The following is a 144,179-nucleotide window of genomic DNA, read 5'->3' as shown; positions in this document are numbered from 1 at the left end:
GCTTGCAAAAGTATTCAACCCCCTTGAAGTTTTCCACATTTTGTCACACTACTGCCCCAAACATGCATCAATTTTATTGGAATTCCACGTGAAAGACCAATACAAAGTGGTGTACATGTGAGAAGTGGAACGAAACTCATACATGATTCCAAACATTTTTTACAAATAAATAATTGCAAAGTGGGGTGTGTGTAATTATTCGGCCCCCTGAGTCAATACTTTGTAGAACCACCTTTTGCTGCAATTACAGCTGCCAGTCTTTTAGGGTATGTCTCTACCAGCTTTGCACATCTAGAGACTGAAATCCTTGCCCATTCTTCTTTGCAAAACAGCTCCAGCTCAGTCAGATTAGATCGACAGCGTTTGTGAACAGCAGTTTTCAGATCTTGCCACAGATTCTCGATTGGATTTAGATCTGGACTTTGACTGGGTCATTCTAACACCTGGATAAGTTTTGTTGTAAACCATTCCATTGTTGCCCTGGCTTTATTTTTAGGGTCGTTGTCCTGCTGGAAGGTAAACCTCCGCCCCAGTCTCAAGTCTTTTGCAGTCTCCAAGAGGTTTTCTTCCAAGATTGCCCTGTATTTGGCTCCATCCATCTTCCCATCAACTCTGAACAGCTTCCCTGTCCCTGCTGAAGAGTAGCACCCCCAGAGCATGATGCTGCCACCACCATATTTGACAGTGGGGATGGTGTGTTCTGAGTGATGTGCAGTGTTAGTTTTCCACCACACATAGCGTTTTGCATTTTGGCCAAAAAGTTCAATTTTGGTCTCATCTGACCAGAGCATCTTCTTCCAAATGTTTACTGTGTCCCCCACATGGCTTGTGGCAAACTGCAAATGGAACTTCTTATGCTTTTCTGTTAACAATGGCTTTCTTCTTGCCACTCTTCCATAATGGCCAACTTTGTGCAGTGCACAACTAATAGTTGTCCTATGGACAGATTCCCCCACCTGAGCTGTAGATCTCTGCAGCTCATCCAGAGTCACCATGGGCCTCTTGACTGTATTTCTGATCAGCGCTCTCCTTGTTCGGCCTGTGAGTTTAGGTGGATGGCCTTGTCTTGGTAGGTGTACAGTTGTGCCATACTCCTTCCATTTCTGAATGATCGCTTGAACAGTTCTCCGTGGGATGTTCAAGGCTGTGAAAATCTTTTTCTAGCCTAAGCCTGCTTTAAATTTCTCAACGTTATCCCTGACCTGTCTGCTGTGTTCTTTGGACTTCATGATGTTGATGCTCCCAATATTCTCTTAGACAACCTCTGAGGCCGTCACAGAGCAGCTGTATTTGTACTGACATTAGATTACACACACGTGCACTCTATGCAGCTATTAGCACTCATCAGGCAATGTCTATGAGCAACTGACTGCACTCAGACCAAAGGGGGCTGAATAATTATGCACACCCCACTTTGCAGTTATTTGTAAAAAATGTTTGGAATCATGTATGATTTTCGTTCCACTTCTCACGTGTACACTACTTTGCATTGATCTTTCATGTGGAATTCCAATAAAATTGATGCATGTTTGTGGCAGTAATATGACAAAATGTGGAAAACTTCAAGGGGGCCGAATACTTTTGCAAGCCACTGTATGTAGACCCAGCCTCTGTGTGCAATTAGGATTTGAAAACCCACCTCTCTCTCTTTAAGTACAACGGTAATGAAAATGACGCAATTAATAAAATTGCTTTTTTTTTTTTTAATTTATAAATTACTTAGTCCTTTATTTTGATTTTGTCATTTGGAAATTTTTTCCTGATTTACATTCTGAAATGTATCACAGTCAGTAACATCTTTAATCCTGTCAGGTACAGCTCTGCGGGAGGAAAATTAGACTTAGCTAGACAGCCTAGGTTAAGAATCATTGGGAGGACGGGGCCACATACAAATATACAGCAATATATACAGTAGAAATAGGAAGTGTTTCTGATGCTGAAGCAAAGACAATTACTGCAAAAGTAGGTACCCTGAATAATTAATTGCATTCTACTTTATGTCACTGCAGTGCCTCTTTAAACGCTTGTTTTTTCAGTGCTGTGGTACAACCTGCAGCCACTGACCGGTGTCATCTGACTTTGTCTCTCACACACAGTAGAAACGATGGCCACTCTCCAGCACAATATAACAGTCTCTACATGAAAACATCTAGGGCAAATTTAGATAAATTTGTAACACAAGCAGCAGTCACATTATACACCTGATCTGTATCTTGTAACACACAGAAAGGAAATCTGCCAGCATGTCCTACTTCCTGACAAATACACAGATCTGGTTACACATTATACTCTGATGAAGGAGGCTCAGATGATCTTTCCACAGTGTAATGCAGGAAAATGTCAGTAAAAGGGTACCCACTGAAAAGAACAGTAAGATGAACAGACACCATTCACAGGACAAGTGTACGAGTACAGAAATCTTTTTCTTCTGATGCTGGATTACACAAGTTTCCAGTGACAGCCGATACATGCACACCAAATGCCAGCACTGAAAGCACTTTGTTTTAGAATGTAGCAGTGCTCCAAAGGGGTTTCCACATCAATTAAAGAGAATGTCACAAAGCAAAATATCTATGTTGTCATACTGGAAGCAGATGCTGTGGGACTCATATACCAACTATATCTAATAATAAACTATTATACCGAGACCAGGGATGGCCCCAAACAACTGATTCTTACGTCTTGATAGAGGATCTATCATGGAATGTCAGTCAACGTATCACAGGGCTTGGCGTGATTTACTAGCGCCACAATGAGCAGAAATCCATGGTGATACTGAAAAAATCCTGGTTATGATATAGAGATGGCTTGAACCTCCGATTTTCGGTCCGCAAACTTCCGCGGAAGGTTCAGTTCGCGCGATCTTTTGCGAACCGCAATAGACTTCAATAGGGAGGCAAACTTTGAAAACTAGAAAAAATTATGCTGGCCACAAAAGTGATGGAAAAGATATTTCAAGGGGTCTAACACCTGGAGGGGGGCATGGCGGAGTGGGATAGACGCCAAAATTCCTGGGGAAAAATCTGGATTTGACGCAAAGCAGCGTTTTACGGGCAGAAATCACATTGCATGCTAAATTGGAGGCCTAAAGTGCTTTAAAACATCTTGCATGTGTATACATCAATCAGGGAGTGTAATTAGCGTACTGCTTCACACTGACACACCAAACTCACTGTGTAATGCACCGCAAACAGCTGTTTGTGTAGTGACGGCCGTGCTGGACTGGTGCACACCATGGCGAGATTGCTCTTCCTCAGTGATATCAGGTAATGTCTGACTGCCTTATCAACTTTCAATGGTTCTTTCTCTACCATTGTTAAAGGAGTTATCTGGGCATTCTAAAGAAAATAAAGGCTACTTACCGGGGGCTTCCTCCAGCCCCAAGCTCCCAGGACCTCCCTCGCCGCACCTCTGCGCGCAGCCGTTCACCGTAGCTCCGTCCCGGTCCCCGGCGATGACATCAGAAGGTCGCTCTGTACTGCGCCTGCGCGAGCGTCGCTGTCAATCACCGCCACGTGGGCCGGAGCGGACTGCGCAGGCGCAGTAGTTCTGCGCCTGCGCAGTCCGCTCCGGCCCACGTGGCGGCGATTGACAGCGCCGCTCGCACAGGGGCAGTACAGAGCGACCTGGAGGTCGCTCTGACGTCATCGCCGGGGACCGGGACGGAGCTACGGTGAACGGCTGCGCGCAGAGGTGCGGCGAGGGAGGTCCTGGGAGCTTGGGGCTGGAGGAAGCCCCCGGTAAGTAGCCTTTATTTTCTTTAGAATGCCTGGATAACTCCTTTAAAGCTTACATCTATTTTTTTAAATACTTGTTCTGCTTGCTGTTCAGTACCTGCAACGAGAATCTGTTATGGAGGGCAAGTCTGCCATTGCGAGTGACCACAGGTAATGGCTGGGGAATCCTGGTTCGATTCCGGTCCGGAGCGGGAGCCTAAGAAACGGCTTCCACCACCACATATCCAAGGAAGGCAGCAGGCATGGCATGTAAGTCCCGAGGTAGTGACCAAAAATAACAATACAGGACGACTTTCGAGGTCCTGCTGTATATGTGAAATGAATCAACTTTAAATCCTTTAACGAGAATCTGTTATGGAGGGCAAGTCTGATGGTGCCTTCACTGCCAGGTTGGTCACCTCCTCAAACGGCCGCATGAGCCTGCATGCATTTCGCATCAGTGTCTAGTTGTTGGGCCACAACATTTACATCTCCCCAGATTGTGTCCTTCTACTGTATTTGTACAGGTACTGGGTGACGACTTTCACCTGTTCTAGCAGGCGAGAGAACATGACCAGGGTCGAATTCCAGCTAGTCGGGCTATCACATATCAAGCATCTCACCGGCAAGTTATTTCTCAGCTGAATGTCCTCAAAGCGTGCCACTGAACACAACAGGTAGGTATATGCAGTGATAAGGTGGGTTCACTGAACACAACAGGTACGTATATGCAGTGATGAGGTGGGTTCACTGAACACAACAGGTAGGTATATGCAGTGATGAGGTGGGTTCACTGAACACAACAGGTACGTATATGCAGTGATGAGGTGGGTTCACTGAACACAACAGGTAGGTATATGCAGTGATGAGGTGGGTGCACTGAACACAACAGGCAGGTATATGCAGTGATGAGGTGGGTGCACTGAACACAACAGGTAGGTATATGCAGTGATGAGGTGGGTGCACTGAACACAACAGGTAGGTAGATGAGGTGGGTGCACTGAACACAACAGGCAGGTATATGCAGTGATGAGGTGGGTGCACTGAACACAACAGGCAGGTATATGCAGTGATGAGGTGGGTGCACTGAACACAACAGGTAGGTATATGCAGTGATGAGGTGGGTGCACTGAACACAACAGGCAGGTATATGCAGTGATGAGGTGGGTGCACTGAACACAACAGGTAGGTATATGCAGTGATGAGGTGGGTGCACTGAACACAACAGGCAGGTATATGCAGTGATGAGGTGGGTGCACTGAACACAACAGGTAGGTATATGCAGTGATGAGGTGGGTGCACTGAACACAACAGGCAGGTATATGCAGTGATGAGGTGGGTGCACTGAACCCAACAGGTAGGTATATGCAGTGATGAGGTGGGTTCGGTTCACTGAACATAACAAGTAGGTATATGCAGTACTGGGTATTACAATGTGCACCTGTCACACACACACAGGTAGTCACTGAATGTGCTGGACCTGGCTGGCAGTGGCACACACACAGTATGAATTAGCAAGGCTGTCTATGCAACACAAGTGTCAGTGGGAAACAGAAAAAAAAATAGCAAGGAGCAAGCTAAGAAGCCTACAAGAGCCTAACTAATCTTTCCCTATGAGAGAGTCTGATGCAGTCGTCCCTTCTCAAATTAATGCAGGCAAACGAGTGAGTGTAATGGCCAGCGGAGCCTGCCTTTTATAAGGGGGGAGTGGCTCCACGAGGGAGTGTAGCCTGATTGGCTACAATGTGCCTGCTGACTGTGATATAGACGGTCAAAGTTGACCCTAATGGTGCACTATGAGGGCGAACCAAACTTCTGGGAAAGTTCGCCTTACATGGCGAACGCGACCACTGGAAGTTCGCCTGGAACCGTTCGGGCCATCTCTAATGATGGTTAGAAGGTTATGATATGTGCTTAGAAAAATGATGTGCCTTAGGCCAGCTTTACACTATTGTGTTGCGTACCCTGTAAAAACAATAATGCAGTTGGTGGAAAAAGTTGCATTGTGCAGAACACTGCAATGCAAGGTTTGCAGTGAAGCATATAGTACAGGGGCAAACCCAGGATTTTCAAGGGTGGTATTCCTGTAAGGTCTCCCTCAGCCACGCACAATACAGTATAATAATATGCAATTTCCCGTCCGACTGACAGGATCTGACAATTGCTTCCTAAATGTCCGAGCTGCTCCAGATTGACAACGGGATCGATCAGGAGCAGTTTGGATACAGATAATAACATTGCTAATGAAGGGGAAAGTGAAGCATTCACACAGCATACCTGACTCTGTTAAGTTCCCCAGAGCTGCTCCATGCTCTGTACACACGCTGCTGCTCCATCCAAAGTCAGCTGTAGCAGGTAAAGAAAGGGGGTAGTGCTGTGAGCTGCAGGATGCCTGCAGCTATTCTGGTGTCTCCACTTGTGTCTGTTACCAGACACTGCACCAGCCCTGGTCTGAGGGGGGATTCTGGGCAGCTATAATCCTCCCCTGCATTTGCTTATGTAGTAGGTTTAAAGTATGCTTTACTGCAACTGTAAACACCTTGCATTATTCCAACACAGTCAAATCAAACTGCAAATGTGAACATACCATTAATTGTTTAAGGATCTATATTGTCTGACGCACTGCAACATGTCAGTGTGAATGTAGCCTAACTGTCCCACCACATCTGGGTAAGTCCAAAATACCTAGATTGTAAGACAGCCCAAAATTGCATGATCATGTATTTTGTACCGTTTGCCTTGTATAGCTCTGTACTATGTTGTATAACCTTGTGAAGTCTGTCATCCTGGATTGGCACAATCGCCTACAATTACATTCTTTATTTTGAGGAATAAAAATAGTTCTATAAAAGAGGAATATATCAATGCAAACATTATTTTTTTAAGTAAACCTGAAGGTCCCAATTTGGGTACTTATTCCTGATGGTGCCAGTTGGTTTCCTGCTCCAGGGCTTGTTTACGGAGCTTGCCCGCATGGCATGGAGCCGAATGGATTTGGCTTTTTCTGCCGAGTAGCGGCTCCAAACTACCTCCCAGACACAAGCCGTCTGTGCAGTGCAGGCGAGCTCTGTGGAACTTTGGGGGCATCATCGCTGAGGGGCAGAGTAAGCTTCTGGAGGATCCAAAGGCTTCCTTCTCCCAAGGTGAGTATCCACATTTTTCACCTAAGGATCTCCCAGCATTACTTTATTATTATTTTTTAAATATCACAGCCCGGCACCTATGGTGGGGTTCAGTGTCTTTCTTCCTTCATCATCAGCACTTATCCAACATCTCTGCAGCCTAAAACAATTCTGACTCATGATGGTGGATGGCCAGGTGATTGAGTTGTTCATTTGCGGCATGTGCTGGAGCATGAAACGAATACCATCAGGAGTCTTGCAAGGTCCATGCATTGATGGTCAGAGTCACACTGGGGACCTATAGAATGTAAAGGAAACCTGAGACACCACACAACCCAGTAATGCCTCCAGTCTGGGGTGGGGAACTGTGCAAGCGCTACGCTCCCGGCCACGGTAGTGAGTTGGGGGAGTGTGCGCGGCCAGATTGTACCTGCGGCCAGGCAGAGTTACTGGGCCGCCTAGTGGAGGATCCAGGAGGCCTGGGAGGATGGCAAGGGACCGATCAGCCTGAAGGGGGCTAGTCTTCGGGAGCCCGAGTGCTCCCGAAGTCGGGGCGCTCCATACTGCGCAGTGTTACCCATCGTTTCACAAATGTCCTGAGAGGGACTCGATCTTTCACACGGTGTTTAGAACTAGAATCCAGGTAGAAACAACTGAGAAATTGTCCATGCAATGTCAGCCAAGAAGCAATCTGTCAGTCTGAGGCAAAACTAAACAAATATTATTGAATTCATCTATATACACTATGTACTGTTTATGCTAAGAGAAGTGAGCTTTGTGTAATAACATTATCTGCTTAGTATTTACTCAGGTACTTTGCTGGAGAGATAACTGGCTGCTGAGCAATGCTATTGTGATCATCTGTTCCCCAGAACACCTGTGGTAGGATTCCCATGCTCACAGCTTGGCGTCCTCTATTATAGGTAAAGCAAGTTCCATCAGGCAGCTTAAACACGATCAGCCTGTTTTACAGATGTGTTTCACTCGAAGGTATTTGATTCGCCTCATTAACCATCTTTATCACAAGCTTGCAATAGAAGCATTACGTTTGACAAGTTAGGCTTAGTTCAGATCATTCAGCGCAGAAGGCTGTACGATCGGAACACAACGCGTACGATCGCACGCCATCTGCGCTACTATGCGCTGCTCTGCAGATTCCATTCACTACAGTGAATGGAATCTGCGCTTCGATTCTGGAAAATGCATGCAGCAGTGCGATAGCGCATCGCACTGCTGCGCAGCGCAGATGATGGGAACGGTAAAGGCCTGTATATGCCCTGCTACCGTTCTTGCGTGTAACACACTATACACGCTGCCAAAATGTGCACGGCAGCGCATATAGTCTGAACGAGCCCTTAGGGCTCATTCACACTACAAGAGCTTTTCTGAGCGCTTTGTGATTTTAAAAGCTCTCGCTAATGTAATGCTATGCGAGTGTTCACACTGGAGCGATTTTGTAAAAATCCCCTATACCATTGCATTAGCAAGAGCTTTTAAAATCTCTAGCGTTTAAAAAAGCTCTTGTAGTGTGAATCAGCCCTTAATGTCTGTGTGCTGTGTGCGTGTTTGTAGGGCTTCTGGTTAGTTTAAAGAATTGACTGACAGGACAAAAATCACTATTATCATTTATTTGTTTCATAAAACCAAATCCAAATGAATAAAGAATGGGTAAAACAAAACTACACTCAGCTATAACATACAAATAGAAACGGGTTCACTCCTTTTTGATGGTGTAGTTATTCTATTTACCTCTGACCCAAAGTAATGTTATCTGTTTGCAACCAACACCCTCTTCTTAAGCCTCATCTACACGCAGCGATGTTACTTATCAATCAAGCCGCATCAGCGGCTCGATTGATAAGATCCGACAGGTCGGATCTTGCCACCGCCGATTCCCTGCTCATTCCCCACGAGGGGACAATGGCAAGGAATCGAGCGGAAGATAAGCGGCGCCGGGCGGGGACGAGGGCGGATCGAATCAGACGCACGCGCGGCGAGCGGGGACGTGGCGGATATGCGCGAGGATGTGGAAGAGGCGATCCGGCGGCTAATTGAGTCGCCGGATCGCAGCGTGTAGATGAGGCTTTAGATTCAGCTAGTGTGGAAGTAGTCATCTTGCATAATGTAATATCAGCTCAATCTGTAAGCACTACTGTGGGCTAGTTTTTAGCCTATCACTGTAGCTTACATACAGTACATCTGGAAAGTATTCACAGCGCATGACTTTTTACATATTTTGTTATGTTACAGCCCTTTTCCAAAATGGAGTAAATTATTTATTTTTTTCTTCAAACCTCTACACAAAACAAATCATAATGACAATGTGAAAAAAAGTTTATTCAATATTTTTGTTTACTTAGGATTTTTTTTTTTTGGGGGGGGGAGGGGGGAGGAGAGAACAAGGAGGGGAATGGACAGTGCACAGAGATATCTGACAAGGAGAGGAATGGACAATGCACATAGGTATGTGGAACCAGAATGAATATACTTCTGTGCTTACCTTAGGTAGCTTTACCTCGGTCAGATGGTGAAGAGGTTCTGCACCTCAAAAAGAAAACCCAGAGACAACAGGAGCCCAAATAGGGAAATATGTCACTGGTAAAGTAATAGGGTGTGTGGTGATATATTGGGGTGCTGATAATGTTAAGGATAATAACAGAACATATTTCTGTCTTTTTTCTGTCTACTGGGTAAAACCTCAGATGTGTATTGTGCTTGGGAGTAATTGGTCACCTGGCCAGAGTAAATTGAAGGCTAATGTGAATCTGCATGTAAATGTACATTACCTCTGCCCTCATTGTCCAGCAGGGGAAACCAAGTCACTGCTAATTAGCTGCCAATTGAGGAAGAATAGGCTTGTCAGCATGGCTTTCGAACTCTGGAGTCAGCCATTGTCCCATTATACAAAGCAAGCCTACCAGAGTCTTGGGGTCAGGGGAAGCTGACACCTGAAGGTTTGAAATTTACATGACAGCAGCTGGAAGGGGTTGGAAATCTCTGCAGACTTTAAAAACGGAGACAGGAAAGCTTTGATGCTAGAAAATAATGTTGAGGAAGCCTTTTGATGTCTGTTAGGGTACAATCTTACCTGTTGAATTCTGCAACCTTCAAAGAGCTAAAACAGGAACCCTTTAAAGTTCGCATATCACAGGAAGACTATGACAAGCGTTCGGTGATGTCACAATCTAGGAGATTGCATTAGTTCCTGGGGGCTGGACATTAAATGCCCCAGGGGACACTTCGGACTATTTAAGTTGGTCCAGAACAGTCACAGGGCATCTTCTCCTGGAGATAGCGCATAGCTAGGGATGATCTCGACTCCTGGTCGAAAAACCGGCGTTCTCCCGTCAAACAACGTTCTAACCTACGCTGGTAACGTTCCTTTTTTTCCCCGTTTATTTTACGCAACTGTCCTTGTGTGCAACTTTGGTTTTTAACTCTGTAATGTTTATTTTGTTTTTGTAATCTTTTGTATATATTCTTTTCTGCACTGTTCCACGTTTTCCTGGAATATTAAATCGTTATTTAATAAGCTTGACTTCTGCTGTACTAAACTAACACTCACAGCCTAGAAGAGACTGCAGTGTAACTGTGTATAAGTCCATGCCTAATTGTATGCTTGAACAACACTACCATATGAAATTGTATTTGCATTGTGTGGAATGGGCACTTCTGCGCTCGACAGCAGAGTGGGAGTGGCTAACAGTATCGTTCGGAATGACTGTTAGTGGTTTTGCTGCACGACAGTGTAACTTGCATTACAAGTCAGTGCCTGATTGTGTTGTGTTACTGTACAACTGTACTGTGTGTGTGGGTGCGTGCGTTCCCGTATTTGGCCTAAAGCGCAAAGCTGACCCGAATACGAAAACGCGGATTGCGCGCTGAGGACTCGACAACAGAGTGGACGTGTCTAGCAAACCGCTAGTGGTGGCAGTGAGAAGTGTTCTAAGGGGTCACAGCCTTGTTTGTAGCTTGAATAAGGCTGCTCTCCGCTTGATCTGGTCAAACCCGCAGTCGGGAACCGTATACGCAGGTGTGCCGCGGGCCGGTTCCTGACAGGGTGGACAAACAAGTGGCATTGCAGCAAGGACAGATAAAGAATCCTAAACCTGTCTCCACTCAGGTGTTTCCCAATGTTTCGGGGTGCGGTCACTCAGTAAAAAAAAAAAAGTGATCTCAACTGCTGCAGGGGCACAAGTGACCACAGTCCCTCCATAGGAAGGGGGCGGGGGGGGGGACTTTTCAAATGCAAAAAGGATTAAGAGGTGCCCGGATGAATACAAAACAAACTTAAAAACAACTAAAATGAAATAAGAGGTGGCTTTCCTCTTTGATGACACAAATTATATAACAGATATTTAAGTTTGCACTGGCAACGTGTTTTGTGGGTCTATGCCTTTCTCAGGCTAATAGGGGTGCCTAAAAAAAAATTTAGGTACAAGGTGCTCAGAACTTTGAACTCGCACATAAAAATATATACATAAATATATAAAAAAAAATAAAACACAAAAAAAAATATTTTTTATATATTTGTTAGACTGTACAATGTTTTCTTTTATATCTACAGTATGTATGTTTATGTGCGAGTTCAAAGCTCTGAGCACCTTGTACCTAATAATTTTTTTCAGCCATTCCTATTGGCCTGAAGAAGTGACCCATAAAACCTATAGCCAATGCAAAATAAACTATCTTTGTTATATCATATAAGTGTCATCATAGAGGTAAGCCACCTCCCTTATTTTCATTTTAGTTGTTTTTAAAGTGGACCTGAACTCTTGCACAGGACATGAGGAAAACAGAGAAATGCACCCTGTATGTGTTTAGAGAGTTTAGCCTGTCTAATTGCCCCTCATCTGTGTCTAATCACAAGTTGTAATTTGATCCACCCCCTGTTACATGACTGCCATGGCAGAGATGGCAGATAAGCTCGTTTGAAAGCACAGGCTATTAATATGTCTGCTTCCATGATTCAGCAAGTAGAAACACTGCAGATTTTTTATAGGATTTGTATCAGCTGTAACAAAGAAATGTTTTTGTTTAAAGGTTAATATGCGGTTGCATATCTTATAGAGCAGAGAGGCCATTCTGAGTTCAGGTCCACTTTAACCTAGTTTGATATTCAACTGGGTGCCTCTTAACTCTTTGTTACCTCAGGTCAAGTAAACTTTAGGCTTGTCATGTTTGTAAAAATCAGATTGCAGCACTGGTTCTCAGATAGGAGGTCCATGCTCTACTGGTGGGGCACACTAACCTGCCAAGGGGAAAAGAAGCCAACAATAACTGCTCAGAATAAAAATATGTATTATTTGCAGTAGAACTATTAGTATTTTCCATGAACACTTTTAAACTTTAGTTATTAATTTATACATTCAAATTACATTCTAACACAGTTTAACATTTTCTATGGACCACAGAAGACCGAGATCTACTGGTTTGAGGTAGCTGATGTGGAAGTATAAACTCTGATATAATGGTCTACTGGAACTAGTCTATAAATTATGCACTAAACTGATTTCTGTAGTATGTCATGATCTGTAATGTGGTATCAGTGTGGAAACCAGAGACTGTAGTCAGCAAGTTGCAAAGCCAAGAAATTGTGGTTTTCCTTCTACTTTTTTTCTACTTTAGCAGCTACAATTAAAACATGAGCTCTGTCTTCACAGATCGATGAAACACAAGTGCCCGTAGCAGAGAATGTACTGATAGACAAGACATAATTAATCAGGGAAAGGTCTGTGATGTGTAGGACATCAGAAGAAATCTGATAGCGGAGGAGAAAGGCCTGCAGATGACACAGCACTGCAGAGGAATAACGTCAGGAAATTATCCAGCTCACCATGCTACTGAGAATCACACATCTTCACAAACATCCCAGTTATATATGCATAGCTCCCAACTGTCCCATTTTTCAGAGGGACAGCCCCTCTTTGGGAACTAAATCCCTCTGAGCCTCTTTCTTCCTCATTTGTGCCTATTTCAGGACACATGCACATATCTATGTAAATATATGTATTGAGTATGTGTTTAACCTCTCGAGGGCCATGGTGTTAAACCCCCCTAGTGACCAGGCTACTTTCTGTTTAATTGACCACTGCAGCTTTAAGGCCAAGCTGCAGGGCCGTACAACTCTGCACACAAGTGACCCCCCCCCCCCCCCTTTTCTTCCCACCAACAGAGCTCTCTGCCCAGCCCCCCCCCCCCCCCCCCCCCCCCGTTTATTTATTTTTGTAACTATATTGGTTTTTTTTTTTAAATATTACTATTTTTTTAATTTTTTTTTTTTACCAAAACCCCTCCCTCCCCCCAGCCGGCTTCTGCCTATGAGAGCCGATCGCTCTCTTGTCCCCAAGCGGGGCAGCCGTGTCACACGGCTGTCCCCAGTACAGCGTTGCTGTTGATCGCAGCGCTGTACATGTAAACACACGGCGGTTTCGCCATGTAACAGTCTTCCAAGCGGCAATGGCCGCTCGGAGACTGAAGGCGGAGCTCAGCTCCGCCCACCAAGCAGGAGTTGCGCGCGCAGCCTGAGCGCGATCTCCTGCAAAACAGAGCCCCAGGACTCTACGCCAATCGGCATTAGGCGGTCCTGGGGCAGCCGCCGCGGCTACGCCCATTGGCGTGACGCGGTCAGCAAGAGGGTATTATACTCTAAATGTTATTTCTATAATTTAAATTGATATATTTATTTTTAAATGTTAAAATGAAGGAGAACGAATAATGATAGAGAGGAAAAGTGTGGTCTGAATTGTAAAACTGACTTTTTCTTATAAATCCCTCCTGTATCACTGACTAGGGGTGTGCTGGGGGTATAATTAGGGGTGTGTCTAAACGTTTCCCTCTTTCAGGCCTTATTCACATTGCGTTCAGCTCATGAGTCCGTCTGCGTTGGGATTTTTTTCCACTTTTTCAAAGCGTTTTCTGGTGATTTTCTGCGCGTTCGCTCGTTTTTGTGGGCGTTTTTTTGTAAGCGCTTTTGCAGAGCTTTTGATCCGGAAAAAAATCCGGAAACAAATACAATTTTTTTTTTGAAACGCTCAGGCAATCGCTTGCCAAAGCAATTTTGTGAGAGTTTCGCGTTTTTTCCTATACCTTCCATTAAGGCAAATCGCCTCAAAAATGGCCTAAGCGGATCGCAAACGAACCTCAGAAAGTCATTGCATAAGCGTTTTCACGCGCTTACATTTTTACAAAAACGCCTATAATGTGAACAAGAGTTGGGAGGTTAGTATATGGCATTTAATTTAGAGGTGTCCTGTCATTAACATTTCCCACTTCACGAGTCAAATTTGTACATGAGCATCATGAAATCAATAATTTCGAGCTAATGAACAAGAGTCCCTCTTGAGCTTTGTCATGTGCCACAAGCAATTTGTAGCTGCAATTTAAAACAGTTTAGAAACACCGTAGCGACATATAGTAAAATGCAGCAAATGATTTAGCATACTCACTCTCACAGTAATTTTCATGGTTTCAGCATCAAAAACACTTCCTATATATTAATATGTTGCTATGTAGCCCCGCCCTCCCCATCCCTCTGGAAGACCAGGTATATTTGCTCCTGGCTGTGGAACTCTCAGTAAACAAACATTCCACAGAGAAGTTTACTTGACATGACTGAAGATGTCGCCACCTGTGATAAACTGCAGAGTGTAAAAATGGTGAGGAATGATTTTCCAGCGGGCAAACACTAAATAATTTTTAAATGAATATTGTAAAAAAAAAAAAATATGCATTTTTATTCATTCTTTTAGTTTCACTAGAGTCCCTCTTTCATGCAGCCCAATGGCAGGATTTATAATCCCGCATGTGTCAACATGTCACTTCTATGCACAGCTGCGCACAAATGTGGTTCAAATGGGGTCCACCTCTCTACAGCCTGTGCCAAGTGCTAGCAAGTGCCCGGCAGGTGCATGGCAGCAGCTGACAGGCAGTGAATTCACCGCTCTATGGCCTGCGCTAAGTGTTAGCAAATGCCTGGCTAGTGCATGGCTGCAGCTGACAGGCTGTGAATTAACTGCTCTAGAGTCCTGGCCAAAGGTTTTGAGACTGTCAAAAATATTAGTTTTCACAAAGTTTGCTGCTAAACTGCTTTTAGATCTTTGTTTCTGTTGTTTATGTGATGTACTGAAAAATAATTATAAGCACTTCATATGTTTCAAAGGCTTTTATTGACAATTACATGAGATATATGCAAAGAGTTAGTATTTGCAGTGTTGGCCCTTCTTTTTCAGGACATCTGCAATTCGACTGGGCATGCTCTCAATCAACGTCTGGACCAAATCCTGACCAATAGCAACCCATTCTTTTATAATCACTTCTTTGGGTTTCTCAGAATTAGTTGGTTTTTGTTTGTTTGTCCACCCATCTCTTGGAGGAATGACCACAAGTTCTCAATGGGATTAAGATCTGGGGAGTTTCCAGGCCATGGACCGAAAAGGTCAACGTTTTGGTCCCCGAGCCACTTAGTTATCACTTTTGCCTTATGACACGGTGCTCGATCGTGCTGGAAAATGCATTGTTCTTCACCAAACTGTTGTTGGATTGTTGGAAGAAATTGATGTTGGAGGGAGTTTTGGTACCATTCTTTATTCATGGCTGTGTTTTTTGGCAAAATTGTGAGAGAGCCCTCTCCCTTGAATGAGAAGCAACCCCACACATGAATGGTCTCGGGATGCTTTATTGTTGGCATGACGCAGGATTGATGTTAGTGCTCACCTTTTCTTCTCCTGACAAGCCTTTTTCCAGATGCCCCAAACAATCGGAAAGGGGCTTCATCAGACAATATGACTTTGCCCCAGTCCTCAGCAGTCCATTCACCATACTTTCTGCAGAAGATCAATCTATCCCTGTTTTTTGGGGAGAAAAGTGGCTTCTTTGCTGCCCTTCTTGACATCAGGCCATCTTCCAAAAGTCTTCACCTCACTGTGCGTGCAGATGCGCTCACACCTTCCTGCTGCCATTGCTGAGCAACCTCTGCACTGATTGCACTCCGATCCCCCAGCCGAATGCTCTGTAGGAGATGATCCTGGCGCTTGCTGGACTTTCTTGGACACCCTGAAGCCTCTTTAACAAGATTTGAAGTTCTTGATGATCCTCTAAATTGTTGATTTAGGGGCAATCTTAGTAGCCACAATATCCCTGAAGCTATTTTTATGCAACGCAATGATGGCTGTGTGCGTTTCTTTGCTGGTCACCATGGTTAACAATGGAAGATCAATAATTTCAAGCATTATCATCCTATTAACATGTCAAGTCTGCCATTCTAACACAATCAGCCTGACATAATGATTTCCAGCCTTGTGCTCGTCAACATTTTTACCTGAGTTAACAAGGCGATTACTGAAATGATCTCCGCAGGTCCTTTAATGACTGCAATGAAATGCAATAGAAAGGTTTTTTTGGGATTCAGTTAATTTTCATGGCAAAGAAGGACTATGAAAGTCATCTGAACACTCTTCATAACATTCTGGAGTATATGCAAATTGCTATTATAAAAACTTAACCACTTGAGGACCGTGGGCTTTACCCCCCTTAAGGACCAGGCACTTTTTTCCATTCAGACCACTGCAGCTTTCACGGTTTATTGCTCGCTCATACAACCTACCACCTAAATGAATTTTGACTCCTTTTCTTGTCACTAATAAAGCTTTCTTTTGGTGCTATTTGATTGCTGCTGCGATTTTTACTTTTTATTATATTCATCAAAAAAGACATGAATTTTGGCAAAAAATTTATTTTTTTTTACTTTCTGTGCTGACATTTTTCAAATAAAGTAAAATTTCTGTATACATGCAGCGCGAAAAATGTGGACAAACATGTTTTTGATTAAAAAAAAAAAACATTCAGTGTATATTTATTGGTTTGGGTAAAAGTTATAGCGTTTACAAACTATGGTGCAAAAAGTGAATTTTCCCATTTTCAAGCATCTATGACTTTTCTGACCCCCTGTCATGTTTCATGAGGGGCTAAAATTCCAGGATAGCATAAATACCCCCCAAATGACCCCATTTTGGAAATAAGACATCCTAAAGTATTCACTGAGAGGCATAGTGAGTTCATAGAAGATATTATTTTTTGTCACAAGTAAGCGGAAAATGACACTTTGTGACAAAAAAAAAAATTCCATTTCTTCTAACTTGCGACAAAAAAAAAATGAAATCTGCCACGGACTCACCATGCCCCTCTCTGAATACCTTGAAGTGTCTACTTTCCAAAATGGGGTCATTTGTGGGGTGTTTACTGCATTTTGGGGGTGCTAATTTATAAGCACCCCTGTAAAGCCTAAAAGTGCTCATTGGACTTTGGGCCCCTTAGCGCAGTTAGGCTGCAAAAAAGTGCCACACATGTGGTATTGCCGTACTCAGTAGAAGTAGTATAACGTGTTTTAGGGTGTATTTTTTACACATACCGATGCTGGGTGGCAGAAATCTCTGTAAATGACAATTTTTTCATTTATTTTTTTTACACACAATTGTCCATTTGCAGAGAGATTTCTCTGCTGAGTACGGCGATACCATATGTGTGGCACTTTTTTGCACCCTAACTGCGCTAAGGGGCCCAAAGTCCAATGAGTACCTTTAGGATTTCACAGGTCATTTTTGTTTCAAGACTACTCCTCACGGTTTAGGGCCCCTAAAATGCCAGGGCAGTATAGGAACCCCACTGACCCCATTTTAGAAAGAAGACACCCCAAGGTATTCCATTAGGAGTATGGTGAGTTCATAGAAGTTTTTATTTTTTTGTCACAAGTTAGCGGAAATTGATTTTAATTGTTTTTTTCACAAAGTGTCATTTTCCCCTAACTTGTGACAAAAAAAAAAAAATCTTCTATGAACTCACCATACTCCTAACGGAATACCTTTGGGTGTCTTCTTTCTAGAATGGGGTCATTTGTGGGGTTCCTATACTGCCCTGGCATTTTAGGGGCCCTAAACCGTGAGGAGTAGTCTTGAAACAAAAATGACCTGTGAAATCCTAAAGGTACTCATTGGACTTTGGGCCCCTTAGCGTACTTCGAGTGTAAAAAAGTGCCACACATGTGGTACCACCGTACTCAGGAGAAGTAGTATAATGTGTTTTGGGGTGTATTTTTACACATACCCATGCTGGGTGAGAGAAATATCTCTGTAAATGACAATTGTTTCTTTTTTTTTTTTACACACAATTATCCATTTACAGAGATATTTCTCCCACCCAGCATGGGTATGTGTAAAAATACACCCCAAAACACATTATACTACTTCTCCCGAGTACGGCGATACCACGTGTGGCACTTTTTTGCACCCTAACTGCGCTAAGGGGCCCAAAGTCCAATGAGTACCTTTAGGATTTCACAGGTCATTTTTGTTTCAAGACTACTCCTCACGGTTTGAGGAGTAGTCTTGAAACTGTGGGCGATCTGGGGCAGGGGGGAAATCAGTGTGCTTGGGTGCGACATAGGGTGGCTGCAGCCTGCCCTGGTGGTCCCTCGGACATTGGGACCACCAGGGCAGGAGGCAGCCTGTATAATACACTTTGTAAACATTACAAAGTGTATTATACACTTTGTATGCGGCGATCCGGGTGCTAGTAACCCGCCGGCACTTCCGAACGGCCGGCGGGTTACAGCGCAAGGGGGGGCGGAGTCAGGCGCCGGCGGCCGATCGCGTCACGAATACTGCGTATGCGCAGTACAGCCCGGCGGACGTCCGATGACGTCAGCGCGCCGGCGTGGGACGCAGAAGTCCCAGGTAATGGAGCGCAGAAGAGCCCGACCTGGCAGCCGGCCTGGCCAGGTCGGGTCGGGCACCGGAGACCACCGGGAGCCTGCGGAGCGGCGGCGAGGGCACCTCCTGCCTGCCACGGGCTGGAGGAAGCCCCAGGTAAGTGGAAATTTATTTTTATTTTTTTAATCCCCTCCCTGAACCTTCCCTTTAATCATAGCTGAGGTAAAAATGCCATTGACATAAGCAGATCCTGATACAATAGCTCCACCTCCACCCCACCCACCAAAAGGCGGCCTGACTTGGGAGTGAGTAATAGCATAAGGAACTGCTTTTCTTGAGACTGATAGTCTGCTATACCAAATAACATGATACAAATACCTTGATTACACAGACGTAGTAAAATCAGAAAACAAAATGTCAAGGAATCACACACCATAACTGGACAAGGGGTGTAATCCATTGGAACAACGCTAAACCAAACAATGTGGCTTTAGAAGACACGCCAGGGCAATATGTTCTTAAAGAGAACCAGAGACGAAGCACCCTCATGTATTTTATTACATTTATCAGTGGGAACATGACAGTAAACACCTATCATGCTTTTAGTTTTATTCTTCTCAGTCTAATCTGTTATCAGCTGTGATAACAATCCACCGACTGATTCAGTCTAGGTTTGACCTGGAATCATTATAGCGGAGTCACTCTTCTGTGGAGTCTTTTCAAGCCCAAGCCTGCCCCCTCCTGGCTCAGATTTCCTACTCAGAGCTGTTGACATAGGAGGGGCTGCTGCTGCCGAGAAAGAAGCTCTGAAACAGACAAGTGTATCTGTGTGCATTGTGCAGCCAGTCATTATCTACTGTATGCAGTTTCATTTCTATGAGAGACACTTCCTACAGGCAGCCACACAGCATGCCAGAATAATAAAGTTGAAAGCACACAGATGAAAGCCTGCAGCAGCCCTGCTTGTCTATAGTCTCATAGAGGCTAGACAGCACATCTAGAACAGCTTATAACCTGAAAGGAGAAGGGATATGAGCTGGTGGCCATATTGGATATTTCCTGGAGCAATAATGGATAAAAAACACTCAAAAAGGCACACCAGAGTGGCGAAATTATCAGGTAGAGCATTTATTCTTTACAAGCTATCGACCGATAAGTTTATTTTGTGTGAATCGTTCATCTCTGGTTCCCTTTAACAAGGAGTCCCGCTCAGAAGGGAGCAAATGGATAGGTACATCACTGTGTAGTGAGGGTCAAATCCCACAATCCCACCTGGCATTAAGGCCCTGTGGGGGCCCTAGTGCCCAACCGAAAAATCCACATTGCTTTCCTCCTGAGCAGACGCTTATAGGAATCTCCGACAACCTCCCCCTCCCCCCCCCCCCCCGGGGGGGAGGGAAGGATCCTCTCAGTACCCTGGAACCGAAAACCGGTCATATCTCCCCTATGTGAATACCTAAAATGCTTGGCCACATTTGAAATATTCGTAGAAAGCCATCCTTGTCCCGGATAATACTCTGCTATCCTTTGCCTCAGTGGCCTAGTGGTACAACCAATATATTGTAACGAGCATTCCGTGCACATGATCAGGTAGACCACGTCTTTGGAACCACAGTTAATTATTTTTTTTAACTGGAAAATTCCGGCCACTGACGGCTGAGATAGCAGATTTAGTTTTCAAATGCATGTCACAATACCGACATGTAGGCACCCCACATCTATAAGAGCCCACCAATGTGAGCCAAGTGCTGGAATGTTGTTTGGACTCATACAAACTAGGGGACAGAAGTCTATCTAGGATGGGGGTGCGTCGACTAGCCATTCTAATACCACCACTGATAATCGGGCACAATCCTGTGTCAGCCTCCAGCACAGGCAAGTACTTAGAATTTTTGTCACCTCCTTAAACTCAGCTAAGTAAGTGGTCACAAATGTGGGTTTATGATAGCCTGTGCCGAGTGCTAGCAAGTGCCTGGCTGGTGCATGGCAGCAGCTGACAGGCAATGAATTCACAGCTCTACAGCCTGTGCCAAATGCTAGCAAGTGCCCGGCTGGTGCGTGGTACTTTAAGTTTGAACTGTAAAATGAAACAAGGATTCTGATTGGCTGCTCTGGACAGCTGATCTACATTTGCTCTAGTTTGCTTTGCAGCTGTCCTGATAAATTAACCTCAGAGTCATTTGTCTCCAATTAGTCACACTCTGTGGGCAACTCAATTATACATGGAAATAAGGTTTTTTTTTAAAAAAACATCACTGGTAAAATAATATGCTGTAAAGCAAACAACAAAATGGCCTACAGTCCTATTTTAATTACCAATCATATTCTTCTCCATCTGACTTCAAAATGCTTCTCCTATATCTAATGAAGCAGCTATATGGGGCTATATGGGCAAAAGAAAAGAAGCAGATGCAAAGCATGGTAAAACTAACAGCACTACGAAATATATGTATTATACAGGTGATTATATACTATAGAAAGGATCTAATGTTCACTCAGTTCAAGATTCTAAAGCTAGCCATGCATACACATCTATTCTTGTGTTCTATCAGCCTTCAGCCTTTGAGTCTTGTAGTGAATCGAGGGTGAATCCAATACACTTTTGGCTGTTCAGCAGGGGTACAGTATAATCTCGTTATAGTAAGCTCTGATATAGTAAACTAAAGGTAGACATACATATAGCGATTCTGATTCAATTGACAAAGCGACTATTAAGGAATCGACTTCAGTATCGTTGTTTGAAAGTCGATCAACTAGTGGCATACGCACTACAAGCGATATCCTATGCGATTGATCTTCCTAATTGATCTGACCAATGTTGTGTCTCCTTGCTCTGAAAGCAAAAATTGATTCAGAGTTGAACGAATGACATTTGAACAGTAGCAGATTCCTGTGCAATCGACCGATATCTTGCATCTTGCTTAATCGACTAAGCTGGTCGATTCAACATATTAGACACTTTTCATCCATTGGGAATTCTGGAACACACTCTATTCTCTCTTGATTCCTTAAAAATGATCAAATAAAATGGTCACTCGTACAGCCAAATCGCTAGATGTATGGCCACAGTTAATATCCAGGCCAATGGGAGCAACTCCTGGTATAGCAAACTCTGATACAATAGAACTTCTGTTATAGTAAACCTGTTTTGTTTTTTTTGGCCCCTGCGGTATTCTGTATCCAGCTATAGTGGAAAATACACGTGTCATATGTCAGTCGGAGACCTATGAGGCGTGGTTGGAGGGCTGGCTGGCTTGCTTGATGTCTGAACACTACTCTGGGCTTGCATGGATTACCTCAAAAGCACCAGACCTATGCTTCCTGTGTAAGCTGCTTGTCTGTCATCTGTGACTTGCTTGTGCATGACTGCAACAGTACAGTATCATCCAGGCTGCACAGAAATGTGGACTGGTGAGACGTATGCTTCCTGTGCATGCTGTTGCGTGATTATTGCATGCAAATTCCAGCATATTGAACACTATGCATTTTGATCCAGCTGAGAGACTGTCTGTGCTCGCTTGCTGAAGCACTGAAAAGAAAAAATGACTAACTTATTGACTGAATTAAGATACAGCACTATAGTATACTTTTTGCCCAGTCCTTTGGAGTTTATTAGAAAGGTATTTTTACTGTATTCGCACTCCTTCAATGTAGATCAAATCCTTTTATTGGTCATCCTTATGAAATACAGCAATAGTGCATGGCAGCAACAAGAACTTTTGAGTGTTTGCTCATTGAAAAGTGATCAGTGATTAGGTTGAAAAATTTTGGTGGGATGAAAAAGCAGGATGAAAAATTTCAGTCAATTGCACAGGAATGGTCTATAAATTAATGGGGAGAGATTTCCTTTTGTTTAACATAACTTAGAATAAATAGATTTTTTTTCTAATTGGTCAGAACTCACCACCTTATCCTGCCACCAATAAGAAATCATTTCCACTGCTGTTTAATTAACTATTTGAAAAAGACGGCGGGATAGTGTCTGGGAAAAGTTAAACACTTTTTTTTTTTTACACAGTAAGAAAAAACAGGAGACGAGACTCTGCTGAGTGAAAGTGCTGGCAACAAAGAGTTAATCCCTTAGCCATAGATGCAGAGGAAGGAGATGGGTGGGATCTGGTGATCTGTGCTCAGAGGCAAAGACTGGCTGGTGTCCCCTCCCAGCTCCTCCCGGACTACCTCATGTGGGTATTTACTGGAACATAGACCTGGTCTGACTAATACAATTACAATCACTCCACAGGCATAGGAACTACAGGACCCAATCAGTCAGGAAATTTTCAATATATTTTCAGCATTAACCACTTCACAGCTCCAGTACAGTATATCTACTCCCCTGCAGACTTCATCTAACCGCCCAGGGGAGTAAATATACGTACTCCCGTTGCTACCACTGCTGTACGTGCTCCCGCTTACTTGTGCGCTCGTTCATGTTGCCATCTGCCCACCAGGAGGTCAATGAATGGGAAAGCAATTCCTAATCATTGATCTAAGTCCCCGTAGAAATTATCGGCGCCTTTTATGAGAAGCTGCACGATCATTCTAATAAATAAAAGTTTCCCATCTTCAGTACACTTCCTGTAAGCATACATATTTTGCTTACAGGACGTATAAAAAAAAAAGACTGAGGCCATCTTGTGGCCAAATAGTAAAACTACAACTAAAAGTATTTTTTTTAAATGCAAAGACCTGTTTTTACATTTTAAATTAACCCCTTACCTCCCACACTTCCCAATAATTACCAACATTTATTTTTTTTGTAAAAAAATACAATGAAATAAATTTACAATTATAAAAAATGCATAAATAGTTTTCTTAGGGACTGAACTTTTTTTAATATGTATGTCAAGATGGTATAATACTGTTACTTTATAAATTATGGGCTTTTTATTAATGATGGATGCAAAACTGAAAAAAATGCATCTTTATTTCCTAATAAAATATTGGCGCCAGACATTGTGATAGGGACATCATTTCAATGGTGTAATAACCGGTACAAATGGGCACATAAATTACGTGGATTTTAATTATGGTAGCATGCATTATTAAAAAATTATAATGGCCGAAAACTGAAAAATAAGGATTTTTTTCCAATTTTTTTCTTATTTTTCCATTAAAAAACATTTAGAATAAAATAATTCTTGGCATAATTTACCCCCCAAAGTAAGCCTAATTAGTGATAAAAAAAAACACATTTAACACATTTCATTCTGATAAGTAGAGATAAAGTTATTGGCAAATGAATGGAAGGAGCTGAAATGTGAAAATTGCTTGGATGCTGAAGGGGTAAAACCCCTCAGTTGTGAAGTGGTTAAAGAACAAGCGACATCCATGCTAACCTAGAAATAAAAAATACATATATAAGTAGATAAATACTACTTCTACTTACATAACAGATGTATTGTGCTATCCATGCAATGATTCCTGTGAATTTTACAAAGGAAAAGCAGAAAATCCTATTGCAGGCAGTGGCCATTTTGCCAAGCTAATGCTGACCTCATATCCTCCCTGACTCTTGTTTCCCCCCCTCCCTTCTCTTGCTCATTGTGTATTCATTAGCTGCCCTCCTCCCAGAGTCTTGTTTTTATTTACACATCCAATCACTGAGTCACCTCAGCCTTGCTTGTAAACACAAGTGATCAGCTAGGCAGGGAAATAAATGGAAGAGGAGGAATATATTATAGATAAAAAGAACTCCCAGCATTCAACTTTTTGGCACTGTTTGGCACTAGGGCCAGTGCTCCTAAAGTATGTGATAACTCCAAACCATAACAGCAGAAAAACTTTTGAATGCAGGATTAGCATCTTTATCACTTAATACACTCAGACCAGTTGCTGTTGAAATTTGATTTTTATGGTGACAATACCGCTTTAAAGCGGTTCCGAGATGAAAAACTAACAAGAAACTTGTCTATATATCTTATCTAAAGTTTAGATAGTTTACACAGCAAATATAGCTGCAAACAGCTTTCATAGAAAATTATTATTTCTTCCTGTGATACAATGACAGCAGCCATGTTGTTTGTAAACATTACACAGAGGCAGGGTTATCTGTATCTTGATCACTAAGCCTGTGAAAAAACCTAATCCCCCCTCCTCCCCTCAGCCTCTGAAATCAATGGCTAGTAACACCTCCTCCTCCTCCTCCTGCCCAGACTGAGCTCCCATGAGCCCTTGCTACTGCCGAGGCTCTCTGAAAACCTGTGGGCGTGGTTTATTTAGTTTATAGGGAATTAGAGTATTAAAACAAAAACAAAAAAGCATTTAGCTTGAGGCATGCTCTATAAATAATAGGAAAGAAACACAATTATGCAATGAGTAAAAGTTCACCTCAGATCCACTTTAAGTAAATATGAGCAATGCATAAAACCTTCCCATTGCTAATTTATGCACATTTACTACCATATTAATTCACAAACAGAAGGCGAAGCTTTCAGTAATTTGAACTACTGACGAAAGTAAGCATTTTAAAACTCTTATTTTTTCACACTGTATAAACATAAAAAATGGCAATTTCACACGAGTAACAAAAAATACACACACGAAATGTAACTGTACAGTTAAGTTTATTGTATTAAAAAAAAAAAAAAAAAAAAAAAAGATCCATATAAATCATAAGAAGACTAATTTACTTGGTTAAATAATAATATATCTGTACTGCAGCAAAAAGCACACATTCTGTGGTCAGTACTTGGCAAGGGACCTGGAGATAAAGAACTGTGTGGCTGCTCACCAAATAAGTTATATTCCTATGCCAAACATGCAGAGCAACTTTTCCTATACAGGGACTGAGAGGCGGAGTTAAACATGGGAGGGGGTAAACCAAAAGAAATTATGAATATACAGTATTAGACTAAGTAGTTGATCTTAAAGGACACCTGAAGTGAGAGGGATATGGAGGCTGAAATATTTATTTCCTTTTAAAGGATACCCGAAGTGACATGTGACAAGATGAGATAGACATGTGTATGTACATTGCTTAGCATGCAAATAACTATGCTATGCTCATTTTTTTTTTCTTTTTCTGCCTGAAAGAGTTAAATATCAGGTATGTAAGTGGCTGACTCTGTCCTGACTCAGACAGGTAGTGACTGCAGAGTGACTGCAGTGTGACCCTCACTGATAAGAAATTCCAACTATAAAACACTTTCCTAGCAGAAAATGGCTTCTTAGCGCAGGAAAGAGATAAAAAGGGGAATTTATTATCCGTGAGGGTCATACTGCAGTCACTTCCTGTCTGAGTCAGGACAGAGTCAGCCACTTACATACTGTGAGAAAACGCGGAGAAGCCGCCGCGTGTACTGGCGGCAGGGCGGCTGATTCCGCGTCCAGCGCGGCAGTTTCCACGCAGCAACGCATGTCTGGGTCGGCTGGGATCTCTAGTGCACCTGGATGGAGAGCTACGAACGCGCGCGCCAGAAGTCAGGACCTTTATGCCAGCTGATCAGGATGGTCAGCTGATTCCTGCTGGACTCCTGATTGGCTGAGTGGCTCGGGCGGGGCGGCAGAGTCCTGCAACTATATATACAGCTTGCTTGTCAGTTGCTGGTTGTCTGCGGTTGCGATCACTACGTGGAAGCACTCAGACCTTAGTCAGATCCAACAGTGTGTTTGAACCAGGAGGACCTGGGAATTCACACTGAGCCAGATTACTTGTGTTATTATTCTGTTATACTTCAGACTAGTTCCAGGGTGTAGAGACCACGGACCTCACACCCAAGACTAGGGAACTTGTGTTATTATTCTGTTATACCTCAGACTAGTTCCAGGGTGTAGAGACCACGGACCTCGCACCCAAGACTAGGGAACTTGTGTTATCATTCTGTTATTCATCAGACTAGTTCCAGGGTGTAGAGACCACGGACCTCACACCCAAGACTAGGGAACTTGTGTTATCATTCTGTTATACATCAGACTAGTTCCAGGGTGTAGAGACCACGGACCTCACACCCAAGACTAGGGAACTTGTGTTATCATTCTGTTATACATCAGACTAGTTCCAGGGTGTAGAGACCACGGACCTCACACCCAAGACTAGGGAACTTGTGTTATCATTCTGTTATTCATCAGACTAGTTCCAGGGTGTAGAGACCACGGACCGCACACCCAAGACTAGGCATTGTTTGATATTTGTTATGACCTATTGCTTTCCTGACTATCCCTCTGCTTTCTGATTCGATACCACGCATATCTGATATCACGTTGCCAAACCCTGCCTGACTTGGATACCGAATCAGCCTTCTGTCTTTATACTTTATCTGTCTGTGCCGACCTGGCTTGCCCGACCTCGAGAGCTATCTCTCTCTCCACTTAAGAGATAGTCTCCCAGATCAGTCAGTGACATCCAACTTCAGGTGTCACTCACTCTCTGGTCCTTCCTACCTTCAGCCTGACTCCACCCCTTGGAGAGTCTCAGGCTGCTGGAAGGTTTCTGTACTCTCCATAGCAGTGTCTTCTGTACTGCTTAGGGTCACCTGTTCATCAGGTGGGTTGCTCAAAGTCATACTGTTACACCAAACACTCACCATATATATCTAGAGGTGTCCAGAGGTTAGCACTATATCTGTATTATTGGTGATTCTGCAGATCATCCATAATCAGGTATAGATCTGTATTCTTGGTGATACTGCAGATCACCAATAATCAGATTCTCTCTGCGTGCTGACACCGATCGTTACACATACCTGATATTTAACTCTTTCAGAGAAAGAAATTTTTTTTAAAAAAAAAAGAACACAGCATAGTTATTTGCATGCTAGGCACTCTACATACACATGTCTATCTCATCATGTCACCTCAGGTATCCTTTAAGCAATATCAGTTACCTGGCTGATCTTTCGGCTCTAATACTTTTAGCCATAGGCCCTGAACAAGCATGCAGCAGATCAGGTGTTGATTAGCTGCATACTTGTTTCTGGTGTGATTCAGACACTACTGTGGCCAAATAACACTTATATTGCATTTTTCTCTTGGTGGGAGGGAGTAGGGAGTCTAGCCCAAGGAATAGGTGCTGGCTTACTGAACAGGAAGAGCCACGATTTAAACCCTGGTCTCCTGTGTCAGAGGTAGAGCCCCTAATTACACTATGCAGCCATTGTGGATCAGCAGGGCTGCCAGGCAAATGGAATTGTTTAAAAGGAAATAAATATGGCAGCCTCCATATCTTTCTCGCTTCAGGTTTCCTCTAAGCATCCCTGTCAAGTGGTTAAGGTTCTTATTCTGGTAAAATGGATACATTCAGTGAGAGAGGAGTATGCAGTACAGTGTAATCATTACACTGAAGAAAAAGATTCAACACCTCTTCGGTTCCATGCCTCAGCGGACTCAGAGCAACTCATCCATTACACTGACTGGAGTGCAGCGGCTGACCTTGAGAGCAGACAAACTATTCATTAATTTTACTGATTGAAGCAGGAATTGTGTCTTTCAGATAGCCTTTCCTCTATACTTCAAGGGCACCTGAAGTGAGAGGGATATGGAGGCTGCCAATCAACTTTCGGGCAGTATTTTGTGAAGCATGCTTGAGAAAAAAAAAAAAGCACTTCCGCTGAGCCATCTCCAAGTTTTCTTTTTGTGCAATTTTCACGGTAGGTCATGTGATCCCGACGACTGACTAAAGAGTAGCTAAAAACTGCCAGGACCTCATAATCTTTAAAGGAGTTATCAGGCACTTACCTGGGGCTTCTAATAGCCCCATGCAGCCATCCGGTGCACTCGTAGTCTTACTGCTGCTCTGGCCCCCCTCCGTCAGCTAGTTTAGTTTTAGCCGACCTCGGGGTTGGCGGGCCGCATTACGTACATTTTTACGCATTCCCGCTGATGCAGGAACATTAACACATACATTTTTACGCGTTGGTGGTTCAACACGTAAAAACACTAACGCGTAAAAATTTATGTGTTAATGTTCCTGCACCAGCGGGAATGCGTAAAAATGTACGAAATGCGTCTCGCCGAAACTAAACTAGCTGACGGAGGGGGACCAGAGCAGCAGTGAGTGACTACGAGGGCACAGGATGGCTGCATGGGGCTGGTAGAAGCCCCAGGTAAGTGAAAAACTTTTTTTTTTTTTTTGCCTGATAACTCCTTTAAGTCTACAAGATTGACAATACAAGATGGTAAAGATATTTAACATTTAAACAAAAATACAGTATGATTAATTAACATGATACAGTCTAAAATGAATGGCAGCTACAATGCTTACTGGAGCAAATTGCATGCACTGAGACAGTCACTATACCTGTGGTGGTAGTTGTTTGTATATTTGTCTTACATGTACACCCTGGTGTTCCTCTGAGGAAGCCCTGTCTCAAGGCGAAACATGTTAGGTAGTTGGTGTATGGCAGCACAGTGAGCACCCACATTGCACTGTCCCGTAGGACCAGTGCCATTATTTCCATCCGATATACTGGCGTAGATGCCAAGGAAATCTGAACAATGTTCCTTAGTAGGTACACAAACAGAGGGAATTTTTAGCAAGACTAGGCATACCCCTTGGAATTCATCAGGTGTAAGGGTGGGGTCTTTCACAGTTCATATTTATCAACCTCCCAGGAACTGGTCTTAAGGTGTTGCACATTTTATACATGCTTGCATATTGTTGGCATATTTAACACATACCTAATAAAAGTAATTTTAGTACGTACTTACAGGGCATTTCCTTTTGGAGTGTGATCAGTATTCTTCCCCTTTTCAGAGTGTTCTGTCAGCTAAAATGCTAAATATTTTCAGGTTAGTACTTTCACCATCTTTATCTGCACTGTGAAAGCAGCAAATATGCAACCTGGGACCTGAGACCCTAAAAAACCATGAGTTGACCCCTCTAACCTATGCCAATCAGCTTTTCCAAACCAGAGTAGGGTAGCCCTACCGCCCCAAGAGAGCAGTGCTTCTTTCTGCTCAGATCACACAGCCTTGACATGCCGACACATAGGACCAGCCACAGAGTTCAACCTTTTCATATTCAAATAACTGTGCATGTACTTGACTCTTCCAGGCATGAAGACAATCTTTTTTTCATGAAAAACAAAGTTGTGTTTTAATACCAAGTTTGCAGTGTGTGATGCCTTTTGGAAAGCATAGAAGCAAATACTGCTTAGAAAGATCTTCTTTGACGGCTTTCACAGAATTTAGACATCTTTTTAGCAGGTGGCTGTGCGTGCACTAAATGTGACTAAGCCAAATAAGTATTGTGAGGTACAAATCAATAATTGGATTCAGTGTGCAGTGTCAAGTCTAGAGCTGAAGTCCAAAGCAGAGTCTTGTTTAGTCATTAGCATCCATGTGAAGGCTATGGCAATGGTTGCTCTTTCCATAATGTTGGCTGGTATATAGTGTAGGAGCCCCACTTTCTAAAAGACTGCAGATTGGCATAAACGTCTACGTTGCATCCGAAATGTTCATGACATTTATTTCACATAATGCTGAAGGGATCACTTTTAAATAATACGTTTTATTTCATAAGCTAAGTTTTTACTGAGGTATGGGAGTGGTATGAAGGCTCTTTGACAATGCAGTGCTACTAACCAAAACAAACACTTTGATCGAACGACTCCAGTACAAAAGAAGCTCACTTGGTTAATACATGGCTTGACGAAGGGCTTAGACCCTCCCACCCTGTGACCCCGTTCGTGGCAGTCAGGTGATGACGTGATGCACGTGGTTTGAACTCTCTGCACAGTTCATAGCTTTCCAGGTTTCATGGAGCTGCTGGAGATGTTTGAAAGTTTTTAGGCTTACATTCAGTGCTGGGTGGATTTCATTAATGCCAGACTCTCCCATCAGTGAAAGGCCACAGATCCCAAAGTATGCATGCAAGGCATCTAGACAAAGATATACAAGTGATTACATATATACAGTAAGTCATTTGTAGAAAATGCTATTGTTCTGGTACATCTACAGAATCAGAGTTACTATCAACTTAAAGAGAAACTCCGACCAAGAATTGAACTTTATCCCAATCAGTAGCTGATACCCCCTTTTACATGAGAAATCTATTCCTTTTCACAAACAGACCATCAGGGGGCGCTGTATGACTGATATTGTGGTGAAACCCCTCCCACAAGAAACTGAGGACCGTGGTACTCCTGGCAGTTTCCGGTCTGGGAACCTTGTTGCATTGTGGGAAATAGCTGTTTACAGCTGTTTCCAACTGCAAAAAAAGCATGCAGCAGCTACATCACCTGCCAACAGTAAAAATGTCACCATGTAATAAATGTCAGACTGTAAATCAGGGATTTAAAAGATTTTACAATGGGCAAACACTGACTAAATCATTTACACATAATTATTGTAAAAATTAAGCACTTTTTTTATTACATTATTTTCACTGGAGTTCCTCTAAGTACAGAAGGCAGGAGTCAATGGGTTAACAGGAGGGGGGTCCAGGTGGAGGGAGAGAGGATGATGTCGCCCCCCCCCCCCCCCCCCCGCCTGCTACCTATACTGGGAGCTCCTACAGCTACAACATATGCTGGGGCAACTATACCTGCTAACTATATTGGGGTACCTATACCTGCTAACTATACTGGGGCACCTATTCCTGGTTATCTATAGTGGCTGCACATACAGTGCTGCCCATAATTAGTAATACCCCTGGCAATTTTTGACTTAAAAAAAAGTTACTTTTACTCAACCAGCAAGTAATTTTTTGATGGGAAATGACATTGGTGCCTCCCAAAAGATAGTAAGTTGATATACAAGAGGCATTATTGTTGAAAAAAAAAATCTCAACTTTTATTGCCAAGTGACAACATGGCAAGTTCCTATTGGTGCATAAAAAAAAAAAAAAAAAAAAAAAAAAAAACACCACATTGTAGGTGTTTTTTTTTTTTTGCATTGTATGCAGTAAATTGCAAATGGAATGCTAAAAAATGTAGCAGGTTGTCATTTTTTTTTCCTTGCAATTAATCGCATATGTAAATTAGCAAGAAATGGAAACTAGCTCATTCACAATCATTGGCTTGCATGCTAATGTGTATTTATGTTTAGAACATTCGCAGGAAAATCACACATATGGAAATGCAGCCTAACCCAAAATCTGCCCAAAACTCAGACCACCCACCTCTACTAAAGCTGACCTCTCTGCATGAACAGTATTTATACAGGGCCTCCTATAGGCACCATAACAACAAGTAGGAAGGGCACCTCGTCTGCACAGGGGTGGCCCCTCTGCATAGGCTCTGTGCTTCCTGGCTTGCCTCTGTTACCACAACCCAACTCATGTATCAGAAAGGACTGAACAAATCATGCATTACCTGGGTGACTATCTGGCCATTTAGCAAAGCCTCCAACAAGGCGGTCTTGCGTGGACAAGATAAAATTTCTGTTTTTCTCAAAATTTGTATATTTGAAGATGTCCAAGAGCTGAAATAAAGGAGAAAAGAACTCATCAAAAACCTTATTTGAACCATTTTTCTGTTCTACCTTCAAAGCTTGTGGTATTGTGCAAGTTTTTACCCTTAAAGTTGCTCCCACCCAAAAGGAGTAACAGGTGTCCACAGGTTTGTTGGGTCTTCCATGATAGCCGTTCTGCTGTCTCATGATGCACCACCTTCGTATTCGATTTAGTTCTCTCTCAGAAAATACATCTTTAAGTTTTCCCATAAGACAAAGTGAAGCTATTCCACAAAATGTGGATCCACCTGACCAAAGCAATGAAAGAGACAGTTAATCTGTGTACACACCTTCAATATTCCTACAGGGACAAAGGGCACTGCAGGACAGCAATCTGAGTGGGTTGATCTCCAGAGGGGAAGCCTGCAATGTCAGGGGACATTTCTACACACTTTAGATTTCTGACTGAAAAGGTCAATAATGATCACATCCCAGAAGGTAAGCAGCCATCACACACAAAGGGAACTCGAGGTGAGAGTGATATGGAGGCTGCCATATTCATTTTCTTTTAAACACCACCAGTTGCCTGGCAGTCTTACTGATCCTCTGCCTCTAATACTTTTTGCCATGGACCCTGAACAAGCATGTAGCAGATCGGGTACTCTGACTCAGCTGCCTCACGTTTACCTGGATTAGCCATATGCTTGTTGCAGGGTTCTGACTCAGACACTATGTAGGTGTGTCAGAAAAACAACAGGACTGCCAGGCAACTAGTATTGTTTACAGGGAGATGAAAATGGCAGCCTCCATATCACTCTCGCCTTGGGGTGTCCTTACTAATATTACTGGCTTTTAAAGAGACACTGAAGTAAAAAAAAAGATGATATAATGAATTAATTGTGTAGTACGGATAATTACTACAACATTAGTATCAAAGAAAATATTCTCATATTTTTAGTTTTCAGTTACAGTGTTTTTTTTATTACATTGCATCATTCTCTAATATTTGCCGTTTACACACTACTCTGCATTCTAAATAATTTTACAGAGCAGGCTTGTGAACTTTTGAACTGTTCTCTGCAGGGAAAAAAAAACAATACAGTTCCAGACACTTGAGATAATAAGCTTAAGTAGTGGAGCTCAGATATGCTCTTTTGCAACTGGAGTTTCTTAACTCTTCCTGTACTGGAAACAATATGAGACTCATATCTGTGCTCCTAATGTTTTATTTCTTAGCTGCACTATAAATACAAATCATATCAATTTTTTTTTTCGCTTCATTGTCTCTTTAACCATCACTTTTTGACCCTGTCGGCATTGCAGTACATTTTTGGCGTTGCAGTACAATGAGACAGGAGCATCGTATTGCACCACAAAGCCAAAATCTAGTGTAAAACCGTCTTGAATGAAAAAGTACCTCACAACTCCTTTTTGGTCTCATCATCTATTACCCGTGGGGGCCGTGGTGTGGCGCTACCGAGCGCAGTTACAGTATATTTTTATCTTGTAATGGACTCTCAGCAAATTAAAAAAAAAAAAAAAAAAAAAAAGTTTCTGAACAGGTTGCATCAGTTCAGTATTTTTAGTTCAGGAAAAAAAAAAATAAACAGCCTGCTCTACCCTTGCAGTAGCTCTGTATTTTATTTGTGGATACGCTACTCGTTTACTGATGCAACATACATCACTTTAAAAAGAGAACCCGAGGTGGGTTTTTAGAATGCTATTAGGACACAGAGGCTGGTCATTGTATGCAGAACCAGCCTCTGTTACTATACTGTGCCCCCCTTCCCAGGCCCCCTGCGCTCTGCTAGCGACATGCAGCTTGTCGCTAGCCGACTGTTTACATCCAGGCTGTCATTTACCGCCGCTCCCCACCTGCGTCCCTTCCCTCCAGTCAGCTTACGGAGACGGTAAGGGATGAAGGCGGGAACCGCTTCCAGGCCTCGATGATTGAAATATACACCTCATTTGGGGGCGTAGATTTCAATCAGCCATGCTGCACATTCACATCACCCTTGCCGTTTGGGCCATTGTTCTATCCTACTGACGGCAGAGCTTCCGTATTTCGTTGCGCGAGCCACACAGTAATCACACAGCAAAACAGAGAAAGGATGGTTCTGGTCCTTAAAGGCCAGAACAGTCCGGTACGGAAAGAGTTATGTTACCTGGACAGGAGCCCCTTCCACAGACACTTCCTGTAGACTGCCAGAAGTGCAGACTGCACTGCTCTCTTTTCTGTCTGTGCCCCGCCCCTTGCTGCCTGAACAGCAGAATGATGCTGAGCTAAGCAGAAAACCACAGAGCCTGCTGTCGAAGGAAAAATGAAGTGAGAGGTATATGGAGGCTGCCATATTTCTTTGCTTTTAAGTAATACCAGTTGTCTGGCAGCCGTGCTGATCCTCTGCCTCAAATACTTTTAGCCATAGACCCTGAACAAGCATGCAGCATATCAGGTGTTTCTGACATTGTCAGATCTGACAAGATTCGCGGCATGCTTGTTTCTGGTGGGATTCAGACACTACTGTAGCCAAACAGATCAGCAGGGCTGCAAGGCAACTGGTATTGTTTAACCACTTGCCGACCGCACGCTTATACCGTGCGTCGGCAAAGTGGCAGCTGCAGGACCAGCGACGCAGTACTGCGTCAACAGCTGCAGGCTGATCAATCAGAAAGCAGCCGCTCGCGCGAGCGGCTGCTTCCTGTCAATTCACGGCGGGGGGCTCCGTGAATAGCCTGCGGGCCGCCGATGGTGGCTCGCAGGCTAAATGTAAACACAAGCGGAAATAATCTGCTTTGTTTACATTGTACGGCGCTGCTAAGGCAGATCGGCGATCCCCGGCCAATCAGCGGCCAGGGATCGCCGCCATGTGACAGGGGACGTCCTGTCACTGGCTGCACAGGACGGATAGCGTCCTGTGCAGCCCCGATCACTGGGCATGACAGGTAGGAGAGGGAGGGGGGGAATTTCGCCGCGGAGGGGGGCTTTGAGGTGCCCCCCCGCAACATGCCTGCAGGCAGGAGCGATCAGACCCCCCCTGCACATCATCCCCACAGGGGGGAAAAAAGGGGGGCGATCTGATCACTCTGCGTGCCCGCTGATCTGTGCTGGGGGCTGCAGAGCCCACCCAGCACAGATCCCAACAAACAGCGCTGGTCCTTAAGGGGGGGGGGGGGGGGGTAAAGGGTGGGTCCTCAAGTGGTTAAAAGGAAATACCGGTAAATATAGTAGCCTCCATATTCTTCTCACTTCAGTTGTCCTTTATTTACTTCATGTGGGTTGATTCAGACAATACAAATACGAACGTTTAGCTGTAGAAACCTCAAGTGACACAATAAGGCAACATTTGGCCACTCTGCTGACTAAGCTGTTACATGGGATGTTCAGATCTGTGCCAGGACCTGGACTTTAAACACAAGTTCTTTTTTAACATAGCTGTTTGGATAAAACATGTCCAATTTTGGACAGACAATTTTGTTTTGCTGCCCTGGCACAAAGTGCAAATATCCCATTCCCACATTCATTTTCTTTACTGGGATTCCTGAGACAAATGGCCCTAGACCAATAATAACACTGCTGAACTGCACGTTTCATGAGATAAAAGTGATGCTGGAACAGAAGGGGCTTGTGCCTGTGCTGAAATGAGAGAGTCAGTAAGGATGAAAGGAGACTGGCCAGGCTGGTAAAGGGGTTCATAGAAGCTAGAAGTAAAGGAAGGGGACATAGACAGGAAGAAGATGAAATTATGGAATAAATAAAAGAAATCTTACCATGAGCTTCCAGACCAGCTCCTTGGCCCAGCGCGTTTTCATATGTCTAAAAAAACAAAGAAAAAAAATACAGATTTTGACCAACGATACTTGGAGTCTCCCTGGCAGTCTCTGAAGTCAGAGGGCCCTGCTTGCACATATTAAAGGCAGGACTGTAATTACAGGCAGGTTAAAGGGAACCCGAGGAGAGAGGGATATGGAGGCTGCCATATTTATTTCCTTTTAAAGGACAACTGAAGTGAGAAGAAAGAGGGGCTGCCATATTAATTTCCTTCTAAACAACACCAGTTGCCTGGCAGCCCTGCTGCTCTATTTGTCTGCGACAGGGGCTGAATCACACCAGAAACAAGCATGCAGCTAATCTTATCAGATGTAACAATAATGTCAGAAACACCTGATCTGCTGCATGCTTGTTCAGGGCCTATGGCTAAAAGTATTAGAGGTAGAGGATCAGCAGGACAGCCAGGCAACTGTTATTGCTTAAAGAGAGTCTGAAGCGAGAATAGATCTCGCTTCAGACCTCATATATAGCAGGGGCACTTGTGCCCCTGCTAAAACACTGCCATCCCGCGGCTTAACGGGGGTCCCTGTCCCCCCAAATCCCCTCCGTAATGCGGGGGAGCGCTTCCGCATTGAGGCAGGGCTAGCCGCCTCGGCCCTGCTCCACGCGCGTCTGTCAGACGCGTATCTCCGCCTCTCCCCCGCCCCTCTCAGTCTTCCTTCACTGAGAGGGGCGGGGGAGAGGCGGCGATGCGCGTCTGATAGACACGACTGCAGGCAGGGCTGCAGCCGTTAGCCCTGCCTCCAGGAAGGGCTAATCTACGACCAACCTAGCGACCAACTTTTGCGGGGGGTGGGTTGGGGGTGAAGGGACCCCCGTTTAGCCGCGGGATATCGGCGTTTTAGCAGGGGCACACGTGCCCCTGCTATATATGAGAGCTGAAGCGAGATTTAGTCTCGCTTCAGTGTCTCTTTAAAAGGAAATAAATATAGCAACCTCCATATCCCTCTTACTTCGGTTGCCCTTTAAAGGCATACTGTAGGGGGTCGGGGGAAAATGAGTTGAAGTTACCCGGGGCTTCTAATGATCCCCCACAGACATGCTGTGCCCGTGCAGCCACTCACCGATGCTCCGGCCCCGCCTCCGGTTCACTTCTGGAATTTCAGACTTTAAAGTCTGAAAACCACTTAAAACCACTGTGCCTGCGTTGCCGTGTCCTCGATCCCGCTGATGTCACCAGGAGCATACTGCGTAGGCCCAGTATGGTCTGTACCTGCACAGTACGCTCCTGGGGACATTAGTGGGAGCGAGGACATGGCAACGCAGGCGCAGTGGTTTTCAGACTTTAAAGTCTGAAATTCCAGAAGTGAACCGGAGGCGGGGCCAGAGCATCGGTGAGTGGCTACACGGGCACAGGATGCCTGCGGGGGACCATTAGAAGCCCCGGGTAAGTTCAACTCATTTTCCCCCGACCCCCCTACAGTATCCCTTTAAACAATACCAGTTGCATGGCTGTCCTGCTAATCATCAGCCTCTAATACTTTTAGCCATAGATCCCAAGCAAGCATGCAGCAAATCAGGTACTCAAGTGACTCAGGTTTTACTGGATCAGACATATGCTTGTTCCAGGGTTTTGACTCAGACACTACTTATGCCAGAAGATCAACAGGGCTGCCAGGCAACTGGTTTTGTTTACAAGAAAACACATATGGCAGCCTCCACAGCCCTCTCACCTTAGGTTCCCTTTATTGTGTAAACCTGATACTCTACAACAATTTATATTTTTTAGGCTTGTACACTACCAGCACACAAGAAAATTAGGACACAGGGTTATGCCGAACAACGCCTCACCCTGCTATTGCATATTTCTGGCATCGTTACTTACTATTCCTCCTCCATGGACTCGGGAAAGATGCAATTTGTCTGCCTGAATTGCACTGGTTTTATTTGTAATCTGGGCTCTGTCTTTTGCCGGCGCCCAAATTACCCTCTGAGTGCAGTTCTAGCTGTAATTCCCCTTACAGCCTATGGCAAAGCCCAATTGTTCAGCGCCCTTTTGCCTGTCTCATTGTTAAAGGGTAGCTATCAAAAAGCATGGCTTTCTGCAACCCTGCTTATCGTATAGCGATTCTATGGGTTCATTAAACGGGGCTTAAAGATTAACTGGAAATAACCAGTGTATTCAATAATGCCTATTCCTGTATGTGCGGCCTGTACGAGCCATACCGAATAAGAAGTTCCCAAGTTAAATAGCAAATTGTAACAAGTTTAAAAAAAAACAACGGCAGGGACCGCTACAGCTGCGCCCTACGCGGCAGGGACCGCTACAGCTGCGCCCTACGCGGCAGGGACCGCTACAGCTGCGCCCTACGCGGCAGGGACCGCTACAGCTGCGCCCTACGCGGCAGGGACCGCTACAGCTGCGCCCTACGCGGCAGGGACCGCTACAAGAACATATGTGACAAACTCTTGTGGGATATATTCAGAGGGTCTGTGTGTGACAATAGTGGGGTTGAGGAGCATATGGGAAGCCTCTGCACTATTCAGTTTTCCCTCTCCCTGGCTAAATATCTAATTTTTGTTTTTGAACCACCGTGGGTTCACTTTAACCTTTCCAGAAACAAATCACCCATACACATTAGCACAGCCACTGGTGAGCATCACCCACCATGCTACAGTATCTACAATGTGATAACACTAAATAAAATACCTATTGTTCTGTGCAAGCATTTCCATACTGCAAAGACTAGTTTGCAAGCCATGACAATACCGCCTGTCTTCCAACCTGGAACTTTAGACAGCGGCTTGCAAATTACTATTCTGAATGAAGACAAGTAACAAAATAGAACGCGTGATAACTGCACACTACATACCGTGTAAGATAAAAGAACAATGAAACACTGTACACCTTCATAGAATGCCGTCATATCATGTTCTACCTTTGAAAATTATATGCAAAACATAAAAACCTAGCAAGTCACAAAGGGCGGGAGGCACCACCATTTGCATATGGAACAGGACACAAAACAAAGCAAGCTGGTGTTCTGAGCAGTTGCAAAAGATCAGGATTAAACAATACTAGTGTATCCTATCAATATAGATGACAGGCATCCAAATACACTGTGTAGACTGACATACTTTGTGTAAAGCAGACTTATGCTGGGAATACACGAGTCGACCCGGCGACTCAATTAGACTCCGGATCGACGCCCGGATCGATTCCCGCTCGTCCCCGCGGGCACTTCCTTATCAGCGGTTTGTTTGCTTCCATTGTCCGCCCGCATAATGCTGGGAATAGACGGTGCGGTTCTTCCTTATCAATCGAGCCGCTGATGGCTCGATTGATTATTTCCGACGTGTCCGATCACGCGGCGGATCGATTCCGCGCTCGATCCCCGTGGGCGGACAATGGAAGAAAACGAACCGCTGATAAGGAAGTGCCTGCGGGGACGAACGGGAATCGATCCGGGCGGCCGCGGGGACACGGCAGGAGTCGATCCGGCGGCTAATCGAGCCACCAGGTCAACTCGTGTATTCCTGGCATTATGAACACGGAGGAGTCAAGTCTCTGCATTTACAGAGCACTACACATTTCTATTAAAATCACACCTGAAATGACAATAAACTGAAGAAAGAATTCTCTTAATCCTATATAGCACAGTTCCCCAACACTGTCCTCAAGGCCTACCGACAGTGCATGTTTTGCAGGAAATGCATAGACTCACAGGTGAGGTAATTAGCGTTTCAGCAGAACTGATTACCTCTGTGGATTTCCACAAAACATACACTGTTGGTGGGCCTGTATAGGATTTTCCTGACATTCCACAGTCCTATTTTGTATTTATTAGTTAAGAAATTAAAATCGCAGGATTAAAACCTTTACTTTCTCAGGTGAAGGATGAGTTTTTCATGTTTTTTCAGCTCCCACACAAATCCTAAACTACTGAACTTACAGCCCCACCTCTTAGAAGTATTTCTAAAGGTGGCCACACACACACCATACAATTTTTTAAATATCTGTTCAATTTAAACATTTCAATCAATTTTTCTGACTGATAGTAACATTTCAAAAATATGACCAATGTACCACACACCTATGTTCAATTTTTTCCTCAATTATGATAAAAATGATTGGAAACTCAGAGAAAATTGCTAGGGTGTGTATATTAATAAATTAAAGGGCAACTGAAGTGAGAGACACGTGGAGGCTGCCATATATGTTTACTTCTAAGCAATACCAGTTTGCCTGGCTATCCTGCTGATCCACTGCCTCTAATACTTTTAGCCACAGCCCCTGAACAAGCATGCAGCACATCAGGTGTTTCTGACATTATAGTCAGATCTGATAAGATTAGCTGCATGCTTGTTTCTGGTGTGATTCAGACACTTAAAAACACACGATTGGTTCGCACGATGGCCAGGGGCCCCGGACCTCTCTCACTGGCCGGGGCCCCAAGGCCAATGCGCGATACCTGGAGGGGAGTGCAGGTGGGCCTGGACCTCTCACACCCAGGCTCTGGACCTCTCACATCCAGAAAACCCACCAACACTGCCTCCATACTGAATGCTAAATTCGACACACACAAGCAATAGAACACAGCAATACATGCATGCAGCTACATTTGAGTCGTCAGCAGGTGCTCGTCAGCCAATCAGGATGCACTGTCATACACCCTTTACCTGCCATACCACATCTAGCAGCCATTAGCATTCAGGTGGGAGGCTTCAGTTGGACGCAAATCGCAAGATTGCGTCGCTAGCAGGACCGCCCCGTGCAGGCATCCCTCCCACAGGGGTCCCTCCCTAACCGCTCACCTGTCCGCCATGTCCTACAGCTGAAAAAAAACGTTTAAAAACACACGATTGGTTCGCACGATGGCCAGGGGCCCCGGACCTCTCTCACTGGCCGGGGCCCCAAGGCCAATGCGCGATACCTGGAGGGGAGTGCAGGTGGGCCTGGACCTCTCTGATTCAGACACTATTATAGCCAAATAGATCAGCAGGACAGCCAGGCAACTGGTATTCTCTAAAAATAGATAACCATATCACTCTCACTTCAGTTCCCCTTTAACAATCCAACACACCATACAATCTTTAGTAGAAATTGAAGAGAAATATCTGGCATTCCGGATAGATTTAAATCGAAAAAAGCGGTAAATCCGATCGGATCTTGGCCATGCACGATACAATAAAATGATCCGATTTTACGGCAATTCGATAAAAACGATCGGATTTCCCGAAAAAGTCCAAAGCTTTTTTTTTCATTCGACTGAAAAATCTGATCGGATTTCCCGTGTTTTTCAGATATTTTTCTTCAATTACTCTAAAGATTGTACGGTGTGTGTTAGATTGTCAATTTATTAATATACACACCCAAGCAATTTTCTCAGAGTTTCCAATCATTTTTATCATAATTGGGGAAAAATTTAACATAGGTGTGTGGTACATTGGTCATATTTTTGAAATGTTACAATCAGTCAGAAAAATTGATTGCAATTCTTAAATTGAACGGATATTTAAAAATGGTATGGTGTGTGGCCGCCTTTAGCTAGATAAAGTTTTATCAGCCCTTATTAGTTCTCAGTGAAAGTTAAGCCTCGTACAAGCTAGAGGGGACACACATCAGTAAGACTTGCACACATCAAGCGTTTATATGGCACCCGACACTCAACCCGCAAGTGATCCGGACGGATCTAGCGATTCTCCCCAAATCCCTCCCCCCCCCACGACGACCCCATTGTTTGCGCCACTCCCCCACCCACTGTGTGATGTCACACATGCGCCACTCGTCACCCCCTCCCCCACATAGCAACACAGCACGTCAGCTGCGCAGCAGGGCTCAGTGATATTGCCTTATACTGACTCCTTATTCTAGTGCTTTTTAGTAATGTGCTCATTATTATTCTAATTTTAATGGTTTTTTTTTTTTTTTACATTTCCCCGTGTTATAGTGTGCTCTCTATCATACTTCCCACAAGGATGGGGGAGAATGCCAAGGAACCCCTGCAGAGTACTCAAGGAACCCTGGTTGAGAAAGCCTGCATACACACGTCAAGTTTTTCCAAACGACCGGTCGTTTGGATGTCAAATCGGGCGTTTGTACAGTCGGTCGTTCAGCTGATAACGCTGCTTTTGAAAGGATCTGACCAGGCGGATCCGTCAAAACCAGCGTTATCAGCTGAACGACCGACTGTACAAACGCCCGATTTGACGTCCAAAGGACTGGTCGTTTGTAAAAATCCGACGTGTGTATGAGCCTTTAGAGATTGTTTGAGATACTGACGCACAAGGGACGAGTGAGCAAATTGTTCTTATGCTCTCCCCGCCCATTGAAAGCTGCTGTCATCCTTCTTCCACTACTCATTCAATAATACATGGCACTCGGCTATAGCCAAGCAACAGTGCATCACACAAAAGAGTGGCTTCCAGCAGAGTGGCTGGTTGAGTACAATGCACTTTGAGGTCAGATATCAATATGGGCAAACAACCTGTTTTATTCTTATTTACCACTTTCATCCAGCCCTAGAAGCAACGTGCTGCTTCCAGGGCTGCTTACCGCCACGCCTCCGGAGTCACCCAATGGTGGTGAGAAACAACGAATGCCACCAATAGACACTAAATGCTTTCCTGCATGCGAGACACCGCCAGAAGCCAGAAGGGGAGATTTATCAATGCATTACCGACAGCTTTTTCTTCTTAATCTGTTCTAACCAGCAGGGAGAACCGTTCTGCGCGATAATAAGAACCTTCTTAAGTCCTAGGTAATAGTGGCAATTTAGCATGAATTTCTAGAGCTGCACTACAGTTAAGAAAAGTGCAAATCCATCCCTAAACTGCTGCAGATTAAGAAGTGCTTGATAGCAGTTCTACAGGTATAGAACTGCAGGTAGACATGATTGCAGGGTGCAGGCTAGACATGATTTATGATGTGCTCCTCCTCCCTGCTGGATTCCTCCTCAGAGCCTGCTGCTATCAGTACAGCAGGTGTTTTGGTTACCTCAGCAACGGCAATTCCCCTCACACACTGAACTGTCTGAGACCATCCTAGTTCCTCCTATGTTACAACAGTTTTAGAAGGAATCTGCACTATCTAATGATTTCTTAAGATGCCTGGGACAGTTCTGCATGGATTTCTAAAAACCTACCAATATTTTGTCTCAGACACTCTTGATAAATTTAGCCCAGTGTTCTTTACTGATGCAAGATAAGCTGACACGACATGGAGATAGGATGGCACACAAAGCCATGCACACATTTTAGGTGTATAGTTCAGTGACACAATGGAAGCGCTGGGGAAAAAACAAAAAACAATCTGCTTGCACTGACTTTTCAGCTGGTGCTGATGCTGCTTCACTGGCACCGAATGACGCACACTAATGATATTACCGGTACTGACAGACATTTTCAATCGCCTTCACTACTAGTAAGCATCACCAAGAGCCTGCTGCAGAATTTCTAGGACTAAGCCATACTGCAAGTGAGAAAATGCTAGAATGTTTACTGTTGTTCCCAAAAAGGCCAATCACACTGTAAGCCATGGAACAAACCATTACCTGAAATAATCACGTCTAACTGTTTCAGGTAACAATCTGTAATTTTATACACATAACTGAAGGGTGCTGTCATTGCAGGGTTACATTTAGTCACTTTATAAATAAAGGAAGATAATAAAAAAAAGAAAAGCAACTCCCGCGTGATGAGCAGAAATTTTCTCTCACTTGAATCATGCACAAGCATTGTTAAAAGAAATGTAAAATAAACAGGTTTGAGGCTGACAGATGTCACAGATATGTGGAGAATGCCTGGCAATTACTGGCTGGTGTTCCAGGACTGCAACTCTATGAAATCCCAATCTCGGGTAACCACAGAGGATACCTGCTTGTAAATGTAACTGTGATGATTAGCACCTTGGCAACATCTTATAAAGAGTCAGTGAGGAAGGCTTTTTACTGATCTGCAATAAACCAAGAAGAACATTTAAAGGATAGATGAAAAGGAAAAAAAAATCTACTTACCTGGGGCTTCCTCCAGCCCCTGGCAGTTGATCTGTCTCTTACCGCAGCTCTGGTGTCCTGGGGTCCCCTCCACTGCAGATGCCGACCTTGCCAGGTCGGTATCCTTTGCGCCTGTGCGATCACGTGGCCGGGAGCGTTCTGCACAGCCATGCACTCCTGAAGTGCAGAAGATGCTGACCTGGCAGGGTTGGCATCTGCAGCGGAGGGGACCCCAGGACACTGGAGTTGTGGTGAGGGACAGATCGGCTGCCAGGGGCTGGAGGAAGCCCCAGGTAATTAGATTTTTTTTTTCCTTGGACCTGTCCTTTGTGGAGATGGCTGAGAGGCCAAACTGATTTGCTGACTTGTTGAGCAGATACCTTAGACAGCAAGAAGGAAAAACCAGCAAAAGGGCATTATTATCAGTGAAGGCTGCACCATAATATATTTATAGCACTGCAGCTCTGCAGATATTTTTCTGATTTTCCTAAGCCATCAAAATAAGGTACCATTTAAGTTAGTTTTCATTTCACAGAGTGCGCTGACAGGTTAATAAGCATAACTATGCGCCCCGCCCCCCACAGTGACATGTTCCTGGCTGGACAGGAAGTATGTCACTGGTCAGGAAGTACATCCAGTCTTTCAACCAATAGGTGAATGCGCGCCACAGTCTAAATAAACAGTACTTACCATGCTTCTCCTAATGTATTCGATTGACTTTTCCATATCCATCCCTGACCAGTCACTGAGCATGTAGCAGATGCAGGAAGCACAGTACACAAATCTCATGTCATTCTCGCTTCCTTCAGGCACTGCACAGAAACTGAAAGAAACACTTTCAAAACAGGTACAGCAAAGGAGGACATTAGCTTCAGTATAAATAATATGTGCACAAATTATTCCCTACTAGACTTCCCCACGGCGTGTATGTGTATTTTAGTCCACTGCACATCTATTGCAGGTAGTCCATTTGGGTGCAGCCCCTGTTTGGAAGCACTGCCAATGTCTCCTGTATGTAAAATAATATCAATGCGCTATAGCTGATGCAAAATTAAAACGTCCCAACGGAATGTGCTACCACAAGGTCCGGCAAGACCTAAAAACTTTTACACAATCGCTTAAGCGCACATCCTAATTCATATAAAAGTCCACATAAACATCAGGAGTTCTCATATGTTGTTCTTATATGCAGTTTCTTGATCTCTTGTGCCACCATCACCATGGACACCCAACAGTAAACAGACTCACCAGATGTATTGGCCACTGCTAGACTAGCCAACCATGCACAAATCCAGGAGTCTCAGTACTTTAGGATCCTGGTACCGCTGTGATGCTGTCCTTTTAGACCACTATAATTTTCCACATTATCCATGCAAAGTACCTCAAAGAAATAGCCGGCATAGCGTAACTCCGTATAAAACTTAAAACTTAAAGTTTTAGGTTTTATACGGAGTTACGCTATGCAGGCTATTTCTTTGGAGGGTGTCCATGGTGATGGTGGCACAAGAGATCAACAAACTGCATATAAGAACGGCATATGAGAACTCCTGATTGATGTTTATGTGGACTTTTATATGAATTAGGATGTGCGCTTAAGCGATTGTGTACAATGTCTCCTGTAGTATACCATAACAGATATCAAAACCTCTAGTTAATTAAAATCTTAAAAACACTGAGGGCTCGTTTCCACTATCGCGAATCCGCATGCGTTTAACGCATGCGGATTCGCACATGTAACGCAAGTGGATGGGCCTGTTTCCACTGTAGCGTTGTTGAATAAACATACATATATCCAGGCACATCGCCTCTAGTTAGGACATTAAATAAATTATTAAGGAAAGGGAGGTGCTGAAGGGGGTGTGGCTAGAAACAGCAAAAATCAATTAACCCTTCGCACACTCACATGCAAATGTTCAAACAAATGCATTCACAGATTTACTCATCCAGGCACAACTGTTATCCCTACAGCTAAATTAAAAGCCAGGGTTTTAGTTCACAGAAAAATGCATTCTTATGCTTAGTCACCTATACTGCGTAGAAGTACCCAGGTAAACATAGGTGTCCTAACTCTGGCCCTGTAACATGCATAGTGCAGACATGCAAACACATTCATTGCATCAAACCTATCAATGGATTAGGAGCACACATCCTAACTTCCTCTCCTGGGAAAGACAGTGCATCTTACCAATCGCACAAGGAAGCTAATGTTATGTGTCCATGTGCACCATGCGCATACACCAGCATAAGCTGTCTGCATGCTGACAAACATACAGGGGAAGGGGGGAGTGCACCGAATTGGACCCTAGCCACAGGGGTCAATGATAAGAATAAACATACATATATCCAGGCACATCGCCTCTGGCTTTTAATTTAGCTGTAGGGATAACAGTTGTGCCTGGATGAGTAAATCTGTGAATGCATTTGTTTGAACATTTGCATGTGAGTGTGCGAAGGGTTAATTGATTTTTGCTGTAGCGTTGTTGAGGTGCGTTTTTTTCAGCGGTGAAAAAACGCACAAAAGAGCCGCAGAATTCGCCTGCGAGTGGAATGCATGCGAATCGCATGCAATGTATTTAATAGGGAAATCGCATGCGTTTTCCCCATGCGTTTCTTAGGTACCAATGTTAATTCACATAGACAGTGACATGGTTAAAATCGCATATACCCTCACCTATGCGAATTCGCGGCAAAAAATGCATGGGGAATCGCAGCCGCATGCGATTTCATCAGCGGTGGAATCCAGGCGTTTCCGCACCGCAATAGTGGAAACGAGCCCTGAGATCTCAGGAATAAGCTAAACTCACCCCGCATACACACAGCCCGCATACTTTCATGACACACATACCGCTCCATCAAAGATTATGCCCCAGGCAATGCTGAAATAGGTAGGTAGTAGCTCATAATCATAAACAGTTCCTCAGATGCTTAAAGAGAAACGATTAGCAAAAATATGCCCCCCCCCCAAAAAAAAACCACACATATGTAAGTAGATAAATACTTGCTCTACTTACATAACAGATGTATTGTAGTGTCCAGGTTTTGGTTTCAGTGCAGTAAGTGCAGTAAATGTGGAGAGTTCTGTTGATGGCAGGGGCCATCTTGTGTTCTCTGGCTGGATTCCTCGCCCCCTGCATCCCCATCCTCCCTGCACTGATTAGGAGCACAGCGGGGAGGATAAAAGCAGCAGGCACAGACTCGCCTAATATTGGATCCAAGCGCCGCCGTTCCCATCTATTCTCTGCACAACCGCTGGAGGCAGTGCAGAGAGAATAGAAGGGAACTGCAGAGCCTGGAACCAATATTAGGTGAGTCTGTGTGCGCCACCTTTATCCTTCCCCAATCTGCAGCGCGGGGAAGAGGGGGAATGCGGTGACGGCACATGCTGCAGATGATCGGAGTCAGGGGGACATGGGACTGGAGGGGGGGGGGGGGGGTCGAGGCCAGTGTCAGGAGAACGCCTCTGGGCCCCCCTACCTGCGCCCTAGCTGCCGCTGCGACCACACACATAAGGGGAGAACAGGCGGCCAATGAGAAGAGAGGTGAGTGACAGAGGCTTCAGCCAATCAGGCTTATCCAGCATGCATGTCACTTCTCTTTTGCATCTGCTGTTAGAGTCTGGGGGCATGGGGAAAGAACAGCTCATGTGGATAAAAGTAAGATTGGTTTTAAACTTTTGAATTGCCTGGTTAGCATACTTTTTATTAATTTAATAGCCTGCAGTAGAGAATTAATTTAATATTTTATGCCTAACAGATACTCTAAGCTTCGTAGTTAGATGCAACAGTCCAAGATGCCATGCATTGGTTAACCATGCAATCCAACATGCAGGAAGCAGATAGTAGCAGCTGTAATGCTTCATAAGGCCCATACACACGTCGGATTTTAGCGAACGACCCGTCGTTTGAACGTTCCGTCGTTCGGACGTTTCCGCGTCAAATCCGACGTGTGTACAGACTATCGTTCGGATGATAAGACTGGTTACCAGCGATCCGCCCGGCGGATCGTTGGTAACCAGTCTTATCACCCGAACGATGGTCTGTACACACGTCGGATTTGACGCGTAAACGTCCGAACGACGGAACGTTCAAACGACGGGTCGTTCGCTAAAATCCGACGTGTGTATGGGCCTATACACACTTGAGATAAAAGTCTTTGGAAAATGCAAGATCACAGACCAATTTTACCCCCTTCCATGTAGTATGAGAGCCATACTCTACACAGTCTATTCTATGGAGTTGCACTCCCCATCAGATAAAATCTTTGCAAGATGCTGCACACAGAGATGCCCGTACACATTCAAAAGATCATTATCTGCAAAAGATCTGTTCCTGCAAAAAATCCATTCCTGCAAAATGCATTCATAGTCTATGAGATTTGCAGATCCTCATACACACTTGGTTTAACAGACAATCATCTGCAGATCATCTGCAGATCAGATCCACCAGGATGGATTTTCAGATCTGCAGATGATTGCCAGATATGCAGATGAAGTCTGTTAAACAAGGTGTGTATGATGATCTGCAGATCTCATAGACTATGAATGCATTTTGCAGGAATGGATTTTTTGCAGGAACAGATCTTTTGCAGATAATAATCTTTTGAATGTGTACGGGCATCTCTGTGTGCAGCATCTTGCAAAGATTTTATCTGATGGGGAGTGCAACTCCATAGAATAGACTGTGTAGGTATGGCTCTCATACTACATGGAAGGGGGTAAAATTGGTCTGTGATCTTGCATTTTCCAAAGACTTTTATCTCAAGTGTGTATGAAGCATAAGTGTCCAAGCAGCATAATATGATACATGCATCCAACCAGGAAATGCATTTAGGCAAGTTAGTTGATCAGACTGATGTAACAAGCCAGCATATGATACAGTTCAAACTTTACTATCTGCTACTTAGAGCTGCTACTATCTGCTTCCTGCTTGCTGGATTGCATGGTTAACCAATGCATAGCATCTTGTGTTTATTATCAAGCTGTTGGACCAACTACCTACACCATCCTAATATTTCAGCAATTGTGCCCATCATTACCTAGGGCATAATCTATAGCGGTACGAGTGTCATGAAAGTATGCGGGCTGTGTGTATGTGGGGTAAGTGTCACTTATATATAGATCTCAGTGTTTTTAAGATTTTAATTAACTGGGGGTTTTGATATCTGTTATGGTATACTGCCCACAATAAAGTTTATATTGATTTTTGGATACGTGAGGCCTGAAGTAACTTTGTTCTCTCCCGTGTACTAAGTTCCATCCTTTAGGGCCAGCGGAATAGCATACTGGTAAGGCTGTTGTCCTCAATGTGGGATTTGAGCCTTTGAACTGCTCAAGCAGGTACGTGAAACTTTTGGGCAAGGCTCCCTAATGATCCTGGTCACATGTAGAGGGCGCCCTAAGTGGCTGCACCCCTGAAGAGAGTCTAATCGGAGAAAAGCGCAATATAAATGTTCTGTGTCTTGTCTAGAAGCATTCCTGTCAGAATCACCATTAGAAGCTAGAAGTGGCATACCTTCCATCTGGCAGCTGAAGTGCCCGCAGTCCTGCCAAGCATGCCTCCTTATTCACCCGGCTCAAATCATCCCCGAGTATCAGCAGACTACACAGAGCGGTGTACGTCATGGCAATGTGCCCGCTGTCATACGGGTGATAGATCCCATGACCCTGACAACAACATTTTTGAAAAAAAAAATTAGCTTACCAACAGCAGCCGTGGCTTTACAGCTGCACTCACACAACAACATGTCAAAGCTCTGATATGTAAAGAGATACTGAAGCGATAAAAAAAAATTATGATATAATGATTTGTATGTGTTGTACAGTTAAGAAATAAAACATTAGGAGCAGAGACATAAGTCTAATATTGTTTCCAGTACAGGAAGCGTTAAACTCCAGTTGTTATCTATGCAAAAGAGCCATTGAGCTCCACCACTTCAAAGTCGAAGAGAACCCTGTCTTCTGAAGCTTATCTCAAGTGTCTGACACTGTATTTTTTTTTCCTGCAGAGGACAGTTCAAAAGTTCACTAGCCTGCTCTGTAAAATCATTTAGAATGCTAAATAGTGTGTAAACTGCAAGTATAAGTGAATGATGCAATATTATAAAAAAACAACAACAAAAAAAAAAAACAAAATATATAACTGAAACTAAAAATATGAGTATATTTTCTTTGCTACTCGTGTTCTAGTAATTATCTGTACTACACAACCAATTCATTATATAATAATTTTTTTTCACTTCAGTGTCTCTTTAAAAGTCTACTTTTAAACATAAAAAATACATAAATAAAAAGCAAAATAAATCACTTCATATTTCTTTAAAAAAAAAAAGATCAGATATACCATATGTATAAATAAATATACCTTTGATGGATTAAATAGTAATCCCAAACACGATGAACCACGAAATCCACATCGACTTATATTTGATTCTGCAAAAATACAAGAAGTAGTCTACATTATGTACAGAAAGCCACATTTCAGAATCTGAAGTTACACAGTATATACCGCTAATAAATACTGGATGGCAATAACACAAGAGGGAAGTGAATCACTGGCACATAGGATCCTGCACATCATCATACTTCATTAAAGAGTACCTGTAATAGAAAAGGTTAGATACTCACTTTAGCCTCTGAATAATCCACAGGCTTCCCCCAAACCTACTGTATATTCTGGCATATAAGATTACTTTTTAACACTTGAAAATCTTCTGAGAAGTCAGGGGTCGTCTTGTACGCCGGGTGTCATTGATGCCGGGTGATACGCGTTTATGGGCACAGCGCGATCTATTCTTCCATACTGCTCTGATAAACAGGAAGGCAAGGATAGCTGACCAATACACTTAGGGCCTGAGCCCACTAACGCAGTTGTGTCTGCTTTTTAGCAAAACATCAATGTTACAGATACTGAAAAGCGGACAGAAGCGGACACAACTGCATTAGTGGGCTCAGACCAAGGCAGAGTAGACCAATCCAACCAGTCAATTGCCTGTATACTGTTATATACTGGGTACGACATACAGTACAACACCAGTATATGTTCATACATAGCACCAGTATATGATTTATTTTTTTTTAATTTGGTGTGCGTTGGAAGAGGTAGTCTTATACAGCGAGTATTTCCCAAACTCTATATTTTAACCGGAAAAGTTGTGGGGTCGTCCAGTCGTCTTATATGCCGGAATATACAGTATTTGACAAGGGCTTGTCAAATAGGTTTGTGCAGCTGCGCTCCCATCCGTGAACGTGCGCAGGCTGTGCAAGTCAGTGCATGCTTGCACAGTAGCATGGAGCTGCCTGGGCTCGGCTTTTTCCTCCACTTTGCATGTGTGGGCCATCACTGCACCTGCACAGTACAGCCATGCTCCTTTATGGACAGGAGCGCAGCAGCAAACTTTCAAAGGTTACCGGGCAGTGGTCTGGAGGAAGACTCTACTGAAGTATCTTACTTTTCATTTTTCAGAAGTCACATGTTCGCTGTCACACGGAGGGTTTTCATTATGGTGTGTAAAGCAGGGTTCAACTTAACTTTTCATATAAATACAGTCCGACTAAACCCTGGAACAAGATCATTCCCATAGATTTCCTCCACAAACGATCCTTCCTGATAAATAGGGAGCTTTACTCTGTACAATGCCACCAAGGGCTTCTTCCTACTCACACATTTTTTTTCACTACTTTTGAAAAAGCATGTGTTTTTTGGTTTGCACTTTCCCACAGAAGCCATATTCTCACTGATGCATTTTATTTCAGTACGCAAACAATGTTCCATGAAAGAGCATTTAAAAAGGAGGCTTTAATAAATGCACTCAGTGTGGACAATCGTGCATTTTTCAGCATCTTTTGCAGCAAACACTGCTTGGTCTGAAGTATGAAAACTGTGCTGTGTCTTTTATACAGCAAGGCAATTAATAAGGGGAATGGACCAGTAATGTAGAATGCGTAGCAGCAGATACTCCTCCCAGAGCACAGCAGACTTAAGCGGGGAGGGCTATTTCCACCCAGCATACAGAGGGTCTGGCAGTGATCTTCCTGACTTGGTTTAGTTGGACTTTAACTGGAATAGATCGTACAAGAAATACACAATTAAAAATGTTAGAAAAACCTGAATATAAAAATGTACTTGTTGCAGCACATTCTCCCCAAAAATTATTTTGAATCGATGGGTATCTTTGGAAGGCTTTTGGATCCAGAGTGGTCCTGAAGATGGGCTACTCCATACTGCATGTGCATAAGCGCGCTCTCTCATGCACTAGCGCATTACAGAGCCACCCATCTTTGGGAGCACTCAGGTTTCCGAAGCCATCCCTGGCAGGAGAGGGGACAAGGGGATAGTGATGGCCCTGATTAGGATAACTCATGGAGAAGCATGTGATAAGTTTGATCAGCTGATAGTTTTGTAAGGTTCTGATTTGCTGGTCCTGATCATGTGGTAAACCAGGAAGTCATCACAGCAAATCAGGACCTTACAAATCTATCAGCTGAACAAACTGATCACATGCTTCTCCATGAGTTCTCCTAATCAGGGCCATCCCTACAAGGGGACTGTGAGAGGAATGGGGAGGCTCTATCGGATCCAGAGCCTTCCTTCTCCATAGGCAAGTAGCTGTTTTTTGTTTTTTTTAATTCGCTTCAGGATTGCTTTAAAAAAAAAATAAGGTCATAGTGTTTACTAGAATGGCTGATACCACTCCGAAAACTCAAATACTTTGGTGACATAATGAAAACACCGGACTCTTTCGAGAAATCCTTGATTGAAGTTGAGGGCAAAAGAAGAGGACCGAAGACAGATATGAATAGACAGCATATGTGAAGCTATGAACATGCCTATGCAACAGCTGAAAGAAGCTGTGACTGACAGACATCTGGTGTGCAAAAGTACATGTAATTATGAAGAGTCGGTGTTGACTAAACAAATGTGGAGAAGTGTCTAAACCACACACCTGAAATAAGCATGTGGAAAATCCAGTCAAGCTTTAGTCAGAAACACCTGCTCTTTTCTGCATGCTTGTTCAGGGTCTATGGCTAAGGGCCCATTTCCACTGTAGCGAATTTGCATGCGTTTGCCGCATGCGAATTCGCATAGCCAATACAAGTGAATGGACTGTTTCCACTTGTCAGGATTTCTGAGCGTTTTCGTCCACATCAAAAATTCGTATGGCAGAGCCATCAGAACTCGCATACCGCCTACCGCTTTGCGGGTGTATGCGAATTTTCATGCGAATTCGCACACGATTTCGCATGAAATCAATTGAAAAGCACACAGGGCATGCGCATATTTTCAGCAGCGATTCGCACCGCACAAGTGGAAATGGGCCCAAAAAGTATAAGAGGCAGAGGACAAACAGGACAGCCAGAAAATGTGCTGTTTAAAAGGAAATATGGCAGGCTCAATATTCCTCTCACTTCAAATGGCCTGTAAGCACAAAAACACTTTAAAAAGAATGCTCGAGGTATTTATGCGCCTGCATAGAACCACGTGTCACGACCGAGAGCGGCCATGGTCCTGACAGTTTGCCGTCTGTGCACCTTGTTGCATTATGGGAAATAACTGTTTCTAACTGCCAAGCAAGCCGTATCTCCCTTTGCGGAATGCTTGTTTACTGAGAGTTATATGCACAGACATCACCTGGCAGAACTAAAGAGGTCACCACCAGTGATAAATTCAGAATGTAAATCAGAGAAAGGAAAGATTTCACAATGGGAAACAGACTAATTTATAAGAGCATGAGCCCACTGACGCACTTGTATCCGCTTCTGTCTGCTTTTCTGCATCTCTAACATTAATGTGTATCTGAAAAGCGGACACAACTGCATCAGTGGGCTCAGGCCCTAAATGAGTATTGTAAAAAATAAGCAATTTTTTTCATTACGTTATTTTCACTACAGTTCCTCCTTTAATGCACATCTAGGAGACATAACTTTGGTTAGTGTTCAGCACAGTCACATATATGGCCGTGTTCATCTCTCTAGAAATAGGAGAGATATACAAATGAAAGCTCGCAAGGACAAGTAAGCCGGCCTCAGGAGGCACATGGATCCCTTGTCATCTAGCTAGCAGGATGCTTGAGGCGAAGCCCTTCCACCAATCCCTTTGTTAGCTGTCACTTTGTGCTGACTGTGCATCTCTGCTGTGTGCTCAATGCACAACATGCCTTGAAGATGCTGGTCATCCGCAGTCAGGTCTGGCTGCTGAGTCAGCTATCTGTGCTCACCTATTCATTCTCTGAACAGCTCCATTCTGCAGCCTCATCAGCATTCACTACAGTGCCTCAGTATCTCAGGGAGAGCCAAGCACAATTTTACTCACATAGTATATGGCTTTAATGTTTTATGTACGGGAAGGATTCAAACAAGTCACACATTCCAGGAACCTCCGAAAACACTTTCTAGCTCATAAAACGCATTATCAGTTTCTGTACAACTAAACCTCCTGTAATTAAACTGAATAAAATGTCTGAGTTTGGATTGTATTTTCCAAGAAAAAAAATTATTTCTCTCTACAGTTGTTTTCACATAAAAAAACAACAAAATGTAATTGGTAAATGTATGCTATACCACTGGCTGTGATCCATGGACTGAAGCTTGTGAACCGCTAATGTAGGGAGACTAACGCAATCCTGCAATCTACTGCACAGCGCACACCTTGAAGGAGAATTAAAGTCAAATACTGTATATACTTGAATAAAACTCCCAAGTTAATGACCCTCTTAAACTGGAATTTCTGGAGAACTGTAGTGAGAAGAATATGAAGGCTGCCATATTTATTTCCTTTTAAACAATACCAGTTGCCTGGCTGTCCTGCTGAGCTATTTGGCTGTAGTAGCGTCTGAATAACAACAGAAACAAGCATGCAGCTAATCCGGTCAGATCTGACAGTGTCAGAAACACCTGATCTACTGCATGCTTGTTCACGGTCTATCACTAAAAAAATTGGAGGCAGAGGAGAAACAATACAGCCAGACAACTGGTATTGTTTAAAAGGAAATAAATATGGCAGCCTCCATATCCCTCTTGTTACAGTTGTCCTTTAATTTCTTGACGACCAGCTAACGCCGATTGGCGTAAACTGGTCGTCTGCGGGTTACCATGGAAACGGCCGCTCGATGTCCGTTAACGGAGGGTGTCTGCGTGAACAGCCGGAGAGCCGCCAATCGCGGCTCGCCGGCAAAATGTAAACAGGCGGGGAAGAAATCCCCGCTGTTTACATCATACGGCACTGCTGCGCAGCAGCGCCGTAAGGCAGATCGGCGATCCCCGGCCTCTGATTGGCCGGGGATCGCCGGCATATGATAGGCTGAAGCCTATCCTTCAATGCGCAGGACGGAAATCCGTCATGCGCAGCTCACAGGGGGAGGGAGAGGGAGGGAGCGGGCGAGACGGCGGAGAACGCTGCGGAGGGGGGCTTTGAAGAGCCCCCCCCCCGCTAAGCAAATGCAGCCGGCGGCGATCAGACCCCCCCAGCAGGACATCCCCCTAGTGGGGAAAAAAGGGGGGTAGTCTGATCGCCCTGCTGCACTCCTGATCGGTGCTGCGGGCTGTAGAGCCCACGCAGCACCGATCAGTGAAAAATCCCCTGGTCGGCAAGTGGTTAAGACCCAGGAAAGAGTGTCATTATGGGCTTTATTTATACATTATTATTATTTAACCATCCATTATGGGCTTTATTTATCCATTACATTTCTTACATTTTTGTTAACTTACATATGAGGCAAGATACCTGTAATCAACCCTTCAGGATTTCCATGCATCTTCCCTATGCTGTGCTACTGTTGCTATTACAAAACATTAACAGCAGCACAGTGTTGGGAAGATGCCTGCAGACCAGGAGGGGTTAAGTGCTTGGTATTTTGCCTCTTCTGGTAGTGCTGGGCCTCTGTTGTACCCTCCGTGCTGCTCTCTCGGCAGTGCTGCGCTGTGACGACATCAGCGCTAGGACCATCAGCGCTGACACTTCCAGTGGAGGTAGCAGAAATCCTAACCAGACAAGGTTGGTCACTACCGGTAGATCAGCAGCTGGCATCGGGAGCAGCGATCGGGAAAAGTACGGTCAAAATGATTCTGTGCATTTTCTTGCTTGCTGGTGGCTGGGTGAGTTTTGAGGCATGGGTACCTGAGAAGTGCTGCTTCTGCAACCAATGAGGCGGGGGTGATTGGGAGAGACAGAGCAGCGGGTGCGTGACATCACACAGCGGACAGGGGAGCGCGTCTTTAAAGAAGTTCGGCTAAGTTGATCCGCCGGTTAGATCACATGCTGAGTGGCCGCCGCTGGTAGGGAGCCTCTGTACACACGCCTGACCAGAGGCGGGCGATAACGACTGCCTCAGCCGATAGCCAGGCCGAGTACGAGGCTTTAGATACGACTAATTGACCATATTCCATTTCTATTACACGGGTGAATGCTACAGAAAGCTATTGAAATCCTCTTAATAACCCTACAGTGTTCTACAGGCTACCTCAGCTGAGTCTCTAAGGAAGCCAAGCAACAATAAAGTCAATTAGCAGTACCTCTCTCAATATATCATTTAATTTATGGAATCTGCCTTATGTTCACTTGCAAAACTTGCATTGTAAGAGGATTTCTTAGAAACTACAGGTGCAGCCTGAGGCACAGGGGTGGCTTTATGCCAATGAGCAGATACAGTTCTGCAGTTTTAACTGAATAACACTGCCACCTAGTGTTATTAGACAAGTTACACACTACTACAACCAAAGCAGCCAACCAAGAGGTTTTCCTTCCATAAGATAAGATCAATCAGGGGGAATGAGAACATAAGAACGGTATATTATTTTCAAAATGTAACCTTACTTTCATAGGGAAAAATCATTTTGAAATACTTGATGGCAAGAACCAGTCACTGGCAATAGATAGGCGCTGGAAACTCCCAGAAACCATCAACAAGCCTGCTGGTAGCACTATCCATTCAGCTGTAGGAAGATCAGAGTCCATAGTCCACAGCAGTGTCGATTAAATCCTAGCAACAGACACTGGCCTATCTATTGCCAGTGACTGGTTCTTGCCATTACGTTTTACACTGTTTGGATATCTATTTCAATAAAAGAGCAAGAAGATTTGCACTGAATGGAGTGTGCTGATCTATGTGGTTCAATGTACAGATAGTCCTCGGGTTACAGACGCCCGCCGATACGAACGGCCCGCCGATGATGTCACCGCGAGCGCCGGATTGCGGTGATTAAAATGTTTTTAAGTACTTTTACATTCATATAAAGACGCCGTGTGTGTGGGGAGGTGAGCAACTACATACCGCACACCTCCCGTGCCCTGGCGTCACCCTCTGCCTCTACAAAACACTTCCGTATCATTACAGAGATCCGCGTCCTCTGACACAGGCCGGGAGGCGACCCGACATACTGCGCATTCGCAACACAGTGCAGTAACAGTATCCGGGTCAGAGGACGCGGATCTCTGTAATGATACGGAGGTGTTTTGTAGAGGCAGAGGGGGACGCCAGGGCACGGGAGGTGTGCGGTATGTAGCTGCTCACCTTCCCACACACACAGCGTCTTTATATGAATGTAAAAGTACTTAAAAACATTTTAATCACCGCAATCCGGACACTGTCTTGAGTTAAGGACGGATTCAGGTTAAGAACGAGCCTACAGTCCCTATCTCGTTCGTTAACCGAGGACTACCTGTACTAGTGTCCTAACCCCGGTGCTCTGGTGGACTGATCGTTGTTTGCACCTCATTGTGAAATAGGGGTATGCAGCAGGGAATCCTCATCTGCTAAAGAAATAGGTCAAGCCTGGGCAGTGTTATCTTAACTGCATAAATGCAGCCCAGCCAGGAGAGTGAGTCGGTATGCCAGCTATACAGATCACAAATTAGGAAGGGTATAGTCTGTGCATAATTCCATTGGTAGAGGTTTCTGTTTTTATTGCAGAGATGGTTACCCCAGTTATCGGAGACAGCTGAAGGTAGATGCAAGGTTGTGCTTCTCCTAGGGCAGTATTACAGAAAATAGCTTCTGTTTTGTCTACATTACTTTTGAGGCCAGAAATATTATCTAATTTTTTTATGCAAGTCAAATGGACTAGTGTTTGGGGTGGCTGGAGGGTCATTAAAATATCAGCTGAGTTTAAAATGAAGGCTGTTGATATCATAGCCCTTCTTTCTAAAATGGGGTCACTTGTGGGGTTCCTATACTGTCCTGGCATTTTAGGTGCCCAAAACCGTGAGGAGTAGCCTGGAAACCAAATGCCTCAAAATGACTGTTCAGGGGTATAAGCATCTGCAAATTTTGATGACATGTGGTCTATGAGGGGCTGAATTTTGTGGAACCGGTCATAAGCAGGGTGGCCTCTTAGATGACAGGTTGTATTGGCACTGAAGTGCAGGAAGCGCGTGATGTTCTCAAATCGTGACCTGGACATGGCAGCAGAGAACATGGGCATGTGATGTATTGAGTGCGTAGACCAATAAGACCGCAATACATTCTTTTTGACTAGACCCATGGTCTCAGCCACAATTGAGTCGTAGAGATCCACAGTGCAGAACAGATGAAAAAAGTTTAGGATCAATCCTAGATTATCTGTGTCCACCTGGACTCCAGACTGGGCAGTGAAAGGGGGCAGTACGGGTGCGGCGGAACCAGGGGATTGCCAATTGGGATTTGCCAGCAGCTCTGGGAGACTATGGGTAGTACGGTCCCGTTTTGCTGGTGGCTGCGACTCGGATCTTAATGCACGTGCCATCGAACAAGTTTCTACTACCATGCTGGTGCTCGCCACTTCACCAGGGTCTATGGTAGTACTGGTGCTAGGTCCAGGAGATGCTGCGCTGCTGGTGCATGCCTCACCAAGAAAACTCGGATCAGCACTAGCACCACTTTGCTGCCCTTGAGTCTGATCCTGTGCCACCTGCAGTCTAGATACATGGGGTGTGGTATGCCTGGCTTTAGCCGGGACCTCAACCTCATCATTGCTATCGGTCAGAGAGCCACTGCTGTTCCCCCGGTTCGTATTCTGACCCGGATGATTCGTCGGATGAGGCTTCCCAAGCGCACTCACCCCACTAAGTCAGAATCTCGGCGGCCTCTTCAGCGGAATACCCCTTTTTTTGCCATGGTGGACTGCTAAATTTAGGGGGTATTCCTCTGAGACTACCCAGGAAAAAGAGCACCTACCTAGTAAAAGGGAGTACTTGTGAAGTAGAAAGCTGTGGTCACTGAGTTTTGATTTAAAGAGTAACTGTTAGCCCCCAAAGTGAAATTTAAATCTCTACAGCAATGTTTTATTTAGTATTAAAGTGATCCAAAAAGCCAATGCAGAACTTAAAAATCAATATAATTATGTTACTATGTAGCCTTTTGCCTAAGCTAATGACGCAAAGCCGCATATCTGATACTGATGAGCATGCAGAGCATGCCTATGTCTGCCCGACCCCCCTCTCCCCCCTCTCCCCCCCAGGACCAGGTGCCGATCTATTCGCACCACAAACAGCTGACCGCTCTGACAGGGAGAGAGAGCGGCAGCACTTCCAGCGCAGCCACGGCAGAGCAGCCGCCACCGTGCATCTCTCGACTCGGCGGCGGCTGCTCTGCCGTGGCTGCGCTGGAAGTGCTGCCGCTCTCTCTCCCTGTCAGAGCGGTCAGCTGTTTGTGGTGCGAATAGATCGGCACCTGGTCCTGGGGGGGAGAGGGGGGGGGGGGGGGGTCGGGCAGACATAGGCATGCTCTGCATGCTCATCAGTATCAGATATGCGGCTTTGCTTCATTAGCTTAGGCAAAAGGCTACATAGTAACATAATTATATTGATTTTTAAAGTTCTGCATTGGCTTTTTGGATCACTTTAATACTAAATAAAACATTGCTGTAGAGATTTAAATTTCACTTTGGGGGCTAACAGTTACTCTTTAAAAAAAAAAAATCAAAAACTGATCTTTACAGCGGCACAGCTATTGTACAGTGTTTTTTTGCAGTGATCAGAAAAAAAATTATGTCACTGCGGTGGGGCAGGCTGAACGCAAGTGCAGGCGAACGATCAGGCCTGATCGGTCAAACACTGCATTTTTAGTGCATCCTAGTGACCCTATTATAGATCTGACTGCGATCAGTAATGATCACTTACAGATACTATATAGTAGCATTGCTGATTAGCGTCAGTGATGATGCTAATCAGCAACTAATTAGTGACTGCAGTGTGGTGGGCTGGGTGCTAACTGACGCCAACTACCCAACAAAGAGCCCTAGCTAAATAACTGGCCTAACTGTTAACACTAGTGATACTAAAAAAGTGACAGTTTTCTCTGATCACTGTTTTTAGATCACTAGGATAGTGACAGGGGGGTGATTGGGGGGGGGGGGGGGGGGGTTCTGAGGGGGATCTGAAGGTGTGGGCGGGTGATCAGAAGCCCGCAGGGGGCAGATTAGGGCCTGATCTGATGGGTAGGAGTGCTAGGGGGTGACAGGTGACAGGAGGTGATTGATGGGGGTCTCAAGGGGTGATTAGAGGGGAGGATAGATGTAATCAATGCACTGGGGAGGTGATCAGGGGGGGTCCGAGGGGTCTCTGAGGGTGTGGGCGGGTGTTTGGGTGCCCGCAACGAGCAGATTAGGATCTGATGGGTAGCAATGACAGGTGGTGATAGGGTGATTGATAGGTGATCAGTAGATGATTACAGGGGAGAATATATGCAAGCAATGCACTGGCGAGTTGATCAGAGGGGATCTGAGGGTGTGGGCGGGTGATCAGAAGCCCGCAGGGGGCAGATTAGGGCCTGATCTGATGGGTAGGAGTGCTAGGGGGTGACGTGGTGACAGGAGGTGATTGATGGGGGTCTCAGGGGGTGATTAGAGGGGAGGATAGATGTAATCAATGACAGGTGGTGACAGGGGGTGACGGGGTGATTGATAGGTGATCAGTAGGTGATTACAGGGGAGAATATATGCAAGCATTGCACTGGCGAGTTGATCAGAGTGGGTCTGAGTGGTTCCTGGATGATTGATTGCAAAAGGTTAATGACTTTGCCATTTTGCTGGCAACACCCCCTTAAGCAAACGTATTTAAATATTGTAACTTGAGGCAATGTATCTGGATTTGTGTGTTTTTTTTTCTGTATAAGGAGTCCTCCTGACTTAGGCTGTGGAGTCAAAAGTAATTTTTGGGTACCTGCAGTCGGTTTCATGAACTGAGGAGTTGGATGATTTTCGTACTGACTCCGCAGCCCTGTTACTGACATATGTTGCTTGTCTGTGGGGAATAAACTCCACCAATTCCTGTGGATTAGGGATGGTAAAGACTGGTCATGGTCAATGTCATAATCTTGTAGTCCAAGATCAGTAACTTGTAATTACCAGGGCACTCTGGAGTCTCCAGATCCTTAAATATTAGGTAACCTAGCATGTCTTGCATGCTAATAACCATTCTACCTGATGCTACCCGAAGCAAGTCCATGAAGGGTTCCGGTCTGTGTCTGCAAAACCTATGGAAACATGCAACCAAGTACCCATGTAAAGGGATACTCACTGTCTTCAGTGGGAAGGACCTGGAGGGAATAGATCCATTCAACAATCTCCACTTTGTTCAAAACATTTAAGGAGTCCAGCATGTCCAGCCCAGATAGTGCAAAGAATGCAATCGTTAACCTAGAAACAAGCAAAATGCAAATTTACAACAGTGTAGAAGACGCTAAAAGATTCAGAATAGAATCCATTTTTATAAAGGTTTGCTTGCTTGTTTCACATCTGAAAGGAACCCAACAAGCATCTAAAGGTGGCCATACAGCAGATTCGACCACCAGATCGATTTCTGTCAGATGCCTATCAGGTCGAATCTGACAGGAATATATCTGATGTGTGCCACACAGTAGGAATCGAATTTCAATAGATTTCAGAATGAAATCGATTGAAATTCAATCGAAATGCAGTGTTGCACCATTCGATCCAATGCAACCCTGTGGGCCATCGATCGGCTGCCAGCAGCCGATCGACCCAGATTTTCCGTCCAGGTCGATCAAAGTGATCGAAATCAGCCGGAAATTGATCGATCTGCTAATCGATCATGCTTTCTGCTGCATCGATTTTTAGCCGATTCGATGAAAACGGTCGAATCGCCCGTCGATCGATGGTTAAAATCGACCAGTGTATGGCCTGCTTAAGATCTTCAGGTAACAAGCATGCATGTCAATCAGCATACTGATACGCAGGAAAGATGGGGACCAAGCTGCTGGCTGTCACTTCTCACAGGAACGGCTATGACACTTTCTTAATATCACAAATGCTGGTTTGATCGGACCTGGGGACCAGGGGTCTAAACCAGACGTTTGCAGTGGGTTAATCAGATACAGGAACTCAGATTAATTATCCAGCATCTGATTAATGAGCTAGCACTTTCTAAATTGGAAAACAATGGAGAAAGTTCACACTATGCCATGGCATTTCCCGATGTATCTGATCACGGCACCAAAAAACACACAGCTATGTGTTTTTGGTGCTGTGATCGGATACGTTTCGGAAACAAATGATTAACCATGAGATTGTGCAAACCTACTTCATTGTTTTCTTGTTGTCACTGCGATTGGCAATTCCTAGCCCAGCACTGCCCATCCACTGGAGAGTGTAGCAGGTTTACATTGAATAATTTGCTCATCACTACTGTTGACATGAAATTGCCACTAAAACACAGTTTCATTAGAGTTACATAGAGAAACACATAGAAATGTAAAAAGAAGAAAAAGTAACATTAATTATTGCTATTTGGTACTTTCCAGTTACTTTTCTATAGCAGGTTATAGTGTATGTAAAGAAAAGATAAGATTGCATGTCCTCTGTGCACTACGTTACTCAGGGATGGATTTACAGCTCAGGAGCCTATAGGCACATATGTTCTGGCGCTCTTAACTCAGCCCCGTAACGCAGGTCACACCTCCTCAAACCACGCCCCCTGGATAGCCCAATGTGCCCCATTAAGCAGTCCTCCCTTTCCCCCTTCCCTAATAGATAGCAAGATGTGCCCCCTTTCCCCCTCCCCCAACCAGTACAAATAGACTCCCCTCGCCAGTGACGGTAAGTGTTCAGATACACTCCGCTCGCACTCTGTAGAGTGAGGCAGGGAGAGAAGGGGAGCACATGGGGCGGCCAGTGAGCCGCCTTTAGCACATGGGCCGCCTGTAGGCAGTAGCCTACTGTTCCTACAAGTAAATTCAGCCCTGGTGTTACTGCTATACAAAGTGGAACTTCAGACCCGTAACGCTACAGTATTGTGCCATGTTCTGTTCTGAATGTCCAGAAAGCTTAAATTTCTGAATCTTTTAAAGTTAGCCAATAAACGGTATCATCCAAACTCAAAACTTTTACCCACTTTGAAATTAATATCATTAGAAAAACTGTTAAAGGACACATCCAAGCTGTTTGAATAAAAAAAAAAAAAAAAAAAAAAAACCTCCACTTACCTAGGACTTCCTCCAGCCCCTGCCAGCCGTCCTGTGCCCTTGCCGCAGCTCTGCTCACCGCCGGTGGCCTGGGGTCCCCTCCGGCGCAGGATGACCACTGCGCCTGCGCGAGAGGCTCTCAGAGTCGCACTGCCATCATCTGGACTGTACTGCGCAAGTGCAGTAGTTCTGCGCCTGCGCTGTACAGTGCGGATGATGTCAGCGGGACCAGTGAGCTGTACGCTACAGCGCAAGAGAAGCCGACCTGGCGAGGTCAGCTTCTCCACCGGAAGGACACCGGGAGCCACCAGAGCTGCGGTGAGGTCACAGGATGGATGCAGGGGGCTGGAAGAAGCCCCAGTTAAGTGGATTTTTTATTTTTAAAAGTGCTCGGATCTTCCCTTTAAATCTTTAATTATAATAATAATCATGCAAACTTCTTCAAATTAGCTGATTGTGTTCAAAGGGTATTGCCTCTCCCCATAACTGTCTCTTCCATTTCATCAGACACACCCTGCACCAACTGATACTTCCGAAAAGTGGATGTAACATTGAAAGCGCAGTTCTACAGCCTTGTCTCACTGCAGCACTTCCAAAAAGTGACATTTTTGAAAGGTTAACCTTTCAATATTTTTTTTTACAAACAAATACTGTGTTCACACTCTCCCACAGGGAATGTGAAGAAAAGATAAAATTCAGGACCTAGCTTGGTTATATCCAGTGCAATCCCCCCTTTTTGGCCACTAGGTGGTGCTGTGACTTAATTATTCATTTAGGTTCGCTTTCTACCAGGGATGTAGAGTTGGAATCAAAAGAAAATACCAGGGAGTTGAACAGATTCATTTTTGAGCTCTCAGAACAAATTAGCAATAAGAAATTTTCAGTTGAAAACAAATCACCCCTCAAAAATTCCAAATTACTCTTCTCCAAGCAAAATGTGGATTGTCAAGTAGCTATGAAGGAAACGGTCCACAAATGGTGTCTCAAAAGGAATTATCTTGGAAGGCTTTTTATTCCACGATTTTTTTTGGTACCCAAACCGATCAGCTCTTTCTATTTTTCCATAAACTCTATGGGCCTGATGCAGGAAAGGGCGGTCATATTGCCGTGCACAGACTTCGCACGGCACAATTACTTTTACTTCCGGCGCTGACCCATATGCAATTAACTTTTTCTCCTGCGGTTTCTCCCAGATGATATATGCTTACACCTTGTCAATAATATGCCTTTTAAACCACCAGCAAGAATACTCAAAATAATTTTGATAGTACTTTTTCACCTACTTTCAGTGCTTTATCAACTGCAAAGTGCTGAGAAGGTGTTTTTTTTTTTTAAAGAGAATATGTAAAAATTACCTCCTAGGAGAAAAAGTGCATATGGGCCAATGTGTACCGCGAGTTAAGCTATAAGCATGACCCACGGTACTAGCATGACCATTACTATGGTATAACGTGCGTTACCGTTAGTAGAGAGCATTACACTAGTCGAGTACTGCGGGTCGTGCTAATACCATAACTCACGGTACACAGTGCTGGTAGTAGGGATAATATTGCCATGTGATGACTGTGCACGGCAATATTACCGCGCTTTCTTGCATCAGGCCCTATGTGTTCAAATTTCTTCCTCAAATACAAGAGTATGGTGTGGAATCAAGATTTTTTTTTTTATCTACAAGGGTAATGGTGGAGGTGGCTTTTTGTTCTGGCTTTAAAAGATCACACTAAATCAGATCCCCAGGTCCAAGAAGTCCTTTCAAATCCCAGCACATTGTTAAAGTACAACTGTAACTAGAGTGATATGGAGACTGCCATATTTATTTTATTTTAAACAATACCAGTTGCCTGGCAGCCCTGTTGGTCTCTTTGGCAGCAGTAGTGTCTAAATCACACCAGAAACAAGTATGCAGCTAACCTTGTTAGATCTGACAATGTCAGAATCACCTGATATGCTGCATGCTTGCTCACAATCTATCGCTAACAGTATTAGAGGCAGAGAATCAGCAGGATAGCCAGGCAACTGGTATTGTTTATAAAGAAATTAATATGGCAGCCTCCATATCCCTCTCATTGCAGTTGTCCTTTAACCTGCTGAGCGGTCTGGACGAGCTCAGCTCGTCCAGTACCGCCGGAGCCTGCCGCTCAGGCCCTGCTGGGCCGATTTGGCTCAAATAAAAAGCAGCACACACAGCCGGCACTTTGCCAGCCGCGTGTGCTGCCTGATCGCCGCTGCAGTGCGGCGATCCGCCGCATGCAGCAGCGAAAGAGGGTCCCCCCAGCCGCCTGAGCCCAGCGTAGCCGGAACAAAAAGTTCCGGCCAGCGCTAAGGGCTGGATCGGAGGCGGCTGACGTCAGGACGTCGGCTGACGTCCATGACGTCACTCCGCTCGTCGCCATGGCGACGAGGTAAGCGAAACACGGAAGGCCGCTCATTGCGGCCTTCCGTGTTACTTCTGGCCGCCGGAGGCGATCGGAAGAACGCCTCCGGAGCGCCCTCTAGTGGGCTTTCATGCAGCCAACTTTCAGTTGGCTGCATGAAATAGTTTTTTTTTTGTTAAAAAAAAACCCTCCCGCAGCCTCCCTGGCGATCTTAATAGAACGCCAGGCAGGTTAAACCTAGACGAGTTAGAACTTATTCTATCCCCAAAGAATGTCTTGCTCAGGAATGCTTTTGGCATCAGGGCTGTGGATTTGGTACAAAAATCATCCAACTCCTCAGTTTATAAAACCATAGACTCCAGGTAGCCAAAATTACTTCGACTCCTTAGTCTAATTTTTACCAGGGCTGTGAAGTAGGTCCAAAAATCATCTGACTGACTCCTCAGTTCATTGAAACCTCAGACTCCAGGTACCCAAAATTGCTCCGACTCCTCGACTCCGACTCCACCGCCTTGGTTGGCATTCTGAGAATTCTCACTTCCCTTAGAGAAGGTCACAGGGATTTGGTAGGGTTTAAAGACAGGTTTCATTTCATACGTAATATTAAAGAGAATCTGTACTCTAAAATTCTTACAATAAAAAGCATATCATATTTATTATGTTCTCCTGGGCCCCTCTGTGCTGTTTCTGCCACTCCCTGTTGCAATCCTGGCTTGTAATTGCCAGTTTTAGGCAGTGTTTACAAACAAAAGACATGGCTGCTAACCAGAGTGTGATAGGCTGAGAGGAGCTCAGTCTGTGACTCACACAGAGCCTGCAGGGGGCGTGGAGAGGGTGTGTATAGCTTCAATCCTATCACAAACAGAGCAGCACATTCCTGCCTGAGTCCGAAAAAGCTGACAAAGGAAAGAAGATTTGATTATATAACAGAGATAATACAGCCACTGTGCAACTAGGAAAGGCTGCAGTAAGACAGACCACAGAGGTATAGGAACTTATAGGATAGAAGAAATAAGGCTGAACATTTTGTTACAGAGTCTCTTTAAATCACATAAGTTTTTAGCTTGTATCCCAGCTGGTACGTGGCACGGCAAGAAGAACAACTCTCCAATTGTTCATTTAGATGTAAATTAATAACAGACAGATATTTCCTTAGTAACAGCACAGTTCAATCCCAAATAAGTATTTCTGTTCAGCTGGGTCCTTCATGGAAGCCTGAAGTGCGCACTAATCAATACTTCTTACAGGCCATAGGAAAACTAGGTTTTATTCTTAGAGCTGACCCACAATATTATTAGAATAGCACTGCTGCCATAAACAAAAAACTTCCCGTCACAGAAATAGGACAGTGGAGCATTCCATGTTGTTAGGCTGAAATCGAGCAATTAATATTGGGAATGGCATTCATTGCATCCAGACATTTTAAAACAAGGCTTGACCCACTTTCTTCCTCTGGTCTGGATTTGGACTGAAAGTACACTGGATCTTTGCCGTTTGAGATGATCGCTCATAGTTATCTCCAGTGTGTCACTAGTGCACAAGCAGGGAATTTGGGCACTGCCATGGAGCACAATATCAACTGCATCTATAGCGGCACCCAGAGGATGATTTGGGCACCAGCTGAAGCACTGGGATGGCAGAGGGACCAATAGTAGCAGTGAAGGTAAGTTATATGCAGGGAGGTGGAGGGTCAACAGTGTGGCACATGATGGAGTGGGGAGGGGGGGAAAACCATGCCCTCAGCTCAGTGGATTCACCAGAAGGATCGACTGCCAATGCGTTGAGGGATTCTCAGCAGAGGCAGCCCCGAGCGGCCAAGAGCAGTATGTCCTGTGTACAAGGCTTAAGGCCTCTTTCAGGCAAACAGCTGAATGGCAGTATTTGTAACCTAGCATGTGTCAGCACTTCACATGTGTTGGAGTTACACAGTGGCAAAAAAAGCCTCCACATGTTGCATCTGAGCAAGGCGGCACTCCGATGTAGCTCAATATGGTGGCTGCCTCTCCACTGCCAAGCATTAGCAAGTGCCCAGCAGATGCATGGAGCAGCTGATAGGTGCTGAGTTAACCGTCTCCAGCATCCCATGTGAATGAAGCCCAATACGTCAAGCTGGTAGTGCAACGCTCTGGCCTGATCATTTGTAATGCAGGCCATATAATTTGTAGAAAACCAAAAAGGGAGGGGAAAAAAAAAAAAGAAAAAAAAAAAAAGTATTAGATATTGTAAAAATTATACTCTGAAAAATGTAAAAAAAACTCTGCAAAAATGTTTCACACAGAGAGGAAAGGGTAGTAGGTCCCTGAAAACTGTGGGATTTTTTGTAGTTCCGGTAGCTACTGAAAGGTATATATATAAAAAAAAAAAAAAGGGTACTTATCCGTTAGCCGGGCGCATCCGGCAGGCATTACTATTCCCCCTCCAGGCCGACATGGATAGTAGGGAAAGATGTAACTCTGGTGGAGTTTTGTCGCCACCTGCCGGATGCGCCCGGCTAACGGATAAGTACCAAAAAAACAAAAACAACAAAACAAAAAAAACACATTTCCTACCTACATAATTCTTTTGACCAGCCTGGTACAGAGACCATGCTGATTTTACTTTAACCCTTTAAATCCCCGTCATGTTGCCATCAATGGAGAATTCACACAAGAGCGTGTCTGGGCCAAGTAAAAACAAACAATGTTTAAACACTAGCAAACTGTTCATGTAAACTAGGTCTAACAGAACAAATGCAGCAACTGGTGTCACAAAGCAGAAGAGAAGATATTTGGCAATGATCTAGTTGGAAACAGTTCTCCAATCACAGCGAGTACATTTGAAATCGGCGCCGGTAGACTTGGGCGCAGGATTCAGCGGTATATGGCTGATCCTGCTTCTGCACAAGTCAGGGCCGTTTTAATTACTATTCCCCCTCCAGGCCGACATGGATAGTGGGGGAATGAAATAATTCGGCTTCCAGCGATTGCTGGAGGCCGAATTATTGTGTTTTTTAAGCTACCTCGGCTCCGTCTTCTGACGGACCCGACGTTACTCACTGAGCGCTGCAATAGGAGTGATTCCTATTGTAGTCTATGGAGGCGCCGGCTGCGCCCAAATCTAGCAGCGATGAAAAGCACTGCTCCGATCACAGCACCCTCTAGTCTACACCACAAAGCATTGTGATGGGCCGAATAGAGTGGGCATACTTAACTACAACCTATCTGAAACCTAAAAGTATGAGAGGGTGCCATCCACCCAATCACAAACTGAATTTCCCTGTGAGGTAAGAATAAACATCACTGAATCAGAAGGATGATCAATGATATGCAAATATTTCTGAGTTCATGCAAATGTATTTACATTTTTATGCAAATATATGCAGCTTGAAAATGGACCAATCCATTTAAACCTGGGTGGAACTTGATTGGACAATTTTCAAGCTGCATATTTTTGCATAAAAATGACCATACATTTGCATAAACTCAAGTATTTGCATCTCATTGATCACCCCTACTGAATAACTTGTTCAAAATGGTTTAGCGCCAGTCTAGTTTAGGAGACCCAGCAAGGAAACCTCATAAGGAACAGTTCTCCAACCACAGTACCCTATTAGAGCACAAAGCGTTGTGATTGGACAAATAGTATGGGTGTAGTTTACTACAAACTATTGGAAACCTAGCAGTTCGAGAGGGTGCAATCCACTTAATCACTTTAAATGAATTTCCCCATGAGGTTTCCTGCTAGATCCCCTAATAGACTAGCGCCAATTGTTTTAGGCACAAAGGGTATATGGATGTCCCCCAGCATACACCAACAACATGTTGGCAATCTGGCATGCTAGAAATTAAAGCCTAATCACCACTGCTGGTTCACACGGGCGTCTGCTGAGCTTTCGCTTGGCATTGCGTTCAAACGCCAGCGTTTAAAAGCTAGCTTTTGAAGGCATTTGGGAAGCATTCAAGGCTAGCAGTTCTGGTCTCTGCTATTGTTTCCTGGCGTTTACTGCCTCTGAAAGCAGCATGTTGCTTTCGAGACTAGACGCAACGCCGGGATCTACCGCCAGGCTTTTATGAAAGCCTGCAAAAGCCAGCTCTAATGGTGTAATGGTTAAGGGCTCTGCCTCTGACACAGGAGACCAGGGTTCGAATCTCGGCTCTGTCTGTTCAGTAAGCCAGCACTAATTCAGTAGGAGACCTTTGGCAAGTCTCCCTTACACTGCTACTGCCAATAGAGCGCGCCCTAGTGGCTGCTGCTCTGCTCTGGCGCTTTGAGTCCGCAAGGAGAAAAGCGCAATATAAATGTTATTTGTCTTGTCTTGTCTAAACGCTCCCATTCACTTGCATGGGATGGCAGTAGATCCCAAAAAACACTGCGTCTTAAACGCCACAAAAGCGCCCGTCTGAACCAGCCCTCACCATAGCTGCCAGCAGCTTTCTCCCATCCATCTACCCTTCCATAGTACAGAACACATCAGGAAACTGAACATCATGTTTATACAACAATCACATTTCCACCGGAAACATCTTTACACATCTTAAGTATAACAAAACTTGTAAATATTGCACACTGCTCAGCTGTCAGCAGATGAGGAAAGAGTTGCTAGGAGGGGTAGGCTTCAGGCAGGGGTGGGGTGGGGGCAAAAGTTAGGAACCAGCCAAGAGGTTGGGGTTAGGGGGAAGAAACTGCTGAGGACTACATTAATTAAGCACAAGAAAGGCGGGGTTAAGGTGACACTTGAGAAAAGTAAACAAACTGTGAGTCCCACATGCTGCATGCCCTCAGACAGCATTTCTGTCCCTCCAACAGCTCCCTGGACAGACTGTGAGTCAATGACAACCCGTGTGACGGGCACAGCACCATCACCTGCTGGTCTCCAGCGAGGCACACTGCTCGGGCAAGGCTTGCAAGCTTCGCTGGAAGTAACGCACATGGCGATCGGGCAGAAAAAGTAACCTTTCCCCATGCAGCTCATCATCTTCCTCCGCCGCCATATCAGCCATTGTATTGGCCCGCACCACTTCCCGTAGCTGCTACAGGCGCAACACTTCCGGGACGGGCGGAAATCTCATCGGTGCCATGGCAACCCTAGCCAGCGTCTGCCACATAGCTGTAGCCGCCCAGACTTCCTGCTCCTCTGTGCTGCTCTGTATCTGCACCAGGAACTGATAATACAAAGAGAAACACCTACTTGTTCTTTCTATCCTGTCACTATTTAGCTTTGTAAAGAGCACACTCCATAGAGATATTTTCACTTCACACCTCTGCACTTCGGTTTACATTACATTTCTCACACGTCACACCAAGATCCCTTTCATGTTTATCTACAACCGTTCAGTTTTTCAACAAAACATACGCTGATGTGTGTGTGTGTGACGTATATGGAATAAGTAAGAAGAGACCCACAAAGCAATTAAAAAAAAGGGAACATAAGTGAAAATAACAATAAATGAAATTGCTTATTTTTTTTTTACAATATTCATTTATAGATTAAGGCCCCGTTCACACTTGCGGTTTTGTCAAAACCGCACCGGATGTCCGGACCGCACCGGAGCCGGACCGGACCTGATCCGTACGGTTCCTATCCGGATCCGGTCCGGATCCGGTCCGTTTGCATCCGGTTTCCGTGCGGTGTGAACACGGTTGCGGTCCGGATCCGGTTTCTTAAGGAGATACCATCCTGTAAATACCTGGGGTCTGGGAGGTCAGCAGAAGGGTCTGGGGTCATTGTTGGAGACAGGTGGACGTGTGGAGACCATCCGTGGATACAGAGACTGCAGTTGGGACCATGGATCCAGGCATTTTTTACTCGTAAACCTGGGAATTCTCTCCTTCCTGTTGTTCGCCTCCTCGTTATCAGACATCAGACATGTTGCTGCCAAAACGAGCTCCAGCATGAAATCGCTGCTGCCCCACTCTTTGAACGCTTGGCCCATGTGGTCCCCATCCAAAATGCATAGGAAGTGGGGTAGAACGTCCGGTTTTTGTAGCCAGTGTGTTGTGTGCTCTCCGGCTCTCATTGCTTTGTATTGGCCGGATGGTGCAGTCCGGCTCCGCTCCGGATACGGCTGCCGGAGGAGCCGGACCAAAAAATAGCGCATGTTGGAACGGACGCCGGAGTCCGGATCCGGTCCGGATCCGGTCCGGCTCCGGTCCGGCAGAACGGACGCATGTGAACGGACGCATAGGCTTTCATTGCTATTGCCGTGCGTCCGTTCCGTCCGTTCTGCAAGCGGTCCGGCTCCGGCACGGCGATTCCGGACGGCCACCGCTAATGTGAACCGGGCCTTAGTCTAGGCTGTGCCATTCAGTGCATGCTGTTCCTGCCACTGGTTAAGGGCTCTGACACAGGAGACCCGGGGGTTCGAATCTCGGCTCTGCCTGTTCAGTAAGCCAGCACCTATTCAGTAGGAGACCTTTGGCAAGTCTCCCTAAGGCCACGTTCACACTTTTCACACTTGCGTTTTGGCATGCAAACGGACCGGATCAGGACCTGATCCAGATCGGAACCGTACCATTTGCATCAGGAATGTATCAGGCTGCCATCCGGATCCGTGTGGTAAAAACAGCGAAATTACTAATAAAATTGTTGGGGTCAGCAGAAGGTGCACCTGTAGAATCAGGTCCTCCGCTGTTTAGGCCTCACCTCCACCTCCGACATACTGCCAAACAGCTCCAGCACGTAAGGTCACTGCTGCCCATGTGTCCCCATCCGAAATGGCCGCTAGAATACGCATAGGAAGTGGGGTAGAACGTCAGTTGTTTGTATCCTGTGTGTTCTGTGCTTTCCGTTCCCCATAGGTTTCTATTTCCGGATGGTGCAGTCAGGCTCCGGTCCGGGTGCGTGGGCCGGATAATCCGGACCCGAAAAACAGCGCATGTTGGAAAAGTGTCAGGAGTCCGGATCCGATCTGGCTCCGTTCTGTACGGAACGTACACATGTGAACGTCCGCATAGACTTTGCATTGCTATGCGGAACATACGTTCCGTTTGTACAGTATACGGTCCGGATCCGATCAGGCGGATCCAGACAGGGAACGCTAATGTGAACCGGGCCTAACACTGCTACTGCCTATAGAGCACGCCCTAGTGGCTGCAGCTCTGGCACTTTGAGTCCGCCAGGAGAAAAGCGCTATATAAATGTTATTTGTCTTGTCTTGTAGTCAGTGTTTGTCTGTTGAAAAATCTTTCCGCTCCCCGATTCACATTCTGAAATGTATCTTTAGTTCTGCCAGGTGATCTGTGCAGAATGTTCATTACTGAGAGTTCTAGCTTGCTGGGCAGTTGGAAAAAGCTGCGGTTATTTCCGACAATGCAACAAGGTTCACAGACAGCCAACCGTCTGGACCCTGGTCATGACATCACACTGTGGGAGGGGTTTCATCACAATATTAGCCACACAGACCCCCTCATGATCTATTCAAGAAAAGGTAAAGTAGGAAAGGGGGTATCAGCTACTGGATTTGAATGAAGTATAATCCTTGGTTAAAGGTACTCTTTAAACCAATACTTTAAAGCAGGTAAAAGTGGTTGGCCAACATACACAAGTTACACCCTACTATATTGAATATGACCCTACTGATGCGCAGCCTACGCTGTTTAGATAGGTTTAATTCTTCTCCTAGAAGAGCGGGCATTTGTACTGGCTTTGGAACTGGAACTAGTGATAAGGCTGCTACACTCACGTTTTGACACATATGGGAGCCGGGAAATAGAAGCCACACTTCAGAAATCCAGGAAAAATCCCGCTGCACCAGATGGTGGGATATTATCAAAAGACCTTTATTAATGATCCATCATCAAAGTAGCATGCAACGGCTCCTTAATCATAGCTTACAAAAAACACACATTGCACAGGTTATATAGGTGAAGAGGACACACCAATGGGTGTCCATTCAGTTCTTAAAGAGACATACAATTTAAAATGGTGTGAACTAATACAATACACCTGATATAAAAAGCACATATACAGTGAATGTCATATAAAAACAGAGTACCAAAAACACATGCAGTCAGTTAGATGTAGTCATAGAGGCAGACATGATCAGGAACAGGGGGGGATGAGAGGGAGGGGAGACAAAAAGGGGGGGGGGGAGGAAGAGGGGGGAACAGGAAAAGAGCAAAACACAAATGACATGCAGTATAACACAGTGTATGGAGACATGTGCACATGCACACACATATATATACACATACACATATGAACCCCTCTAGATGCTGGACATGTACCCATCTGGAAACCTGAATAGGAACCCCCAAAGTTATAATATCATTATTATACATTATATACTATACTCAGGTCTAATCTAGAGTTCAGACCCGAGGGTGAACGGGTCCCCAACTTCCATATCCAGTATGCTTCTCTCCTTAACAAATTCCCGTATATATCCCCACCCCTCATAGAGCCTGTAACCCTTTCTACACCCTGGAAACCAGACATGTCACCAGAGTGGACTTGTAGAAAGTGTTTGGAGACGCTGGAGATCTTGGTGATGTAGGCGTTGTCCCTAATACACCTACCCGCCTCATTGTAATGCTCAGTTATTCTTTGTCGCAAAGGGCGGGTGGTGCAACCAACATATTGTACCTTACAAACCTGGCACGAAATTAAATATACAACATTGCTCGTGTGGCAATTGATATATTGTTTCATGTCGTGAGTAGTGCATTTAGAGTATGAGACAATTTCCTGTGTCTGATCATGAACGTCGCAGTATCTACACGTATTGTACCCACATCTATAAGAACCCTTATACATTAGCCAGGTTGGCGTTCGTTTAGCTTTACTACAATACAGACTAGGTGAGAGACTTGTAGCAAGGGTAGGAGCACGTCGTGAGGAAAAGCCACATCCTTCCATTAATATTTTATGTAGCTTCGGGTCGGAGTGCAGGACAGGCAAGTATTTTTTAATGGTATTAACAATCTGGTTGTATTCCAGGCTGTAAGAGGTTACAAAATTGACCCCTTTGTCGTGGAACTCAGTAAAAAAAAAAAAAACATTCTGCAAGAGATCATCTGTCAAGACTAAAGAGGTCACCACCTGTGATAAATTTTAGTTTGTAAATTTAGGTGAGGAAAAAATTTTCAATGTGCAAACACTGAATTATTTAAAAATGAATAATGTAAAAAAAAAAATACATGAAAAAGTTACATTATTTACACTGCATGATGGTGTCTGTTTTATTATAGTGGCTTCCTTTACTGTCCCCTCAAAGTTTTCTTCAGTTCCCTCAGTGCAGAGTATAAACAAGCAGAGGATGGTGCTGGAGTGATATGTATAACCAGTGCCATAGCTAAGAAACTATGGGCCCCTAAAGCATTCTATACATACTCATCTTGCAGTCTTAACCTTTGCATCCCCTATAACTACATCATTGTGTATAACTTACTTGGGTGGCACATACATTACATGGATGATGCATGCAGCAAGAAGGGATTTAAATGACAGTTCAGCCACACAACCCTCCAAGTGTACAACTCTAGGCTGTGCCATTCAGTGCATGCTGTTCCTGTCACTGGACTGTAGACCCCTTTGCACAGTCTGCATCTTGGATATTGTCTAGTGTGGTAGATTCCTACTACTTGTATGGATCTGGTGTTGATTGCCTGTTCTTGTGCTGCCATAATCAGTGCTTCAGAGCAGTCTTTGAGTCTAGTCTTCTCCATCCACTTGCTTAAAGAGAACCTGAACTGAAATTAAAAAGTCAAAATAACCATACACAGGTCATACTTACCTCATGTGTAGTCTACTCAATCTATTTTTCCTCTCCTGCGGCCAATTTGTCCACTGTGATCAGTGGAATTCTCCATCCTCCAGTTTAAAAATGGCCAGTACCTCATAACTTCCTGGTCAGCACACTGTTAAACTGTAATATCAGCCACTTGAGCCATAGGAAAACATGGACATTACCTTGCACATTCAGTTGTAACTGACAGCAACTGGTATATTTCAGTTCTGACAAAATATTGTCAGAACTGGAAGGGATCATTGTAAGAAGAAAAATGTTGAGCTTCTGAGAGGAACTGAGGGTGAGGTAAGTATGTAATATTCATTTGCAGCTATGTCATGTGGTTATTTATTTTAAATAATTTTACTCGCTTCAGGTTCCCTTTAACTGTATTTTTGGCAGAAGGAAACACCTGGTGGAAGGTTCTGAACAACAAGCAATACGATTCTTTAGAGAATCCGCAGCGCACAGCCACAGCGTGGTGCAGCACTAGGGATGACCAATGAGATGCAAATATTGATGCGTTTATGCAATTTATTTAAATGTACCGTATGTACATTTTATGCAAATATATGCAGCTTGAAAATGAGGTCATCTTGAGAAACACTGATCTGTATCATACTGCCTATTGATAAAGTCAGTTTGTGCTATAAAATCCTCTTTGGTGCACTTTCTCACTCCAATGGTTAGCATGCTTTTGTTATTATGCAGAGAGGAGGGCCAACAGAGTGGCTCATTGCAGAGCATAGAGACGTCGGGGAGAACAACGCCCTCAGCTGAGCCATTAATTTGCCGTAGCGGCACAGGCCGAGGCACTGACCAAGGTCAGAGGCGGCATGCCAGATCAGGATTTCTTAACCAGGGATTCCTTGAGGACTTGTTCAGGGTCTAGATCTACTTGTATTAGATGAAATGGACCCGCAGGATTGCCAGGCAAATTGCATTGTTTAAAAGGAAATATGGTAGCCTTCATATCCCTCTCAAGACAGTTGTCCTTCAACCTACACTCATGCAAACCCCACCAAACCTGATAGGTTCAATCTATCTCAAAAAACATATATGTCGGCACTGAGCACATTCAGGGTACTCTGTCTCTCCTCCAAAGGCCTGCATAATGCCTGCCAAGACACTGTGCTGTACCGCCACACCATCAGGTTTTAGGAAGAAACCAGCCAAGGTCCCTGTTAACCATCATATTCACCCTACTAAATCTCCCACTGAGCAGGCTGTTCTCCAGGCCTTCTTGCCACGCATCACCATGGCTGAGAACTCTGACCATAGCCTTACCAAGCCAAACTTAGGCCACATACACACAGACCATAGACTTTTGAAAATGAAAGATCACAGACCAATTTTACCCCCCTCCATGTAGTATGAGAGCCATACCATCACAGTCTTTTCTATGGAGCTGAACTCCACATCAGAAAAAAATCTTTGCACGATGCTGCACACACAGATGCTGTACAGACACAAAAGATCAGTATCTGCAAAAGATCTGTTCCTGCCAAAGATCCGTTCCTGCAAATTGCATTCATGGTCTATGAGATCTGCAGATCATCATACACACCTTGTTTAACTGACATTCATCTGCAGATCAGACAATCATCTGCAGATCTGAAAATCCATCTTGGTGGATCTGATCTGCAGATGAATGTCTGTTAAACAAGGTGTGTATGAGGATCTGCAGATCTCATAGACTATGAAGGCATTTTGCAGGAATGGATCTTTTGCAGGAACAGATCTTTTGCAGATACTGATCTTTTGAAGGTCTACAGCATCTGTGTGTGCAGCATCTTGCAAAGATTTCTGTCTGATGGGGAGTTCAGCTCCATAGAATAGACTGTGTAGGTATGGCTCTCATACTACATGGAAGGAGGTAAAATTGGTCTGTGATCTTTCATTTTCCAAAGACTATGGTCTGATGTGTGTATGAGCCTTTAGTGTCCCTGCTTAAATCCCAGATTCCTCTTGCTTTCATATTAGTGACCCCCTTATGAAGCACCAGTGCATCTGGTGGTTAAGGAACATTCGCATGTCACCCTTCCTACCAAGGGATTTTACTACAGCCTCCTGTTTCTCCATTCCCAGTTGCCCTTCTACAGGACTTGCCTCCACATGGGTCACACAACACAACACATTTAAGTCCTCAAGAATCTGGACAAGCAACTGCACTGGACCTGACAAAATATACAAACACATGACAATGGCAATTGCAGCCCCTCTTTTGTCTGCTATAATAAAGCAGGGTGCACAAGCCACTTGTACCATTGGGGTTCTCCTCTTCCACTTTCCTGCACATCGGATATTAGATCAAACCTGGCTGTCCCCATGGCTGCCCCAAACCTGGATAAATGACACATGTAAATGCAATTGCTCTTACCAATAATGGTGCTTCAAAGTTTATGAACCCTTTTATAAGTTTTAATATTTTTATATGAATTTGATTTTCAGACATGGCCTAAAAGTAAATGAGGAAAACCTAAACAAAACTTTTTTTTATTTAATGTGATTATTGGTGGAAAAAATCCAATAGCCTATCTGTATGTGGCTAAAGTAAGTGACTTGTGCTCCCAAGTATTTGGCGTGACCCCCTTGTGCAGCAAACTATTGATCAGTCTTGTTCATTTTATGGTACTGCTGATGTTAGATTGTAGGACTGAAACATGGGATTCCGCTCGTCTCTTGTCATGTGATAGTAGTCAACACCCATGCTAATTTATTAATACAGCATCATGTAAAATGTCTTTATAAACGAAGGAGTAACATAGTATGCGTATTTGGATTTTATTTGATTGGCCCAGTTCAACACTGCAAACATTTTGCATGTAATTTGCACGCAAGCTACAAATATTTAGACCAAAAAAAGAAAAATCTGGCACTGAACCTTTTTGCAGAAAAAAAAAAAAAACCTTTTACTGGTGGCAAATATACACAGACATCCACATTTGAAGATGCATTAGCATTAGATCGTGGTAGCAGCGGTGCTCAGGTGGGTGCAGAAGAACCTTGTGCCCAACGTTTTGTGCCGCTCTGGCACTTCTATGGAGGCTTTGCACCTTATGGACTATCTCTACACTCCAAATGATAAGAATAGCACCTTTTCACAATAGGCACTACACAAATGCCAGGCAGTGCAGCCTTGCTCACATATAAACATTTCAAAATGCCTTGCGCAGATTTGGAAACATTTTTCTATGGCTTCTATTTACTTTCACATTGGTGTGTTGCGTATGAATATTTAATCATATTGCTAACACCATGCAATTATATTGTTATGGTATGTTCAAACTGGCTTCTTAGCAGTGCAGTGTGATAGGTCAACCTAATAAAGTGCGTGCAGCGCAGTACCGCATTATGCGTCTTAGCAGTGCTAGCCAGTGAGTCTGTACTTATGTAAGTACCGTATGTACTATAAGTATGTACTTAGAAAGTGCATAAAAAGGAGTAACATTTGTAACCCATTTTTTAAGCACTTTATACGTACAATTTATAACAGTGTTGGCCCCAACCTCAATACATGGTAACTATACAGGTCTAAAGTAGACACTGTGATTCTACATTTATGTTTTTCTATGTACTGTTTGGTTCAAACTTTGCATATAAAGCGAGATAAGGTTTTTGTGGTGGGTGAGATCGCTCAACCTCTATTACCCAAGGCAAGGTGCTGGAAACCAGTGCGGCAGATCAGGATACAGGAGGAACAGAATCCGCACACCCGCAGGTAGAGTCCAAGGGTTTTTATTCAATTCAATTCACAAAGGCAGTAAAATGGCTTTTTTCAATTCAATTCACAAAGGCAGATAAGGTTTTTCTCCTTCGTTTGCAATCCCGTTTTAGGGACCACAGGTTAAAACCGAAGAATGTGCACAGAAAACCCACCAGTTTTCCGTACTAAGAAGTGTGCAACATGCCTAAAAAAACCTTATTACATTTCTAAATTATGATTAAGAGTTAATTATACGTTCTTATAAATATTTTATTCCTTTTTATAGTTATGTAATTCATTATTATTATTAATAATATTTTTAGTATTTATATAGCGCCAACATCTTACGCAACGCTGAACAGAGTATATTGTCTTGGCACTTAACTGTCCCTCAGAGGGGCTCACAATCTAATCCCTACCATAGTCATATGTGTATGTATATATCGTGTAGTGATTGTACTGTAGTCTAGGGCCAATTTTAGGGAGGAAGCCAATTAACTTATCTGTATGTTTTTGGGATGAGGGAGGAAACCAGGGTGCCCGGAGGAAACCCACGCAGACACGGGGAGAACATACAAACTCCTTGCAGATGTTGACCTGGCTGGGATTCATAAGGACTCATTAGGAAACAAACTATTTACAGTATAAATTTGATTTATTGAAGATTGATAAATACAGCATGTACAAGTAACAATTTTGAAAACGCACAGTACAAATGGTAAGCTCTCAAAACAAATACTAATTGCTTTACAAACACAGCTGACAGCATTTTAGTAAGTTAAACAAATGTATGGAGTCAGGCATAGTCCAAAGTTGTAATTTGCGCCTGCCCTATCCTCCCTTTCTACACTGCAAAATCTGTTGTCCTGTGATGTTCATGACAGGTTAGTGGGTACTAGTCTTCAACTGGCCTAATGTAGCGGTTCTTGACTGTCAGGCAGGACTGTAACCAGAGACCTCAGGTGTGGGAGAGATTTGTGTTCGTTTTTCACAGCAACAGACCAAAGTGTTTTATTTGCAAATCACTATAAAATGTCAGTTGAAAAAGGGACAAACATTTCAGGAAAAAACAGCAGCCATTCCCATACACCGAGAACAACCACATGCAGGGCACAGACTTCCTGTGCCTATAAGATTTACAAGGATTATAAAACCTACAGGCCACAAAATATGAATTCAGACAGCAGAAATCTACATATTTTCATTTGGTATAGATGTATGTGCATATAAAGTGTACCTGAGCTGAAAGACATCTCAGGTTCCATACTTACCTGGGGCTTCCTTAAGCCCCCTTGAGGCCGCTCAGTCCCTCACGGTCTCCCTGGGTGACTCCTGTCCCCTGCAATATGGCCCAAAAGCCTGGCAGAGTAGCGCTTTGTCATGCATGCGCGGCCCGGCCACGCGCTCTCTTGTCGCTGCACAGAACGCACTCAGCGACGGGGTAGCACGCACTGGCGGTCGGTGCATACGAAGAAGCCCGACTTGGCCAGGCAACCAGGCCATACTGTGGGGGACAGAAGCGAACCCGGGGAGAGGGCGAGGGACTGAGCGGCCTCAAGGGGGCTTAAGAAAGGCTCAGGTACAATAATAATACAATAACATTTGTAAAGCGCTTTTCTCCCATAGGACTCAAAGCGCATGCAGCTATAGAAACAGAGATGTCTTTCATTTCAGGTTCACTTTAAACCTATTAAGCACATTTTTTTGATGCAAGATGGCTTTCAAGCTCTTTTGTTCAGGTTCCCACAATGCAATAAAATCTGTGTAGCATCAGGGTTAAAGAAAACCCAATACAGATTGTAACATAAAAAACAGATACTTAAAAGAGGGAAGGCCTCTGGAGCCTCCAGAAGCTGTCCGTGTCCTCCTTCCGACCGCATACATGTAGAAATTTGGGTGCAGGGTGAAGCCAAAAACTCTGGCAAATTTATTCCTCCTCCAAGGCATGCAGAGTGGGGGTAATATGCAATTTGGCTTCCAGTTATTACTGGCGGCAGAATTACGCTGTTTTTATTGTAATTTGGGCTCAGTCTTTTGCCGGCACCCAAATTCCCTAACGCCACTATAGCCGTAATTCACATTGCGGCTTATGGCAGCACCCAAATGTCCTCGTCCACACGGCACCCTTTTTACCTGACTCGCTACCGACCACCACACTGCCCGGACCCCTCTTGAAGTTCGCACCCGAGCTTCTCTTTGCGCATGAGTGCGCCTACACAGGAGTATGGAGCTGCTTGTGGACAAGCAGCTCCAGCTTACTGCGCAGGTGCAGTACAGCCACGCTTGTACACGGCGGGGATCGTGGCCACAATAACATATTACTCGGCAACAGTGGGGGCGAGGATGACACGCGATGCTTCTGGATGATCCGTATATTGGGTCACAATCTGCCTCGGGTATACTTTAAGCAGCCACAAGCATGGCATAGATTTTACTATGTGCTATCCCCAAGGAGTTAAAGGGAAGGTCTGAGGAGTATAAAAATAAAAAATCCACTTACCTGGGGCTTCCGCCAGCCCCTGGCAGCCGTCCTGTGCCCTCATCGCAGCTCCGGTGGCTCCCGGTCCCCTCCAGTGGAGATGTCAGCTTCCGGGTCAGCTTCTCCTGCACTCCAGCATGTGGATCACTGGGTCGCACTGACGTCATCCGGACTGTAATGCGCAGACGTAAAGCTACTGCGCTTGCGCAGTGCAGTTCGGATGACGTCAGCGCTACGTCAGCCGCGCGCTGGAACGCAAGTAGGCCTCTGGTGCCGGAGGGGACTCCGGGCCACCGGCGGTGAGGGAAGCTGAAACGAGGGCACAGGACGGTTGCCAGGGGCTGGAGGAAGCTCCAGGTAAGTGGATTTTTTTATTTTTATACTCCTCGGATGTATCCTTTAAGCCATGTACAGATGGTTGAAAACTGTTGCCTGATCCAAACAGTCAGTGGACTGTTAGGTTTATGCCTGTCTTGGAAAACGTATGATACAAACCCTGCTAAGTGATCTGTTCATAAAATGAGGTTGCTCAAGTGAAATGTAGTTCATGAAACCAAAGCAATGTTTTTCTGCTATCAGCCAGTTATAAGCCTTGCCTCCAGGATGGCACAGCCCTGAAAAACAAAAGATTTCCAAGTGATTAAATGCAAATAATAACCAAACACCATCATCCAGCCATGTTTTTTTTTTCAAATTATTATAACATGTAAGAATCCCCCACCCAGTGTACACACCCCTTCTCTTGCCTCCCCCTGGGCCCACCTTACCAAGGTCATAACACAACTGTGGCCATCATAATCTTTACACCCATAACAAGTGTAACTACAAAAACACCTGATCTGAGGTATAGTCCCCTGTATTGGAGGAAGGGAAGGTTAGTAGTTGCCCCCCCCCCCCCCCCCCGTTCTGACACATTCACAGGTGCTGCTCCCCTCTAGTTACACCCATGCACAGTGCACACAACACATGTAGTGCACAAAAGACAAATATACTAATTAAAAAAAACAGTATTGAGTATTTTCTACATAAAGACTTTTTTTCTTTGAAACATTGTAACTTTAAGCATTTCTAAGCAGGGGGCTGTCTGTATAAAAAAAATAATACATAAGGCAACTTTGTCTGTCTCAAGATTAGGGATGCTCATTCGGATTCCGCGGAAATGCAATTTCCGAAATTCCGATCGGAAATTGCATTTCCGCATCGGAATGCGGAAATCGGTAATGCAAATGTATTAGGCGGATTTCCGCCGAAAATCGCGGAAATTCTGCCCGACTTTAACATAGATTTTCTCAAAAACTATAAGGTCTTTTTGAAAACTTTTTTTTGCATCTTGTTCAGGAGATTCTAAAGTCAGCGGATTTTTACTGTAATGTAAAATGCAGAAAATCTGCATCTGCCTATTTTCTGCATTTACATTACAGTAAAAATCCGCCGACTTTAGCGGTTAATAGCAAAGCCCCCGTAAGTCCTAGAAACACCAAATTTTCAGGGTTTCAGAATCTCCTGAACAAGATGCAAAAAAAAAGTTTTCAAAAAGACCTTATAGTTTTTGAGAAAATCGATGTTAAAGTCGGGTGGAATTTCCACGATTTCCAGCGGAAATTCCGCATCGGAATGCGGAAATTGGTAGCGGAAAGCGGAATCGGTATTTGGCAATGGCGGAATGCGGATTTACCGCGGAATCGGAAATTGGCATTTCCGACCATCCCAACTCAAGATCTGAAACATTGTTACGATTACAAGTCTTTCAAAACATATTCTAACAGACACCACTCCTGTTTCCTACTGTATAATGCACTGTACATTTTCCAGCATCTTATTATATAGCCCTTCTTCAGCCATGTGCAACAGCCACCAATTTGCTAGCAAATCTATGATCAAATGTTATGAAATGCCCGTGCCCAACAAGCACAAATCTGATAGTTCATAGTATGATGTTTGCTGGGTCAAATTATCCGAAACAAGTTCCAAACTACTGTAGAAAAAAAGTAGCAATTGCCTAGAGCAGTGGTCCTCAAACTAAGGCCTGCGGGCCGAATGTGGCCCCCTGAGCCTTTTTTACTGGCTCCCCACACACAAAAATGTATTATAGATGCAGTCAGCTACATCTTTAAATTATTAGTGGTCCGCATATAGAATTAAGCAAGAAATCAGTAATTCGCTGGTTTCCAATCAAATTCCACATCAGGTGACACTGCTGTCCAACTGGACTGCAGGCTGTCACCTGGGTATGCTTTACTGTCTGGCCCGCAAAGACTTCTACATCATTTTATGTATACTCCGGCCCCCCAGCAGCCTGAAGTATGTTGACCCGGCCCTCGATCCAAAATGTTTGGGGACCCCTGGTCTAGAGCAACCAATGAGCATACTAGTTTAATTTATAGGCAGGAACCTGATAGTTTGAACTGGGAATCCTGCTCATGTGGCTTGGAGTGGGTGGAGGGTGCACTCTATAGGCAGTAGCAGTGTTAAGAAGTCTTGCCCAAGGTCTCCCTCACTGAATAGGTGCTGGCTTACTGACCAGGAAAAGCCGGGATTCATACCCAGGTCTCCTGTGTCAGAGGCAGAGTCCTTAACCATTACTCTATCCAGCCACAGCTTCAGGTTTTAATTGGCTAAAGTCCATTGTAATGACCAATCTAAGATACAATCTAGTAGTTTAATAAATGAAGTATCCTGGTGTTATTTTCTGTCTGTTAAATGCAACTTCTGCAGTTGAAAATCTAATTTAAAAAATTGGTGATAACAAAATTGTTCAGCTGAAAGAGTTAACAGTAGGCTCTGTGAGATGGACAGCTGCTGCTTGTACAGCACCATTATACTGTTCGAGCTGCAAGGCGACAGGACAGATATCTAATGACATCTTGTAATCTGAACAATCGTTTGACCATTTGCCTGTGTGTGTTATGTCTGTTGACTGATGAGCAGCTCTATACACGATTCATTGGTCACCAGAGGACTCTAGCAAGTTTGTTGTCCCCTTGATCACTAAACATTTATCCATGTGTGATGAATCTGTAGGTGTTATTCAAGTAACCATTCTCAATGCACACACAGGAGCAGAGGCAGAGACATCACTCACACATCATTTCTGGTCACTGTGGATGGTGTGTTGTAAGAGCATGTACAGCAGAGAACACGTGATTAGTTTTATCTACTGATGGTTCTTAGAGACAAAAAGCTACAGAAAATGGATACCCAGAATTGAGCTAAAACCTGTAGACAGCCACAAAGGAGCTATCTCACTTTAAGCTAATGCACTGCTTTTGTCTTCAGCCAGCAGAACTCTTTGTGCTGTAAATTCTTGGCTTGCTTTGATCTCTCTCACCTAGCAGAAAACATAGAAACTGAAAGCAGAAGTCCTCTTATTGTCTCACACTACCCCCTAGTGACAAGTGTCTGTAAATACACATTGCAGCAGTATTTAATTAGCAGCTAGGATATCTAACAAAGAAGAAAAAATAAATTGGCCTGGTGCATTTGCAGGCCTCTACATAAATTGGCTGCTAAATGATTATATTCAGCATTCACCTAAAAGTTAGGACTAGGTGTTTGAGGTTAGGGGTAAAATTTAATTTTAGATCATTTTTTTCTTTTTGAGCTGGATAAAATGGTCATATGAGTAGTACAGTCACTTGGTGGCAAAAACACCTAAAAATGCTTTTATAGTGTCACAAAAAAAGGAAAGCAAAACAGAGAAGCATAATTACCGGTGAGGAATGTGTAAGAGGGGTGCTGTTCCCGTTGGTCCTGTGTCTTTGCAGCGCTCTTCCCATCCTTTCGTCAGCTTACACAACCTGGAAGGATCTCGTTCAGCATGCACTTCTACCTGTTTTATTTGCACAAACAAAGAATGTCATGCTATGAAATACAAACAAACAGAGTACCAAGTGAAAATAAAAAATACCCATACAATGTTATACCACTATTAATACAGTACACAATATAAAGGGTTATGCCAACTGGAGAGCGTATCAGTGTTCTCCCCAGGCTCTTTTAGCCGGGTGCTCCACCCGGCTGGATTTGGTGACCACCCGGCTGTCATCGGCTCACCTCCTCACCACCTCCTATGCTGTAAGCACAGTTGCCCTGCATCTTCAACTCGCCCCACCCGGCTACTTTTTCATGCCACCCGGCTACTATTTTATGCCACCCGGCTGGAAAAAAATTCTGGGGAGAACACTGCGTATGAAACATCCGATTGGTGCGATAAACAAAGCAGAGGTACTGGAAATATGGTCCATTCCCTTAGGAATGGACAGCCAGGCAGAACCAACCAGTGACCAATGCTCCTACTAAAGAGAACCTGTGGTTCCCTTTCTACAGAACAGTTAATGCTTTACATTGCTAAAACAAGTCTACTATGCCTTGTTAGTTGAGGTTGACTTTAATGTGAACTGGTCATGTTATGGTTCACAAGATTTGAAGACTAGGCCTCTTGCACACTGCATGCATTTCCGATTCCGCTTTTTACCTCGGATTCAGATTTTGAATCTTTACTGCATGCTGCGTTTTTTAATCCGTTTTTCCGTTGAATGTATTCAAGGAAAATTGGAATTGAAAATCGGAAACAGAAAAGGATTTGCAGTGTGCAGGGAGCCTAAGGGGCATGTCAGATGGGAGACTGCATCATTAGCATCTCGTCAGCTGTAACTTATAGACACACTTGTAACATGTACTCTGCAAATGCTGCTGGGTGGGGAAACCACACATAAGCTGAATGTGTAACTTAAAGGACACCCGAGGTGAAAATAAACGCATAAAAAACAATTGTATCTCTTTTCCTCAAAAATTACTTTTTAAAGAGATCCAGAGACGAAGCACCCTCATGTATTTTATTACATTCATCAGTGGGAACATGACAGTAAACACCTACCCTGCTTTTAGTTTCATTCTTATCTGCTTAATTAGTCTATTAGCAGCTGTGATAAGAATTCCCGACTGGCTCAGTCTAGGTTTGACCTGGAATCATAGCTGAGTCACTCTTCTGTGGAGTCTTTTCAAGCCCAAGCCTGCCACCTCCTGGCTCAGATTTCCTGCTTTGCATACTGAGAGCTGTGATGACATGGGAGGGGCTGCTCCTGCTGAGAGAGAAGCTCTGAACAGACAAGTGTGGCTGCAATATGATCCCTGTGTGCTCTGTGTGCACTAGATAATGATGATGACTGCAGTTTCATTCCTATGAGAGACACTTCCTACAGGCAGCTGCACATCATACTAAAATGAAAGCACACAGATGAAAGGCTGCAGCAGCCTCTCTCATATAGCCTAGATAGCAGCCTAGTCTAATTATCATATAGCCTAGACAGCACATCCAGAACAACTCATAACCCGGAAGCAGAAGGGATATGAGCCGGCGGCCATATTGGATTTTTCCGGGAGCAATAATGGATAAAAAAAAAAAACACTAAAAAAGGCACGCCAGAGCGGCGAAATTATCAGGTAGAGCCTTTATTCTTTACAAGCTATCGACTGATATGTTTATTTTGTGTGAAACGTTCATCTCTGGTTCCCTTTAAGATATTCCAGTTTTATTTTTAAATTTAAATCTACTGTTTAAGTTTTTACTCTTATTGTTTTTGCTCAATGACACATTCATTGACGTATGCCAGAGCTAAAATCTATGAACTATTGACCCTTTTCATCGCTTTCCTGCTCTCAAAGCCATTTTCTGCTAGGAAAGTGTTTTATAGTTGTAATTTCTTATCAGTGAGGGTCACACTGTAGTCTGACCCAGTCCTGACTCAGACAGGAACTGCCACTTACATACCTGATGTTTAAATCTTTCAGGAAGAGAAAGAAAAAAAGGAATAGTATAGTTATTTGTGTTCTAGGTACTGTACATACACATGTCTATCTCACCATGTCATATGTCACCTCAGGTATCCTTTAACTACCTTACGATCGCTCCATGCCAATGGGCAGGGCAGCGGAGGCAGCCGCAGGACCGCCTAAAGCCAATTGGCGTCAAGTCCTGGAGCTGTGGTTTCCCAGGGAATGGCCGCGCACATGCGCGATCGTTTCCTGCCGGTTCACGGAGCTCCACTCAGTGATCAGCCTGCTAGTCGCCTATCGCGGCTAACAGGCTGCTCGTAAACGAAAGGGGAAAGAAATCCCCTTTGTTTACATCCGTACAGCGCTGCGGTCTCCAGCAGCGCTGTACGAGATCGGCGATCCCCGGCCTCTGATCCTGGCTGGGGATCGCAGTCTTCTCATAGGCTGATGCCTATGAGAGGCGGAGAACAGGACGGATCGCCGTCCTGTTCAATGCTGTAGGCGGAGGGGAGGGAGGAAGGAGAGGGAGGGAGGGGGACAGAGCAAGAGAGAGCCTCTATCAGGCTAAAAAAAAAAAAATAAAAAAAAAAGTGCAGCAGCGATCAGACACCTCCGGCGGCATATCCCCTTAGGGACAAAAATAGGAGGGGAGTCCGATCGCCATGCTCCTTAGCTGGGCTGTGCAGGAGGCTGAAAAGCCTGCACAGCCCAGTGCAGCAAAAAATGGCCTGGTCTTTAGGTGGGTTTAACACTGCGGCCCTCAAGTGGTTAAAGGACAACTATAAAACCTAAAAAGCCACACATCATCATTAGAAGCACATTTTTAATGAAAGAAAGTTCCTTTAAAAGAAATTCTCTCCCCTTGCCCTCCCAGTACCTTAAAAACTGCGCCCCAGTTGTCGTTGGAAACCCAAACAAACCATTGTGACGAGAACAATGATATGTGAAGTGATGAGCAAGCTGTCCTGTAACACGCCAAAAAGACAACTGCCTCACCCCCCCCCCCCCCCACACACACACTTCTTTGGCCTTATCTGTGGGTATATACACCTTATTTATATTGTTTTCCCTAACAAGAACAGGTTATAAATCACAACATGCTACACATAAAGTGAGAGTGCATGCAAGTTCATATGAATTGGTCCAATCAGCAAAGAAAGGTGACCACTAATTTTCAGGGGAAAATTGCCCGAGTGATCAGATGAATGCAATCAGATTTGCAGAAAATAAACCTTATTACTGTCCTAAATTGACTATTAACAATTCTAATGGTGATCGTTTGACCAGTTTAGTGGATTGGAAAAACTGTTTTTATAATCAGTTGTGATAGATAAGAAGTAAACATTTGTTTGTTGATGTACTACGACATTTTATTTCCAATTAAATTTATTTGATCAATTTTCTTTGTTAGTCAGTGGGCACCTTTAGTCCTAGTCTTGGGGTAAGAAGTGTTACACCATCCTAACAATGTCATATATTTAAAAGGGAACCTTATGTTAGAGGAATATTTAAGCTGACCGTTATTTCCTTTGAAAACAATGCAAGTTACCTGGCAGCCCTGCTGAGCCTGTGCCTCTAATGCTTTTAGCCACTTAACCTGAACAAGCATGCAGATCAAGTGCGACTGGGTTTGCTGCATGCTTGTTTCAGTTGCCTGGCAGTCCTGCTGATCTTTCTATCTTTATGTAAGGATCTGCTCAGCTGTCTGCACGGGCAGACAGCTGTTTGTCCATTCTTTAGGTCTGAATGCTGCAGGTCTCTGGAAAAGAGATTTTTGTTCGCTTTGCAAGTTTCAAAGTTGCTCTGCTGAGGAATTTGCATACACTTGTCATGCAAATTGCCTAGCTGCCTCCTTTTAAGGCTTGCAGTATAAATACCATGTTCTCCCAGAGTCCTTTGCTGGTCATGATGGTTTGTTCCTGCTAAACTCTCCTGGAGAATCAGCCTTGCTTGTTTGCTAAAGATTATCTTAGAGTAATTCCTGGGGACTGCACTAGGCATCCCTTCTAGTGCAGTCAGGTTGTATTATCTGTATTGCCTTGTTCTGTCTCTCTGTCTCGATTGTCTTGTTGGCAGCGGCGGTCGACAGGAAATCATTCTGTCTGGGAGTGTAGGCCAGAGCTGCGGTTGCTACTGGTAGCCCCATCTGTTTGTCTGTTTGGATCGCATCCGCTCTAGTGGTAGCAGCGGTGGTTCCTTCTGTATCCTGCCTTAGGGGTGCTAGCCAGAGCAGCGGTTGCTACTGGTAGCCCTATCTGTCTGTCTTGTCTGGTACGAACGCTTGCTGTAGGCTCGGTGAGGTAACCGTTTAGCAAGCGTTCGCGTTCTCTATTTCGTGTCTGTGTTTCATTGGTTAGTTAGGGTGACACGCTTATCACTGGGCGCCTAACGCGCGGTGATCGTGTTGTAAACGCGTTCGCTGTTGCGAATGAGTGCTGTGTTCGCGTTTAGCTAGCGTTTGTTATTTTCCTTGATGTGCTGATTGTTCTTGTTTGCTGTGCCTTTTGCTACTCTCGTGCTATGTCCTGCTCAGTCTTGTGTCTGTTGGCAATCGCCAATCTGGCGATTGCATTCATACTTTGTTTCTGCTGATGTGTGTTCACCGTCTCTGGGTGGGAACTACATTGGTGGACACACATTCATTCTGTCTCTGTGCTCTCTCTTTATACCTGTGCTCTGTCTAGTTCGGTCTTGTGTCATTATTGGCAATCGCCACTCTGGCGGATGCGTTCTCACTTTGTTTCCGTTGTTGTGTGTTCACCGTCGCTGGGTGGTGACTAGATTGGTGGACACGCATACATTCTGTCTCTGTGTTCTCTCTCTCTTTAAGAGCGATCTTGCCCTGCATTGCTTCAACTCGTACAATTCCCATCTGGCGTCTGTGGCAATGCAGAGGCTGTGTTCGTCTGCACTCCACAGCTCCATCTGCCAGTGGGAATCTCCCTCTACAGGTGCATAGCACCATAGCTGGGTTCTCTCAATTTACACGCTTGTGGAGGATTTCCGTAGTGTCGGCGCGCGTCCTGTGCGCTGACCACGGAAATAGTTCCGCAATCGTTACAATTTAGTATTGTCTGAATCACACACTCAGGCTGCTTTCACAGTAAGACGTTACAGGCGCACGTTAGTGCATCCTGTAACGCACCCCAACTCACAGCAATCATTAATCAATGGGCTGTTCACAGTGCCCTCGTTGCCTTACATTGTAACGCAGCATGTAAGTTGAAAGTGCTGCATGCTGTGCGTTATTTCCCGGCTAATCCGCGTTAGACTGTGCGCACATGTTCAGTAGTGTTGGAGGAGGTCTTCCCTCCTCCTCCTCGGCCAGGCACATGGCTAATTAATATTCACTGCACGGTGTAACGTGCAGTGTATATTTCCTGGAGCGCCGCTCTGTGCGAGGATTGGCTGGCGGGACCACATGATGATGCATGCGTCCAAGGGTGCGCATCACGGACGCCAGAGTGAGCCGCACAACGCGGCTCACTCTGACGTCCACATCCAAGAGCACCAGGCGCTGCGTTAGGGGCACATTATGCGACCATAACGTCCCCTAAACGCAACGTCTTGGTGTGAAACATTTTCTTTAGTGCATATATAGAAACTAACCATCAACTTCTGTGGAAGTGTAGGGCTCCTTAGTTTTCTCAGAAATTAGAGGTACTGTTGTGCTTTGCCAGTTAGGCTAGGTCCACACTTGTCTGTTCAGGATCGGATTCGTTTTCCGTTTTGTTTTTTTCTAAAAAAACGTAGGCTAAGGTGTAGCCACAGGGGATGTTTCCAGTCCGTGGAAAAGGGGGGGGGGGGGCGACATGCTGAAAGGGGTAGCAGCCAGGATGGGTGTGGCAGTGGGGGTCGCCCCCCCCCCCCCCCCTTCCTTACCTGGGTCCCCTGTCCCTGCTCTCCCTCCAGCTAGTTTCAATAATTTAAAATGAATCTAATGTAGCAAGCAGCGAGCGGGGAACTTCCTTCCTTGCGTCCCACCGCTGCCGCATCACTTCCTGTAATGCCGTCCTCTGTTCATTGGACGGCATGACAGGAAGTGATGCGGCAGCGGTGGGACGCAAGGAAGTAAGTTCCCCGCTCGCTTGTTTTTTGGGATGGTGGTAGCCAGATTCTGATACAACAACCCATTTATCAAACGTTCAAACAGTCAGTGATAGTTAGCTTAACAATATTGTTGTATTTTGTTTTCAGAATGCTGTGGGTGCAATTCCTCTTTAAAAAATGTGCACGCCTCTATTCCTATTGCAGTGTTAATGCTACCTTTTCTTTTAATTTTGCCAGTCTCTTCTCCTTTTCCTTTACTTCCTCTTCTTTAGCCATCTTTTCCTGCGTCTTTTCCTCAATTTTTCTCTGATCCTAGAAGAGGGGTCATATTAAAAGGTAGAACTGTAATTGTGATTGTGGTGGAGTACCAATCACTGCTAGAGCAGCTCCTTTGTCACTAAATAAAAACCTACTTAATCATCTTACCCATTTCAGTATAAAGTGAGCATGCAGTTTTACCTGAAAAAGCAAATAATCTTTAACTCAATTAGAAACCGAGGGATTCTTACTCCTTTCACACTTCCACGGCACAGTATTGCCACATGCATGTTCCCAAATCGTTGGGTGATTTTAAATGTAGGTTAGGGTGGGAACCCCGAGAGAAGCCTGCATGCGGCGTCCCTGCTAACATGCTTCGCAGCGTGGAACTGATGAGGTTCCCCAATAATAAGTTGTATTAATGTGTAATGCATACGTTTGCTTCCATTATTTGCATTGTGAGATGCATTAGTTCTTAATGCACCTGTTCTACTGCAATGAGCACAGTTGTTTCTTTGTGAGGCTTATTAGCCCTATTGGGTAACTCACCCAATTGCAATTTCCAGCGGCGATCTTCATGGCAAAAGCTGCATCATGTGACACGCTGGTGCACACTGAGAGCAGGTCACATGATGCAGCTGCTGCCATGGAGATCGGCACTGGAGAATGTGATGGATAAGTTGATAATCTTGTTCGTGTGCTGCATGTATTTTTGAACGGACGTCAGGAGGGAGAAGGGGAAAGGAGCATAATCCTGCTCTCTATCTCCCGGCCGGCTTTATGACAGCCATGGGCCAAATCCGGCCTGCAGTTTGCCCAGGCCTGTTCTAGATACACACATCCACATATATTATTTACTGACTTACTATTTTTTATTATCTCAGATGATCTCAGTGTGAAGGTGTGCACGCAACTGAAAGCACACAAGTGCTAATTCACTAACCTTCTGTCAATCCTCTTTGCCTGCTTGCCATGCAATGTATTTAATGAATCCAAGTCAGTTTTGGAGAGACTGTGACCAGGAGGCAGTTTAGTAAATCAGGCCAGTGTAATAAAACTGTTACAATTGCTTAGTATTATTGCACAGAAAGTTGGTTAAACTGCTAATATAATTTTCTAACCTTCCCGTAAAGGTGTGCCAACATAACCCAAGCAAGAGCCTCTACCAGTGAAACATTTTGAAAGGCAATGTACTTTACAGGTTTACTTTATGTATTATTACATGACATGTAAATAGGTTTCCCCATAGACTAAATTAAAAAGCACAGGGCTCCTTTTCCCCTTATGTGTTATTACTGTACAATGCATCGCTGACCTGTCCAGTTATCTTTGTCTGTAACCCATTGCCTTGTAACTGTCTGTTTTTTGTATTTTCTACTGTACAACGCCTAGAAAATGCTGGCGCTATATAAAGCCAAAATAATAATAATAATCATAACTCACCCTCTCCTGAAATCTGTATATTTCTAGAGCAGCCAATCTCCTCTTCTCCTCCCGCTCAGCTTCTTCCCTCATCTCCCTCTCCAGCCTTAGAAAATCATCTTGCTCCTTCCTAGTCCGCACATGCTCCTCAACTACGAGTTTGACCTCCAGCTGCCGTTGTCGCTCCTTTCTTTGTTTCCTCTGCAGTTCCTCCTCTTCCTTCAGCTGGACCTCAAGCTTTGCAGCAGCTTCAATCTCCTTCTGCCTCTTCCAGGCCTCTATTTCCTGCTGCCGCTTCCTCTTTTCCTCTTCCAGCTTCTGTTTCTGCACCTCTTCCTTGTGCTGTTTTTCAAACTCTGTAAGTACTTTGGTCTTGTCTTGAATTTTTGACATTTCCTGCTTTTCTTGCTGCTTTCTTGATTTCCATTTCTGGATAGCCTGAGGTAAAAAACACACAAAGCCTTTAGGATTACAGATACAATTAAAAAAATGTCAATGGTGAGCCATGAAGGTAAACTCAGACCATTTGCAAGACCTGAAATATATAATAAAATATATAATGCCATTAAAATTATATTTTACACTTACAAAACATACCATACTTTCCAGAATATATTTGGGTACAACTAAAATGGTCTCAAGTTATAGAAATAATTACATACAGTGAAACCTGCACACTAACATTTTCAGTCATTCCAGAGATTTTACTTCTATTCTGTAGCTCCTACTGGAGTGTATGCAGCTGAGAGGTCATAAGTAAATCATGCCGGCACGCCAATTCTTATGAAAGGTTTGTTGAACCATATGGCCAAATAGTCCAAGGTTTGAGGCAACCAGGTGTGTCTTGATTTGATTATCAAATCTAATAGAAAATTAAAATACATATGGCTAAAATACTCAGGTTACTCTCACATCACCACAACTACCATAACATGTTTGGCATATGGCAGAAGATCTGGTCACCAAGTTTATAAACTGACAAAAGAGGATAGGCAGAGATGGGGTATAAATAGGGTGTGTGACAGCGAGTCTCATTAATGGACCAGAAATCACAGGATGAGAATGGAGGCTGCAGCATGACTACTACAGCTGGTGCTCACTATATGACAAATTCGACCAGAGCATCAGTAATGGTGCATGCATGCAAATACCACTGAAATAGTACAGCGGCACTGCAAGGGTTGACTGGGGAGCTCTGCTCACAAGAGTGTGACTCTTGTGAGTCACACACACGAGTCTAGAGGCCCTTCCCAAAGAAGAGGCCTTCCCAAAGAATCTTTACTTTGTCTTTATTGAGATTTTCTCTAATTACTTATTTTCTCTGCTATTTCTTTGTGTTGCCTTTATTCCCGATAAGGTCTGCTAGGAACTCAGCTCAAGAACATAAAATCATGCCAGGCATGGATCATGGAATATGTGATAAATTATTACAGACAAATGGAAAGGAGAAATAGACATCAGATCTCCCAATGAAGGTGTACCATGTAGGAAAGAGTTATGTACACTACTGTTGAGAACACCGAGAAGCTTGGACGAGCTAAATGAGATACTGGCTACAACAAACTAACCACAGTGCAGCTTTCTTGTTGGAACACATAAGAACACCCATGTTTTTGTGATTCTCCAATGCCCTGGTATTAGGTCAGACAAGAAAAACAAAGGCTGAATTGCATATAAATCCTCTGAAAAACATTCTTACTTCCTTCTTTTTCTCATCCAAAAAGAGAAACTCTTGATACCAGGCCTCGTGCTGCTGAACGTCCTCCTGTGTCCTGCTAGGCAAGTATGCCAGGGCCTCTTCTAGATAAGAAGCCTTGCCCTTGTGTTTGGTCCACACCTTGAGGAAGCTTTGGTGATCAAAGTCATCCCACCCTCCAAGCCGTCCTCCAGTCTGCTGCAGAAACTTCTCAAAAGTCACCACTTCTTCTGGGAGCTGGCTGGAGAGCATGGGATCTGTCAGTGCTTTCCCAGTGGGAGCCTTGAAGGATTTTTCTTGGTCATTAACAAAAGACGCCTCTATTTTTTTCTCTAAAGCTGTCAATTCAATGAGAGTTGTCTTTTCTTCTTTCATTAGATCTTCATAACTAAAAACAACCAATAGAACAACAGACACAAGTTAGCCTTTCATTGATTCAAAATTATAACTATTGCCCTAGATCAAGGGTGTCAAACTTAAATACAAAGTGGGCCGAAACTGTACAGTGGGTGCTAGTCGCGGGCCAACCTCAATGTCTACTGGCCACTTTTCTCCCTTATAAAGTTACCAGGGGTCTAATGGCTCCCCTTCAGCTCCTATAAAGTACCCTGGTGCCTAGTGGTCCTCCCTCCCCTATACAGTTCCCTTATGTCTAGAGGTCCCCAGGCTCCCCTATACAGTTCCATAGTGTTTAATTATTTTGCCCACCTCCCCCATATGGCTTCCCTAGTGTTCTAGGGCTTCACCTCCAATATAGCTTCCCTAGTGGCCTAGAGTGGGCCATACATAATGCAAAGTGGGGATACCCCTTGGGGGCCAAAGGTAACGGCTCCAAGGGCCAGATTTGACCCGCGGGCCGGAGTTTAACACGTATGCCCTAGATCAATAATTTAAAGGTTTATTTAAGTCAAAATTAAAAATTAGTTCAACTTCCCTGGGGCTTCTTGCAGCCCACAGGAGTCATCCTGTGCCATCGGCGTCTGTCCGAGTCCATCCGGCTAGCAGCGGCAACCCTCGCAAAGCTGGCTGGCCACAGCACATGTGTAGCCACATGCTTCCTTCGAGGAAGCACCTGGTGGCAGAACGTGTGAGATTGCATTGGGCAGCGGACTGACTGCCTTTTCATTTCCAGGGTGAGGCACTTATACATTGTATTTACAGAAACAATTTTCTGTACTTTGCTGCAGCATTGATCATTAGTATTTTTCTGCACTTTTCATGCAACACTTGTGCCACAGTCTACTTGGCTTCCACTGTACTACATTATATTATACATTTGAGATGTGATTTGTATGGTTTTGAATTTACAGTGAACATTATGCCTAATGTCTTCCGCCCACTGATGTGTTTGTAATCGCTTTTAAAGGGACACATCCTTAAATAAATGTTATTTGGTATTTTTGACAAACATTTATCTCCATACAAATTGTTTGTCATGGATAGCTTTTCTTGATGTTAACACCACAGTCTATCTTAAAGAAAACCTGAACTGAAAATTAAAAGTAAAAATAAGCATACACAAGTCATACTTTCCTTCCATGTAGTCTACTCCTCAGTGTCTTTCTCCTGTCCCGCGTCCTATTTGTTCACTGTGATCAAGGGAATTTTCCGTCCTCCATTTTGAAAATGGCCATTACCCATAACAGCTTTCTGGTCAGCACACAGTTAAACTGTAACATCGCCCACTTGAGCCATAGGGAAACAAGGACATTACCTGCTACATCAGTTTTCCTCTCAGCTATAACTGACAGCAACTGATATTTTACTGACAGCAACTGATATATTTCAGATCTGACAAAATGTTGTCAGAACTGGAAGGGATTATTGTCAGAAGAAAATGGTGAGCTTCTGAGAGGAACTGATGGCAAGGTAACTATGTAATGTTCATTTGCAGATACATCATGTGTTTATTTTAAATATTTTTACTCAGTATAGGTTCTCTTTAATCCCACAGTAGTAAAGGGGCCCATACACTTACCGATTTTCCCGCCGATACACAGCCGATTCGATCACTGTGCTCAAATTGGCTGTGAAATCTTCACGCAAACGCTGACCGAACCATCGATTTCCGTCCGAAATCGATAGTTCCCATCGATTCCCATCGTTCCTGTCCGTGCGGAAGATTTCGCTCGATCGCCGGCGGGTCAGGAGTGCGTCGATAGCGGCGTTCAAATGTCCGACGTAATACAGCAGCAATACATTACCTGTTCCGACAGCGCAAGTCCCCCGTCACCGCTGCTCAGTCTCCGCGCTGGGCTCCGAATCCAACAGGTTTCACTTCTTTCTGTCCCGGCAGGAAGTTTCAACAGTAGAGCGCCCTCTACTGTTTAAACTTCCCCCGGCAGGAAGTAAAGTGAGGCTGGAGGAGCCCAGACAAGAGACAGCGGAGACCTAGGGACTCGAACCGGCCGAATCAGGTAATGTATAGCTGGCGGGGGGCGGCGGCAGCAACACAGATGTTGAATCGATTTCATGCTGAAACTGATTCACAATCTGTTTGCAGTAAAGGCAGCCATACGATCCCTCTCTGATCAGATTCCATCACCGGGGAGCATGGTGTCCAATCAGCACTAGTTGTGGTCACAAGATCACCAGCATCCCAGCCAGTGCTGCATGGAATGTGGGGTTAGGATTCTTGTTTCTATACTGGCAATGGGGTTCATGTGATACAGCTCCATTTCCAGCATGGAAAGTTGCCACTAGAGGACCAGAACAGAAATATGGAGGTGACCATGGGAGGTCCTGGGACATTTAACCTATAGATTTGGTGGTTGTCCAGCCAGGACAGAAATGATGGCAAAAATACATCACAAGTATAGCCTCCTACTGTGATAAGTAAAATGACTCCTGGAATTCACTTCCAGTTCCAATTGTGGCATAACATTGTTGTAGAAATCCTGTGTTTTCACTCTCATGATGGAATTCAATATACTGTATACACAAAGCTGTCTGCAAGTTGGATTATATGGCTCTATAAAATAAATAGGCTATAGGCTAATAGGCATCCTGTATACCAGCGTCTATGGAGGAATACCTGGACTAGATGGACTAGTCCAAAATCTGTCAGATCTTCACTGCCTACAGTAAGTTAATGTTGATGATCAATCTCCATGAAAATCACATACTGTATATTGCAGTGGCTTGTACTGATACATTAATAATCAGGCCAATCAAGTCTATATAAATGCAAAAACAGCACAAAGTAGTTCATTTAGTAATCCAACAACTACACTACTTTGTTTAGAGTTGCAATAGCTCTTCATCAGAGACAAAAATCTCAGGTCAACTGTAAAGAGTCAAGATTCTGTTGTGTTGATTTATACATAAAGTAAGTGATTTATACAAACGATAAGTGACAAACATAGGAGAAAAAAGTGATTTATGGTGGATTAAAATATAGGAGAAATGTACAGATCATAAATATGTAAAAGGCATATTTTAAATTTACAATGTTTTATGATTGTAGTCCTTTAAGTTTAAGGGACATAATGTGTTGAGTACATGTTTTGCTCTCAAAAAGCTGAATATTTGCAATAATTTTTTTAGGGTAGGATCACACTAGGCAGAAACGCTAGCATTGCGGAAAACGCACATAATGTAAGTCAATGGTTCACATGGAAAAATGCATATGTTTGCGTTCTGCAATGTGCGTTTTTTATAACGCAGGACATGCTGCATATTTTTCCCAAAACGCATCTAAAACGTACATAATGAATGTCAATGATGATACAGAGTGTTTATTCATACAAGAAAGAAAAGTATCGTGCGGCACTCCTATAAGAATTGCAGTGGAAGGAAATAAAAAAGCAAAAAATTGCGTGACCAAGTGTCCGTGTGACACGAAACGGCCGTCGCTCTCCGCCATCCTCACCCGCCACCCACCTCCTCCACCACCACTGTCTACGCATGGGTCAGGTAACGAGAAGGCTCATGTAAGATACTTGATATGATGGAATATTTTTGCTGCTAATAAATATACACATCAAAGGACGGAAGGTGTACGTTTTCCCTCTGCTAAATCCGAATAATTACTCTTCCTTTCACTGTCACATGACGGAGCACACGTCCTCAAGGCGACAGACAGCAAAGACCAACTTGGGAACTTGTGCTGAGCACCCAACAATGAGCTCTGTTCAAAATTCTGAGAACATTGAAGAGCCAACCAATTCAAATGAAGATATTGATGAAATTGATATTGATCAATTAACTTTTGTCAGTGAGAAGGTAGCTGTTGGAAGAGAGGATCTCTCCAATTTATTCTCGAACACAGCAGTTTCTACCAAAGCAAACAAGGAGGTGGGGGCGAGAGTTTTGGAGTCAAAATTAGGAAGACTCAGTGAACAAGAGACTAAGCTGTTCTGGACAGTGGCGACACTTAAACGATACAAACAAGACGGCATAGTAGCTAGAGGCTTTAGACAATATAGAAAACCATCTGAATACAGAGACGATAAAGAATTTGTGGACGAATGGACAGAGGCCTATTTAGAACTAGCTACTAAACTGCAAGATATTGTGTTAAGACGCACCGTCAAAGAATATAATACAATTTCAGAAGAGCTACAGGATACTAAAAACAAGTTTAAAGCATCCGTGACCACCATTAAATTTGATTTTACCACTGTTAAAATTGAAGATAAAGTGATTAAAATACAGGACGAAATCAAGACCAGAAAATTGCGGAAATTCTTTCGAGATAAAGAGGATTTTAAGAAGGGGAGAATTTTCAACTGGGATCCTACACCATTTAATAGAGGAGGGAAAAATCCCAAAGGAAAGGGTTACTGGACCACGACTCAGGATCGGACAGTGAGACGGAGACCCCGAAGGGGGATAAAACCCCGAAGAAAAAGATCCCAAAGAAACATCTTAAAAAAGGAAAGAAAAAGAACATCACAGAAACTAATAAAGAAGAATCAGCATCACACGCAGCATGTGCAGAAGCAGCAGCCCCTTTAGGGGAAGAATCCGACGAGGAGGACGCAAGCGATCTAGAAATCGACACAAAAGTGGTGAGATGGGAAAGATCGAATACCCTGAGAGATGTGAACAAGAAGAAAAACGCAAATAATAATGAAGAACTACAGGCACAAGCCATAGAAAATGAACTACAAGTAGTAAACATTTCAGGCCAAGAGATCCCAAAGAACTGCATTTCCTTGCTCAAAAAAGGACTCAATTTTTGTCCAACTCAGGAATTCGACTTTGTCAATTTTTCCATTGATCTCTACAAAGCCACCCGCAAAATGGTGATCCGTCAGAGGTTCCATCAGTCAGATTCTGATATCACCGGAGAATCGAGACCTTCTGAAAAGCCTCTATTATCTACTCTATCCCCAATGACAGCTCTAGATGGAGTCACAGAGAGAGGAGCGATCCCAATCTCTGATGATCCCGATAGCGAGGGTAACCACTCTCTCTCCTCTTTTTTTTCCAATCTTCCTACTGACTCCTCTGACTATACTTTTCCTTTTCCTCAAATGACAAAGGAAGTCCAACTTGGCAACCTGGGCTTTAGCCCTGTAACCCAGTGGACACCAACGGATGAGGAAATTTTACAATCTCTAAATGAATTGTTAGGAGAACTCCGAAGAGGGGCAAACCTCAACTGAGAATTCAGAGAGATTACCCCTGGGAGATAGTAAGAACTTCAGAGCCTGTCGATCAGTACAGCCCTTTCCAGTTACACCAGGTTCAGCTATAGATCATTTCCAGAATTGTGTGCTCAAAGATATAAAGGCTGAAATTTATGACTCTATGGCCCCCAATTTATCCGGGGATGAATGGAAGGCGATTACGTGGTTTAAAAACAGACGTGATCTGGTGTTGAGGAGGGCCGACAAGGGAGGAAATTTAGTCATAATGACCGATGTTCAATACAGAACTGAGGCGCTTAGACAACTTAATGATAGAGCTATCTATCTCCCCTTGTCGGCTGATCCTACACACAGATATTCAACTAAACTACGGTCATTGTTGCATTTCGGTGCCGAAAAGGGGTTTCTCTCCAACAAATTGGCTAGCGATCTTCTTCCATTGTTCCCCAGACGACCAGTATGGTATCATATACCGAAGCTGCATAAATCCATGGCCGCACCGCCGGGACGTCCCATCGTGTCCGGATGCGGATCTCTCACAGAGAGACTGTCCAGATACCTCGACCACCTTCTACGCCCCCTATTAGGGGGAGTACCTTCCTATCTGAGGGACACCTTACAAGTCCTTCAGATGGTGGAGCATGCCACCTGGGTCCCTGGAGATAGACTGGCCACTATTGACGTGGTCAGTCTTTATAGCCGGATCCCACATGACCTGGGTATACAAGCAGTAAGACATTTTTTATTAAAGACAAACAAGGATGAGAAATATATTGACTTCCTTTGTGAATGCCTAAACTTTGTATTGACCCACAATTCTTTTCTTTTTGATAATAGATGGTACCATCAGGTATCAGGGATGGCTATGGGGACCCCGGTGGCATGCTCCTATGCGAATCTCTTCCTGGGGGCGTGGGAACAGTCTGCCGTGCTCTCGGATGCCAATCCATTCCGTGGGCTCGTCAGACAGTGGTCGAGGTATGTGGACGACGTCCTGGTGGTGTGGTCAGGTACTGAACATGAATTTACTAAATTTATGGCATATTTGAATGACAATGCAGTCAACATGCAGTTTACTTCAGAAATAAGAGCTACTTCAATTGAATTTCTCGATTTATGTATAATTGTGAAAGACAACAAGCTATGTACTAAGGGATACAAAAAAAGTACAGCAACTAATTCTTTACTGCATGCTGACAGCTTCCATTCCAAAAATGTAACAGAGGCCATACCATATGGCCAATATTTAAGATTGAGACGTAACAATACCTCTGAAGAGGATTTTCAGAGACAAGCCAATGATCTCACTGATAGATTTAAGAAAAGGGGATATAATGGAGAACTTTTGAAAAAAGCCAAGGAACGAGCAAATTCACAGGATCGTAACACGTTGATATCACACAGTAATAAGATTAGAACCAGAGAAAATAGAATATCGTTGCTTTTTGATTTCTCACCAATGGCCGATCGAGTTAGGAAATCTATCTACAAACACTGGTCAATTCTTAAACAAGACCAGTCTCTTGCCCCATGTATAGGAGATTTGCCTAGAGTTGCTTTTAGAAGAGCACCGACACTAGGAAACATTAACGAGTAGTGAATTTGTATCCCCTACATCTACCACATGGTTAGATAGAACATTACCAAAAGGAAACTACCGCTGTGGTCACTGCAGATTTTGCAGACAACTGTTAACACAGAAAAATATCCAAGTTGGAAGAGAGAGAATTAATGTTAAGGATTTTATCACTTGTCAATCTGAATATGTCGTGTATGTGATGTTTTGCCAGTGTGGAAAATACTACATTGGTCAAACGACTAGACCCATGAAAATCAGGGTACGTGAACACATCGCATCCATTAAAACTGGAAAGAGCTGCACTCGCTTTATAAATCACATTAGAGAATTCCATGCCTCTAAGGGCAAAGGGATAAAATTTGCTGGACTGACTAAAGTAGAGAATCCACGCAGAGGAGGTGATCGCGACAGGCTACTCCTAAGAGACAAAATTAATTCTAAGAACTGAGGCAATGGGCCCCTTGGGACTAAATGATAAAATAGAAATGGCCAGTACGCTGGATCCATAATATGGACATGCTGTATAGACAGATGCTGTGTCTTAAGATAGTGGAATTATTTTAGATGTTTATAGGTGATGGTGGTAGGAACCAACTTTCCTTGGACATGACATCAGGCCGTGTTGTATGATATGCACAAAAGGATCCGCAAACCAACGGTAGTAGAAAATGCTGGTAATTCTTTATTCAGGAATTCCACAAGGCAAGTATAAAAATCACAAGGTTCAACTGACGCGTGTCGGGCTTACAGTCTGCCCTTAGTCATAGTTCTATGACTAAGGGCAGACTGTAAGCCCGACACGCGTCAGTTGAACCTTGTGATTTTTATACTTGCCTTGTGGAATTCCTGAATAAAGAATTACCAGCATTTTCTACTACCGTTGGTTTGCGGATCCTTTTGTGCATATTCCTGAACTGGCTTGGCTTCCCAGATCCTGCATCCACTAGTCGAACTGGTAGGGGGTTTTGAGCATTTTGATTCCTCACCACACACGTGTTGTATGATGTCGTCTTATATTCGCAGCTGCAGCAGCGCATTAACCCTCCTCCCTTTGAATAAATTTAAGTGGGGCTCTTTTAATAAATTGTTCTGCGTTCTGCTCGCTGCGATTGTCTGAACGGCATTGTATGCTACTGGCATCAGTCTTGATTACAGGCAGGTCCCGCCCATATTCACGATTTGTACTTTGTGGTTTAGTTATCCTTGGTAGCTTCATATATATTTATATATTTTTTGAATCCCCTAAAATGAGTTTCGTCAGCTTTTGTCTAGGACAGCCATCGGGTCTCCCTAAGGATTTTAACAAATTTTTTTTTTTAAAAGTGTTCACTACTAATAGTCACTGTCACTTTAAGTAAAGAATAAACTGACACAACCTGATTACTGAAGACTTGGGCGGATGAGACGACTTAGAGAATAAAGTTGCCCTATATCCTATACGTCATGATAAGTCTATTTTAGGAATACGAGAGGTACTAATATTTATCTCTTTCCCCCTATGAGCCAATGATCTATTTCTAATTTTTAATCTCTCATAGGTTATAATAGCTTAATTTACCCTTAACCCCCTTGGCGGTATGAAAAATACCGCCAGGGGGAAGCTACATGATAGCCGCTGCTCAGCGGCATCCCCCCGCCCGCTTCGATCGCCTTCGGCGATCACCGATCAGGAAATCCTGTTCAAAGAACGGGATTTCCTGGAGGGCTTCCCCCGTCGCCATGGCGACGGGGCGGGATGACGTCACCGACGTCAGCGACGTCGGGACGTCATTGGGAGACCCGATCCACCCCTCGGCGCTGCCTGGCACTGATTGGCCAGGCAGCGCTCGGGGTCTGGGGGGGCGCACGCCGCACCGGATAGCGGGGATCGGGCGCGCGGCAGCGGCGATCGGGGTGCTGGCGCAGCTAGCAAAGTGCTAGCTGCGTCCAGCAAAAAAAAAAATTAAGTAAATCGGCCCAGCAGGGCCTGAGCGGCACCCTCCGGCGGCTTACCCCGTGTCACACACGGGGTTACCGCTAAGGAGGTTAAGCAAGAGGCGAGCCCAAATATTGGCTCAGCATCATGGGTAATGTAGTTTTCCCCTCTTGTCCATAGAGACTAATCCGGGGCACATGACGTAAAGCCTAATTGCGGCTTAGCATTGTGGGTAACGTAGTCTCGGGAAGTGTGTCCTATTGGACACATCCAGAGACGTACGACGTCTCGAGCCGTCCCGTTCTGCCCAGTCTAAAGCTCCTATCACCGAGGATACGGCTTTCCGGAAGAGGCGGGGCTTAACCCCGACTTCAACCCGGATTCAGCCGCCCTCTGGTCGTAGGTGGTACGCAGCGTGACCAAGTGTCCGTGTGACACGAAACGGCCGTCGCTCTCCGCCATCCTCACCCGCCACCCACCTCCTCCACCACCACTGTCTACGCATGGGTCAGGTAACGAGAAGGCTCATGTAAGATACTTGATATGATGGAATATTTTTGCTGCTAATAAATATACACATCAAAGGACGGAAGGTGCACATTGTTTTCCCTCTGCTAAATCCGGATGATACAGAGTGCGTTTTTTATTAAAAAGAAAAAAAAAATAAGTTTGATGATGCATAACCCCTTCCTGTTGACTTCCAAGTGATTAGCATAAAACGCATACAAAACATATGCGCTTTATATATGCGAACCGCAAAAGCATTAAAAGCACGCAAAACGCAAGAAAAACGCATGTGTGGAACAAAAGTGCAAAAGCAAATGCGCTGAAAACGCACAAAAACGCAAAACCCATATGCAGCAAAAACCACTAACTTTTATGCACTGCCTAGTATGTTCCTACCCTCAGTGCTGTGACTTAGTTTCTTTAGGTCGTTAATGCCTGGTACACACAATGCAATTTTTTTTATCAGATTGACAGTAGAATCGATTATTTCCAGCAGGTCCGATCTGATCAGGGCCCTTTCACACCGGGGTGGTGCGGTATTTTTACGGCTCTTCACCGCCGGGCAATGAAAGTCCACGGTACAGTGTGACTGAAGTGACTTTTTGCTGCATGCCCAAAACAGGTCCAAAACTATGTTAACGCTGCAGTGATGTGTCGACTTGCAGCGATCTGCGTCGGCCTGAAAGTCAAGTTAGTCTAAGGAGACGCGTGGATTTTGAAAAAATTACTAACGCAACATCGCAGCGTGCAAGCGTATTTTAACAATACGCTTTGGCATACCCGAAACAGGAAGTGACAGCAAGCGCATGTCACTTCCCGCTTGGCCGGTGGCCAGACAGGGAACACAAACAGTGTGACGTTCCCTGAAGGCCTGTTTTTGAAGGTGGAATGCGGTGCATCGGGCATGACGCACCGCATTGCCAACGCTGGTTTATAGTGTGAAACCAGCCTCAATCGGACAGAAAATTGCATCATGTGTACCAGGCATTAAAAAAATCACAGTGGTTCTAGCTGTCCCCGACTGTAGCTATGAATTATCCGGGATATGGGATTAATATCTGAATGTACTGAATAATGTATACTGTGTCCCAAAACAGCATCCTGTTCAGCTGAACACAAAGCTATTTTAGTGACACAATATTTATTTTGGGCTCGCTCTGAAGTATACTATACAGTTAACATGTTCAGCATGTATTGCCTGCTTCATATACAGTACACAGCTAATACCACTTATGCTGGGCATACACGGCATACTAGCTTACAGATAGTGCGCTGGTATCGAGCCAGCGGCTCGATGCCGGCGTGTCACCGCTCGTCCACCCGGATCGATTGCTGCTCGTCCCCGCGGGCGCTGCTAATGAGCCGCTTGTTTCTTGCCATTCTTCTGCCCGCCGGTATCGAGCGCAGTATCGATCCGGCAGGGTATCGGACAGGTTGAATATTATCAATCGAGCCATCATCGGCTCGATTGATAATATAAAATGTATCGTGTATGCCCAGCATTAGAGCTCATACTACTAGCACTATCACTATTTTATCACTTAAAAAAAACAAACAAACCAAAAAAACACAAGCTCTTCACAGTAGAGAGCCTCAGATAACTTACATCAGTCGCTGTCCTTCCTTAAAAGCACTGATCGCATTGTCTACTTCTTCCATCATTTCTCTGAGCTTCTCTACAACTGCAAAATAAAAGCAGAAAAGTGAGCAATGCGTTTCAATGAAGTTAAAGCAATCCTATGGGGGAAAAAAAAAGTTAGAACCCGAGGTGTGAGACCTATGGAAGCTGCCATATTTATTTCCTTTTAAACAATATCCGTTGCCTGTCAGCCCTGCTGCTCTTTCTGATCAGCAGGGTCTGAATAACACGCCTTATGCTGGGAATACTCGGCTTGATTCTGAGCCATTTAGATGGCTCGATGGATAATGTCCGACACGTCCAATCTCCTGCCCGATCGTTTCCACGCTAGATTCTGCAGAGGACAATGGAAAAAGAAAAACGAGCGGAAGATAAGAGAATCGCCCACGGAATCAAGCAGGGAATAGAACGGGCGGGAGAATCGAACGGCAAAATCGAGCTGTGTATGCCTTACATAAAACAAGAATGCAGCTAATCTTGTCAGATTTGTCATAGACCTCTGATCCGCAGATGCCTGTTCAGGGTCTATGGCTTACAGTATTAAGAGCCAGAGGATCAGCAGGAAATGTGTAAAACGAAACAAACATGTCAGCCTCCATATCCGTCTCACCTCTGGATCCCTTTAACGAAATGATGGATAGGCATCCCATGTCTTCTTTGACCACTCCCACCACTTCTGGCTGGAACCATCTTCCTCTCTTCAGCCACGCTCCCATCTGTGTACAAGCATGGCCGTGTTGGGCAGGAGCCAGTAAAGTCTGCGAAGTAGCATGAAGCCACTTGTACTTGGAGGGGCTTTGTGTTACTGCGCAGGCCATACTCACACATGCAAACTACAGCTGAGCTAGTACTAGAACAGGAGCTTGGCCAGGAGGACATATTCAACAAGCTCTTTTGACTATGCTCAGAAGATCCATGCACTGGATCGTTAGGGTCAAGGACGATGGGGGGGGAAGCCTCTGGTTTGTTTTTATTTGCTCACAGATACTTTTTAACCAAAACCTCACTGTCAGGAGACTCAACATCATCACCGGTGAGAGGAATAAGTTCTGTCCACTGCCATTTAGGTATATGTATGCAACAGAGCCAGGACAAGGTTCTCCAGCACCCAAGGCTGAGAGATTAAAGTGCGCCCCTCCATCCCTCCCACACTGATTGCTATTAGACTAAAGCCCCGTACACTCGCTCAACAGCGGTCTTTTATGCAGCACAATTAACAACCAACTTTTGTTGTGAAACGAGTTGGAAGAAAAAAAAAAAAAAAAAAAAAAGTGCTTGCCATTGTTCACACAACTGATAAGACGTCAATCCGACAGTTGGACTGACCTCTTATCAGTTGTGTGAACAATAGCAAGCAACTTTTTTTTTGGATGTTCAACTTGTTTTACAACAAAAGTTGTTTGATAATTGTGCCGCATTGCGCTGTTGAGTGTGTGTACAGGGCTTAAGAGGTGGCCCAGGGCCCCCAACCCCCTTAATCTCTAGTTATCTGGCTTGCAGTCACTGCCATGTATCCCTTTCCTTATTTCTCTCTGCATTAAACACAATAGGGGAATGATAGCTAAGCGAGTTGTGCGCCCCTCCTATACTGCGCCCTGAAGCTGGAGCCTCTCTCGCCTCTGCCTGGCCCTAGTATTCAATGAGTAATGCAGAACAAAAATTCAGATCAGGTTTATGTTACTCAGAAACCACTGATGAAAATACACGCACTGCAGCCAGCCAACTTGCATTGCTTTATTTTTTTATTTTTTTTTTTAAACAGAAAATAAAAAGTAGGTAACCCCCATAGTCCTGTCACTTTAGATTCCCTATGTCCTAATCAATCAAGACTTGTTTTGTTATGGTGGTCTTGATGAATATATCAATAATTAGCCATGCACAAAGCAATTTTTGCATTTTTTTCATTAATCGACTGTCTGGGTTTGCAATGCTGCCTTCCTGTGTCAATGTCAGATGTTGCTTACTTGAGAGAACATCAGGTCTCAGAGCTGTTAAAGCTCCAACAAAAGGTAGTCAGGGTGCCAGGAAACGAAATTTCCTGTCAACACAGAGCAGGTTCTGTTTGCTGCAGGCAACTCATAGGACAAGTTCTCTAAGACCAAATTCCCTCCCCATCTAGATATACTTTAGGGTAGTTAGTTTCACATATATTGTGGTGCAATTGTCCTGCAGCAGTATAGCTGTAGGCAAGACGATCACACTACACTACTGGCCCGTTCATATTACCCTGTGACCAGGTCCGCCAACAGGGTGATATGCGTATCGCTGCATCAGTGACGTCTTCTCTGTATTTCCCCAATCGACATGCGCACAGTACCGCTACCGCAACTATTATAGATTGTTGCGGTGCCATAGACTTCCAGGCAAATGCCTGCTGCACAGCTCATACCGTGCGGCAACATACTGCATAGTTTGCACCACCTGAGCGTCGACGTGAGCACTTCCCTTGCATCACATCGCATTGCGGGTAGTAAGGCTAGTCTCATTGAGAGTAATGGCCACCGCAACAGGGGTACAGCAGGGGAGCATACCACACTGCTATGTAGAGCAGTATGTGTGAAAGTAGCCTAACAGGCAACCTGCCTCCTTACCAAAGGCTTCCTCCTGCCCCTTGCAGCTGCCATGTCCCATGCCGCATCTTTGCTCGCAGCTGCCGGCCCGGGGTCCCCGCCAGTGCAAAGGTCGACCTCCTTTAGTGCGCCTGCGCAAACGCCGCTCTCAATCAAGTCCACGTTTTCTGCGGTGTTCTGCACCTGTGCAGTACACCGCGGACAACGTGGGCTTGACTGACAGCTGTGCTCACGCAGGCGCAGTAGAGACCACCTCAAGATCGCCCTATACACCATTACTCACCTGAGTCACGATGAAGCTGCTAAATGGATAAGAAGTTGTGGGGCTGTACTGGCACCAACAATTATAACATTTGAAAATAAACCCAGATAGTCCACAATTTGTTTAAGAAGGCACCATAACGACATCTAGTAGAATGCAGTTAATTACGGTATACGGTAGGATATCCACTTTTATGTTAATTTTCCTATTTTCAGCGTCAGAAACAGTTCCTATAACTATATATTGTTGTATACAGTGTTCTCCACAGGCTCTTGTAGCCAGGTGCTCCACCCAGCTAAAATTTGGGGAGCACCCGCCTGCCGTTGGCTTGCCTCCTCATATGCTGTAAGCGGAGTTGCGCTGGGCTTGCATGCCCCAATCGCACCCCGCTACTTTTTCATGCCACCTGGCTACTTTTTCAAGCCACCCGGCTGGAAACAAATTCTGGGGAGAACATTGGTATGGAAAGATGAAACCCTGCCCTGCCAGTGGTGCCTAGCCTAGGCTGTTTAAATATGCAGGATTCTCCTCCCAGAGCATTCTGGGAGACCAGGTATATTTTGTACTCTCTCAGTAAATTAACATTTTGCAGAGCTGCACCTGAAAGGACTACAGATGTCACCAGCAGTGGTAAATGTCAGAATGTAAATCAAGGAGAGGATAGATTTTTACAATGGGCAAACACAGACTAAATGGTTTATAAATGAATATTGTAAAAAAAAATAAAAAAAAAATAAAGCAACTTTATTTATTACAATATTTTTTACTATAGTTCCTCTTTAACAACGAAGATCCTTTACTGTGGATGCCGCATGAAACCGCAATCCATGATTACCAATTCATAAACCCAGACTATGATCCGGTATGACCATTTAATAGCAGACAATTTTACATCATTAACCTTTGGAGATGCCTTAATACAGAGGTGCCCACACTTTTTTGGCTTGTGAGCTACTTTTAAAAATTAGCAAGTCAAAGTGATCTACCCATGTACAATTTTAGGAGCACACTTGTATATACAGAATGGAAAATGTAGTGGGGTCGAGATCTACCATAAAGGCCTTCGCGATCTACCAAATAGGCACCCCTGCCTTAATACATCAGGCTCTGTGTATTCTATTGATGTTCACTACGGCGACAATGAGGTGACGAGTGATCGCTCCCCATCCATCTCTCATAACCGCATACTTGGAAACGAACAACGGGACGCGAATGATTATAGTAATATGCATGGGAGTTGATGGTCATCTGAACGATTGCTAGTTCAGTGATCCATCACGACAGCAGTTCAATATGAACAATCGTTGTGGGTAGTCAGACACATTTTAACGAATTTTCATTAAACGATGTTACGCGAGATTGTGAAAATGATCATCACAAAAAAATTATTGCAAAAATCGAATCGTGGGTGTGGACCTTTAGCCGATAAACGATATCATCCGATTCAAAACTTTCTGCTAAGTTATAATACAGAAAACCAGTGAGGCATATACTTACATTCTGGAGTGGGTTTCACATCTTTTAACTGGAGCTGAAGCCTTTTCACGGAACTATGAATTTTTGAAAGCTGCTGTTGAGTCTTAACTTCTGTTAAGTAGAAAAAAAAAGTTACATGGAGATGTGGCACAAGCGGTTATCCTTTATAAAACCATAGTGAGGGCTTATTCACAGAGGGACGTTGAGTTCTAATCAGACGTTAAAGTCACAACGCAAAAAAAAACATTGGCGATGAGTTACCGTTGCATAGAGTAGGTACAGCAAAACATACAGGCAATGAAAAGTATCCTTTCCTGTAGCTGGTAATGTGTGCGTTTAGAGGTAACGCACTGTGAATGTCCCATAGGATTAGCATTGCAGTGCGGTAAGCTGCGTTATAAGAGTTTATACCGCAGCTCTGCAAAGTCCCACTGTGAATGCAGCCTGAGAGCTAAGTGTGAGCCCAGTTTCATAAATAGGGCAGCATTGCTTTCTCCACACAAAATGTATTTGCTGCAAAAAATTTATTGAAAAAGATAAGAGGACCTCCTATCTAATAGAACACACCTACCTAATGAAATGCACCCCGACCTTCTGTAAGGTACTGAAATGGTGCTGAATGTGGCTGTTCAGGTGCCAAATCACGTGTTCACCAATTCCAACAGACTCTACTCCTTACTAAATATAACCTAAAAGAGGTTGTGACTGCACTGGGGCCCCTGGAATAGAGGAGCCCACCTGCATTTATATAATTAGCTTTCCATTGGTGCTGTGCTGGTAAGGAACACCTTCTTACCCAGGCTATCCTTCTCCTGACCTCTAGCACCCACCTCTGTAAAATCCCCTATGCTCCCATACATTTTTTGCATTCTGGATTCTGACTTGTCTGTATCTTCTCTGTATATCTGAGGACAGAAAAGTGTAATACATACCTTGGGCTTCTTCCAGCCCCCTCCACACAGATCGCTTAGTCACCGCTGTCCTCCGCTTTCTGGATGGTCCAGTAGATGTTCCGTTATCTTCGGCCAGTGGGGCGTACAGCACATGCATGGCTTGGCCGCACGCCTGTTCCCGGGAGTGTTCTGCTCCTGCACAGGACTACTGCGCAGGCGCAGAATGCTCCTAGCCATGGGAGCGTGACGGGGGGAGAGTGGACGGACTGATCAGACTGACGGAGGATAACAGAGCATACACCGGACCATCCAGGAGGCGGAGGACGGCGGCGGCGGAGCGATCTGCATGGAGGGGGCTGGAGAAAGCCCCAGGTATGTATAAAACTTTTCTGCCCTTTTGCCTCAGGTATTCCAGGTTTAGCAACTGCCACACTTGACGAATAAAGCCGATTCTGATAAGTTTGTACATCATCAATATCGTAAAAGCTCATGATTGCATTAGTGTGCTGCCGAATATGTGCTAGGTGCAGTGCTGGTCTTTTTCTTATATTTTATTAAAGGGGCATAATGGCGAAAACTTGTAAAATTTAAAATATGTGCAAACAGACAAATAAGAACTACATTTTTTTCCAGAGTAAAATGAGCAATAAATTACTTTTCTCCTATGTTACTGTCACTTACAACAGGTAGTAGAAATCTGACAGAAGAGACAGGTTTTGGACTAGTCCATCTATTCATAGGAGATTCTCAGCAAGGCTTTTATTTTTTATAAAAATATTCCCTAAAAAGGATTTAAACAATGATGCTGGACAGCCTCCCTGCTTGTTAAATAGTTTTTTGGCAGTTGGACAGAACAACTGCCATTCACTAAATGCTTTTGAAGCAACATAGGAGAAACATAATTTATGGCTCATTCTACTCTTGGGGGGGAAAAAAAACACACTTATTTGTATAGGTTTGCACATATTTTAAATTTTACAATTTTTCGCCATAGAGCCCCTTTAATAATTTTAATCCATCCAGTTTGCCAACTTTAGTAATTCAGCAGTGCACTGTTGGATGCAGATTTTACTTTACTCATTACAGCAATTAGTGCATTATATTGGATGAGTTTTACATTTGTTGGGTGCAGTGGTGCCTTTTCTTATTTTAAATGATACAGTGGAGGAAATAATTATTTGACCCCTCACTGATTTTGTAAGTTTGTCCAATGACAAAGAAATGAAAAGTCTCAGAACCGTATCATTTCAATGGTAGGTTTATTTTAACAGTGGCAGATAGCACATCAAAAGGAAAATCGAAAAAATAACCTTAAATAAAAGATAGCAATCGATTTGTATTTCATTGAGTGAAATAAGTTTTTGAACCCTCTAACAATAAAAGACTTAATACTTAGTGGAAAAACCCTTGTTTCCAAGCACAGAGGTCAAACGTTTCTTGTAATTGATGACCAAGTTTGCACACATTTTAGGAGGAATGTTGGTCCACTCCTCTTTGCAGATCATCTCTAAATCCCTAAGGTTTCGAGGCTGTCTCTGTGCAACTCTGAGCTTGAGCTCCCTCCATAGGTTTTCTATTGGATTAAGGTCCGGAGACTGACTAGGCCACTCCATGACCTTAATGTGCTTCTTCTTGAGCCACTCCTTTGCTGCCTTTGCTGTATGTTTTGGGTCATTGTCGTGCTGGAACACCCATCCACGACCCATTTTCAGTTTCCTGGCAGAGGGAAGGAGGTTGTCGTTCAGGATTTCACGATACATGGCTCCGTCCATTTTCCCGTTAATGCGATTAAGTTGTCCTGTGCCCTTAGCAGAAAAACACCCCCAAAGCAAAATGTTTCCACCCCCATGCTTGACGGTGGGGACGGTGTTTTGGGGGTCATAGGCAGCATTTTTCTTCCTCCAAACACAGCGAGTTGAGTTAATGCCAAAGAGCTCTATTTTGGTCTCATCAGACCACAGCACCTTCTCCCAGTCACTCACAGAATCATTCAGGTGTTCATTGGCAAACTTCAGACGGGCCTGCACATGTGCCTTCTTGAGCAGGGGGACCTTGCGAGCCCTGCAGGATTTTAATCCATTGCGGTGTAATGTGTTTCCAATGGTTTTCTTGGTGACTGTGGTCCCTGCTAATTTGAGGTCATTCACTAACTCCTCTCGTGTAGTTCTAGGATGCTTTTTCACCTTTCTCAGAACCATTGACACCCCACAAGGTGAGATCTTGCGTGGAGCCCCAGAGCGAGGTCGATTGATGGTCATTTTGTGCTCCTTCCATTTTCGAACAATCGCACCAACAGTTGTCACCTTCTCTCCCAGCTTCTTGCTAATGGTTTTGTAGCCCATTCCAGCCTTGTGCAGGTCTACAATTTTGTCTCTGACATCCTTGGACAGCTCTTTGGTCTTTCCCATGTTGGAGAGTTTGGAGTCTGCTTGATTGATTGATTCTGTGGACAGGTGTCTTTTATAGAGGAGACTAGTTAAGACAGGTGTCCTTAATGAGGGTGACTAATTGAGTAGACGTGTCTAACCACTCTGTGGGAGTCAAAACTCTTAATGGTCGGTAGGGGTTCAAAAACTTATTTCACTCAATGAAATGCAAATCAGTTGCTATCTTTTATTTAAGGTTATTTTTTCGATTTTCCTTTTGATATGCTATCTGCCACTGTTAAAATAAACCTACCATTGAAATGATACTGTTCTGAGACTTTTCATTTCTTTGTCATTGGACAAACTTACAAAATCAGTGAGGGGTCAAATAATTATTTCCTCCACTGTATAACGCTTATACTCAAAAAACCTTCTCTTGACCCCTCACCCTGCCCAACTACCGCCCTATTTCTCTCCTCCTCTTCTCTTCCAAACTACTTTAGTGCCACGTCTACACCGACTTAGTCCGTCACCTCACTGCTATTTCTGTTTGATGACCTTCCATCTGGATTCCGCCCCAGCCACTCAACCGACACTGCTAAATCTAAAGGCCTCTACTCTATACTCATCCTCCTAGACCTCTTCTGCTTTTGACACAGTGGACCACCCTCTCCTACAAATCCTCTCATCCACTGGCATTCATGGTTTTGCTTTCTCTTGGATTTCCTCCTACAGTATCTCTCAGATAGGACCTTCAGAGTCGCCCACTCCGGCACCACCTTCTCTCCACGTCCCCTCATTGTTGGAGTTACCCAAGGCTCAGTCCTTGGACCTCTCCTTTTCTCGATCTACACATATGATCTTGGTCGGCTCATCAATTCCTTTGGCTTCTAATATCAACTATATGCTGACCATACCCAGATCTTAATTTCAGCACCTGACTTGGATACTTTAAAAGCTTGTGTCCCTGACTGTCTCAATGCAATCACTTCCTTCATGTCCTCTCATTCTCTAAAACTCAATATGTACAAGACTAAGGTAATAATCCCACCTCAAAATTCAAAGCGCCTGCCTGACATCACTATTTCTTTTGATGGCACAAAGGATACAATTTAAAATCCTTAGGCCATGTTCACATCATGAAACGCAGAGGGCCATCTGCGTTTCTATGCGTTGCGTGGCTGATCCCATTCACTGAAAGTGAATGGGTCAGCCGCGCGTTTTGGTAAAAAAATGCATGCAGCATGCGTTCCCGGACTGCACTGGTCCGGAACGCATGCAGTGTGAACATCAGACAGTGCAGTCTATGCACTGTCTGAAGTCGTGCTTGTCGGCCTCCTGCACGCATTGCCGTAATCCGGATGGCAACGCGTGCAGTGTGAACGGGGCCTAACTCTCGCCTACAAAGCTCTCCACAACCTAGCTACTGCCTATCAACTTATTACCAGAAACTATCTTACACGCAATCTCCACTCTACTAACAATATTCTCGACTTCTTCTCTGGTCACCTCTTCTCACTCCCGCTTACAAGACTTTTCTCGATCCTCTCCCCTCACACACACTTTTTAGGTGCAATCTGAAAAAAAAAAAAAAAAACTCATCTATTCAGGCAAGCATACTCTCCTACCTAGGACACTTCACTCACCATTTCTACCGCCTCATGCACAGCTTCCCTTTACCTATTGTCCTAAACCATAAACCTTTAGACTGTAATGCCTTTTGGCCAGAGCTCTCTTCTCCTTTTGTCTCACAATGCTGTGTAATGCATACATACCTCCTTACCATGTAAAACATGTAGTTGATTTGTTCACTGCATCAGCTGTTATCCACTTTTGTTTTTGTATTAACTGTTGTATTGTTTATTTTGTATATATATATATATTGTATATTGTTATACCATGTATGCTGTTCTACAGCGCCACGGAAGATGCTGGCACTATATAAATCTATAATAATAATTATGTTTTCAATTACCGTATTTGTTGCCGTTTAAGACGCACTTTTTCTCCCCCAAAAATGGGGAGAAAAAGTCCCTGCGTCTTATACGGCAAAGGCAGGGAATCCCCGACTTAACGCCTGCCGATAAGAACCGCGACCCGCCGCCACGTCGGGGATTCCCTGCCTTTCTGTGCCTGCCTTCCTCCCCCTGCTTGAGTCTCTTGGCCCCCCATAGAGTGTCAATAGCGGCGGCAACTTACCTTTGGCTGGCTCCCGCGCTGATCCTAGATGATTGCGCTGCCCCCCACTAGCCTCCTCTGCCTCCCCCCTGCTTATCTGCCCCCCCCCCCAGGTGTAGCAATAAGTAGCGGTAGCTTACCTCCGCAGTGCGCCTGCGATGACTGCAGACGTCCGTCTTCCAGGCACTTCTCGCCCTAGTGACCGGCTTTGAACTGCGCGTCCTCAGTTCAAGCCGGTCACTAGTGCGAGAAGTGCCTGGAAGACGGACGTCTGCAGTCATCGCTGGCGCACTGCGGAGGTAAGCTACCGCTACTTATTGCTACACCTGGGGGGGCCAGGGGGGAGGCAGAGGAGGCTAGCGGGGGGCATCGCAATCATCTAGGATCAGCACGGGAGCCTGCCAAAGGTAAGTTGCCGCCGCTATTGACACTCTATGGGGGGCCAAGAGACTCAGGCAAGGGGGCAAATGAGGACACATGGGGGCACCGGAGCACACATGAGGGGGCACAGCAAGACACATGGGGGCACATGAGCACACACAGGACACATGGGGGGGCACAGGAGAACATATAGGGGCACAGGAGGACACATGGGGGGCACAGAAGGACACATGGGGGCACAGGAGGACACATGGGGGCACAGGAGGACACACAGAAGGACACATGAGGATATGGGGGGCACAGGAGCACACATGAGGACACACAGGACGACATGTACAAGACGCTCCTGGAATATAGATGCACCAGGTTTAGTATTTTTTTTTCCCCTGGTTTTTGCCCTCTAAACCTGGGTGCGTCTTATATTCCGGAGCGTCTTATACAGAGCGAAATACGGTATATAGCGTTATGCATTTGATTTATTGATGTTTAAAGGGGACACTGTATAAACACTAGAAAGCCAGGCAGCACTCTAGTCTCTTTAGGAATACATCACAACAGTGATTCCGGATTACAGGCAGTTTGTGAATGAATAACTGAGCAGAGTATTACTACGCTTATCCTTCTCTCTAGAGGTCGAGTCAAACTATCAATGAGGAAACAGAAATAGGAAGTGATTTTACTGTCTCCTCTTCTGCTGTTTGCCAGCTTCTGCTCATATTCTTCCAGAGAGCTGTACTCCACTTGGAAATCATTCTTCTTATTGTAGAGGCCACTTCTGTCTTTCTCGATAAGTGCTATTCTGAAAGCAAGAAGAGATTTATTATACACACACCCAGGATTAGATCTCGGTATAGGAATGTGTAATCACATAGTGCAGCGGACTTGGATGGTGATTTCATATGTGAAGAGGGCATTTACATCTCTCAGTATAACAGCTTTCATATAATTTAGCACTAATAAAGCTCTCAGCACTGATCTGCAGATGGCAGATGTTCTCTCCAATGGTTTTCGGTCCACGAGAGTCATAGCAAATAGAGTCCAATAGATTAGTATCCTGTGGGCAGAACTATGACCAGAAAGGAGGAGAGCCACTGTGCATGTGGACTGGCCAGTATACATGGAGGAGTTGTAAAGCCATACACTGGTCGATTGCCACCAGATCGACCAACAGATAGACCCCTCTCTGATCAAATCTGAATCTGCCCATACACTGCAAACAGATTTTGAACCAATTTCAGCATGAAATCGATTCACAACCTGTGGAACTGCTGCTGCCGCGCCTGCTCGATGCCTCCTCCCCCCCCCCCCCCCCCCGGCCTGCAGCAATACATTACCTGTCCACCGGCACGAATCCCCAAGTCCCCACAGTCTCATTTCTTCCAGCGTACTCCATCTTTGCTTCAGTACCTATCAGTGTACCATCCTGTCGCAAGCAGAAAGTTCAAACAGTAGAGCGCCCTCGGATGGAAAAATCGGTCGATCCGTCCGCGTTATCGATTTCACAGCAGATTCGATCACAGCTCCACAGATCGGTTTCAGGCTGAAATCGATTCACAATCTGTTTGCAGTAAAAGTGGCCATACGATCCCTCTCTGAGCAGATTCGATCAGAGAAGTATCTATCTGTTGGTCGAATCTGATGGCAAATCGACCAGTGTATGGCCACCTTAAGACAGCTGAGCGAGTGGGCTACAGTAGCACCAGAGGGACGGTGCACCATTTAACCCCTTCTTTTTGCAATGACAAGCTTAGGAGATGCATGTATTACCCTACTTCTACAGATGGCAGGGTCTGCCCCACCACAGAAATGTTAAGCAGCTAAGGACCGATGTAATTATTTTATTGCACACATTAGCAGAGAGCAAACAAAAGCTTACATCAGAGAAAGGGGGGGGGGGGGGGGGGGAAATAGGACATTTGTTATTTAAAGGGCCCATACACATGCCTGACTTAAATCATCTGAGGTGGCCGATAATGACTGCCTCAGACAAAAATCAAGCGTGTGTACGGCAGCACCAAAACGATACAGGCGCATCTACTCCGCCAATCCCATTGTTCGCGCCACTCCCCCAGCCACCATGTGACGTGACACATGCACCGCTTGTCGTCTCTCTGTGGCTCCCCCCCCCCTCCCGCATAGCAGCACAGTGCGTTGTCAGCTACACAGCTGACAGGCGTGTGTACAGCAAATCAGTTGGTAGTGTGTACGTGGCTAAAGAGTTTAGAGAAGTCACACATGCTAACTTCACACCTGCCCCTGGATAAATAAGAGCAGCTAGAAGGGGAGGGGGGGGAACATGGCGGCTCCTATAGTTCTTAGAAACCAGGAGAAACTGCAGGACAAAAATGGTGCTTGGTTCCCTTTAAGGGATTGAGAATAAAGGAGTATGAAAGTGTGCTTGAGACACAGAAATATGAGGAGGTATGCTGCATATATCTGGGTGAGGAGCCGGTCTATAGAAAGGTAAAGCCCTGTTAGGAAGTGGCATCATCACATCAGCAGCACTTTCACACAGTATCTCTAGGATCTATACTGTCAGGTATGTGGAGTTCATGACCACTTACTGGTTCTTAAGTTTCTCAGCTTCACGGAAGAACTCTGCTTTTTTAGCTTGCTCTGCTCTCAGCTTCCAGTTCTGCAGATTGCGCTCTCTGTCCCCTCCACTGGAAAAACTCCCATCATCCTGTAACAAGACGTGCATTACACTAACTGTATGGCTGCAAGCTAAGCATGTACAGGTCTGTACTCAAGATGGTCAATGAGAAGAACAGAATTCTGTCTTGCATGCAGATTTAATGAAAATTGTATGCAGCTTTGTGTTGTGGCTTTTGGTTGACCCATTCCAAGCTGCATAGAATTTGCACAGGAATTATTTGCATGTCTCTGCCCATCTGTACCACAATGACAGAATGCAGGCTTTTGTTAAATATACTGATACACTTAAGGACCAGGGGTGGTTTGCCTGATCTGTGCTGCGTGGACTCTCCAGCCCGCAGCACAGATCAGGATTATGACAGGGAGATCAGACTTACCCCCTTTTTTCCCCACTAGGGGGATGTCCTGCTGGGGGGGTCCGATTGCCGCCGGCTTGCTGCGCTTTGCAGGGGGGGGCTCTTCAAAGCTGCCCTCCGCAGCGTTTTCGGCGCTCCGTCCCTCTCCCTGCCCCTCTGAGTGGCGCAGGACGGATATCCGTCTTGCGCATTGTAGGATAGGCTTCAGTCCATCATATGCCGGCGAACCCCGGCCAATCAGAGGCCGGGGATCGCCGATCTGCCTTACGGCGCTGCTGCGCAGCAGCGCCGTATGATGTAAACAGCAGGGATTTCTTCCCCGCGTGTTTACATTTTGCCGGCGAGCCACGATCGGCGGCTCTCCGGCTGTTCACGGAGACACCCTCCGTGAACTGATCGAGCGGCCGTTTCCATGGTAAACCACTTAAAACCTGCCGACGCCTATGGGCGTTAGCTGGTCGTTAAGTGGTTAATCAGTTAGGGAAGGTGGAGGCCTGGGATATCATCCACGTTATGACAAGTAACCAGTTTTATACACACTCTGGCTGCATTGCATTGTCAAATGGAGCTTTATGCTGGATACACAAGGTGCGTTACCGCACTCGATGCGCCCGTCGATTCGCGTCAGCAGTGGCTGAACAGAGTAATGGTTAAGGGCTCTGCCTCTGACACAGGAGACCAGGATTCGAATCTCGGCTCGGCCTATTCAGCAAGCCAGCACCTATTCAGTGGGAGACCTTTGGCAAGTCTCCATAACACCGCTACTGCCTATAGAGCGCGTCCTTGTGGCTGCAGCTCTGGCGCTTTGAGTCCGCCAGGAGAAAAGCGCGATATAAGTGTTCTGTGTTCGAACTCGATTTCTGACATGTCCGATTCGCGTTTCGATGGATCTTTAGGTCGATTTGGCATACTTTACATGCGAATCGACCTAACGATCCATCGAAATGCAAATCGGACATGTTGGAAATAAACGAATCGACGGGAATCAAGCGGGAAATTGAGTGCGGGAACGCACCGTGTGAATCCAGCATTAGGTGTATAAGCAATCACGTACCGTGCAGCGTTCTACAAACTTTCCTCACCATAATTGGTCAAATTTGCTTGATCGATTTTATTCTGGGTCAGACACAGCAATACTTAGAATTCCCACTAGCTTTCTACAGGGCTGTGTAATCAGTCCAAAAATCCACCGACTCCGACTCCTCAGTTTAGGATTCCACCGACTCCTCGACTCCGACTCCTCTAATTTGCATATTACAATTTTGTTGATTAAAAATATGTAACATGAAATTCGTCTCTTAACTGCCAACGCTTAGGAATTTTTCAGGACGACTGAAGTGAGAAGGATATGTAGACTACTATATTTATTCCCTTTAGACTAAAACTAGTCCTTGGTAAGAGTACTTGTAAAGGGTACAAACCGGAACAAAGAACATCTATCAGGCCCTAGGCAATGTAAGTGTGGGTACATGTAAGAATGATGTGCAGGTACTCTGCAGGGGAATGAGGAGATTGTAAACAGACAACACCTCTGTGTTCAATGTGCACAGCATTCTCAGTGGATTCCCTGCAGCTCTGTGGGGAGTGCATATGTAGAGTATAGTACTACTGTGTAACACAGTAAACCTGAGACAGATGAAATTAAAGTTTTATACATACCTGAGGCTTCCTCCAGCCGCCTTCAGGATAATCAGTCCCTCGTTGTCCTCCTCCACCACCTGGATCTTCTGCTATGATTCCAGGTACTTGAGCCAGTCAGGCGTAATGCGCATGCACACACTCCGCCGCCAGGAGCATACTACACCTGTGCAGCACTATTGCGCAGGTGCAGAATGTTCCTGGCTGTGGGAGCGGCATGCGGTCGGACAGCGCTGACTGGCTGAATTACCAGGACTCATAGCAGAAGATCCGTGTGGTGGAGGACAGCGAGGGACTGATTAGCCTGAAGGGGGCTGGAGGAAGCCCCAGGTATGTATAAAACTTTATTTTCATCCGTCTCAGTTACCCTTTAATTTGTAGTCACCAAACCAAATTTTAACAACATATCAAATTATTTGATTTCATCAGCAAAGGGAGTGCATACATTTGCATAAATCAGCATCAATGCAGAATTATTTCCATCTCGTTGACCATCTCTATTAGTGACACAGCTACACATCAGGCTTTATTCTTACAGCATAGATGTTATTTAGTATATATAAGAGATTCCTGTGTACACATCATATATACAGTCACAATCAGATATGTATATCTGACCTTAAAAATACGGGGACTGCTTTATTGAAGCAGCACAAGTAACTAATTTTAATTGGTTTATTTCATTTTTGTGGACTAAGCACAGCTATTACTGTGTATATACTGTATATATACATTATTTTTAATGACTATTATCTGAGAAATAGAACATTTTATCATATTTTCTATTTTAATTACAGTTACAAATTCATTAGGAGTCGGAGTATTTTTTCCCGACTCCGACTCCAGGCACCCAAAATTGCCCGACTCCACGACTCCGACTACACAGCCCTGGCTTTCTATTGACAGCTGAGAGTAAAGGTTGCCATACATCAGGTGATGATGGGCAGATTCCACCAAGAGACAAATCTCTCTCCGATTGAATCTGATAAGAGAGGCAGGCCAATTCCTGATCGATTTCATACTGAAACTGATCGGGAATAGTCCTTGTGATGCTGCATCTGCAGGCCCAGCCACAGGTGCAATAAGGGGATGGGGGAGAACAGGTTTTTAATGATTACTACTATTTAAAGCATCTGTAGAAGAAGGTTATTACCAGCAAACGACCAACAGAGAGATAATAAATACTGCAGTTGAGGGAGGGCCCCTCTGGCCCAAGTGCGGTCGCAACCTCTGCACCCCTATTGCTATGCCACTGGATGAGAACATGCACACATTTAAGGATCGTTCACTCTAAGGGCGTTCTTGCCCTTTTTTTCCAGCGCAGGCGATTTTCAAAATCGCTCACAAAACGATTATGCAATGAATCTCTATGGAGAAGGTTCATATCAGCACGTTGCGTCTGCTTTGCAGTTCCGCAAAGCGGTGCCTGTACCATTTTGGGGGTATTTTTGCTGTAATGGAAGGTATAGGAAGAGCGCTAAACACTCAAAAACCCGCTTCATGCAGCGATTGCATTCACGTTTTTTAGAATAAATACACTGCATTTATTATTTTCCAGGTCAAAGCATTCAATTGCGTCAGGGAGTGAATTTAAAAACCGCACTGGAAACCGCTTTTACCAAAAACACAGTGCGCAGTGAAGCGATGGGAGGGGGGAAACACCCCACACAAAAAAAAAATAATAAAAAAAAAAAATCACAAAACGCTTGCGTTTGCAATTTTAGATGTGAATGAGGCCTTACTGATCGACCGTCCCTAAATAGCGCTGGCCCAATTTCAAACTACAAAAATTTGTAATCAAATAGACTATCATTTCTCACCGATCGTGTACAGTACAAAGGTGATCACTTATTAAAGTAAAATAAATACTCGACAAAACCACAAGGGAAGCTGGTTGATTGCATGAATAGTGTATTATACGGACTTCATAGCAAATTTTCTTTGGAAATATTTTTATAAACAACACTATCTCATACCACCCAACATTTTGAGATGAGAAAGAGGGACACTTAAGCCACACCCCTGCCACGCCCTGACACATCCCTAGTCACGCATATCAAACATTTTGTAGGAAAAATGTTTTCTTATTCAAACCACACTGGTCATTTCTATCCTGGTTCATTTCCCTTCATATTAAGATTTAAAAATAAAAAATACATCAATTTAAAAGATGGGAAGCAAGTTTACAGCAAATTAAACACTTTTTCAGTAGAAAGAGAGGGACAGTTGGGAGCTATGTTACATGCAGTGGATAAACGACACACTTACCCGCGCGGCACAGACGACACACTTACCCGCGCGGCACAGACGACACACTTACCCGCGCGGCACAGACGACACACTTACCCGCGCGGCACAGACGACACACTTACCCGCGCGGCACAGACGACACACTTACCCGCGCGGCACAGACGACACACTTACCCGCGCGGCACAGACGACACACTTACCCGCGCGGCACAGACGACACACTTACCCGCGCGGCACAGACGACACACTTACCCGCGCGGCACAGACGACACACTTACCCGCGCGGCACAGACGACACACTTACCCGCGCGGCACAGACGACACACTTACCCGCGCGGCACAGACGACACACTTACCCGCGCGGCACAGACGACACACTTACCCGCGCGGCACAGACGACACACTTACCCGCGCGGCACAGACGACACACTTACCCGCGCGGCACAGACGACACACTTACCCGCACTGCACAGACGACACACTTACACGCACTGCACAGACGACACACTTACCCGCACTGCACAGACGACACACTTACACGCACTGCACAGACCACACACTTACACGCACTGCACAGACAACACACCTAAGGCCTCGTTCAGACTATACACGCTGCCGTGCGCATTTTGGCAGCACATATAGTGTGCGACGCGCAAGAACGGTAGAAGGGCATAGACAGCCCTTCTACCGTTATCATATGCGCTGCGTGGCAGCGCGATTGCGCTATCACGTGCTGCACGCATTTTTGGTAATCGCAGTGCAGATCCCATTCATTGTAATGAATGGGATCTGCAGCGCAGCGCATAGTAGCGCAGATGGCGTGCGATCGGACGCGTTGCGTTCTGATCGCACATCCATCTGCGCTAAATGATGTGAACGAGGCCTTACACGCTGTGCAGCAAGCCTGCATGCATGAAGCACAGACTCCGGATCAGTAGCTGCCTGAGTAGTCAGGTAGGATTCCATAACTTCAGGGTTGGAGTCCTCTTCTCTTTCCTCTCCATGATAGTGACAGGAAGTCAGGAACACATGCTTGAGAGAGACTGCCAGCAGGATTGGATGCAGCAGTAACTGCCAGCAAGCATGTTGCTCGGTCTCTGCACCCCAGGAGTATCTTCTAGTGCCTGGCCTACAAGCAGGTGTCACCTAGGTTCTCTTCTCCTCGTTCTTCTGCAGCCCCCTTCTCCACCTTCCCACACCGCTGTGTTGTTGCCCGCTTTCCTTCGCCCACATCAAGAAGCATCCCTCGGAAGTATATGGGAAGCAAAGGCAGCGAGGTGAATATCTGCAGAGCTGAGCAGTCACCGCGGGGCTCTGTAAATGTATATTCATCGGGACTCCGGTAGCCGCGCATCATTCATCTGCAGGCAGATAAGACAGTGCGTTCCCCGCTCACAAAGCGTGAGCACGCCGCCGCTCCAGCATGCACATACTCTCGCCGCCATACGTACCTGCTGCACGGCTACCTCCCCTGTCTCCGACGGTCCGGTTGCTATGGAGGCCATGTTTCTCCAACCGTCACACCAAACTTCATCCAGAGCAGACTCAGACTCAGAGCACTGCGAGCCTAATGGGAGGAGCTGGAGGAGGGGCGGAGCAAGGTAGCAAGGTGTGTGCCTGGTGACGTCTACAGAGTGGGAAATAGACCAGTACCTACTATATCTAACCTGGAGGCACAGACTAACCAGCAAGCTCATGGTGACCCAGAACTCATTGGAGTGTGTAAGGGACTACAATGGTCCTAAAAGCCCCCTTACTAAGATGTTAAGAAAAACAAAAGTTTGCTTTCCTAAAACAGAAAGAATTTGCGATAATTCAGGTTGGAGTGAGCTTGAGGGTACAATGGTTAATTTATATGTAACCTGTTTAATTTTTCTTTCCTGACTCTTCTTTTCAATAAATGATACAAAAAGTGCCATAAATGCTCATTCCTTTTATTTACAATAGCAATACCAACTTGCATTAGCGATCTTGAACACTGGACTGAAGGTTTTTCTGCTCTAAGGTGGCGAAAATGCTAGGCCTTTCCTGTGTCACATGGGAATATGTGTCTGTTGCTGTAAGGTTACTAAATTATCATCATGTGTGTGATTATGGTCTCATGCAAGGGCCCAACGCAAGAGACTTTTTTTTTTTAATATATATACTAAACCTAAGATGGGGTTTAATAGTGTATTTATTGTATTGTTAAAAAAAAGTGTATTGATACGTACCTGGGGCTTCCCCCAGCCCCATGAGGTGTGTGGGCTCCCTCGCCCTTCTCTCTGTTCTTTTGTTATCCTCCCCTGGTAACCTGGCCAATTGTGTGCTTCTACGCATGCGCAGTCTGTCGCACTCGCCCCCGGGAGCACTTTGTGGAAGCGCAACAGGGGTGCATGTGGGGCCGAGCTGCACATGCGCAGAATAGCACAGCCGAACAGATTACGGGGGATAACAAGACAATGGAGTGGCCGGAGAGGACAGGAAGGGACCCCATGCACCTCATGGGGCTGCAGGAAGCCCTAGGCAAGTATAAGTACACCAATAATTCATGTTCCAGGTTTCCTTTAACTTCTTTCCAACCACTCCACGCCAATTGGCGTGAAGTCCTGGGGGCAGAGATTGCATAGGATCACGCACGCCGATACACGCACATCCCCGCTTGAATGACAGAGCTCCGCTCCGCCTTCTAGGAGACTGTTAGAGGGCGAAACCACTGTCTATTTACACTGTACAGTGCAGCCACCTACGTCAGCACTGTACTGGGGACAGCCGTGTGACACGACTGTCCTCCTGAGACCCACAGGAGCGATCTGCTGTCATAGGCTGGCAGGGAGAGGGAGGGTGGAAAAAATGAATAAGAACATTTGTTTAAAAAATGTATATAAAGAGTATATATATATATATATATAAAATATATATATATACTGTATATATATATATATATATATAATATATATATATATATATAATATATATATATATATATATATATATATATATATATATGTGACGCCGGGCGACGCCCAGTCGGCCAAAACGCGATTGCGGTCGCTTTGCGACACAAATCGTTAAACCAAGATCTGATGTGTAGTATCCCTCTGCTTAAAAACAGCTGGGGAATCTGTCTTGGCTGAAGTGACAGCCTGGGGGGAATGTGTTAATTAGCTTGGACATATTCCCTGTGGAAGGCACAATTTCCCTTTTGGCTCTGGGAACCAGGTGACACCTAGATGTTAATTAGTCAGCAGAGAACTCACTCTGCCATTTGGGGAAGACAGGATGAGCTCCCAGCAGGGGGCTATTCAAAAAATCTGCTCTGCTCAGACCGGCCGGAGCCATATTAGAAAGCATGGAGTTTAGTATTTTGAGCATGTTAAGCAATACCGTTCAGGTGAGAAATGTGAAAGTTATATCATTCTGCTGGTCCGGATCTTGTGAGTGTTTTGATATTAAATTTGGGCCACTGTCCTAAACAGAACTCTGGGAATTCCACCGTTTTTTAACCAGGCATGCAAACATGCCCAAGTTTGATATCATATTAATCGGTAGGTTCTGGGGATCGAGAATATGTACTTATTATTTGTGGGCCGGCCGCGCAGGTCTGCCTAGGGAACATGTCAGGATTATGAGGTTGCTAAAGCCCCTGCCCACATGTGATTACCATAGTCCGGCCTGGAGGGCCGACTCTGGGAGCCCGCCTCTGAGCTCAGCTCCACAAAAAGTGAATGAGCTGCCTGGGAAGAGGTCCTCCACACTGAACCATCTTGCACTCATCAGATGCCAGCTTGAGGATATGCTGGTATCCACCTGGTCTGAACTCTGGACTTTGAAACCAAGGACTTTATGATTCTTCCCACAATAAGGACATCTTTCCAGGAACTAAGTATTTTTTTCCCTTCTTTTATTTTTCATACTGGCTATTACTGTTTTAATAATTGTTGATTTTCATAATTGTCTGTATATATTAATTATTTATATTGCGTGAATAAACGACTTTCTCCAAGTCATTCACTTTCCGCTACCCTGCTTATCAGCACACACACAGAAATGATCCCGGGTCTCTGAAGATACGCTACTGTTTGTTTGTTGTTGGCTAGACAGAATATCGTGTGTTTAACCGTTTTATTCGCAGGATTAGTCAGTCAGTTAGTGGGCCCCACGGTCCCATAGTAACCGCGGTGGTGGCAGTTTGCTCTGAACCAGTAGGTGACGTTGTAATTACCCGTGTCTCACAGGCTCCCTTCTGAGTTGTCTGCGGCTAATTCTTAACGGTTCCTGCGCATGGACTGCGACCAGAGTTCGCACGATCTGTGCGCTGGCACAGTTTAGAAGGCTAAGTGCGGTCAGCCACTGAGGGCTCCTGTGACAGTGTTAGGCAGCGGTTGGGATCTGTGTTGTGCTGAAAGTATCTGCGATAGCGCTAGCGCTATCGAGAAACGAACTAATTCGTTGGTGTAGCTGGAAGGCAATATATTTTTTATATATACAGAGAGACTGTGTAGCCAGTACCCCTCCCCAAAAGTTTTATTTTATTTGGCATGGAAATGTCCGGGAACTACCAGAACATGTGCCTAGCAGACCTGGAAAATCTTTGCGAAGAGAGGGGCATTGGCATCCTCCGCAAGAACAAACGGGACCTGATAGCAGACTTGTCCAGATGGGATGCCCAGCAACTGCGGGAGCCGGGAGTGTCCGCTGAAGTGGATACCAGCCCATCTGACAGTCTAGGGGAACCAGAGACTGAAGATCCTAGGCGTACAGAGGTTGAGCATCCTGCGGGCCCTGTTGCAACAGTTACGCCAGAGACTGTCAGTATGGACCCCAATCCCAGAGTTTCTGACAGTACTCGCCCGGAACCGGCCAGTACTGGACTGTCCATGGGTGCTGACCCGGTAATGCAGCAGGCATTACAAAAGCTGATGGAGACTGACCTGGACAAGTACCTGCAGTACATGCGTGAGGAGCGCCAATCTGCAGAACGCAAAGCTGCTGCTGCTGCTGCTGAACGCCACGCGGAGAGGGATGCCGCAGAGGCGCGGGAGAGACGACAGCATGAGCTCAACATGGCAAAGGTTCAACAGGCCAGCCGGAGTTCACCGCCCAGCCTCCCTGCCGAAGGAGCTGCAGCACCCGTAAGTGCAAAATTTAAATTTGCTAATATTGAAAAAGACACTGACATTGACTTGTTTTTGCGGTCTTTTGAAAAAGCATGCCGTCAGTATCGTCTGTCCCAAGACCAGTGGGCCAGACATCTGACACCTTTGCTGCGCTACAAAGCGCTTGATGCTTTCGCAGAATTGCCTGCGGAAAAGGATAATGATTATGATGCTATAAAAGACGCTATCATTACTAAGTACCAGCTGACGCCAGAAGCCTATCGCAAAAAGTTCAGGGCCTGGCAGAAAAAGTCTTCTGATTCGTACCGAGATGTGGTCAGCAGCTTGCTCACCACACTCCGCCAGTGGACACTCGGCCTCACCAAAGGGTCTTATGGCGTCCTGGAGGACTTGATAGTCCTGGAACAATTTCTGAACATTTGCCCTGCTGATGTACGACAATTTGTGCTAGAACGCAAGCCGGCTTCAGCAACTGTCGCTGCAGACCTTGCTGAGACTTTTGCAACTACCCGGGTGGCTGATACCCGCAGGACTGTCCCATCCAGCTGGAGGGGAGGTCAGCCCAATACCTCGGCAGACTCTCCTGCCCCTGTGAGCCGTCCGCCACAGAGGCCACCCAGCACAGCTTCTGCACCCAGGTCTGCAGCCCCTGGAGAGGTCACCTGTCACTACTGCCACAAGACGGGACACATGAAGTTCACCTGTCCGGAGCGGAGGCAGACCACCCCAGCACCTGGACCACCCGCACCTCGCCCGCGGCAGACACCACCCGCCAGCGTACCCCAACCAGGAGCCGCATCCAACCTGATGTTTGCAAAGGGGACAGGGAACTCCCCCATCACAAGCAATCACCAGCTGGTTACTGTGAATGACCAGCTTGTCACTGGTTTCCGTGACACCGGAGCAGATGTCACTCTGGTGCGTGCACACCTTGTCCCCGCAGAGGCCATCATCCCTGACCAGTACCTCACCCTCACTGGAGTGGGGGGCACTCTTTCTCACATTCCCCAAGCCCGGGTGTCCATCGACTGGGGGGTGGGGGTCCACGAGAAGGTTGTTGGGATCCTGGACCAACTGCCGGTCCCTGTTTTGCTGGGGACCGACTTGGGCACGCTGGTGTCGTACTATGAACCTGCACCAAGCCCTGTGGAATGCCAGAACGGAGACGGACTCTCTGCCCACACCCAGGTACTTTGCACCTAGGGGCAAGAACAGGGGGGAGGTGGGTTGAACGTGCCCAGTCCAAGGGAACCTGTGGTTGATGTACAAACTGTCTGTGATGAAAATGTTCCTGTTACTGTTATTAATGCTTGTAACAATGATGTAGGTGATGCCAATATGTGCCATTCTGAAGGTATACCTGTGCTAGCAGTAACACGCAGCCGTACTGCTCAGAACCTGGGCTCAGAACAGGTGGAGGAGGTTCCGGCCTCCTCCCCCTCCTCTGACCACAGGGATGGTACCCTTCAGCCACTAACCTCATATGCCACGGGCCAGCTGGCTGAGAGTGAGAGTGCTGCATTTGTGCAAGCACTCCAGACTGACCCTAGCCTCGAGGCCCTCAGAAAACAGGCTTCTGAGCCCCTCACAGACGAGGCTACCTTCAAGGTATACTGGGAAGGTGGGAAGTTGTACAGTGAGCCTGTACACCCCACCGAAGGTGAAATGGGGATGGGTACCAAGTTGCTTGTGGTACCTAGTGCCTTCCGGGGGCATGTGCTGAAGTCCGCACATGACATTCCCCTGGCCGGGCACTTGGGGATCCACAGGACACTTGATCGTATCCGGGGACATTTCTACTGGCCTCAAATGCGGATAGATGTGACGAACTACTGCCGCTCATGTACCATTTGCCAAAAGGTAAAAAGGGCTGGGAATCCCCGCAAAGCTCCCTTGTGTCCACTGCCAATCATAGGTGAGCCCTTTCACAGAGTGGCGGTCGACATAATTGGACCATTGCCCACTCCCAGCAGCAGTGGCAAAAGGTACATCCTGACGGTGGTGGATTACGCCACCCGCTATCCTGAGGCCATGGCACTTTCCTCCCTGAGGGCGGACAAGGTAGCCGATGCGCTACTTAACATTTTCTCCCGAGTCGGGTTCCCTGCGGAGATGCTCTCTGATCAGGGAACCCAGTTTATGTCCGGACTCATGGAGGCCCTGTGCAAAAAGATACAGATGACGCACATTGTCTCCAGTCCCTACCACCCGCAGACCAATGGACTGTGTGAAAGGTTCAACGGGTCGCTGAAGCAAATGCTGACCACGTTTGGCGAGTCGCAAGGTGGGGACTGGGAACGATACCTGCCTCATCTGTTGTTTGCATACAGGGAGGTGCCGCAGGAATCTACCGGGTTCTCCCCGTTCGAGCTCCTGTATGGTAGGAATGTCCGAGGACCACTACAATTGATGCGGGAGACGTGGGAGGGCAAGGGGGACCCCACAGATGTCTCTGTAGTTGATTACGTCCTCAGGTTCAGGGACAAGATGGAGTCCCTCACAGAAATGGTAACGGAAAACATGGCCCAGGCTCAGGCCAAACAAAAACTCTGGTATGACCGCACTGCTGGAGAGAGGTCATTTGAAGTAGGTGACAAAGTGTATGCCCTTCTTCCCGTGAGGCAGAACAAGCTGCAAGCGGCCTGGGAGGGACCCTACACTATAGTGCAACGGTTAAACCCTCTGACATATCTGGTGAACATGGGAGGCAGGAAACAGAAAAGCTTTCATGTCAACATGCTGAAGGCCCACCATGACAGGACCAAGTATGTGCTGCCAGTGTGCAGCCGGTTAGAGCAGGGAGAGGCAGACCCCCTGTTAGACCTGCTGGCTGACATACGAGATGTGGACAGCGACCTAAGCGTCAACCCACAACTCTCCTCGTCCCAGCAAGAGCAGTTGCAGGAGGTGCTGGGTCCGTACCAGCACACCTTCTCCGGTGTCCCGGGGCGGACCAGTCTGGCAGTGCATAGGGTAGATACGGGCACCCATCCCCCCATCAGGCAATCCGCTTACCGCGTCTCCCCTGAGGTGCAAGCGGACATGCAGAAAGAGGTGAGGGAGATGCTGGAGCTAGGGGTGGTTCAAAAGTCCTGTAGTGCCTGGGCAGCCCCTGTTGTCCTGGTCCCCAAGAAGGACCAGACAACTCGGTTCTGCGTGGACTACAGGAAGTTGAACGCCATCACCACTACAGACGCCTACCCCATGCCTCGCATCGATGAGTTGTTGGATACGCTGGCGTCCGCCAGGTACCTATCAATCATGGATCTGAGCCGGGGGTACTGGCAGATACCACTTGCACCTGACGCGAGGCAGAAGTCGGCCTTCATCACCCCTTTTGGCCTCTTCGAGTTCACGATGATGCCCTTTGGGATGAAGAACGCTCCTGCCACGTTTCAGCGGGCCGTAAACGACCTGCTGGAGGGACTGCAAGGGTTCGCTGTAGCGTACTTGGATGACATTGCGGTGTTCAGCCCCACCTGGGAGGAACACCTCAAACACCTGTCCCAGGTACTAGAGAGGCTGGCCGCAGCCAATCTGACAGTTAAGCCGAGTAAATGTCAGATTGGTATGACCGAGGTGCAGTACTTAGGTCACCGGGTGGGGGGTAACACCCTGAAACCTGACACGGGAAAGGTTGACGCCATCCTGGCATGGCCTCGGCCTATCACGAAAAAGCAGGTCCAGGCGTTCCTGGGGACCGCCGGTTACTATAGGAAATTTGTTCCAGCCTATAGTACCCTGGCGAAGCCCCTGACCGATGCCACTAGCAAGAAACACCCCAAGGTTGTTAGCTGGACCCCCGCTTGCGAGAACGCCTTCCAAGCGTTGAAGCAGGCACTCGCGAGTGCCCCTGTGCTTCAAGCCCCGGATTTCAGTCGTCGGTTTGTTGTGCAAACCGATGCCTCTGACTACGGTCTCGGCGCAGTCCTCAGCCAGGTGGATGGAAGGGGAGATGAACACCCTATCCTCTACCTGAGCCGGAAGCTCCTGCCCCGAGAGGTAGCCTACTCCACCACTGAAAAGGAGTGCCTAGCGATCGTGTGGGCCCTACAGAAACTACAATCGTATCTGTACGGCCGCTCTTTCACGATCGTTACCGACCATAACCCCCTCAGTTGGCTAAACCGTACTGCTGGGACCAATGGCAAGCTCCTACGGTGGAGCCTGTCATTGCAACAGTACGACTTTACGATCCAACACAAAGCGGGCAGCCGGCACCAAAACGCCGATGGGCTGTCCCGGTGTCAGGGGGAACTAGACCCAGCAGCGCCAATGGCTGCTACGGCGGATGTCTTGCTGACAACCCCCTACACAGCGTCAGGAAGGGGAGGTGTGACGCCGGGCGACGCCCAGTCGGCCAAAACGCGATTGCGGTCGCTTTGCGACACAAATCGTTAAACCAAGATCTGATGTGTAGTATCCCTCTGCTTAAAAACAGCTGGGGAATCTGTCTTGGCTGAAGTGACAGCCTGGGGGGAAGGTGTTAATTAGCTTGGACATATTCCCTGTGGAAGGCACAATTTCCCTTTTGGCTCTGGGAACCAGGTGACACCTAGATGTTAATTAGTCAGCAGAGAACTCACTCTGCCATTTGGGGAAGACAGGATGAGCTCCCAGCAGGGGGCTATTCAAAAAATCTGCTCTGCTCAGACCGGCCGGAGCCATATTAGAAAGCATGGAGTTTAGTATTTTGAGCATGTTAAGCAATACCGTTCAGGTGAGAAATGTGAAAGTTATATCATTCTGCTGGTCCGGATCTTGTGAGTGTTTTGATATTAAATTTGGGCCACTGTCCTAAACAGAACTCTGGGAATTCCACCGTTTTTTAACCAGGCATGCAAACATGCCCAAGTTTGATATCATATTAATCGGTAGGTTCTGGGGATCGAGAATATGTACTTATTATTTGTGGGCCGGCCGCGCAGGTCTGCCTAGGGAACATGTCAGGATTATGAGGTTGCTAAAGCCCCTGCCCACATGTGATTACCATAGTCCGGCCTGGAGGGCCGACTCTGGGAGCCCGCCTCTGAGCTCAGCTCCACAAAAAGTGAATGAGCTGCCTGGGAAGAGGTCCTCCACACTGAACCATCTTGCACTCATCAGATGCCAGCTTGAGGATATGCTGGTATCCACCTGGTCTGAACTCTGAACTCTGGACTTTGAAACCAAGGACTTTATGATTCTTCCCACAATAAGGACATCTTTCCAGGAACTAAGTATTTTTTTCCCTTCTTTTATTTTTCATACTGGCTATTACTGTTTTAATAATTGTTGATTTTCATAATTGTCTGTATATATTAATTATTTATATTGCGTGAATAAACGACTTTCCCCAAGTCATTCACTGTTTCGCTACCCTGCTTATCAGCACACACAGAAATGATCCCGGGTCTCTGAAGATACGCTACTGTTTGTTTGTTGTTGGCTAGACAGAATATCGTGTGTTTAACCGTTTTATTCGCAGGATTAGTCAGTCAGTTAGTGGGCCCCACGGTCCCATAGTAACCGCGGTGGTGGCAGTTTACTCTGAACCAGTAGGTGACGTTGTAATTACCCGTGTCTCACAGGCTCCCTTCTGAGTTGTCTGCGGCTAATTCTTAACGGTTCCTGCGCATTGACTGCGACCAGAGTTCGCACGATCTGTGCGCTGGCACCGTTTAGAAGGCTAAGTGCGGTCAGCCACTAGAGCTCCTGTGACAATATATATATATATATATATATATATATATATATATATATATATATATATATATATATATATCACCCTGGCCTGCACTGAGAGAAATAGACCCGTTTGTGGGCTCTGCTGTGCTTAGACTGGGCTCCATGGCTCCCCCATGGATAATATATGGTACTTTCAATTACTGTATTTTAACATTTAAAAATTCACCTGAAACAAAAGTGATATGGAGGCTGCCATATTTACCGTATTTGCCACAGTATAAGATGCTCCAAAATAAAAGACGCACCTAGGTTTATAGGGCAAAAACCAGGGAAAAATATATACTAAACCTGTCGCGTCCATATTCCAGGAGCGCCCTTGTACATGTAATCCCCCAAATGGTGTTCTCCTGTGTCCCTAATGTGACCCCCATGTGTCCTCCAGGTGTCCCCTGTGTATCCCCTTCTGTCCTAAGTGAGTATCCCCTTCGCATGAACAGTACAAGCCATCACTAGAGCGAGCTGCGAGGATGATCAAGACTCTACTATACTCTTTTGGGGCGCTTTCCAAAACTCTGTGGCCGGCAGGCGGTATACTTACTGCGTTGTGTCCCTTGTCACATTCAATCGCATAAGATATAATAGCTCCATGGGGCCATCACACTTATGGTAGTGCATTGTGGTGCGGCAGGCAGAGCAGAGTAAGAGCCATTTTTCATTTGTGGTGATTGCGATGCTGAATCGCAAATCGCTAGCAATTTTTAAGTCGCTAGGGCAGTGGTTCCCAACCTTTTTGGAGTCGTGACACATCAAACCAAACGTTCAGATCTCCGTGACACGTAGACTAAATGCATGTAATGAGAGACAGCGTTTCCCTACTAAATGCACATAAGAGACAACGTTTCACCAGTAAATGCACGTTATGAGAGAGCGTTTCCCCAGTAAATGCACATAATAAGAGACAGCTTTTCACCAGTAAATGCACATAATAAGAGACAGCTTTTCACCAGTAAATTCACATAATAAGAGACCTCTTTTCACCAGTAAATGCACATAATAAGAGACATCTTTTCACCAGTAAATGCACATAATAAGAGACAGCTTTTCACCAGTAAATGCACATAATAAGAGACAGCTTTTCACCAGTAAATGCACATAATAAGAGACAGCTTTTCACCAGTAAATGCACATAATAAGAGACAGCTTTTCACCAGTAAATGCACATAATAAGGGACAGCTTTTCACCAGTAAATGCACATAATAAGATACAGCGTTTCACCAGTAAATGCACATAATGACAAACAGCCAGTTGTCCCCAGTATATGTATATGCAGCCAGGGATATATGTGCCCAGTATATGTAGCCAGAGGTATATGTCCCCAGTATATGTAGGCAGGTGTATATGTGCCCAGTATATGTAGCCAGAGGTATATGTGCCCAGTATATGTAACCAGAGGTATATGTGCCCAGTATATGTAGCCAGGGGTATTTGTGCCCAGTATATGTAGCCAGGGGTATATGTGCCCAGTATATGTAGGCAGGGGTATATGTGCCCAGTATATGTTGCCAGGGGTATATGTGCCTAGTATATGTAGGCAGGGGTATATGTGCCCAGTATATGTAGGCAGGGGTATATGTGCCCAGTATATGTAGCCAGGGGTATATGTGCCCAGTATATGTAGCCAGGGGTATATGTGCCCAGTATATGTAGCCAGGGGTATATGTGCCCAGTATATGTAGCCAGGGGTATATGTGCCCAGTATATGTATCCAGGGGTATATGTGCCCAGTATATGTAGCCAGGGGTATATGTAGCCAGGGGTATATGTGCCCAGTATATGTAGGCAGGGGTATATGTGCCCAGTATATGTAGTCAGGTGTATATGTGCACAGTATATGTAGTCAGGTGTATATGTGCACAGTATATGTAGTCAGGTGTATATGTGCCCAGTATATGTAGCCAGGGGTATATGTGCCCAGTATATGTAGTCAGGGGTATATGTGCTCAGTATCTGTAGCCAGGGGTATATGTGCCCAGTATATGTAGCCAGGGGTATATGTGCCCAGTATATGTAGCCAGGGGTATATGTGCCCAGTATATGTAGCCAGGGGTATATGTGCCCAGTATCTGTAGGCAGGGGTATATGTGACCAGTATCTGTAGCCAGGGGTATATGTGCCCAGTATATGTAGCCAGGGGTATATGTGCCCAGTATATGTAGCCAGGGGTATATGTGCCCAGTATATGTAGGCAGGGGTATATGTGACCAGTATATGTAGCCAGGGGTATATGTGCCCAGTATATGTAGCCAGAGGTATATGTGCCCAGTATATGTAGGCAGGGGTATATGTGCCCAGTATATGTAGTCAGGGGGTATATGTGCCCAGTATATGTAGTCAGGTGTATATTTGCCCAGTATATGTAGCCAGGTGCCCCCCCCCCCCACCCCAGGAGGAGAGAGCGAGGGAACGAGAGCGGCACCTCGGGGTGCTCTCCCTCCCTCGCTCTCTCCTCCGGAACGAAGTGCAGTGGCTGGCAGAGGGGCGGAACTTACCTTCCGTGTCTCCGTCTGGTCTCGTCACACGGTCGCAGGCGCGGGATGATTTGCCACTACTCTGGTCTGATCCAGACCAGAGCAGCGGCTGCGGGACTAGAACTTCCGGCGCTTTGAGCGACACAGAAGGTAAGTCCCGCCCGCTGCAAATGCCGGACCGCAATTCGTTCCTGAGGAGAGAGCGAGGTTGGGAGAGCAGACTAAGGTGAGGGAAGGGGGGGGAGATGGCCCCCTTCTCCGCCACTGCCCACAGCTCTCCCTCCACTGCGCTGCTTTCCTCCGAGAGCTGACACTGCGACACATACCCGAAGCTGCTGCGACACATGTATGTGTCGCGGCACATGGGTTGGGATCCACTGCGCTAGGGTTTGCTAAATAACAGGAATCGCGGTGCGTACCACTACCGCGATTCGATTTTTACCAAAGCGCAATCATGCCGCGGAGCGATTTTTACTGCGATTTTTCTTCGCTATGCATTGGTTAGCAAAATAGCAATCGCAGAAAAAATTAGGGACTTGCTGAATCACAATCGCTAGCGTTTAGCCCAAGGGATTGTTAGTGGAAAAGGGCCCTTACACTCAGTACCCTCCAAACTCCACTGTAATTCCGGAAGTCAACTGACAGTATGCGGCATGCCCCGCCTTTTTTGGGGGCTACAGTGTGATCATTTCAAATTGCATCACACCAAGCGTGCAAGGGGCTTAAACTGCTCCTCAAGTGCACAGTTCAGCCCCCTCTCTGAAAGAGGGCTTCATTTTGAAAACCCCTTACACACTCCTAGGAGTTCTGGTTTCCCTGGAGCTTGCTGGGTAATCTGTAACTTAAAGAGAACCCGAGGTGGGGATCTTAGAATAAAATCTATACACAGAGGCTGGGTCTGGCTTTAGTGCCCAGCCTCTGTTGCTAGTTGAATCCCCCCTAAGTCCCCCCTGCGCTCCGCTCTAGCCTATAAATTACAGCCGCGCTGTCGGGCAATGTTTACCTCCCTAATGTCACTCATACCACTCCCCCCGCCTCCTGCAGAGCGCCAGTCCCCGCCCGCGTCCCTTCCCTCCAATCAGCGGGGAGGGAAGGGACGGGGCGGGGACGGGGCGGGGACCGGCGCTCTGCAGGAGGCGGGGGAGCAGTGTGAGTGACACTAGGCCTAGGAGATGAACATAGCACGCTGTGACACGCTGCGTGTCGACAGAAAGGCTATAATTTATGGGCTAGAGGGGGGATTCAACTAGCAACAGAGGCTGGGCACTATAGCCAGACCCAGCTTCTGTGTATAGATTTTATTCTAAGATCCCCACCTCGGGTTCTCTTTAAGTGTGTCAAGTCCTACCCCGTAGAGCCATATTAATCCATGTCATCCTCTCCTGGTAACTTGGCCTCTTTTGGAGGGACAGTCCCTTTTTGGGAGCCCTGTCCCTCCTCACTTGCCCCTCTTTCAGGACTTTGCCCCTCTTTCTATGTAAATATATATATTTCTCTACTGAAAAATGTGTTTAATTGGCTCTAAACTTTATTCCCATCTTTGAAATTGATATATTTCTTATTTTCAAATGTCATTATGAAAGAAAATGAACCAGGATAGAAAGGACTAGTGTGGTTTGAATTATAAAACAACATACAGTATTTTCTTATGAAATCTTTATGTTATGCTTGACTAGGGGTGTGTCGGAGGTGTGACTAGGGGTGTGGCAGGGGCGTGGGTTAAGTGTCCCTCTTTCTCATCTCTAAAAGTTGGGAGGTATGCATGCACTGATGAGGGTCAACCAATCCGAAACAGTCTGCATTCATGTTGGATTATTGTGGCTCTGTAATACTAACAAGCTGACACATCATTGCATTTCAGCGGTTCTGGAGGTGTGGCTAGCTAACAGGGACAACAAAGGAATGATTTGCACATTCAGCAGTGATGCATTGTGGGAGACCACATATGCTCACTTCAGCCTGAATAATCGTGAATACTTGCTCTCATAGCTCCCAAGTGTCCCTCTTTCGGAGGGACAGTCCCTTTCTGGGAACCCTGTCCCTCTGCCCCTCTTTCCTCCTCATTTGTCCCTCTTTCTATGTAAATATATATATTTATATACTAAAATGTGTTTGACTCTAAACTTTATTCCCATCCTTTAAATTGATATATTACTAAATTTAAAATGTTACTATGAAGGAAAATTAACCAGGATAGAAAGGACCAGTGTGGTTTGAATTATAAAACAACATATTTTTTTCATGAAATCTTTATGGTATGCGTGACTAGGGGTGTGGTGGGGGCGTGTCCAGGGGTGTGGCAGGGGAGTTGCTTAAGTGTCCCTTTTTCTCATCTCAAACAGTTGGGAGGTATGAACTTGCTGTAAAGTTTCAATTCCATTAGCCAAGAATCTTTAGCATTACTCTTTTTATTTATTTTTTACAATTGCTTGTTTTGGGGACTTTTATGGTAAGTGAAGATAACTGTGTGTTAAATTAGTAAATAATGACAAATGATGATACTTATAGAGGAACTGTAGTAAAAATGTCAATGAATAAAAATGTCTTATTATTTACAATATTAATTTATAGATTATTTGGTCAGTGTTTGCCCATTTTAAGATCTTTCCTCTCCTTGATTTATATTCTGAAATGTATGACTGTGGTAACATCTAGTTTTGCCAAGTAATCTGTACAGAATTTTTGTTTACTGAGAGTTCTATGCCCAAATAGAGATATTGCTTGCTTGGCAGCTAGAAACGCCATTATTTCCCACAATGCAACAAGGTACACAGACAGCAAACTGTCAGGACCACGGTTTGACATCTCACTGAGGAAAGGGTGTCACCACAATATCAGACACAGAGACCCCCTGAAGTTCTATGCAAGAAAAGGTAAAGATTTCATGCGGGAAAGGGTGTATCAGCTACTGATTGGAATGAAGAATCAATGGGTTATGGTTATTTACCATAAGGCGCTAAAGGCACGTGCCTACAGGCACCCAGGGCCCCAACCGCCCCGTTTTCGGCAGGACGGTCCCGATTTCGGGGGGCTGTCCTGCGCTGCCCCCCCCCCCCCCCCCCCAGGTCCCGGCCGCTGGGGAGAGAGAGGGAAAAAAACGATCGAGGCACGAGCCCGGGATGCGGCATGGATGGCCGCCGCCCGCCGCCATTACACTTCTCCCTCCCTCCTAATGTGCCCCCCAGTGTCCCCTCCCCCCCGCAGAGTAAAATGGGCAGCGGAGCGGGCAGTGAGTCTTACCACTGCCTCTCCGCTGCGTACAGGGATCCCATCTGGTCTTCCTGCTTCCTGTGACGTCACAGGAAGCGAGAAGATCAGAGGAGATCCCTGTACGCAGCGGAGAGGCAGTGGTAAGACTTACTGCCCGCTCCGCTGCCCATTTTACTCTGCGGGGGGAAGGGGACACTTGGGGGCACATTAGGAGGGAGGGAGAAGTGTAATGGCGGCGGGCGGTGGCCATCCATGCCGCATCCCGGGCTGGTGCCTCGATCGTTTCCCCCCCCCCTCTCTCTCTGCCCACCCATGGCCACCCTCACCCTCCTCCCCACCCACTGGCACCCTCACTCCTTTTCGGGAGTAAATAAAATAATTTTACAAAAAAACTTTGGGGGGGGGGGGCAGGGTTCATAAATCATTTGCGGGGAAAAAAAATCTTGGAGGGAAAACACTGCATCGGTATTTTAGACTTTTGTGTGCTAATTCATAAAAAAGTTTACACTTGCGATAAAAGGTTGGGGAATTCCCGCACTAAACTGGCGGTGCTGCCTGAGTTGATACATTTTCTCTGTGCAGAGACAGTTACTATAAAGGAGGCAGGCTCAGGCAGCCCCAACTTCCCTTTAGATGTGCATTTTTTTTAAACTGCCTCTCCTTGCCCTGAATCTGCGCTAAATCTGTCTAATAGTCTTTCTAAACAATCTATTTAATTGCCGCAGCTTAGAAGAACTTCAAGAAATGTTACACATGCAGGCTTTCTGATGTGAAATTTATCTGAAAACAGGTACCCAAGGGGTTAAAAAATACAGCCTGGGTATTCTGGGATGCCTTTTTTTTTGTCCTGTTCTCACTGCTGCTGCTATCGCTGGCTTATCTCCTTTTCTAAACAGTCGGTATTTTCCGTTCCCATTCCGCTTGCTCTAATCTTTATGAATTGACATGTAGTGAAACGTGTTGAGATAATCACCGCACAAGGCGGTAATTTCCCGCACTGCTCAGGAATTGTAGCTTTTCATGCTGAAACAGCTTTTATGAATGGACACTTTGCTAAATGGTCAGTAAAGTCAGCTGTTTTGAGCATTACTGCATGCGGGAATGCTTTATGAATAGAGGCCATTGAGTCCTGAGCAGAGCGTGAATGGCAGGTTACTCACCCAGCTCTCGGCATCCCACTGACGAGATCTCTCTTCAGCCTGGGGGGGGGGGGGGGGGGGGGGCATCTCTAGCTACCTAATGCTTGGGGACACCTCTAGCTACTTAATATTGAGGGTACTTTAGTTACCTAATGCTAAGGTACACCTATGGCTACCTACACTGGGCATGGGAAGTGGGGGGAGGTGAAAGCTGGGACAGCCAGCACACTTGCAGTGTGGTTCGGTGTGTTTTTTTTCTGGATTCGTGGAGGATGAAGTCTAGGGTGCCAGAACATCTGTGCCTATAGGCTCTTGTCATGTAAATCCAGCACTGGTTAAAGTTCCTCTTTAAAGTGAGATTCACACAAAATCTTTCAGGCAGGGAACTTGTTCATTAGAATCTAAGGCATTTTTTACTGATTCAGCCTTATTGCTGTTCAATTTTTCTACGGTCTCCCTTCATTTATAGTCTCCGCCTTTGTGGGGGATCACGGGGTTACGGAGATTTAGTGGTACAGAGTGTCGGTCACTGTATTATGCTATACTTTTTTTCTTTTTCATAAGTTTAATGTCAAGAGGTTTTTGCAGTATTGGTTATACCTGTTATGTTATGTCCATTTTGTTTAGTTCGAATTTATATTCTTACTGTATTCATGTTCTATTGTTTTTATAAGATATTGTTAAAACCACATACTGTACCTGGTTGCCAAACGTATCTGATGTCTACACATAGGCCTCGATTCATAAAACTGCCTGCGAGCGGGGAAAGTCGAGCGGGGAAACACCGCTGTCGGTATTTCCGCCTTCAGGGTGGTAATTCATAAAAATTTAGCTACTTGTGATATACGTGCGGAGATACTCCGCTGTAGGCAGGCGTTAGGCTGTCGGGAGACGTGCGGAAACAGGGGAAGCAGGCGGAATCCCTCCGTGCGGTGTTCTCTCTGCAGCTGCTTGGGAGGTCTGTCCCATTCACTGCAACGGATTCCGCACGCTTCTCGCCACATCAGAGGTAGCGGTAATACCCGTCCGCATACCGCTACCTCTAATCTTTATGAATTGACATTTGTTACTGTTGCTGTGATAATCACCGCGCAAGGCGGTGATTGATCACTCTGCTCGCAAATGTCGGCTTTTCATGCGGAAAAAGCCTTTATGAATGCATATTTTGGTGTGTGGTCGGTAAAGTGAGCGTTTTTTTGCATTTCCGAATGCGGGAATGCTTTATGAATCGAGGCCATTGTCATCGTTTTTCCTCCGAGCTGGCGGGAATTACGCTCCTCATTTTCCTCTTCTCCTGGACATTGGGGTGGAGTAATGAAGGTAGATGCTAGGCTGGCTTCAGCATGTAGTGTTGGTGGTACAGTGCCACTGTACCACCAACACTACATGCTGAAGCCAGCCTAGCATGTACCATTTATGCTCAATCCATTTATGCTCAAAAATACAATTCCGCAGAAAGTGGTGACCATCCCTACTAGAGAGGGAGAGAGAGAGAGAGATGAATCTACCTGGCTATCTGGGGTTCTCTTTGGACAACTGTTGAACCCAAAAGGCAAGGCCATGCCTGGCTACACATCCTTAAGCCGTGGCTAGATGGTGTAATGGTTAAGGGCTCTGTCTCTGACACAGGAGACCAGGGTTCGAATCTCGGCTCTGTCTGTTCAGTAAGCCAGCACCTATTCAGTAGGAGACCTTAGGCAAGTCTTCCTAGCACTGCTAATGCCTATAGAGCGTGCCCTAGTGGCTGCAGCTCTGGTGCTTTGAGTCTGCCAGGAGAAAAGCGTGATATAAATGTTATTTGTCTTGTCTAATTTTTCTCTTGGGTTGAGCATAAATGGTACATGCTAGGGTAGTTTCAGCTAGTAGTGTTGGTGGTATAATGGATATGTTAGTTACCTACCATACACTGAGACCTGGGTTCAATTCCCAGCCACGGTATGTAAGCTGGCTTTTGAAATACTGTAATTCCCTGGCAGATGAGACCCTGATGCCCAAAGCCCACCCATAGCCAGCACCCAGTACAGGCATGGCAACAAGTATTCACACCCATGTCACATCCAGTATCTGCACCCAGCATCCACATGACATCCAGTACATGCACCCAGATCTTAAATGGCACTAAGTATTTGCAATCAACACCCGCATGAAACTCGATACCCAATCATAGCCAGAACCCACGACACTCAGTACTTACACCCAGAACTCACATGGCACTAAGTACTTTCAATCAACACCCGCATGGCACTTGATACCCAACCATAGCCAGAACCCACATGACACTCTGTACTCACACCCAGAACCCACATGGCACCCAGGCATCTGCATTCAGCAGCATGACAATCAATACCCCCTAGCCAAAAACGAGGTGGGGGGCATGCGGGGGAAGGCATTGCCAGGCCCCTTTTTTAAATTTGAGCACCCCCCACTTAAGGACCCTCTGCACGGCCCTGCACCAGGGGCTTGATTCACAAAGCGGTGCTAACCTACTTAGCACGTCTAAAGTCTTTAGGCGCGCTAACCAGGGTGCTAAGTAGGTTAGCACCGGTATTCTCAATCAGATCGCGCGCTAAGTACCGCGCGCAAAGTTTTGCGCGCGCTAAGTCCCATAGGCTTTAATGGGCACTTCGCGCCCTGCTCTCTGTGCAGTGCGCGCATAAAGTTTTGCGCGTGTAAAATTTTGCGCGCAAAAAGCTCGTTTAGACGTGCTAAGGGGGTTTTCACAGGCGTGCTAACAGTTAGCACCGCTTTGTGAATCAAGCCCCAAGAACGTTACTGAGCGCTTTGAAAAGCACTTGGCTGCTGTAACCCTATGAGGGTGTTCCAACAGCAACGTTGGGATATTTTTAAAACGCAAACGCGCTGCATGTACCATTTTTTGGAGCGATTCAGCTTGAATGAATGTGCAACAATGCTCATTCATTCAAAAATCACTCTGAAGATCACTTTACAAAATCGCAATTGCTAAGCGCTAGCAATTCCAATTGCGATTTTGGTGTGCACTAGCCCTGAGTTGCAGGCCAAATTGTTTATTATGATTTAACACCCTCCAGTGGGCACTGTAAAACATCAGGTGCAATACCTGAATGTGGCCACTGCACTGGTGCTGTCCTCTGGATGGGAGGGCAGTGTGCTGTCATCTGCAGGAAAAGAAGGAAATGGAGAGCACCAGCCTTTGATGTACACAGTCATGCTCAGACTGGGCCTCCGGGGACATGGGAAAATCCCCGGTGGGCCTCGCCTCCTTTACTTTAAATTGGACTGCAGGCCCCACACCAAGCAGCAGGAGAGGGCAGCAGTGCAGGAAGGGGGGTGTAATGCTGGGGGGGGGGGGGTCATACTTTCTGACCACCCAGTGCAACAAGGCTAAGTAGCTGGATAATGGAAGAGGCTCCACAGATGGACACATGAGTAATGAACAAGGGAGCAAGATTGCCCAGAGCAACTGCAGCTCTGTGCCGCCTATCAGGCTAGATGCTATGTGATACAATACACAACATACGTAGTCAGTAACAGGCTTGGGTCATACACGTTAATTCAGATGACAGTTGTATTGGAAGGATTAGGCAGATTCGTAGTCGAGAGGCAAGCAAAGGTCGGTACACAATACAATATTACAATAATACAATACTGACTGACTAGAGTACATATATATCATGCTGATGCGCAATATATGAAATGTAGCTCTCAACTCACTAGCTAAAGCACAAGTAATGACAATTAACAAGACAGACAACAGACAGACAGACGGAATGCTCAGCCAATCTAATCGCTGTTTCAG

General features: G+C 45.2%; 2 protein-coding genes across 3 annotated transcripts; both read right to left on the bottom strand.

The window, feature by feature from the left end:
* Positions 1 to 29,972: 29,972 nt before the first annotated feature.
* On the bottom strand, positions 29,973 to 75,170 carry PGGT1B (protein geranylgeranyltransferase type I subunit beta). 2 transcript variants are annotated; one of them, XM_068271676.1, is made up of 9 exons: positions 75,116 to 75,170; positions 61,125 to 61,243; positions 49,998 to 50,065; positions 49,149 to 49,300; positions 44,329 to 44,461; positions 35,644 to 35,689; positions 31,999 to 32,183; positions 31,797 to 31,905; positions 29,973 to 30,362 (listed from the first exon to the last, which is right to left on the bottom strand). In XM_068271676.1, exons 1-9 carry the CDS (start codon positions 75,118 to 75,120, stop codon positions 30,178 to 30,180), a joined length of 1,002 nt encoding a protein of 333 aa, XP_068127777.1. In that variant the 5' UTR covers positions 75,121 to 75,170; the 3' UTR covers positions 29,973 to 30,177. The 2 variants fall into 2 exon arrangements, with proteins under 2 accessions (XP_068127777.1, XP_068127776.1); XM_068271675.1 differs by lacking the exon at positions 75,116 to 75,170 and adding an exon at positions 70,245 to 70,430.
* A 6,490-nt stretch (positions 75,171 to 81,660) lies between these two features.
* Positions 81,661 to 124,318, bottom strand: CCDC112 (coiled-coil domain containing 112). The gene is made up of 10 exons (XM_068247241.1): positions 124,209 to 124,318; positions 118,423 to 118,541; positions 116,539 to 116,657; positions 110,062 to 110,151; positions 105,700 to 105,775; positions 94,499 to 94,883; positions 92,821 to 93,237; positions 91,336 to 91,431; positions 85,005 to 85,123; positions 81,661 to 81,908 (listed from the first exon to the last, which is right to left on the bottom strand). Exons 1-10 carry the CDS (start codon positions 124,260 to 124,262, stop codon positions 81,878 to 81,880), a joined length of 1,506 nt encoding a protein of 501 aa, XP_068103342.1. The 5' UTR covers positions 124,263 to 124,318; the 3' UTR covers positions 81,661 to 81,877.
* Between the last annotated feature and the right edge of the window lie 19,861 nt (positions 124,319 to 144,179).

The sequence above is a fragment of the Hyperolius riggenbachi genome, chromosome 1 (assembly GCF_040937935.1).
Source record: "Hyperolius riggenbachi isolate aHypRig1 chromosome 1, aHypRig1.pri, whole genome shotgun sequence".
NCBI classification, from domain to species: domain Eukaryota; kingdom Metazoa; phylum Chordata; class Amphibia; order Anura; family Hyperoliidae; genus Hyperolius; species Hyperolius riggenbachi.
This window is presented reverse-complemented; position numbering and strand designations above follow the sequence as displayed.

Coding starts and splice junctions, on each gene's coding strand:
- PGGT1B (XM_068271675.1), bottom strand. CDS start 70,381: ATGGCTGATATGGCGGCGGAGGAAGATGATGAGCTGCATGGGGAAAGG. Junction 49,301..49,997: donor TACTATTTAATCCATCAAAG/GTATATTTATTT, acceptor TGTTGTTGTCAG/GGTCATGGGATCTATCACCC. Junction 31,906..31,998: donor GGGTGGGAGCAACTTTAAGG/GTAAAAACTTGC, acceptor CCTTTATTTCAG/CTCTTGGACATCTTCAAATA.
- CCDC112 (XM_068247241.1), bottom strand. CDS start 124,262: ATGGCCTCCATAGCAACCGGACCGTCGGAGACAGGGGAGGTAGCCGTG. Junction 118,542..124,208: donor GGGAGGTAGCCGTGCAGCAG/GTACGTATGGCG, acceptor GTCTTGTTACAG/GATGATGGGAGTTTTTCCAG. Junction 91,432..92,820: donor TATACAGATTTCAGGAGAGG/GTGAGTTATGAT, acceptor CCCCTCTTCTAG/GATCAGAGAAAAATTGAGGA.